Below are 143,187 nucleotides of genomic sequence, written 5' to 3'. Positions count from 1 at the left end.
GATCATAATAGTAATATTTTTCGTAAAAGAACATTCCATTTATAAGATGATTTCTTATAATGCCTTCCCATAAAGTAGCGACAGATATACATGGGAAAAATTTTCATGCATTTAAACAAGCCATGAAGATACTATAGCCGCAAAAGAAAAATATAAAAACTTGGACTTAAGAAAGGTATATACAGAAACAATTTTGAAGGATTTTAAGTGTCCATCAATACGGACCGTGTATCTACCGTGCAGTATCGTGCCAATAAGATATTGACACGATATAACCCCGTGCCGATGGTACAACTTAAAACTCTTTATTCTTCAAATTAGTAAGTTTAAAAAATTTGATAAAAATACATAATAAACCGTTAGAATATTTTTGTTACTAAATAAAATAAATATTTTATGCCATTATGTTCGGCACCAAGATTTAAAGTACCGTCCCGTGCCGTACGTCACAAGGCGACACATACCGTGCCACCAAGAAGGTGGCACCGTTTGGGGGGGGGATGGGTTTCGGACCCCCCTCAGTGCCTCGGTCATGCAGCGTTGTGGGGCAGCACAAGAGCGGTATGGCGCAGTGTGCCACGGCACAGTAATTGTGCCACGCAGCTGGAATTATTCTTTTTGTTTTTTTTTTTTTTTTGCTGCTTTTTTTTTTTTCCTTTTTGTTTTGTGCTTTGGGTTATCCAAAGAATTTTGGGTACCCCACACCCTCGCAAAGATATTGCAAATCGAAAATTTACTTATTAGGTAAGTCAAAAAAATTATAATTTATTTTTTTTTGTTTATCAATATACGGACAAAAGATTTGTCAAGCCCTCCGCTTCCATCATAAACATCTATTTTTTCTTCACAAATTATTTTAACCGTAAATTTTTTGGTGAATTAAGAAAACAAAATCGAACTCAATAAACAAATTTTTAGCCACATCAAATATAAAATTTTATTTTTGTGCTAGAAGATTGAAAATACTAGTAAAATTACTTTACATACAAAAAAAATTTATAAGTTTGTTAATTGATAAGCGTAGTAAGCTATATATAGCAAATATTCATAATTATTTGATTAAATCTTTCAAAATAATATTATAAGAACTTATTCGAACAAAAAAACTGAAATAAGTTCGTGTCAAAGCGTGCCAGTAGGAGGTCATGCGTATCCATCGGCATACAAGCGTATCATGTGTCGGCACGGAAGCCTGCCGGTGCTGTACCGTGCCAGGGAGGTAGTAGCACGCCCCCGTACCATGGCAATTTAACCTTGGTCGGCACACATGTATTCTTTTGTAACCGGCACGCATCAGCATGGCCCTGCACATATCGTGTCGTACCGTGTCGGCAAGTTTCTGGCACGACCTCGTGCTACGGTAATTAAATTCATGGGTTTAAATATATCTAATTACCTTAAAATCTATAAATCTAAACTCTGATATTGCATATGGAATTGAGTAAAGAAACTGAACAAGGAAACATTTGACTTATCAAGCAAATAAAGATGAGAACCAAAACCTTTCTCTGTTTCAAACATATAACACGACATCAAGTTTCTGATGGGTAAAATCATGATTTGTAAGAATAAATATCTTATTTTGTCAAAAGTATCCGAGTACGTCTCGAACCAAGTACAACAATGAAGGATTCAGAAATCCATTTTCATGTGTAAATAGCATTAGAGTAAATCCATGTATCATCACAATACAAAGTTACCTACTAATGAAATTATAACCTAATCAAGCAATTCGGATATCTGCGTCTTCCTAAAAGCATCAACAGCAGCGAGTTGCGCGGCCACCGCCTTGTTCGGGAAAATATTATCCGCTTTCATTCTCTCTCTAAACCCGTACGCAGGGGTCTTCGCATTAACATAAGCTAGAAGTAGCAACTGATACTGCTTCATCCTCCCAGCATACGCAATTTGTCTCAGCCTGTTGAATACCTTCTCTGAATTGTGAATATCTCCCCTTTTTGCATAATTTTCCAGCAAAGTAATGTATGTGTTGTAGCGGGGCTTAATCTGATTATTCTGATTAGCTCTTTGCAGTATGGAATCAGCTTTTTCGACCTCACCAGCTTCTACGTAAAGCTTCACCAGCACGTCCAAAGTCGTAGGACCAATTCTGCAGCCATTATCAGACATTCTCTTAACTAAATCCTTCCCCTTAGAGAGAAGCTTATGGTTTGCATAAACCTTCAACAGGGCAGTGTAGTACATTGAAGAAAGCTTCTTCCATTTCTTCAGCACTTCCTCAAAAGCCTCTTCGGCCTTTTCTACCAGCCCTAGCTTTCCCCAAGCTTCTATAACGGCTAAAAACTCATCTATACGGGGGCTAGCCTCGCACTCTTTCCAAATCCTTTCAACTTCATCGGCTTTCCCGAGAGCAGCGTAGAGAGGGAGAAGCGCCTTGCAAGAAGCACGGTTCTCTTTAATATCACTGCCTTCCATTTCCTTCAAAGCAGCTTCGGCCTTATCCTTAAGACCTGCGGAGATGTAGTGCTTTATAACCATGGCTTGAATCACAAAATCTGGCTCGATACCGTCACTCTTCATCGTCTCCATAATCTGTTCCATACCGGATATGTCTTTGCTAATGCCTTTAGTGTCCACTAGAAGCTTGTAAGTGAAGAGAGAGGGTTTCACATTTTCCTTTTCCATCAGTAAAAGGACATCAGCTATCTTCTTCTTGTTGATTCTTTTGTAAAGAAGTAACAACTGGTTGCACGCGAAGGTAGAGATCGGCAAGCCAAGATCGCGCATTTTGTTGAAGACTTCTTCGGCTTTTGATACATTGACGGCACCGACACAATTGGCCAGAAGGGTCCGGTAGATTATCTCGCCTCTACAGGATTGGGGAATTTTCTCGATGAACTTCTCAGCTTTGTTGATGCCGTACACTTTGGCAATCAAATCTAGCTGCGAAGCGTAATCACGCTCAGCAAAATCTAGGCGCTTGGTTGATTCTAGCCACTCCATAAACTGCACAATAATTTGAGAGAAAGAACTGAGATTGAACAACCAAAAGAAAATAGCTGTCTTTGGTAAAACTTCATGACTTGCTGCCTGTTGGCTTTTCTGAACTTAGTAAATACTGTTTATATATGAAAGCACTTCTGCACTTCAGAACAAAATCATGATTGAGCTACACTTGATTTATAGCATCAGAGACATTACTTTTATTAATATGAGCCGTCCAGTGTTGATGATCAGATGCCGTAAAGTAGAATAAAAGAAGAAGAAGAAACAAACATTAACAGAAAAACAAGGATAAATAGAGAAAAATCTAACAGAAGAGGTAGACGGCACAGGGAAAAGTGCATCAGTAGTTTATTGAAACACAGTAATCAATGATCTTCTCTGCACAAACCTTACGCCGTACCGATTCTGGTGTCGTTTCTCTTGCAATTGTAGTTTATTTGTCATAGATTGCAACTAATTATTTTATGGAAATATTGGTGTCAATCTCCTAATTGTGAAGGCATCATTCTTGTTCAATTGTTATCCAGAAAGTTTGGATTCTACAATGTGCTGATCTATTGATTGCGATATAATATATTTAATCGGATGTTACAAGGTAGAGAAAGCGAAAAAAAGGCCAAGAAATTAGATGAAAAAGAGGGGGAACAGCAGAAGAAATATAGGAGAAAAGGTAGAGCACCCCAGGCTCAAATAAAATTAAATTACACAGACACATTTTACTCGAAAAATGATCCCATTCCTCCAGTATGTTTTCATGGTAGCATTAAAAGTTAAAGACTATATTATGCATGTTTCATGTATAGCTAAAGCAAGAATTCTCGTGCCAGTTGCCACAGTCTGGCATGGTCGGCACGTGCCGCCTGTACTGATAAGGCTGTGCCACCCATGCCAATAAGGGCATGCCGCCTGTGCCGATCGCGTTGACAATTAAAACAGAGTGTGTGCTGAGATATGTCAGCGTACTGTGCTCTGCCGCTAGCACACAAGCACACCCCGTGCCAATGGGCACCAGCGCACCCCGTGCCGGTGGCACAACAATCCTTGAGCTAAAGAAATAGACCACGAATTACGATCACTAGATAACAAACTAATATTCTAAGTTATTAAGCAGCATTGAAAATTAACAAGAAAATGTAACAGTTGAAATCCAACTAAAGTAAGGCCCAAATTTGAAAGAAGAATAGGCCCAAACAATTTGACCTAAACTGAACACACAAAAAAGGTTTAGTTCAATTCCATCCATCTCTGCTATTCGGTTTGATCTGGTTTAATAAAGTGGAATTTTCATCATCCTATTTTCGTCGAGCTCTTGCTCAAAAAACCTCACCTAATATTTCTATGCGTTAGAGCATGAAACTTGATGCGATAGCGAAATCACACTTCCTTTTTTTCATAACTCAAATCCAGTTAGCCTTGATTACTATTCAGACTTCGAAGCCATTTAACTGACTATACCGGCAAAGTACATATTAAAGCCTATTATAATTAACATATAGAGGCAAAATCATCAGCATAATTTTCTCATCTAGGTTCAGCTGAATATTATTAGCATGTCTGGAAGCCACCCAACAATTTCACCAAAAATGAAGCAAGAAAAATATAATACATGAAAAAGAATTGCCATACAGAATATTCTACAGGAAAAAAGAAAAACTACTAGGTGAATAAGGAAAATTTCAGGACCTGTAGTGCTTTTGCATATTTTTTCCGCTTGCGAAGAGTAAGAAGCGTGAAAGATACTTCATTTCGTCCCAATGCATTGCCTTCCTCAACCCATTTGTTAAGCGCTCCCGTTACAGCTGGTCTTGAAGCATCTATTATAATCTTGAAAAGAGGAGTTGAGCATACCTTCTTACTTGACACCTTTTTACCTTTCAAATCAGATTCGCTGTCTGCTAAGCCAATAGATTTATCAGCAGCTTCACCGGAATCTTCTTCCGATAAGTTACCTTCTTCAGATAAGTCAATCGAATTATCAGTTTCAGGAGGCACATCAAGATCAGAAAAGCCCTCCTCTGCGTCATCCGCTTTACTATTGGACGTAACGCAAGCCTGAGAAGAAAGATTCCTACCCCATAGGAAAGTAGGAGAAATAGAAGAGCCACAGAGGAGGGACTTTGGGATATAGTAGCTATGGGAACGGCCATACTCTTTTCCTTGGCGCACCTCTCTTTGCTCTAAGTCATTGCTTGGTGTTTCCGGTATGGCGTGACAACAACGAGCAACCACAAATTGGTGAGTGTGGCTCCTGAGCATAACAAGAGATAATTAGAATTTAACCATTACTCCTATAGTGAAATTATAATGATTTTAACGAATAATTTGCATACAAGCCCATAATTTGATCATATAGATCAATTTACACAAAATTTTGAGCGGGACAAACAAATGTTACTCCAATTATTAACAACCAAGAAAACATTTCCGAGAAGAAAAAAACAAATTTAGTCAATTATTTGGCGAAGACAAAGTGTTACATAAAATTCAGCAAATGAATGTTTGATTACTCATACAACCGAAACAAGAAGTTCTTCCATGTAAATAGTAATTCCAGTATCTTCACATATGTCCCTGAAAAGTTTGGATTCTGCATTTGTACCTCAAAGTTATTAGTTGCCAAATAGATCCCCCTGAATTTGAAATTTTGCAAATTTGTTCCTCAAGGTCAAACTAAAACTAACCATACATTTTCTTGTAAAAACAAACATTTACCCTTGAAAGAAATATTTTTTACCATCATTTTTCTCCTCTAACATCACTATTCTATCTCGCATGTTACTTTACGCGAACCCTAAATCCCAAATTCTTCCTAAAACTTGTTAAGGCCCACCTGTGCTTTTGCTTTCAGCAACAGTTACCTCTAGCAGAGTGAAAAGTTCGGCGCTTCGACAGCTACGGAAATTAGAAATGAGATTCTGAGGCCCGAAAGCAGAAGCTCCAATTCGGTGCTTCTGCTTCTGTTGCAGAGAAAATGTGGAAGGGATCTCAACATAATGCTTCTTCTAAAAGCACTACTCGCACCAGCACTTCATCCAACAACAACAGGGCCAAGCAGGCCTCAAGGGAGAAATGGGGTCACCACCGAATACAAATTAACTCGAAAACACATGCTGTTCTTGTAAGGAACAAATGGAAAATGATCGAAATAGTGGGCAAGATCGAAGCATCACCTCACGGGAATTGCGGCGCGGCGAATCGCCCACATGGTGATCTCGAGCACTCCGAAATCGTGCGATGGGGAGAGGGGAAGAAGATGCCCAATAACCCTAGAGAAGAGGCTAGAAGAAGAAGGGGAGAGGTGGTGGGGACGGAGAAACCCTCGAAACCCTAGCTCTCGACCACCATGGGAGAAGGGAGAGGAAGGTTTAAGGCCCTCAACCCTAAACCCTAGCTCGCGACCGGGCGAAGCGACGGAGCGGTTTATTGCTTGAACCGGATCCGGTTTAGAGAGGTACCGGTCGGACCGGACCATGGGTTTTACTCAAAACTCCCCATTATTTTTTGGTTAAAATGTATAGGCGCCCCCTAAAATTTAATTCGTTTTCAAATAGACACCCTAAACTTTTTTCAAAATTTTTTTATTAACAGTTTAATTTAGATTTTTTTTTTGTTAGTCATTTTAAATATTTTGTTAGAATCAAACGCCAACGAGATATGCACTTTATTTACGGGTATGTTCTAGAATTTTTCATGCTACATATATTAGTTATGAAAATTGAATATAATTGTTAAAATCCGATGCAAATAAACGAATTGTGAATTACATATTATGTAGGTTCTATATTTGAATATATCTAACTAAAAGGCCTTTCCACTGACTGTCCCTAGCACAGGTGATAAAAGATTTAATGATTGATAATCGATATTTTAAATTCGCATCCTAATTAATTTACATTTTCAGCTAAATTTATTTTTTTAAAAAAATAAACAAAATGGCTAGCATTTCTCTCTCTCTCAAAAAAAAACTAAAGGCTATTCCATTAACATTAGATACAAAAACTTTTATTATCATATACAGTTATACAATAGAGTATTACCATTCTTAACATCTTATTATGATTATGAACAAAACAGATTAAACAGAAAACAAAAGAAAATAATAATAATAATAATAATAATAATAAACTAAACTTCACTTTTGGTCCTCAAACTTGGAGGTTTTCTTGCGATTTTCCAACTAAATTTTTTAAAATTATTGCAATTAGTTCCGCATTCCAATTTATAATTATTTAAATAATAATATGTCACTAAAAAGATAGCGTTGTAGTTGATAATACAATAATTATTAAAATATTATATCACTATCACATCGGCAAAATATTATCGTCGAGTCAACTAACGCTTAGTTTGATAACACGGTGATTAAAATCGCCATTTTCATACTGTACAAAATTTAAAAATTAAATTGAAAAACAAGGTTATAACTACTTTGCAATCGTAATTTTATAGTGTAAAAAAAAAATTCAAAGGAGTTATTAGTTTTGTTAATTTTTTACAGTATAAAAATAATATTTTGTACCCACCTCACTATCAAATCAAGCCTAAAATGATTCTTAAAATTTAACAATTTAAAAAATTTAAGCCAAAAAAATATATAACAACCTAAAAATTTGAGGACCAAAGTAAGCGCGCGTCACAAACAGAGTATATATATGTAAAAAAGAAAAAGAAATTAAAGAAAAAATTAAGAAAGAAGAAGTTAATTAATTAATTAATTAGGTAGGGTTCTTAATTAATTAAGTAATTAATTAGGGTTAATAGTTGAATTTAGATCCTAACGAAGAAGATGGTGAGCTCGGGGCCGTTGTTGCCGTCGGGGTTGAGCATGTAGAAGGTCTCGGAGTCTCTGGAGCCGACGACGCGGTCGAAGTAGGCGCGCATGTAGGTCAGCTCGCCGTCGGCCGGGTCGGTCATGTCGGCCGGCAGCACGCCGGCGCCCATCGACACCGCGTGCAGCAGCTGCATCACCCGCACGTCCGACTCCGTCGCCTCCCGCCGCGCCGCGTACCCCACGCTCCGCCCGTTGATCGTCGCCGACCACACCGGCTCCTCCAGCAGCCGCGGACTACTACTGCTCCTCTCCCCGGCCGCCGCCGGCTTCTTCTCGCACTCCAGCGCCACCCGCAGCAGCCCCGACGCCCCCATCTCTTGGATGAACTTCGCCGTCGGCGTCCCCAGCTCCACCAGCATCCGCGGCACGCTCCGCGGCGTATCCTAAATATCATACATTTTACTCATGTCATTCATATATATATATATATTCGTACTAGTAAAGTGCACGTGTAATGCATGTCATATATATACACACACGTAAGAAAGAATACGATACGATGAAATAGTAGTGTGATATGTATATGTAAACACCTGGAAGGCGATGGTGATGCGAGCCTTGCGGTGGCCGAAGAGGGTGCCGGTGGTGCGGGCGGCGCCGTGGATGTGGCCGTCGTGGCGGCGGCGGTGGTGGTGGTGGTGGTGATGGTGGTGGAGGAGGAGGTTGGAGGGGGAGGGGAGGCGGCACGNGAAGAGGGTGCCGGTGGTGCGGGCGGCGCCGTGGAGGAGGACGATCGGCGTCGGCGGCGGTGGCGGCGGCGGAGGCGGCGGTGGTTCGACAGCGGCGGCGGCGGCGTTAGTGCCGGAAGTCGTGTTTGCGGTGGCGGTGTCAGGCGGAGATTCGGTCATGTGGTAGAAAGTCTAGCCTGCGGCCGTTGTGGCCGGCAAAAATGATGATCGACAATGTTGATGATAAAAAAAAGAAAAACGTAGCACCTCTTCTTAGCTGGTGCAGTAAAAAATTAGAATAATAGAATTTTATATATATATATATATATATTTGATTTTGATGTGAATAATATGTGGCTATGGAAAAAGAGAGAGAGAGAGGCGTAAATGGTGGAGCATTTCTCACGGCAAGAAGAGGGGAAGGGATATAAAGTGATGGTTTAATTAGTTAGCAAATTTAGCGGAGGGTTCGGTTTATTATGTTCTAAAGAAACTCCAATTTGCTCTTGGTTTAGCGTATTTGCATATCCTATTCTATGATTTTAAAAAAATTATTTTACTATCCAGTAACTTTTATTATTATATTACTGTAAAGATTCGGCGCTAAGTTTGTTTGTTATGCCAAAAAAAGATTTCTAAGAATTATATTTTTTTTCACCGACCGTCCCTAAAGCAAGTGGTAAAAGGCTTAGTGGTTGGTACCTGAGATTCAAGTTCGAATTCCAGTTGATTCACATTTCTAGCTAAGTTTATTTCTAAATGAAATAAACGAAGCGAGTAGCACGCTACCTATCTCTTAAAAAAAAAAAAAAAAAATTATATTTTTTTGGAAAAACTTCCTACTCCTGTGATTTCGTACTTTTTTACTGTAGTACTCTATGATTTAAAGTATATATCACTTTCGTACCCTGTAATTTTATTTTTCTCTTTTTATTATCTTTTTCATTATTTTTTTTTTGTTAAATCACTGACAAAGTTAAAATTAAAGAATACTAAAGTGAATATTCGATAAACTATAGATGAGTTATCTAAAATTTTTTGTATATAATTTAATAAAGAGTTAACGGAAGAACCGACGAAAAAAATAAAATAAAATAATAGAATACTAAATTGATACACTTTTAAACCATATGATATTAAAGTGAAAAAGTGCGAAATCACAGAAGTGGTATTTGAAGTTTATCCTTATTTTTTTTAAATACATGGAGCACTTTAGATGTTCTAGATTATGACAACTAATTTAAATTTTTCATTTTAGTACTTTTTTACAAAAATGAAAAGAATATGAAAAGGGGGATTCTTGTGTTATTATCCTCGTTCCGGGAAAATTGCTTCATAATTCATCAACATTTATATATGGGGCAGTTTCATTTGATCCTCAAACCCTTGATTTAATTCTTAGTATAATCAAAACATGAATTAATATTTATTTATTTCATTACAATCAAAGTTCTTCCATTAAAATTACTCACTTAAAATGGACAAAAATGCTTTAAATTGTAATTTAAGCAATATATATCCACCCTACCACATAATAAATTAAGAGGCAATTGCCTATATACCCCTGAAAAGTTTCTGATTTTCTTATTTACCCCTCTTAGAAGGCTAATATTGAAAATACTCTTTTTATGCTCCAACTTCTTTCTAATATACCCCTGGAGTTAAATTCCGTTAGTGAACTGTTAACAGTTGCCGTTATCTCTGAAAAATTACTATTTTGCCCATTCCAATATACCCTTATACTGGAACTAACTTTTCTTATATACCCTTCATATAGCAAATACTTTTCTTATTTACCCTTCAAATATCAATTAATTAATTAAGCACGTTAGAAGCGAGCAGATGAACGGATGAAATCGATCGCAGCTAAACCAACCTTGGTGGCTAGAGGCATAGTTAATTAATTCGGATTCGACAAAAATTCAGTATAGATATAATTCGGATAAAATTCGTCTTTTAATTTTTAAATTTGTTGAAAAATACGGCTAAAAAACAGATTCAGCAATTATTCGGATACGTGATTTATACGGGTATTATATGTTCACCAATTAAAAATTCGGGATAAAAAATTCGGCTATATAATAAATATATAATAATTAATATACTATATATATTATTATTATAATTTTTATATATAGATTAAATATATTTAAAATTATAATAAATATATATTAATAATATATAAGAGTTATATATTTAAAAATATTAATAAATAATTACAAATTTATAAATAAAATATTATATAATAATATTTCTATATAAAAATAAAATACTATATGAATAAATCTATTAGTTATTATTATTATTATTATCATCAGAAAACACGACAGTTGATTTACAGGAACATAGTTATTAAATAATTAAGCGCTAATTACTTAATAATTGTCATTAGTGACAGGATGATATGTACAGCTAATAGGGGTGGTTTAGACTTTAGATCGAGCACCTGGGAGGCGACGATGTGGCGCAGATGCNAATTAGAGGGAGGTCCACCGTGTGGACCTCCCTCTCATCCGGTCCACGAGACCAAACTGGCCTTGTGGACCGCGCACACCCGCTGCTCCCCTCCCCACGCAACACCGCGTCATTTCTCCCCTCCGCGTGCAACACCGCGCCCTCTTGCTCCCGGCACGCGGACGACCTCGGGCGAGACGGGATCATCGCTGCGGCCCTCTTGCTCCCGACGCCGGCCAAGGCGGCAGAGGAGGAGGAGGAGGAGGACGACGACGAGAGCGGCAGAGGAGGAGGACGATGAGAGCGGCGAGATGAGGCAATGAGGCGAGACAAGGAGGAGGAGGAGGTAATGCGAAGGGAGAGGAGGTGAGATCTCTCGCCATGGATCCTCCTTTCTCAGATGGGTTCCCCCTTTTGATCTCCCTCTTTTGTGGGTTTCCGTGTTGGGTTTTTGTGTATCGATGCGTTTTTTTTGAAGGGGGTGTGGATAGATCTGTGTGGTTTGGATTCAGCTGAAGAGAAAAGGGTCAATTGGGTGTTCTTGAAATTAGATTTTTAAGGGTTTTAATGTGTTAATTAATTTGGTGTTTATCTTTTGGGGATTGTTGAATTGGCGGCTTGTGTTGGAGGTGGAGGTGTGGGAGGTGGTGGTGGTGGTCTGAGAGGAGATGAGGCGAGATGGAGGCGGAGGAGCCGACGCCGGTGGTGGTGAGCTGCTGCCGACCAAGTTGGGAGAGAAAGAGAGAATAACTTAAGGGATTAGTATAATAAGGTAGGGGCAAAATAGATATTTTATATAGGTTTTAACTCTAGTATATATTTAACCCATGTTTAATCCGAATTAAGCTAACAGGGGATAACTGCGGGGTAATTTAGAATAACGGTGGAATATATGAGGGACATTTTAGAAAGGAAAAAAAAGTAGGGGTATAGATCGAATATTTCTAGGAGCATGAGGGGTATATAGGCAATTATCCCATAAATTAACTATTCCAAAAGTTACTTACATGATGTTTATATGAAATATCTCAACTATTTTAAAATATAAATTTACATTTAACCATTTGAGTAAAAAAATTCCACACAAGGACTAGCTAGGAATTAAAGGGTTGGGGCCCTCATTCAATCTGGGCACAGCTAAATATTTCAACAACATAATAGTTTTTTTTTTTGAGAAAAAAAAAAAGGTTAAGATGGTTAAAATGCATGAAATTTATCTCCGCTTTATAAATATATATATATATATATATATATATATATATATATAGAGGGAGGTCCACCGTGGACCTCTCTCTCATCCGGTCCACGAGACCAAACTGGCCTTGTGGACCGCGCAACACCGCGCCATTTCTCCCCTCCGCGTGCAACACCGCGCCCTTTTGCTCCCAGCACGCGGACGGCCTGGGGCGAGACGGGATCATCGCTGCGGCCCTCTTGCTCCCGACGCCGGCCAAGGCGGCGGAGGAGGAGGAGGACGACGACGAGAGCGGCGGAGAAGGAGGACGATGAGAGCGGCGAGATGAGGCGATGAGGCGAGACAAAGGGGAGGAGGAGGTAATGCGAAGGGAGAGGAGGAGGTGAGATCCCTCGCCATGGATCCTCCTTAATTTCTCATATGGGTTCCCCCTTTTGATCTCCCTCTTTTGTAGGTTTCCGTGTTGGGTTTTTGTGTATCGATGCGTTTTTTTTGAAGGGGGTGTGGATCGATCTGTGCGGTTTGGATTGAGCGGAAGAGAAAAGGGTTAATTGGGTGTTCTTGAAATTGGATTTTTAAGGGTTTTAATGTGTTAATTAATTTGGTGTTTATCTTTTGGGGATTGTTGAATTGGTGGCTTGTGTTGGAGGGGGAGGTGTGGGAGGTGGTGGCGGTGGTGGTCTGAGAGGAGATAAGGCGAGGTGGAGGCGGAGGAGCCGGCGCCGGTGGTGGTGAGCTGCTGCCGACCAAGTTGGGAGAGAAAAAGAGAATAACTTAAGGGATTAGTATAATAAGGTAGGGGCAAAATAGGTATTTTATATAGGTTTTAATTCTAGTATACATTTAACTCATGTTTAATCCGAATTAAGCTAACAGGGAATAACTGCGGTGTAATTTGAAATAACGGTGGAACATATGAGGGACATTTTAGAAAGAAAAAAAAAGTAGGGGTATAGATCGAATATTTTCAGGAGCACGAGGGGTATAGAGGCAATTATCCCATAAATTAACTATTCCAAAAGTTACTTACATGATGTTTATATGAAATATCTCAACTATTTTAAAATATAAATTTACATTTAACCATTTTAGTAAAAAAATTCCACACAAGGACTAGCTAGGAATTAAAGGGTTGGGCTCCTCATTCAATCTGGGCACAGCTAAATATTTCAACAACATAATAGTTTTTTTTTTTGAGAAAAAAAAAAAGGTTAAGATGGTTAAAATGCATGAAATTTATCTCCGCTATGATCCATTTTAATTCAACCTCTTTATCTTTAAAAGTTTTACATTTCGTTACACAAATTTTAATATATCTGATTTTAGCTATTTAACAACTTTTTAATTTTAAAATTTGAGTGCGTAGTTTATTTAACATACTTGATTAGAGTATCGTGGCACACCCAAAATTTATAACCGAAAAACTATCAAACGAGTATAATTAAATAAATTAAAAGGTTAATTACATACCAAAATCAAAAAAAACTTTAAAACTACCTGTTTCTTCGATCAATATGAGCCATAATTTTAATTTAAGTGTAATATCCTCACAGAAACATGATCAATTGCGAAAATATAAGAAATATGTTTCTACCAACTGTATTAATAGATAAAAAAAATTAAAAAAATAATTGTTAGCACGCCAGTATCATAGCGACACACGATCACACTCTTACCCAATCGAAATCGCATCATAATTGAAATATATATATAAACTAAGAAAAACGAAAAAAGAAGAAGAATAATTAACTTTGAAGTTCCAAACACTGTAAATTGCCCAATTAATCTTAACCTTTAATAATGACTTTATGATATTCCACTCAAACCTCACTAACTAAATCCAAAGCACACTAAAGGACTTAGTCCACAAGATATAAGTGGCTTCTTCTTCTTCTCTTGTGATTTGCTCCTAAACAACAACAAATCCCTTATTCCTTTTATACTAACCCTCAAAGAAAAAGTCCCTTTAATCCCATTTTTTCCACTAATTTTCATTGTAGTCACCTCATTTAGTGGTAGATTCACACTTGGATCCTCTTTCCAAAGCAAAAATGAGCTCCTAAAAGGCGACAAAGATCGCGATCTTCGACGCGGTGATCCTCGATCTCTTCGAACCCTCTCCTCCTTCCTAACCTTCTCTAGTGCCACCATGAAGGGATCAAATCCCTTGTCATGAGATCTAACCCTTGCAAATGGGCTCTTCAATGTTGAGATCACAAGCATGGTAGGTGAAGTTGTGCATGAGCTTGGTTGGCCACACTTTGCACTAACACAAAGTGGTTCGAGTCGCGGCGGGAGCTTAAGCGGGAGCAATTCTCCTCGATGGAAGAGCTCGTCGGCGAACGCTTGTTGCGGGTCGCTAGAATTCGAGGGGGGCGAGTATCGTCGGTGCGAATCAAACTCGAATTCGTTGGAATCGCAATCGATCTTCGATTCGGTTAGGTCAATGGATGGGCTACATTCATTGTAGTAGAGATAGAGTGGTGCACTATGAGAGAGAGATTTGGTGCAACTAGTAATGGGACTAGACAACATGGGCTTGTTAAAATTAGGGTTTTGAAATGGAGCACAATCTCCCATGGCTAAATTAAAGATGGTTGGTTTAAGTAGAGAGATCCATTTATAAATTTATACAAGATGAGAAACTTGAAGGGAGAAAAAAGGGAATTAGTGACCCTATTTTCATAAACCCTAAAATTAGGGTTTTCATTGGCATTATTTGAAGCACACAACCAAATTTTTTTGTTGGACTCACTTGTTTGGTTAATTTGCTGATTTTAAGGAGTTGAATCTTGAATGGAAAATTTGTCTGCAGAATATAAGACCAGGCCAAAATTCAGGAGGGTGGTTTTTGTTTTCTTTGTTTGTTTTGTTTGTTTTTTTTTTAATATATGGATAAAATTATTGCAATTTGTTAAAAAAAAAAAAAAAACCAATAACATCATGTTCTAATATTGTAGGGCAATAGGACATTTTGAAATGGTCCCTTCAAGTTTTTTTTTTTAAATAATTCCCCCTTCAAACTTTTGATTTATTTTTTTATTTTTTTATTTGTGTGATTCTAGTGAAGGAAAAGTGAAAATTTTACAAAATTCAATAGTGATTATTGTTAAGTTCAATTGCTCTAATTACTTTTTAGGTAAAATTAGAACAATTTAACAACAAATAACTAACAAAGCTGTTGAATATTAGCAATATCTCTTTTTTTTTTTTGAGAGAGAGAGAGAAAACACGCCCTGAGGCGATTTTATTTAATTAATCACTAGATACAGACTGAGAAAATTCATCAATAGAAGCAATATCTCTAATTTAACTGACCAAAATAACTCGAAAAAGAAAAAATAATTAGAGGGTGAGTAAATGCCAAGAAAAAATAAATAAAAGATGTTAAAGATGCCTAATTTCAAAATGACCTAAAATATGGGGGACAAAGTTTTAACCTATAAGTATGAGGTTTTACCATTGCTAAAACTTAATCACAAAAAAAAAAAACAAAAAAATCTTAATTATATCGCACAAATTATTGTCAAATTACTCATTAAATTATCTAAATGGGCCCAAACTATTCAATATTATAAACAATTAACAACCATTCCATCATAATAGGTTCTCCAAAATTTGTGAAAAACTGTTTTCCAAGACAAAAAAAAACATAAAAAACAAAACAAAAAAAACAAAACAAAACATCATTTCCGTAGTTTTATTTTCTGGATAAAAAATTTTGAGAAATGAAAACACTACTCTTTCATAAAATCTGAAAAAAGAATTTCAGAAAAACTACTTTCTTTAGGAAACAAACAGATAGAAAATACTTTTTTAGCCAGAAAACTAGTTTCAGAAATATTTCTCGAGGAACCAATTCCTTCATTTCCAGTTGTTTGGTCTAAATTTCAATCTAGTCTGGATGGAAACAAAATAAAAAAACATTAATAAGCTTTTTTTTACCAAAAAAAAGAAGAGGAGAAAATCTAACTTGTTTAATTGAAGGATAAGAAAAAACATGAACAAATCCACTATCCTCATATATTTTCATGTTTTTTCCACTCTAATGCTTTCAATTTTTATTTCCCATTTTCTTTTTCCTTTTTTAATGTTTTGTCACCTTGAATTTTATTTTAGTAACAAGATTTAAATTTAAATTTAAACCTTTTAAATCAAGTGGGGATGTAGCTCAGATGGTAGAGCGCTCGCTTAGCATGCGAGAGGTACGGGGATCGATACCCCGCATCTCTATTATGTTTTTATTGTTTTAATTTATTTATTTATTTTTTTTTTGTGTTTTTGTTTTGCAATGTTTTTTTGCTTCTCGAAAAAAGTTCACGAAGTGTGAAGTTATTTTCGACCGTAAATATCGTCTTATGTTGTTCAATCTGCTATAATAAATTAAATTCATCTTTAACTACAGTTTTAACACCGTAATTAACTTCGCCTTGAGTAGCGAGCGGCAAAGTCAATTACACAAAAAAAAATATAAAGATGGAACAAAATAAATAAAAAAAAAATTGTGTTATAACTTTTGTTTCTCCCTTTTATATATTATTAATACGAAAAATTTTAAATATAATAAGTTAAAATAAATGAGATAACTACAATTTCAAAACTCAAGCAAATGGTAGTGGCCAAAAAAAAGCATTTCACATAAATTTTAGCTCAACATAAGAGTAATTTTCCGCTTTTTACGGACAAACAAACAGGCCCTAAAAACGATTTATTAGATGCGGCTATAGCTAAAAAAAAGGGAAAACTTCAAAAAGCCCCTATGTGGTTTCACACTTTTTCATTTTAGTATCCTGTGGTTTAAATTGTATCAAATTAGTACCCTGTGGTTTCTCACTTTATCACTTTAGTACCCTGTGGTTTAAAGTGTATCAAATTAGTACGTTGTGGTTTTGTACTTTATCACTTTAGTACCATGTGGTTTCACACTTTATCACTTTAGTACCCTATAGTTTAAAAGACCACAGGGTACTAATTTGATACAAAATCAAAACCATAGGGTACTAAAGTGATAAAATGCAAAACCACAGGGTACTAACTTGATACACTTTAAACCACAGGATACTAAAGTGATAAAGTGAGAAACCACAAGATACTAACTTGATACATTTTAAACCACAGGATACTAAAGTGAAAAAAATTGAAACCACAAGGAGGTTTTTTGAAGTTTTCCCTAAAAAAATAACAAAAACAAAAGGATTTTTGGTACTAGATAAATACTGGATTTTTTTCCATTTGCGAAAGAAACATTTGGGGATCTGGTTTTCAAACCACAGAACCACAAGCACCAAATAATACAAACAGTTTTTCAACAAACTGAACACAAATTCAGCATCAAATACACGGGGGTTTTCAACTTTTCGCTCATCTGTTGCATTACACGGAAAAAGCTCAAAGCATCATCAGATTTACAAGTACATGTAGAAGTACAACATCTATCAACAATCAATTCTGGTAACAAAGTTAATGTTACACTTTTGAACAAGTGGATGCAATCAAACCCTATACAACCGAACCAATCCTACGAAACCTGCATCAATTTTTTTTTTTTAAATTAATTTGGGTCCAGGGTACAGTTTAAAATTAACTAGATTTTCGGAAGCATCTCTATTTAATTAATTTGGGTTACTACTCTCGGGGCCGAGCAAGCCATAGAGAGCTCAACGCGCGGAGCCGCGAGAAGTAATCATGTATGGTGAGGACGGCGCGTGCGGATTGACGGGTGGTTAATCTCTGATGCATTTGTTGCAGAGTCTGCTGCCGCAGGTTGTCTGCCTGGAAGAGACAAGGAAAAACGAAAGGAATAATATATATTACAAAAAAAAAAAAGAAGAAATCTTGCAGTGAAAGTTGTGCCGAAAATCTAAAGCCAGGCCCATCTTCGAAAACCCAGCACAGATAAAAGCAGGACAGCAGAATATGTAGGGCAACATGTGGAGGTACTCCCCTTACCATTCCGATTTTATAACTTATTGTACCTTTTCATTAAACACTTTAATTCCCGCACTTTCACATATATTGCACTTTGATCTATGAATTTTCAGGTGTAAAATGACTCGTTAAAGTTTTGCTTTAAACAGGATTATAACGCCATTTTACAAAATAAGTCACATTTTTCATATCGACAGCTAAAGTATTTAGGTCAAAACTAAAGGGACCAAAATGCAATATCAGGATAGCACAGAGACCGCCCATACATGTTGGCCTAATAGCTAAGACGCAAACTTAAGGGATCCCAGACAAGTTATTTTTTGTGATCATAGCATTTGCAGAAGTGTTGTTTTAGTAGAATTGTTCAAAAGAAGCCCTAGGGATGTTTCCCTTAACACCCCTCGAACTTTCCCAATAAAATTCAAAACATAGGATTCAAATTGGAACTTCCGGTTTTGAAGCCTAAAATCTTATTTCAGCCTCCCAACCCAGTCGGAAGCTTCTTTTTATTACCCCAACATGGCTACTGATTATCGGGTAGATAAACTATTCCAGAAGCCAAGCCAGGTCACACATTGGATTTTTTGGCCCAGCATGGCCCAAGGACGGTGGTAACTAACAATGAACCATACTACTATGTGACTAAATTATATCTGCAACTTAAAAGAAAAAAAACCTGTTGGTTGACAAATTCGAAGAAGAAGAATTACCTGGCGAAGGAACTTTTCTAGCGTCCCGAGTTTGCCCATGGCCATGGCCATCTGGCCCATGTAGTTCGCCACGTTCCCTGAGGATCCTGAGGGCCCAAGAGAGCCAGCCAGTGTTTCCGCTAAGGACTGCTGCAATGCCTCCATCCCTTGCGAGAGAGCATCCTCGGCTTGCTGAGAAGATTGCTGAAGATCGCATAAGCCCATCACCTGCTGCTCTGTCAGAGGCTCCAGCTGATTTGAGAGAAGCTGCACATGTTGTGTAGCATAGTAAGAAACATAGTTTCAACATGAAGGCATGGAAGAAAGTCTCAAGTATCTTAGTACGGTTTTAGTCTGGTCCTGGATCCTTCAAACTTATACAATTTGGGTTCCTAGACTTTGCATTCAGTTGCAAACAGTCATAAAATTGGACAGAAATATTCACATAACTATCACCTATTTACGGTTATCTCTTGTAAAATCTGAATTGCACATAGCCCTTTCAAAAGAGCAGTTTCTTATTGAAGATACATATTAAGTTCGGAGTCGATCCAATACACATGAAGGGAGCCAGTTTCAAAAACTCAGAAAGCATTTCAAAGAGGGGCACTTTTGCAAACATTATACGCAATGTTTTTAAGGGTACACATGCAACTTCAGAATTTGCAGGGATATACATAATAAAATAGATAATTTTGCAACATATGCAAATATCCCTATGATATATACAAATTTTCACCTTTAAAATTTCAGATGGGCGGAAACCGCCAAGCCACATGAAACACCTCTCTGCAGGAGTCTTCCACATGCCTGATAAGATATGAAAGACATCTGCCTTAGCAGCGACACCTTTGATCTTGAAAATCTCATCAAACTGCGTCGTGATGCCATCAACAATAGTACGGAGATCTGTGTCACTAGCATGAGCATTCACCGCAGCCCTTAGCTCATTTACCTGCCGGTTATGCTCTTCCAGCCACCGCCCGTACTCTATGTCGAAAGATTTAGCTCCTGTAGAAAGAATTTTCAGTTCATCCCTGAGAAAACTAGTGCGGCTTGAGATATTTAATTTCACAACATGTTTTGTCCGGCCGGAGCTTCTGCAAAAATGTTGCTTAAGCTGTTAAAGAAATAATAGCAGTTTTTTTTACGTTAAAATTCCCTCAGTAGCTTCCTGCTACAGGAGAAGCAAAGGCTGCGAAGTGGAGCTTCAACTTTTGGGACCAAGAAACTCCATGCTTTTTGTTTCCCAAATGCTTGGCTGCTACTTTTCACGGCAGAGAAGCAACACTTAGCTCCATACTAAAGATTCTTAGGGCATCCTTCTTATCACAAGTCCTTACGAAAAAAAAGGAATGTCATAAACTACAAATTTTGGAATTACCATTCGCACTTATTGTATGAGATTGGTCTCCTGTGCTAGAAATAAAGATACCCTGCAACAGAAATTCTAGCTAAATAAACTCCGACTATAATATTGACAAAAAAACTCTCAAATGATTCAGTGCCCTTAAAATAGATGATTGACAATAAATATCAAAAAACAAGTAATACAAAGAAACCTGTTGGCGGGCCCGCTGGAGCTCCTGCTCTAGTTGTGTAAGTTTCAGTCTACTACTCTCCAATTGTTGAACGTATGCCTTTGGAAATATAAGGAGAACAATTAGTAACGATAACTTAAAAAACCAACAAATCAAGGTTCAAAACTCTATAGCTATGTACAAGAGACTCTTTTATAGACAGCATTCATAATCCATTTCACTATAAATATTGCCAGATTCACTTAGTCCCCTGAAATTTCAATATTTACAATTTACTCCATCAGCCTTCTGTTAGGCAATATTTTTCTCGTCCTCAATAAATAAGGTAAAATGTGGGTTTTGAAACTTCAGAGCAGCAATGTAGTAACATAGGGTTTCCTGCAGTTTAGGCTATTATCTAATTTATCTTATGAAGGCGAGTCTACCGGTGTAGTTTAGCATTTGATCTTACAGATGATGAAGTTGATTTTGAGTTATCACATCCTTTTCTTTTCAACAATAATTAAATATGTGTTCTCTCATCATAGCTTGCTAACAACTGCAATTCATCTTATGTCCGTATTTTTCAACAAAAGGAAAGTAAAATGGTGAGCCTAAAGTAACCTATCCATGTAAATTATGCAATATTAACAAAAACTTTGGAAGATAATAGATTCTTTTCCAAAAAACCAAAGATTATTAGATACGATGAGTGCGGAAAAAAAAAGAAAAAAAAATCCAAGCATGCATCTGCAGACCTTTTTCCTCAAACGGCTTTTTCTTGCAGCTTCACGGTTTTGTGCAAGACGACGAAGAGTCTGTGGAAAGGGAAGTTATAAAAGATGACCACATATATAGCAGCTACTTGGGAGTTAAGGCTAAAAGCAAAGTTATTACTTTTTGGTCCCCAGTTTTATCCTTTGACCTATCGCTAGAATCAGAAGCTGCTACAACAGCAGTTTGTCCTCGTTCTAACTGCACATTGACAACAATAAGCATATACAATCAACAAACTGATAAATAACTCAATTAACCTTCATCAACGAGCAAAATCAATCATAATAAGTACCCATAAAGTAACAGCTAAACATCATGCAATCAGATAACAAAAACAAATAACCATCACTAAGTTTATGTTTAACTTCAATCACGGTCTGCTATTCATGTAACAGCCGATGAGATATAGCATCATATTATAAAAGTAAAGAGACGATGAATTATGGTACACTCTAATGCCTACAGAGTGTGCTCTGAAAATCTGTTCTGCAACTACAGCATCCAAGAGAAAAGAAAATGACCTTTTTCTGAATATACATATTCAATACATACACCTGCAAAATTATCTATTCACATATGAAATCCTGCAAAAATCTGAATTTTCATATAGGCCCATTAAAATCCAAAATCTTACGCATATATAATAATTACAAAAGGACCCGTTCTTAAATATATGTACAATTTCATTCGATGATTTTGTAGGGATATATGAAAAGAGAAAACCCCAAGAATATTTAAGGAAAAAAGGAAATAGGAGAAAGATGGTTACCCTGTGGTTTCTCTCATCGGCATCAATGTCTGTTGAGGTATCAGTTCTTTCACCAGCATCTGCCATTGTGGACTTCTCAAGATCTTAAAGTAGCCACTACAAAGTAATACCAGATCTGGATGCAGTTCTTTATGTTAAGACAATGTCACAAATCCAGCTCTAGCTCCTCAAGTGATATGGGATGAAGAAAAAGGCTGATAAAGAATTAAAAAGGTCGGTAAAAAAAATTGCCATCAGCAGAACAACCAGCTTGCTCATTGTAAGAACATAAAACACATCAAGTGAGCAAGTGCTCACTTTACGAAAAGCACCAAGTTAAATAGGTAAAAGGATAGCACCAGCCCCTGAGACAGTTAAAAACAAATATTAATCCCATGGACTTTGAAGGCCAAAAAGATCGAATTTTGCAGGTCTGTTTGGACTTTGCAGTTGCCACACACTCCACAAAACAAACCATATTCTGCAAGCTAACCTTGTTTAAACTTAGAATTTGGCCTAGTGGGCTGCTGTCATAAGGATTTCAAACACCATCTTGGAATGGTTGAGATGCAAAAGACCAAATTACCATGTTGGTTCAGATTAAAAATACAACACTAGCTACACTCAGTTTACGTAATTAATAAATTACGTATTGCGTCAATGAGTAAGTTCATCTCACACCTTCTAAAGATTTATTGAAAAAGAATTTCTCAATCACCTAATAAAATGACAAATGATAATAAAAATTCACTTCCACAACAGCATTCATGAATAAAACTTCATTATTGCTAATCAGATAAAGCAATTAACATTGTAACCATAAGACATTTTAGCAGCCCCACTAATTCCAATATAACTTAAGCAGCTTCAAACTAACAAGAACATATAACTACATAATCACACAAAAGGTGCCCCAGATGCCGCGTAACAACAACTACTAACACTGCAAACCTAATGTCAAAATCCATAAAGGAATAGGAGACCTTCTCAATTACAGCCCATTTTGAAACAGAACCCCAAACTCTAATTTTTTTTATTAGCAACCCCTCGACTTTTCCTTGCTTCGATTTTGAATCATTGCTATTACTTGAACTGGAGATTTCCGTAGTACTAATCACTCTAGGAAAGGAAACCACTGTTCCCTCAGCTAAAAAGCGGTATAGAGCCATTAAATGCAACAAAATTGACATTAAATGCGAAACATCCACAAATCTACTGATTAAGCTAAGAGTATGATCAACATACACTGATTGAGCAAATCCAAGAGGAGAAGCGAAGCTCCGCATGCGCCAACACAATAAGACCCTAATCATTTCCCTCTACCACTCCCCTCCAACCTCCGCCATTACCGTCACCACCAAAACCCAGCTCGATTTCACAAAACAAAACCCTAAACTCGGAAACAGATTCCGGAGCCTCAGAAGACCAAACCTCGCCTCGATCTCCAATAGTTCGACGAGAGCAGCGAATCAAACTGTGCAGGGGGGAAGGGACAGCGAAAACCCTAGGATCGAGCGGGGAAAGGAGGAAGCTTGGCGCGGGTTTTGGGAGCGTGAAGCGCCCGCGATTGGGGCGCTCGGAAACCCTAGATTTTCGGGGGAAGGTCTTCGTGAGGGAGCTCGAAAAGGATTTCGAAGGCGTTCGTGCCGCACCAATTTTGAATATAAGTCCCTTACTTTTCAGATTTTTCCCAAAAGGTCCCTAACTTTTCATTGTTTTTTATAATAAACTCCAGAGTTTTGAAATTTTTTTTTTTAATAAGAAACTAAATTATAAAAATCACCCCATATATTTTGAATCATATCTTAATTACCTCTTTGCATTAAACTTTGCATTAATTTTTACCTCAAATGTCACGTCTAGTCTCTAAGTAAAAAAAAAAGTCCAAGTTTGTGAATAACTAGTTAAGGGACCCGCGCGATGCAGTGGATAGTTATTTTAAATTTTAATTTTAAAAATTAGTTATAAAAATTAATTTTATAATAATTATAAAATATTACGGATAAATTACGAAATAATTTTAAATAGAAAATATAATGAGCTCTCTCAACAATAAGATATTTTGAAATAGTTCTTCAACTCTTTTGTTTGATTTGATATTGCTAATTTTGTAAAATTATCTATAATATTTCTAATATTTTCAGAGATACGAATGAAATTATCCCATACTAATTATTTCAAGCATGACCATATGTTTAAGGGATTGAGAAATAATAAATGGTACAATAAGTACATCAAAAAATTTTAATAGGCATAGTAGTCCACCATTAGTTAGTGAAATAATTTTTAGTAGATATCATAGTCCCCCAGTAGTTAGTGTATGAGAAGGGAAATCATTGCTTATGATTCTCGCAATTAACTTTCGTCAAATATAAAATTAACTTAAGCTATATCAATTTTTTTTTATTTTTTAATGTACAATTTATATGTGAATGCTCAATATTATAAAATTACCATTTATATCTAATACCAATAGTCTAAATTATTTAAAATTTATTTATATATTTTACATTTTATAAAAATAAATAGTAAATTATATAATAAATTATTATATAATAATATAATATCTATATAAAAATAAAATACTATATATAATAAATAAATAAATATTTGTAAAAATTATATATATAATATTTATTTATATATTTTATATTTTATAAAAATAAATAGTAAATTATATAATAAATTATTATATAATAATATATCTATATAAAAAATAAAATACTATAATATAATTAAATAACTATATATTATAAAATAAAATTAAATATATATATGAGAGAAGAATAAAATGACCTCCTTCTCATTGGTCCAAGAGCTGGAGTGCCCGTGACCTCCGTGAAAACATCATGAGCCCGATTTCTTTACGCTCCGCGCAGACCGCAGCGCTGCGCGCGCTGCCATGCCGGCCCCCCGCCCAGGCTCGCACCCACCCGGCGCTCCGCCTGCGCCCGCCTCGGCCCTCGCTCGCTCCAACCAGTGTCGAGCCCACCCCGCGCCAGCTCCCGTGCACGCGCCCACCCCGGCGCCTCCGCCCTCGCCTCGCGCCCGCGCCCGCGCCCGCGCCCTCGTGCGCCCCGCCTCCGCATCCGCTCCCAGCCGCGGCTCCGCTGCCATGTATCGACGTGACGCTGAAGTTATTGAGAAATAATATATCTATATAAATAGAATATAGAATATAGATATAGATATAGAAATATAGATGGTAATTTTCTCATGTAAATAAAATTTACCTCTATTAACTGATTTTAGAAAAATATTAAATTCAATAACAATTTTATCATATTTTGTAGATTTATTTGACACACTATCAAAGTGTAAGCTATAGATGAACAAGGTAGAGGGTGTAGTTTTCCTATGGTTTTTTTTTCTTTTATTTTTTTGGGCCAAATTTTGCGAGTTAGTTTCCGTACTAATTGCGTATTTCTAGTAGGTTCTAATATTTGTCACTTAAAATAATGTGATTTTTAACTTTTTGACTGTCACAATAATTTATTTTGATCATCTTAGGCACAAAATTTCTAATAATTTTTATTTGTTTTAGTCCTCTCCGGAGAAAAAAATTATATTTTTGTAAACAGAAAAAAAAAAATTGCAACTCAATAAATAATAGTAAAGGAGTAATAATTGCTCCATACGTGAATATTCAGATGGTTTCCCAAACATTGTACACTCAAATGTTTTATATTTGGATAAACTTAAAATATCATTTATGTGGTTTCGTATTTTTTCATTTTAGTATTCTATGATTTAAAGTATATTATTTTAGTATCTCATAATTTTATTTTTTTCTTTTCAATGAGTATCTTCATTAACTCTTTGCTAAATCATATACAAAAAACTTCAGATACATACCCCACTTATGGTTTATCGAATATTCACTTTAATATTCTTTGGTTTACCAAATTTTTACTTTAATACTCTTGTGGTTTTAACTATATCTCTGATTTAACAAAAATATTAATGTAGGAAATAACGAAAAGAAAAAAAAATAAAACCATAAAGTACTAAAGTGATACATTTTAAACCACAGAACACTATAGTAAAAAAACATGAAACTATAGGGATGATATTTAAAGTTTTCTCTTTATAATTTTACGAGTATTTTTTGTACTAATAACATACTGTTAATAGGTCCCAATATTGTTCGTTCAAATATTCTAATCCCTGTATTTTTCTTATATATTGTGATTTTAAGCCGCTAATAATCGAAATAATTTATTTTGATCATTTTAGTTATGAAATTTTTAGTAATTTTTATTTTGGTTCATCTTTGGAGTAAAAAAAAAAAAATAGTTTTAGGATGATTAATTCACCTGTATTCCTGCATGTTACGAATCCGTTGGCCCTTCGTCTATCTCACGAATTCAGAATAATAGCCTATTTTTGTAAATAGATTAAAAAACAAAACTACAACTCTGTAGATATATATATAATAGGGTCAAAATATAAGAGCAATACTACGTACATATATCCTAGGCTCCATTTGATTCGGGAATAAAACAAAATTTATTAAAGTTATTTTCACTATTCTGTCGAACAAAAAATATTATTTTTTGGCCAAAATAAAATACTACGATCAAACCTAACATTTCCCGATTATTCCGAAATAAATTGAGATAAACTATTCACCATTTTGGTGAAATATTGTCATTCCAAGGTTTAATTCCAATTGTTATTAATATTATAAATTATAAATTGGATTAAAGTAGATTATGTAGACATGATATATTATATATTCTAATAAATTATTTTTATTATAAAAATATTAATTACACTATATTAATACATATTATTATTTGTATTTAAATATTATAATAAATTGTTTTATAATAAATAATTTTTTACTAAATTATATTTTTTACTAAGTTATTTGTTATTAAATATTACAAAATATATTTTTCATTAAATTATATTTTATATCAAATTCAACCATTATTTTTTTTTCCACTATCCTCTACTATTCCATAATTATTTCTGAGAATGGCAATATTATAAAAAATAATAATAATTTTACTTTTATTTCAGAATATTCAAGAATAGTAAGCCATTTCGGAGATAAAAAATAATTATTCTAATATTCGTTATCCCCGAACCAATGGGCTCCCTAAGTTTAGGTGTATTGCTTACAACCTATTTAGTGCTATATGGAGTGTGCATATAATTTTTTTTCAAAATATAATCTATTAAGAATTAATAAATGCACGATATATAAATATACAGATATATTGGATATATGTTAAGTAATAGTTTACATTTTAATAGCAAATATACATAAAAATAACGCGAAACTATGTTAAAAGTTTAGAGTCTCTAATGTGGAACTTTGCAATTTTGAATACCATATTGAAATTCGAATGAAAATTCGACTTTTGTGGTGCAATTTATTTACTCGTGAAAATCTAATCACAAAAATTAGTAGCCGACAAAAAGGCATGTAAATGAAAGAAGCAATATATGGCGTGTTTGGTTCGCGCACTTTCTCATTGTGGAATCGAAATTGTGACCGACGATTTTATTTGCGAATATTTGATATACAGGAGTTCTAAATTTTGATTTTAATTTCTACGCGGAAAGAATTTTTCCAACCATCTATTTTTCCAATCCGGGTTAAGATGTCGGATTGGAATTTGAATCCGGAAGGAATGACAGTTTGTTCCCAAAATACACTAGTTATATTTATAAGTTCATGTAGAATTAATTTTAATTTTTAACTTAATTTTTAATTAAAATATAAGCTTAAATTTAGAAATTAATATTTAGTTTTTAGATTTTGATTGGAACTTGAATTAAAATTTAAATTCAAACAAGCATTCTGAATTTGAGCTACTAATCTAAATTTTTATTTAAATTTTAAATTAATTAATGCATTTAAATTAAAATTTTAAATTGTAGTTTTTTCATTTGAATTTGAAGTTATAAATTTGTTTTATGCCTTAAATTGTCAGCTCAATTTTAAATTTAAAATTTTTAAAAAAATTAACTTAAATTTTAGCTTATCATTTTAAAATTTTTGTGTAAATATTTAAGTTTTAGTTTAAATTTAAATTATAAATTTAATTCTACGTTTTGACTTGTGAAACTCAATCTTAAAGTTTATTTTATATTTTAATTTTAATTATCTTTTATAATAATTTTTTTTCCATCTCAATCAAACAATGAACATAAAAATCTATTATTCATGTAGAAAGATTTTACCATTCTCATTCTATTTTGAACCAGACACGTACGCAGTGTCGGATGTGTCATTTTCATAAAGAAAAATAGGTTTTCCATTGAAATCACGTTTTATATGTGAACATAAATGCATCTATCTGCTTATCCATGTGGATTTGACAAACAAAAATTTAAAAAATTTTTAAAAAAAAAAATAGAAGTGCCAGTTATGTCCATTGACAAAGAGTAGAAAAAGGTAGAGGCAAAATAAAGTAAGAGGTCACTTCACTTGGTTTTTCTTACATGACTTGATCCATGTGACAAAATATGCATAGTTACAGAATTTAACAAGAAAATTATAATGTGTTGGGATCCATGTTTGGCCAATCTTTAGAAAAAATTTCCTTTAAAAAAAATTAAAGTTTTTCAATTTCAAGCACTTTGTTATAATATGAAGTTTTTTTTTTTTTTTTTTTTGAGAGAGAGATAGGTAGCATGCTATCTGCTTCTTTATATTTCTAAACATAGCTGAAAATGTGAATCAGCTAGGATTCGAACTTGGGTCTCGAGTACCAACCACCAAGCCCTTTGCCACTTGCTCTAGAGACGGTCGGTTGTTATAATATGAAGTTAAAATATGTTTCTCAGGCTAGAATGTTTTACTGTCTGTTATAAGGAGAATAATATAGGCAATTATGAGAAAAAATCATAACTGTTAATATTTCTTGTATCTTTTAAGGAGTTGTATTCAAACTGGCGGATTCATTAAACCTTTATGACATACGAGAGCAGCGAAAAAGTAGGATCGTATGAAGAGAAAATTTGACGAGAATGATCAAAAAATAAGAACGAAAATAACAAATACTAAAGAAGAGTAAGGATACAAAAATTTACGTGATTCGGTTAACAGTGTATCGTCGACCTACATCCATGATAAGACTTCCTCAACACTTTCTTCAATGTCACAAAGTATAGGAAATAAATTGGATACAAGAAATCTCTTTTTTTTAAGGTTCTTCTATGTTTTCTCTCTTAATTAGCTTTTTTTTTTCTTTTTTTTTCAATAGAGCTCTAAATTTCTCAAAAAAAAAATAAAGCTCTAAAGCCCTAAAATAAGGATTATTATAAGATTTAAATGCCCAAAAACCCAATACTAGTAAGAATAGATCATCACTGTTTATCCAAGTCTCCCAATTCACTTCTTTTCGTCAATCTCCGCTTAAAATCCCTTTCACAAGATGATTCTGCACCATCTATTTATATTCTTAATTAACATACGAGATTAGATCAAGTTGGAGTCAAATCCAACTTAAAATGTCTGCCACAGACTTTGGTTTTGGAACCAAAACAGGCTTTCCAGAACCTAAGACTTTGCAAAGTGTCATGTTCGGAAATCAATTTCAATGTTTCAAAACACCAGCCTTCAACTCGGCCAACACAACACCTCTTTCGAATTCTGCAAAACGCAACTATCAGTTCGGGAACAGGTTGAGTTTCTGGAACCTCATTGTATATATGATTCCGAGAGAAGCATCCAAAAATCTTCAAATCTTGACGCTCAATCGTAAAATTGGCTCTGAACATGGCTTCAACTCATTCCAAAACAAACAACATTAAATCCTTCTATTAGCATACTTGGTTGTGATAATTATGACTGATTGAAACTCACAACAACCAGTTTCTTTTTCTTTTTTCTTTTTTTTTTTCCTGTTTGGCAGTAATAAATAAGATTATTCTTTATGTGATTCTTTAGATGTGAGCCAAAAAAAAATTTTAAATTGTATTAGCAAAACTTAGGATCTTCGGTTAATATATTTTTTTGCAAATCACATAGAATATATCAAGGTCTAATTCCGATTCCATCGTAAATGGGGACCAAGAGCCCTATTTATAGTTTCTTTCAAAACTCTATCTATCAAGGAGCAATTGATAAGAATATTTCTCCCATGATAGTTACTGTATCTAAACATTACAATCATTTTTTTCATCTTTAAGTTCCCACATTCATTTAAACTTCATGTCCTTCATTTGATAACTTACACATTGAATGTGCGAGCTGTTTTTCACCTCACCAAATTCATGGTGACATTGAACCTTCCAATATATGATCCTTCACCTCATGGTGATAATTTACACATTGAATGTGTCTTTTCATATCACCTCATTCATGATGATAATTCCACATTCAATGTGTCTTTTCAAATCAACTTATTCATTAAGTGGACTAAATGACTCTAGTCAATTTTAACCTTTCAAATTCAAGTATTAAGTTTTATTTTATTTTATTTATTTATGTGACTGTGAAGGCAACAATAATAGAATAAAATCTAACGACTCGCACCTAACGCAACAACTGAAGCGATGGACCCAAAACAACATAATTGAATGAAAAACAAATGAAGATTCAAAAAAATCGAGTAAGTTACTTAAAATCGTTCACAAGAGACTACCACTACTGTAATAGTCAAAGATGCTGCCATAAAAGGACCAGCATCCTGTTCTGTGGCGTGCGACCAAGCTGAATCGAGTCATAATTGAGATATGCGAATGCTGTGTCTGCGCGGTTTAAGTGAATTGATTGCGTGTTTCTAGCTACCAAAACTTTTGAGATTAATAGTTAGCGATCCGATAGAAAGAAAGGTCGATTATTTGTTACGGCATTACGCATACACAACAAAACTGTTAAGCTGCTAAGAATATTTAATACTTCTACTAGAAAACTCCTCTTTTTATTTGTGATAATAATAGAAAGTGCTTTCCCTCTCAGTTATCTGCCCCACAAAGCATGGATTGTAGCAGAAATGTGTATAAAGCTTTGGAAGGAGCCAAAAGCACTTCTCTCCAGCTTGTGCACATCTTGGTTGCAAGTTGGAGGGAATCAACAGTTTTTTCCCCTTCTCTTTGATTGGAAGAATGAAAGGGAGAGTTCAGCCCCAGTAGAAGGACAGGTCAATTTATTGTCCTTGGGCAACTTGCAGGCCATTAAATTTGCCCATGCCAGATGACAGTAATGCTATATCCACAACCGTCGAGGCGCGCAATCGACGGCTGCGAGCCGTGCGTCGCAGAAGATTGGATGCGGTGCGAGATTGGATGCAGTGCGTCGCGGTGGACCTCACGAGCCACAACAACCCTCGCACCAAATTATATATGCCCCACAAGGCCACAACCATCGACACAGTCGTCATCGGTACAGTACTACTCATGTCGATATAAAGAGCCGATTTTTTTACACTTCACTGTTCATGAATTTCTTACTGATCGCTCATGCGGCGGTAATCTGATACATCTGGATAAGTGATACAGGGTCATTTGTTTTACATCAACGGCTAAGATTTTCTCCGACTTTTTACGATGTACATAATGCTATGGTAGGTACTCCTTAAAAAAAAGGTCAATTGTATCGAGTCTTCACTAAAATAAGGATTTGGTGCCTGTTTGGCCTGGTTTCTCGAATATTTTCTACTTCGAGAAATAAAAGTCAAATTTTTTATAAGCAAAAATTTAACATCCTTTTGCGTGACAGGACGCATAGAAAATGAGCTTTTGAGATCTACATAATCAAATTTGGGCAAGCAACAAGAAACAAATGGAAACTTAGTGATTTTTTTTTTTTTCAAATAGCTCTATTTAAAAAGCACAGTCGCGTAAGGTCTATTCCGTGAGGAAGTGCGGCAGATTCCAATAATTTCAACCTAAAACACATGTTGATGCCCCCCTGCATATGTTGCTGGATCAGTGGACACAAATGGGACCACTTTGAGGCAAATAGGCCTAATTCAGAGAAAGAAAATTATATATATTTATTATTATGAGTCTCACAATTTCACAAATATTTATTTATTTTTGTCCTTTATTTAAGTGGGTCAAGTCTATAAGGTTGATGCAAACATAGTGAATAACAAATATATCCTTACAAAGTTTAAGTTTTATGTATTGTCCCTACAAAAGTCTTGATGTTTTCAAATATATCTCTCTGGTTTGTTACCATTAAGCACTGTTTGGTTTGGGAATAGGGATAGGGATAGGCCCCTATCCCCCCCTTTATATCCAAACGCTAATTTTTTACCCGAGAATAGTAGTTCTCGGTTATCCCCACCAACACCTCCATTTTCTATATAAAACTTTTTAATATTTTTCTTATCCTCGGGAACAACCCAATTTTCATCCAAACGCTATTTTTCTTATCCCCATACTTGTACCTATCCCTGTAATAGCTAGTTGTTGCTTATACCTGAACCAAACGGTGAGAACTGTTTATATTTTCAAATTTACCATCACAAATATATCCCTCAAAAAGTTATAACAGTACAATTTAAAGAGGTAAAAATGTCAAAACTAACAAGAGTTAAGTGTTTAATATATAGTTAACTAAATTTTTTTAACGGATTCTAACGGCAGAGATATATTTGAAAATATCAGAACTTTTACAAGGACAACACATGAAAGTTGAATTTTATAGGGATATATTTGACATTCACTTTATTTGCACTAACCTGTATGAAATTAACCCCAAGTCTATATTATCTGTTACATTTTTTAGAAAAAGCTATAGCAACATTTGTTTGGACATTTTAGCATAAAGAAATGTTCTTTATTTTTGAATTGATTCATCACTGATATCATAAACCTACACAGAGGCATGAATGAGCTCCATTCAGAAAACACGCAGAGTGTGTTTGGTTCGAAGCAGAATCTGTATTGAAATCGAAATAAGAATAAGCTGAAAACGAAATCGGAATAATTCATTACCTCATTTTGTTTGGTTCGTCACCTGAATCGGAATCGGAATGAACGATTCTCATTGTCAGTGTTTGATTCAGATAAATATCAGAAATGTAATCAAATTAATATGTCAATTTTATCTTTATAATATATTAGTTCAAATTCAAACTAAAAATTAAATAATAAAAATTTATGTCAAATTTTTAAAATGATTCCAAAATTTTAAATATATTTTTTTAAAAAAAAATTAAAATTTAAAATTGAATGGATAATTCAAAATAATAAACTAAATTTTGATTTATTCAAATTCATACTTAAAATTATAATTTAAATTTCGATTTAAATCCATAAATTTAATTTAAATTTTAAATAAAATTTGAACAAAATTTTAGATTTTAAATTAATTTTAAATTCAAATTTATAAATTTGATTTGAAATACTTTGATTGAATTTTAATTTTTAATTTAAGTTCAAATTAAAATTAAAATTTATAAATATAATTTTTAAACTTAAACTTATATTTTTAATTAATAAAATAAGCTTAAAATTTTAAATTTAATCTAAATAAATCAATTCCGCTCAGATTCAATTTTTAGTCTGGCCTCCCAGGTCGGATTAGAAAAAAGGTTAATTGGGGGGATTCCAATCTACCCAGGGATCTAAATCAAAATAAAAATTCCGTATATTAAATACGAATAAGCGGATTCGTCTATGCCGATTGCGATTTCAGAGTAAAAAATGGGTAACCAAACACGTCCGCAGTGTTCAAATTACTGACCTTTTCATTAACTCTTCAGTACGTAGTCGCCAGAGGTACTGGTGGTTTAGTACGGTTTTCAAGCGAGATATCGCAATTTTAAGCGCAATTAATTAGATTTCATGTAAAAACTACTTGAAAACCAAGCAATTCTCTCAATTTTAGCTTTCATGAGCAGCATATAACAACAACAATTTGATTTTTGGCCAACCATTTAATGAATTTTGTGTCACTCATAATCAAGTGCATTAATACATAAATAAATTATCATGTTTTGTGATTATAATGTTAATTGTTGGATTATTACACATCAACTCACTAGCTCAACTAACAATAAGTGATCAAGTAATTTAATTAATTCTTTGGAGGATGACTTAGAAACCAACTTGAGTGATAAGCACACATTGTGTTAATATTAATGTATTTTGAGGGTGACTAAGAAACCTCCCAAGTGCTAAACTCACATTGTGATTTTTGTTTTTCTTTTTTTAAATGGATCAAAATTAGATCAAAATATAACTAAATGATGGTTATGTTTCACTGCTCCATTGTAAAAAAATAAAAAAAAAAAGGGTTTAGGCTCCCCAAATTAATGTTATCTTTATAAATTATTAATCTCTATGTTAGCAAATTTATATAATGCATTTGTTTTATGTGCATTAATTAATCAAAATTATTTACATCAAAAGTATAGATAAACTAATAATACACAAAGACAATATTTTGGGTACTACCAAGCAATGCTTAAAAGAAAATATTAAGTATAAAATAATAAAATATTAGCCAATGAGTGGGCTTTGGATTGGTTTTTTAAAAACTGAATCCATTTTTGAATAAACTTCAATTTGCGCTCCCATGTTATAACACTTTTTCATTGCACTTAACCCTTTCTACAATTTTATTTTATTTCAACCAAAAAATATTTAAAAATCACAAAATAGTACACCATTAAAAAAAAGCTTCTAATAGTGAAACGAAAATAAAATTTTAAGATAGCCAAGCGTGATTTTTTAAACTACCGGGTGGTAAAATAAAAAATACGTATTATTATAGAATAATTAAATATAATTTTTTAAGGTTAAATTATAGAAAATTTTTCAGTTAATATCCATTTCTTCACTTTCTCTCCCCGTCATTCAAATATCTACACTTTGTCCTCTTAAAAATTAAAAAATATTTGCAAGAGGGTACGCTGTGACAAAATGACCAAATTACCTTCATCTTCTTCGGAGTGGGCGTGGACGAAGAGATGGGCGAGGATGTGTGTGTGGACATGGACAAGAGGTGATTGAGGGCGAGGCAGTGAAGGACGAGGTGGTGAGGCGACGCGGCCGAGAATGAAAGAGAAGGAGGGTTTCAAGGACATTTTGGCTATAAAAAATAGGATATAAACGGAACCTAACGGAACAATGACGACCGGGGTCAAAGTAAATACTTTTTTATTTTTTAAGAAAAAAAGTGTAGGTTTTCAAATGACAATAAAAAAGTAAAAAAACAGGTATTAAGGGAAAATCTTTCTATAGTTTATCCTTCCTTTAATATTAAAGTATCAAATTAAAATTACGCTATACCCTAGGGGCCAAATTGCAGTTTACCTAATGTATGGGATAAAAGTTGAGTGAAGAAGAAGCACTCTATAATAATTATTATTATTATTATTATTATTTATTCTTACTGACCTCGACGTCACGGTGGGCCCCAGCGATGACGTCATCAACCAGCCCTATCTTCCCGGACGGCAACGTAACTTTAACATAAATTGTGATAACAATGATTTTTGGCCATTTTAGATCCCACTATCTCCATGTTTTTGGATGCTCGCGCCAACTCTTTACATGCTATCTACACCCAATAACTTCCCCAAAAGTGCACCAATACTATTATTATACACACTGCAGTAGTAGATATTGAGATATAGACCGCTGCTGTACTGTCGGTAGCACAGAGACCTCCGTCCTATCAAGTTGTTTTCAATGATGCAGTCTCCAAATCGGCGATCGGCTCTGTTAGATCTGATCTACACTATTGAAAGTATTTGAAAACTAAATTTTATAACTTTTTGATATTATTCGGCTAGTGATCAGAAGGTCTCAAAATTGATAATTTTTTAACGGTCGATGTGAGGCGTTTGTAAATTTAACGGTGTAAAATAATCTAAATCTGATAATATTTTTATAATTTTTTTTTCACTATTTAGAATAAGATCAGTATCTCTGATCTTAAATTCAAGTCTTTTATTATTATTTTTTATGAGATGTTTATTATTAGCCGTTCATTTTTTGGATTACTTGTTTCACAGGTAAATAATGTCGAAAAGTTATGAAATTTAGTTTCCAAATGATTTCAATAGTGTAGATCAAGTTTAACCGGAGCTGATCGTCGATTTGGAAACTACATCATTGAAAATAACTTACTAGCAACAGAGATCTCCGTACTACTGATAGTATAGAAGCGGGACTTGTAGATATTTTCCCATGCCATGGGCAAGTTATATATTAGGGTTAATTTTATACAGGTGCCTACAAAGATATTAAATAGCAAAGTTATCCCTACGAAATTTAAGATATTAAATTTATTTTTTAAAAAATTCTCTGATTTGCAAATATATTTCTCCAAAAGTTTTAGTTCATTCATATATGTCCCTACAATTTGATTCACGATTGATTTTTTAATGATAAGTGCGTAAAATGACTATTTTACCCTTACAAATTTGTCCTTCTAAAATAGCTATCTATCTTTCTTTCTCTCTCCTCGCCTTTCCCCGTGGCACAAGTGGCATACCTCATTTTTATCGAGGCCGTTGCCATGGATAAAAGGGAGAGGATGAGACAGATGACGAGACTCAATATTGGAATACTAATTATACATATATGAGATAAGAAGAAAATTTTACCCCTTAGTTAATTGTAGTTAGTATTTTTAACCCATGGTTATTTAAATTTTATTAACAGAAGACTATATTTGTAGACGAAAAGACTTTATCTGTTATCTTAAGTTTTGTAGGAATATATTAATTTGTTATTTCATACCTTTGTAGGAAACCATAGGCAGTTATCCATATATATTATTATTACTTATTAAAGACGTACAGAACATACCCAAAGTATGAACAATTTTAAATATGTTATTTCTAACTTTTTAATTTATTTGATTTGAGTTGGTCAATAGTATTTTGATTTCAAAACTTAAGCAAATTGCTTATTTTTATAAATTTATAATTGTGATGAAGTATACTAATTGAACTTTTAGAAATAAACAGTGCATTCAAAATTTAAAGTCAAAATATCATTGACTGATTCAAATCAAATAAATTGAAAAATAGGACAATAAAATTAAATTTTGAAAGATTAGATAGTCAACTCAAAATGATTTATAGTTTAGATAAATTATATGTGCTTTTTACCTTATTACTTATTTGATAACAAATAAGTTATTGGGCAATACTATCTATACAACTATATATATATAGCATGTAAATCTTTTATTTCAACGTCTCAAAGACTTATATTTAATCACTTGTTTTATTTATTTTTATTTTTTAGGCAATGCCTTCTGTACACTCCAAAGGAAGAGTTTTTTCTTTCTGAGAGATAGGTAGAATTTGAAATTTGTAATAGCTATATTGTAAAATAGAGTTAATGAATTTGGTTTCATGTGTGTGATAATTTCATATTTATTTTAACTTCATTCAAACTCAATATCCGGTGCTTAAATGTCGTGTCCAAAAATCTAAAAGGCAAAAATACAAATATAAAATATTTTTTAAAAAAATAATTTTCCGCACTTTTTCGAAGAACCAATGGCTCTTTTAGATAATATAAATTACAACTCCCTTTCAAAATTTTGGTTCTAATATTTAAATTTTCTATTTAATTATTTGATTTAAGAGATTCAATAATTCTTCGAACACAAAAATTTAAGCCAACTGAATACTTAAATAAATTTATGGTTACATGAATTATACGAAATATGCTTACTGTATTTACAAAAATAAACAACGCATTCAAAATTAAAAATTAAAGAGTTACTCACTAGCGCAAATCAAATAAATTTAAAAATTTGAAAGTAAAACTAAAATTTTAAAAAATTAAATAATCAGCTCAAAATAAAAAATAACTAAGATAAAGTTTGTATAATTTTATGGGGCAATTGCTTATATATTCCTAAAAAGTTTTCGACTTTTCAATTTACTCCTCTTAGAAGGGTAATATTGAAAATACTCTTTTTACGTTTCAACCTATTTCTAATATATTCCAATAGTTAAAATCTGTTAATTAACTTTGTTATCTCTATAAAATTTCTGTTTTGCCATTTCGAATATACCGTTCTACTATTACTGACTTTCTTATTTGTCCTTAAAGTCAAGGGCACAAAAAGTATTTTGACTTTTGGTATTTTCCAATATACCTCTCTACCGTCACCAAAATTTCTTATTTGCCCTTAAGTTAAGGGTAAAATTAACATTGTAATTTTTTTAACTGTGGTACATATTTAACTCACGTTTAACTTAAGTTTACTTAATAAGAAATAACTACGGAGGTATTTTGCAATAGCAGTGGAACATATGATGTGTATTTTAGAAAGATAAAAAAAAAAAAGAATAAATTGAATATTTTCAAACGTGTAAAGAATATATAGACAATTATCCCTAATTTTCTCAATAAATTGGAGGATTCAACCTTCCAAAGCATGTCTCTTTCTCATTTTTTCTTTTGTAGGAACCTTCTCTTCTCCCCCCTCACTCTCCACCCAACTCTCTCTCTCTCTCTCTCTCTCTCTCTCTCTCTCTCTTAATTTTTATAATAATTTTTTCCACACACTTCTTTTCCAAGAAGCCACACACACACTAGTATAAAAGGTCTCCCAACCACAAAAAGATCCCCCTCCCATATCTATGGGCAAAAACCTCTTCTTGCTCCCCCAATAATATATTTTCCCCCTTCTCTACGCCGCCGCAAATTACACTATACTATACTGTACTTTACTATACTATACGATACCATACTATCAATGGAGAAGACGATAAGAAAGGCCACAAGATCACAACCCAAGGCCAAGAAGAAGCCCATCAAGGTGGTGTACATCGCCAACCCGGTGCGGCTCACCGCCACCGCCGGGGAGTTCCGCGCCGTGGTGCAGCGGTTCACGGGCCGCGACGCCTGTTACTCGGGAGCCGACGACGCTGCGGTCGTCGTCGACGGCCACAACGGGTTCGGGTGCCGGTCGACGGAGAGTAACTCCGAGCACGGCGTCGCCCGGCCCGGGCCGGATTCGGCCTACTCGGATCCGGGCTTGTTGGATCCCTTCAAGAGTATTGACGAGGCTTTCTCCTCACAGCTGCTTGAGGAGTTCTCGGCCATGTACAACAATGGAAGTTCTGGCTTATCCGGGTACTTGTGAAGTGCATGTTTATGTGGGCTCTCTCTCTCTCTCTCTCTCTCTCTCTCTCTCTCTCTCTCTCTCTCTCGATCTCTACATATATAATTAGAGGTTTGGGTTGCGTGGTGGATTTGAGAGGCCTAAATCTCATGCTATGCAATAATTTGCTTTTTCTGAATTATCCTAATTATTAATAGAGTGGTACGTACATATGCATCATGATCTGAGGATGGGAAACAGTGAGGATACATGGAGATCAAGGGATCGAGTAGAGTAAAATTAGTTCTTCATATATATGTATGTATATGTATATATGTATTTATATTCACAAGATCTCCTCCTTAATTTGTGCTTAAGGGGGGGAAAATGTGTATTCGCTGTTAAGGCTACAGATAAGCTGTTTTCTATCGATATTTTGGATAACATGTACGATATCAGGATAAGTTATAAGCCAAGAGAGGTATAAATTAATTTATGTTATCTAGCCTCCTAGTATAAATAACTTGATTCAGACGAATCTCCACCGCTATGCATGTAAATAACTATGTTAAGACTATTCGGAAGCCATTTTTTATCAAATTAATATTTTGGATAACATCTGTTATGAGAGATGTTAGATTTACAAACAGCGAGGCTAATTTCTCTTTCTACTAATTAATCTTATCTCATGTTTTTAAAATATTAAAAACCCCAAATGGTAAGTTAATTTTCAACTCCTTTTGGCTTGTAGAGTTAGCATTTTTTTCGCCCATTATACCGCCCAAAGTTGTCCTTATGCTTTTTTGTGCTTTTATGGAGAGAAATTATTAATTGCTTGTAATCGTGCATCGATCCTATTTTCATTAGCCAGCTGTATCATCTTATATTTCAATCTCTGTTATTTTGCAAAATATCAATCACAAATTCTTGATTTAGGAAATACTTTTGCATCCTTATGGATTACTCCGATTTCAACACTGTTTCAGTCTGTACTGCATGTGTAAGTTTAACATTCATGTGAAGGTTTAAAAGATCGACACATTAGCGGTCCGTAAGAACAGACTGGGGGTACGGTATTCAACCCTAGCAATACTTTTTGAAATTGGACAGCTGGATTGGAAGTATGATTTTAAATATTGGGTTTAATAAATTAGGTTTTCCACGGATATATCACGTGCAGACAATAATCAATATGTGTATATAAAAGGAGCTAGATACCATTTAATTTAAGGGCCTGTATAATTTAGAGATTTTATATGAAGTTTTACTTGACTAGTTAGAGAAATATTATATATATAGTGTCTTTTCATCAAATTCTTTGTGCAACGGGAATCAGAAGAATCAAATTAAAACTACTATTTTTTTAGGTCTCGGAATTTCATTTTCATTATTATTGTTATTATTTGTGGCTAAATGTTCCACTTGTACTGATAGTTGACAAGCTCAAATGGGCACTAATTGAGTAGTCCAAAGAGCCATGGAATATATTTAATTAAAATGGATGAGTTCAAAAAAAAAAATAAAATTTTTTTTAAAAAATTTTGTTGGCTATTTAATTATGGCTGTACAAGAAGGAATTTAATATGGTGGACACTAAAATTAAATTGGAAAAAGAAAGAGTGTGTGCTCTTTTCGACTTGAGAGGCAATATGTGGGATCAAGTGGAGCGTTAAACACATGTCTTAAAGTTGACAACTACAAATAATAAATATTATTATCTGTTTTTTCAAAGTTAATTAACTCTTTTGTTTTTTATAAAAGGAAAATCGATAGTATATATGCTACATGTTTCATTTATTTTATTTAGAAATAAATTTAGCTCGAAATATAAATCAACTAAAATTTGAACTTAAAATTTCAGATACCAATTTTTAAATCTTTATCACTTGTGTTAGGAAATGTATATTTTTTTGTTTGTTTGAAAAAATAAAGAGAACTTATATATATATATATGTTATGTACATGGGCTGTGCATGATTAAAGTTCCTCATTATTGGGTGTAGCTCACCAACTCCACTTACGAAGGAAATTAAAATAAAAAAAAAAAGAAAAAAAAAAAAGAGAAGAAAACTATGTGACTGTTTGGCTGTCACGCGCTCGCAGCTGTCACGAAAATTGTGACTTTACTACAATAAAAAAAAAGGGTTTTTTTTTTTTTTTTTTTTTTTTAAGCAAATGGCCTAAAAAATTTTATTTTAAAAATAGTGCTGACAAATTTATAATTATAAAAATGATTCTATTCCTATCACGTAAGCTCCACGCAAGCGCCACGTGGACGGGTTGGGCGCCTGATTGGCAAGTTGAACACGGTGAACCATTCATCGTGTTCAAACACGATCTATGGTTCACCGTATTTCTTTTGGTTATTCGTCCCGCTTGATATAAACCCTAAACGTATTGTACACTATTTTTTTCAGGACAGAATAACTAACTGAATACGGTTAATTATTTACTGTGTTTAAACACGGTAAATAGTTCACCGTGTTCAACTGGCCAGACCCACCGCCCAGCCTGCCCGCGTGATACTTATGCAGCGCCTGCATGGCAGGAGTAAAGCTATTTTTGTAATTATAAATATATCGGGACTATTTTAAAATAAATTTTTCTCAGGGGACTAATTGCAAAAAAAACCCAAAAAAATGGTAGCAGAGGCTGTTGTAAATTGGTGGTTTCTACGACTAAAAATAAAACGGCCAAATATGATCGAATTTTTGACAAAATTATGTTCACGTTTATATATATATAAATTTTGGATATGAATTCGGATATAAATATGTGTTGGATACTAAATTTTTATTATTATGTTCGTTTAAAACGGATTCGGATTTAGATATGAGTCAGATTTATATTCGAATAATAATATATACTGGAGGTGTAAATGAGCCGAACACAAGCAAGTGCAGCCTTGCTCATATTAGATTCGAGCCGAATTCGAGCCGGCTCGAATTAATTTCGAGCCAGAATAAGATTTGTTCGAGTTCGGCTCGAAATCAAAATCAAGCCGAATTCGAGCGGCTCAAAATAGTTTTTTTTATTTTTCATTTTTCGAACTAATTTCAAGCCATATTCGAATTTGGCTTGGAATTATGTACATAATTTCGAGCCGGCTCGTTTATAGTTTGAAATTTTATTTTTTTTTCTTCTTTATTTTTTAAAATTTTAAAATGTTTATGAATATTTGTTAATATTACACAATATAAATTTAACTATAATTACCATTATAACTACAATCCAAATAAAATACCAATTCCCAAAATTACAATCAACATACAAATAAAACTACAATCAACATAACTATAATCTGCATACGTGCTCAAATTAACATTCTTGATTTATGCAATAGAATTTTTTTATAATCATTTATCTAGAATGAAAATTAAAATTTTATTTTATATTTTTAATTATATATATTAAAAATTATTTTCGAGCAAAAAATTTAGCTGGTTTTATATTTAAAATTAATTTCGAACGAGCCATTCTCGAGCCTATTTCGAATCGAACACGAGCTAACTCGCAAGCGGCGTGCTAGACTTGTAGCCCCTAATATGTACTAATATGCATGTATAAATATGAACTAAAAATAACGCAAATAAAATATACAATTCAATTAAAGGTTCACATTTATGTTGATCAAACTTTGTAAACCTTTATTTTATTCAACAAGATTCAATATTTTAATAAATATAAGTACAATTTTAATATGAAATTTATAGTAAAATAAACGAAAAACACAATGAGCGACCACTTTATCCTCCTACAATATATTTAGGGGTGAAAACAGTCGAATATGATCGAATTTCGTAAAAAATCATTTTCGCACTCATTTTTTTTTATTTCTTTTCGAATACAAATATGCGTCGAATGTTAAATTTTAACAACCATATTCACACCCTATCAAACTCGGTGTCGGATTAGATCAGAGTTTATTCTAATCACTTTCACCTCTACCTACAATCGTCTCTACGCTGTCATGTTAATTAGATACCGTTTAGAGATGGTTTTTAAAGAGCATTAAAATTAAATTTTTAGTAAACTGGTCAAAATATCTTTTTTTTTTTGACAAATTTTAATAAAATTTATCAAATTGTGCTACAATTTACAGGTTCTCATTTGTAAGAGACTTTTTTTTTAAAAAAAAATTCTTTTGGGCCATGGCCCATGAGGTTGGCCAGTATAAATTATTACCCATACCTGTATTGCACCTAATTTTAAATAGTTAATGTTTTAAAATTAAAATGTAAATTGATATTATACAATTTAGGGTAAACTTCAAATACCACCCACGTAGTTTCACACTTCTTACTTTAGTATCCTGTTGTTTAAAGTGTATCCCCGTGATTTTATTTTTCTCTTTTCGTCAGCTCCTCCGTTAACATTTCGTTAAATTATATACCAAAAACTTCAAATATCCCACGTAGATTTATCGAATATTTATTTTAGTATTTTTAGTTTTAACTTTTTTTACTGATTTAACGAAAAAAATTAGTGAAGGGGTTAATAAAAAGAAAAAAATAAAACTACGTGATACTAAATTTATATACTTTAAACCACAGGGTATTAAAATAAAAAAGTGCGAAACCATAGGGTGATATTTGAAATTTTTTCTACAATTTATATCATCTGAAGGAAAATTTAAAAACTTGAAATTTCTAGTAATAAGCAATCAAGTAGCAGCAATATATATAATAATCATTATTAAAGGAAGAAATAGTGGCTCGTTTATAAAAAATCGGTGTCCAAATCTCATGATTAAATTATAGGGTAAATATCCAAGTGCAATTTATTTTTCACTTTTCCACCCTATGATTCAAAAATTACACATTATTCTCGGCTCCGTTTGTTTTGGGGATAACAAACATTGGGATAATTTTTTTTTATCCCTGGAATAGTTTACTATTCCGGAATAGTCAGGAATAAAAGTAAAATTATGTTTGGTTTGTAATGCTGCTAGTTTCAGGAATAATTGAAATTGCATTTGGTTAATTTTATGGAATAGTAGATGATAGTGAAAAAAAGTGATGGTTGAATTTGATATAAAATATAATTTCATAAAAATAATTTGTTATAAAAATAATTTATTATAAAATAATTTATTATAACATTTAATAAAAATATTTTATTTAAATTAATTTTTTTTATAAAAATGTTTTTTTTCAAATTCTACTTAAACTTAAATTTAATAAAAATTAATTTATTATAATATTTAAAAATAATTTATTATAATAATATATTATAGATTTAAATATAAATAATATGTATTAATATAGGATAATTAATAATTTTTAATAAAAATAATTTATTGTAATATATAAGATATTATGTCTATATAATTTAGTTTTAATGTAATTTCTAATTTTAATAAAGCTTGGAATTAAATCTTAGAATAGCACTATTCCACCAAAAGGGTGGAATAGTTTATCCCAAGTTATTTCGGAATAACTAAGAATAGTAAGATTTGACAGGAATAAAATATTCCGGCCTAAAAACATTCCGTTTGGTTGGGGAATAAAGTGGGGATAATAATCCCCACTTTATTCCCCAACCAAACGGGGCCCTATGGTTTAATACATTTTTCACTTTGCCATCTTGTGATTTCTAAAAAATATTTTTTTTGTCATCATATTTTATACTAAATTTTTTTGGTAAAATAAATATTAAATCACAGGGGTCCAAATTAAAATTTTTAAAACCATAGGGCACCAAGGTAAAAATTAAGATAAACTACAGGGGGCGACTTAAAATTTATCCTCGTTTCCAACTTTCCATAGAACTTAATTGGAAAATCATAGCTTCTCTGTAATATGGTGCACGAGATGCGCTTATACACACGGTTCGGGCAATACAATTCTTACGACAAAAAGTTAGCTTTAATTGGTACGGTCTACAGACACGTGGCAAACCTGGGCCACACAATCATACCTCGTCTTCCCCAACCATCCTCGACCTCTTTTCCAATTCGAGCTTCGCTTCGGAGAAGGGCGTCGTCGGACGGTGGACCAGGGCTAGGGTTTCCCCTCTCTCTCTCTCTCTCTCTCTCTCTCTCTCTCTCTCTCTCTCTGATTAGGGTTTCGGATCCCTTCACTCTAGGAGGAGGAAACACACCAAGGTTAGTTGTTTTTGCCCTAATCAAACTACTTTGCGATATCCCTCTATCTATTTGTCCAATTGATTCGTAGAGAACTTTGTGAAAAGTTCCCCCTCCTGTTTTTTATTTTCTGGAGCTTTTAATTAGGTATTTGGTTTGAATAAGCTGGATTAATTCATGTTTTGTGCTTGTAGGTGTAATCCTAGGATACTTATTTGATTTTTTTTCAGTGTTAATTGTGTTCTTTACTGTGTAAAGTAAAGCTAATTGGTAATTGATTCTCTTGTTAACTGTGATATATAATATAATATATATATAGATGGAGTAATAAAATGCCAATGTGCTAAAAAGAAGCTTTTTTTTTTTATAAAAAAAAGGTTCTATTACACGTACCAAAATCATCCATTTTATTGTGTATTAAGACAACTAACATTTTTAATGTATAGGCCTCATGAATCAGATTATACTTTAGTCATCTTCTTTTTTTGTTTTTTTCCCTTCAAAATGGGAGTCATTTCCTGTTTTACCAAAATTTTTATTAATTGGCCATCAGGGACACAAATCTAATGTTGCTATTTGCTGATATCTGCCGCTAAATGAAGCTGATGCCGAAATTCCTCACTAAATGTGCGTTGACTAGTTGTGTGCCACGTACATTTTCTCTGGCTTCGTCGTTGACTCTAAGTTCCGTAATACCAAGCTTAGAAGAACAAGTTGGTCTTGACGACTTAACAAGTTTGAATCTAGAAAGTATTCGACGATTCACCTCCAACACTTGCCTGCAGAGACTCGATCATAATGAAATGAGAGGCTCTGCAATTGAAGAAAGGCTATCGAGTTCGTCCGACAGTCGCGAGTAAGCGTGAACGTCTTTGAGCATTAGTCTGCTCTCAGTAGTCTTCTGAACCTTCTGCTATTGTGGGAATTTATATAACATCATTTTTTATAATTAGTATGTAATTGAGGTTAAAAATTATGTATATAATTTTATTGCTAATCTACTGGCAAATGGAAATCTTTCCTTGAAAAGGGCATGATGTTTGGCTAGCAAGGCATTGATCAATCAAGAACATCATTTTGCAAGAAGATTTTTTCGAAGGTCATTGTACAATCAAGTGTTAACAGTGAGGAATTTAGAATGAAATGGGGCATACTTGCTGTAATTTTTGGTTGTCGCAGGGAAGAATATGCACGGAGAAGACCACTGCATGAGAAGTACCGGCAGGAGCGGTTTAGGAAGAGTTTATCCCTTGGTAGAAATCAAACGGTTCTTGATAGTATTTATGATTCATGGAAGCTACAAAGTAGTAGCTATAGTACATCTTGCAGAGAACAAGAAACAAGTGGTCTATCAAATAAGGTGCTAAAATGATATCTCAATTCTTTTTGTCTTATTTTTCTTTCATTTTCCATGGTGGGGACCATTTGCTGAATGCACTGATGAGAATTATATTTTGGTAATAAAACTTGAATAGTCCCTTTGAGCTTGATGAATTCTGTCTTATATATTTTATAGATTTTAACGTCAGTTCGTGAAAGTGTATTCTCTACTCTCATCCTATGTTCTGTGCCCTGTTTTCATTCTCATGGTCTATGTGAGCACGCTTTGTGACTAAGATTAAAGTGTTTTATTTGTTACTTCTGTTTTTCTGTAAACCCTTGTAGAAAGTTGTAAAATATATTTTCTTTTCACCCGATTTTCTTGAAACTAATACATGGAAGTTTGTTCTGCATAATAAGGAAATAGCTATGAAGTTACGGAGTTTATCAGCAAAAGGGTCCGGTAGTTATAACCATGGTTTGAAGTTTCACTTTTAGCTAGGGCATATGAGTTCTTTCTTCTTTTTTTTTCAAGAATTGTACAATTTTGATAGTTTTGAATGGATTTGAAGTTAATAAAGTAGATAAAGTTAGAGATATATAAAAATTTAAACACCAGGAATCAAATATCCTCATACTTGAGATATGTATACATTGATTTAACTAACCTTGTTGAATAGAATATGTATAAGTCATACATATGTGTGTTGCACTTGCAGTTTTTGGGGGTCCTACCAAAGTTCGTGAAGATAGTGGAAGTAGGACCAAGAGATGGGTTACAAAATGAAAAAGATATTGTACCGACAGCAGTAAAAATTGAACTAATACAGAGGTTGGTCTCTGCTGGATTGCCTGTTATTGAGGCAACGAGTTTCGTCTCTCCAAAATGGGTACCACAGGTGATTATTTTGTCTATAATAGTAATCTTTGGTGCCTTTCTTTTCATCTGATGCTGTAATTTCATTAGAAGACTAGTCTGTAATTAGGTTTCTACAACAACCTGCAATTTTCATGTGCTTCCTAAGATCAAAGTATCAAACTACTGTTTTTTCTGTTTTTATTGGTTAAAGGTCACCATATTTATGTGGAATATTTTGAAGGACTGTAAGACCAAACTTTAAGAATACAAAGTCGTTTTGTCGTGGCACTATTTTTCCTTCATCATGACAATCCAAAGTTGATCACACTCTAATTTCATAATTAATTGTAATTTTGTCATGGCATTTTAGCTGGCAGATGCCAAGGATGTTATGGAAGGAGTTGGAAGTCTGGAGGGGGTGAAATTTCCAGTATTAACTCCTAATCTGAAAGTAAGTTAACATGATTAAAAACTGACGTACCTGTATAATTGGCCTATTATTTGGTAACTGAATTTTTAATCGGCTGTGCATGTTATTTAGGGATTTGAAGCAGCTGTTGCAGCTGGCGCAAAAGAAGTTGCAGTATTTGCATCAGCTTCTGAATCATTTTCAAAATCCAACATTAATTGCAGCATCAAAGAGAGCCTTGTACGTTATAATGATGTTGTTCTTGCTGCTAATAAGCATGCAATCCCTGTTCGTGGGTGAGTTGTGCTTATTTTATTTCAATTATTTACTACATTGTACCAGGGGTCCTTACCATTGTAAAGTTTCATTTTGGCCCCTCAACGTTCCAATTGTTACAATTGGGCCCCTAACCTGTGCATTCCATTGCAATCTTACCCTATCTATTGAATTTTTCCTTTGAATTGATCGAAAATGTCCAAACAATCTCTATGAGAGGAGTCCAAAAGTTGCTTCGTGGCAATTAAATGGCAATCATGCAGATATTTATGTCCAATTTGATGGAGGAATTTAAACTAAAGGGCATTGATTTCAGTGGAATCCAATGGATAGGGACAGGGACTCAATTCTAGCATATAAAAGGTCGAAGGCCAAATTTAAATTATTGTAAAAGGTCCCTGGCCGAGGGTGGAATTTACTGTTGTAAACCCATATCTATGTCAAATTGTAAAATTACGCCACACTACAAAACACAAAAGCTATCTAGACAAATTTACACAAGATGAAATGCAACAATTTAAGTTCATACGTTGCTGATGGATATGATTATTGTGTATCAATTAAAGAAATGTCCTCTGTTGAATAGAAGCCTCTTTTCCCCCTTCTCATCATTGAGCTGATATTTGCTGCAGTAGACCCATTGAATAAGATGTCATTCGCCGTATAGTTCATTTATCTTGTAATCCCATTATTTAGGTATGTCCTCTAAAGTAGACCTTTTTGAGTTCGATATTTCACAAAATTATTATTACCCAACTTCTACAGATATGTCTCGTGCGTTGTTGGGTGCCCAGTGGAAGGAGCAGTGCCTCCTTCAAGTGTGGCATTCGTCGCAAAAGAGCTTAACAATATGGGATGCTCTGAAATTTCACTTGGTGATACAATTGGAGTTGGCACTCCGGGTATGTTTGATGTCATTTGTCTGTTTTTTTTTTTTTTTTTATATTTCACTTTTGTATATTTCATTCTTGCTAAAAGAAACTCCACTTCGGGTGCGTTGCCATGTAGCAGAACCAGTTGAAGTAAATATAATCCATTGTTAGGTTACTATTAAGTCTACGATTGTAGAATGACATGACTATATATATATTATCATCTCAAGTTAGATAGTGAAAAATTCAAAGTAGATTTTAGATCTTCGGTAGACCCATGTGACATTAATTACTAATATTCTAGTCACCAAGTTAAACATAATTTTTGCTATGATATATTTTAATTTTACTCTACTCTCTGGTATTAGGCACTGTTGTTCCGATGCTTGAAGCTGTTATGTCTGTTGTTCCAGTGGAGAAACTCGCAGTCCATTTTCATGATACTTACGGCCAAGCTCTCCCAAATATCCTCATCTCGCTTCAAGTAAGCTACCATCTAAAAGCACTCAAATAAAGGGGTGGTTAAAATCTTATTAAAAAAAAATCTGGTAATATTTTTCTCTTTTTTTTTTTCTGCTAATCGCAATTTGATCCGCGAACTTCTAAGGAAAATGCACAAACTAATTTTGAATTGCAATTTGGCCCATACAGTTTGTTTTGATCCAAAATACTCGCCGACCATCGAATTGTTACAGCGAGGTTTTGTACCAAATCAAATTTTACTTGCCAAATTTAACTTCTTTCCACTAGAGAAAACCTACGAAAGTTAGATAATTGGAGTTAATTCTTGCATCAAATCATTGTTTCAAGGGCTTTTTGTAAAATTTAACATTGAATAAGAAGCTTTAAGCTGATTAGATACAGCTCATAAGATGAAAACTCTATCCCCCTTTTTAACAGATGGGAATAAGCACGGTGGACTCGTCAGTCGCTGGCCTAGGAGGGTGCCCGTACGCGAAGGGTGCCTCGGGGAATGTGGCGACCGAGGATGTCGTGTACATGCTTAATGGGCTCGGCGTAAGGACCGGCGTGGATCTCGGAAAGCTTATGGCGGCGGGAGAGTTCATCAGCCGGCACCTGGGGCGGCGGTCCGGATCGAAGGTGGCTGTCGCCTTGAGTAGAGTAACTGCAGAAGCCTCCAAATTGTAAGGACCAGATAAACATGATTAGTAATAAATGCAATTTGGCGGCGATCGTTCATCGGAGGCAGGCATACGATGCCTAATACAGTGTACATTTAGATGAATAAGGCCAATTCTAGTGACCCAAAGATTCACCTGTACTTAAAAAAAAAAAGTAATAATAATGAGAACAAAAAAAAAAAAAAAAAAAAAAAAAAAAAGAAGTGACCTGAAGGGTGATGATGGGCATTGGTCCTGTTATTGTTGTAACTACTTTGTAAAGTTCAAGCTAAACGTTCCTGTGATATTTCAGCCTTTGGGGCCTCTTTAGTTTGTGGTATTCTCTGTGGGACAAACCATTCTCATTCTTCTCATGGGGATTATTCTCGTATTAGCATAATGTTATTCTTACAAACAATTCTATTCGGTTTGAACCGGTCGATTTATTCCTTAGCTTCGTGATTCATTCATGAACTAGTGTACTATAGATAGTGTGGATGAATAGTATTTTATTATAAACTTTTTGATCTTTGGATATGTGCTAACCATCAAATAGTAAATCCTAAGTATCTAAGAGCTTTATGAGATTGTACGGAACATAAAGTATCAAAACTGTTGTAACATTTTCGACTTCAATTGAAAATCGAAAGTAATAAAGTCTAGGGAGTGGTGCACCGAGTCCACGCAATAATTTCCTCTCCTCTCTCCCCTCCTAGCGGTGTAATGTTGGTCGTGCCGGGCCAACACGGTCCAAATTTGTCCGGCCGAAACGGGCTACGGTCCGCCTCGCCCGACCCATTTTGAATCCGGGCAAGACCGTGCCACAGACCAAAGCTAACAACCCTCCGGCCCGGTCCGGACCGTACTTCTGGTCGGCCCCTTAACTTTTTTTAAAAATAAATATGTAAAATTTAAAAATACAAATAATAAATATTTAAATTAATATTTTGATTAAAAATTTAAAATTTATAAAAATAATAACGTTTTAAATTTTTATAAAAAATACATTTATTATTATTATTATTTAAAAAAAATAATTTTTTGGTCTAATGGATCAAACAATTTTGGTCAATTGGATCAAAAACTGCTCCTCCCAAGCTCCGTCAGTGCAGAGCTTGCGTGGAATTAAGCCTTGGGGTCCGGGCCGTGTTGGCCCAACTGACAAGGCCTAATAGAGCCGGGCCGAGGGCCCCTTCTTGGCCCGGCACGGTCCAGGCTCGTTACAGCCGGGCCTTGCCGGACCATCAGGCCCTAAAAGAGTGGCCCAGCAGGACTGGAACTTCAGGCCGGGCCGGGCCGGGGGCACAAGTGCTACATCACCCAGGCAGTGCTGAAGTCCAGCCCGAAGCCGTCCGGGCCGGGCCCGTTTTACATTCCTGGCCTCCACCCAATTCCCGAACCTTCCGAACCTTCTGGACTCGACGAGACAAGTCGCCTCCTCTCACATATGGCGCGGCGCATTCTCGACCTCGCAATTCCTTTCCTACCCCTCCCCCGCAAACGCGGGAGCAGAACAATAACAGGGGCGTTTCCGTCATTTCACTACCACCCAACCCTCCTTAAACCCTCCTCCTCTCCTCTCCCCCCTTCCCCTTCCCTCTCTCAAAACCCTAGCGCGTACGCTTCCCCTTTCTCTCTATCTGTAAAAATGGCGAAGCGTTTGGTTCCTCTGCTGAACCGGGTTCTGGTGGAGAAGATCGTCCCTCCGTCCAAGACCAGCGCCGGGATCCTGCTTCCTGAGAAGACCACCAAGGTTTCGTTTATTCACAAAATTGCCCCCCTCTTGTCGTTGATCTCGTCACTTGATTCAATCACTTGTTCTTTGGCTGTTAAAAACTGCGCTATAAGTTTCTGTTTCGATCAGGTCATTCTGACAAATTCTGTTTATACCTTTTTCTTTTTTTTTTTTATAGTATGAATGATGTGATAGTTGATTTAGCTGCTACGACATTTCTAAGACATGATGTGATGATAATACATTGAAAAACGCATCATGAGATGGGCAAAAATTTTGTGGACATTATGTCCAAAAAAAGATTTTTGGGGACGCTTCGGATGTGCGTTGTGTGGTGAGGAGTGGACGCCCATCTCGAGGCTTTTCCTGGAGGCAATCCCAAGTTCCCAACTCTCAACTTTGCATGAGCGGGAAACCAAAAAAAAAAAAAATCACCCTACCTCTGGTTTGAGAGAGAGAGAGAGAGAGAGAGAGAGAGAGAGAAGCATGGGAAGAAAAGCTAGATGCTAAATGCTAAAAAAAATTATGAGTTTAAATATTTATATTCTGATAGTTTGTATTTAATAAAATATTAACTGTAATTTTTAGCATAAGAAGCAGGGAAAAGTCTTAAACTGTATTTTTTAGCCTTAAATTGTAATGTTCATTTATCTTTAGAATAAATTGGATATTAGTTAAACTGTATTTCCTATTGAAAAATATAATGAGTTTAAATATTCATATTTTGACAATTTGTAAAAGTGAAAAACATACAGTTTAAGACTAAATACAAACTGTCAAAATATGAATATGAATATGAATATTTAAACTTGTTATATTTTTTTGGGTAAACTTCAATTGCCACCCCTGTGGTTTCGTACTTTCTCACTTTAGTACCATGTGGTTTAAAGTGTATCAACTTAGTATTCTATGGTTTTATTTTTATCTTTTTGTTAGCTTTTCTGTTAATATTTCGTTAAATTAACGAAGAAAATTTAGTTTAGTGCCCTTTAATTTATCGAATATTCACTTTAGTACCCTTTAGTTTTAACTTTGTCAGTAATTTAAAAAAATTAGTAAGATTAATAATAAAAATATAAAAATGAAATCACAAGACATTAAATTGATATTCTTTAAACCACATAGCACTAAAGTGAAAAAAATGTGAAACCACAGATGTGGTATTTGACATTTTTCCTTTGTTTTTAGCATTCAGCATCAAATTTTTTCTTCCCATGCCTCTCTCTCTCTCTCTCTCTCTCTCTCTCTCTCTTAAAAACCAGCGGTACTGCTCGTGCAGAGTTCGGAGTTGGGATTGTCTCAAGGGAAAGCCTTGAGATGGACGTCCACTCGTCGCCATGCGGCACAAATCCGAAGCATCCCCAAACAATTATCTTTGGACACACTATCCATAAAATTTTTGCGCTCATGAGATGATGTTGTATAACAACTAATCTGTTGTCTTGATATTATTGCAACGTCGTTTAGAGATGATATGATAGTTGAATTTGCTGTCATATCATTCCCAGTATGTAGAGAAAAGGAGTTTGACAGAATAACCCTTTTGGAACAAAAATTGGAACTCATATATTCCAAACAGTGGAGGATTTAGTGAAGTCAGTAGATAATTTTTGAAAGTTGGGAGGTTGGATCTCAATCCTTATCTGGGAAGGTTATGAGTTATATTGGACCCCATGTTGCATGGCAATTGTTGTTGTGCGCTAAACTTGGTGAATCATTCGCTATGTTTGGTACGATTCTACTCTCTCCCGTGCCAAAATGGCGGTAATGTGGCAAAAGGCTTCGATGATCCTGATGACGGTACTCGTCCTCTAGTACCTAATTAGTTTGTGAGTACATTAATGATTGTTTGGATCTTGTAAAAGGGAGAATGGCCTTCAAATTGGTGCTGATGAGCCTAGGGTTTTAAGATAATATGCATCTTTGTGTTTTTTGGTGCTTTTATTTCAAGTATTCGGCAGAGTTAATGTTCAAGTAGTAGACACATGTTATGATGCAAGCATAGCATAATCCTCCATGGGCATGTAGCGAGTATAGCAATGTACAGGTAGGTATTTACTAGATAAATAAGAGGTTGATCCGTTGAGCTTCATAGACCTAAATATTTTTGTTTATAGGGTACACAGGCACATGACTGTTTATATATTATACCAAGAATTTTTTATTTTTTTATTTTTTTATTTTTTTTGAGAGATAGATAGCACGCTACCCGCTTCGTTTATTTCATTTAGAAATAAACTTAGCTGGAAATATGAATCAATTAGGATTCGAATTTGAGACCTTGGGTACCAACCACCAAGCCCTTTGCCACTTGCTCTTGGGGCGGTCGGTATATTATACCAAGAATTTAGTTGACATCTTTGGACTTAGAATGACAACATAGAGCTTAGCTACATTGAAGGTTGAGATCTTGATATGTGTTGTTATTCCAGAGGAATAGCTCTTTATAGATCTTGCATATGGTGGAGATAATGAAGTTAAGTTCAACGCTGATAGAACTCGCAAGCTTGCACAAGAAGTAATGCTGCTCCGATCTATTATTGGGACTTATATTACAAATTTTACATTAGGTAGATCTGAGGCTCATAATATTTGTAGGCCCATTTAGATAAAAGAATGGCTGGAAATTTGTGTATAGGAATTGATTAGCTGTAATGTTGGAATGACTTGAGCGATCTAAGGATTGAGTGCTATGTTTGACTGCAGGAGGTATTTCATAAGTTAGTAGGGGGACTGCGGTGAAATTACTCATGACTTTTGGATTTGACTTATTATATCCTATATTCTACCAGTATAGGGATATCAGATATACTTATGTGATGCCTCGCTTCCCAAGAGGGTCATCCATCCTAGAGCTACTGTAGTACTAGGCTTGCTCAACCCTCTTAACTTTTTGAGCTTAGCTATCGCCTAAAATATTATAGCTAGGTTAAGAGGTTTAGCCCTATCATACCTTATATATAGGACTATTTTGAATCCTGGGGGTGTCACACTTATCTTCTTTCCACCACCTCTATGTTCGGCAATGGAGATGCAGCTTTTCCAATTTTGTAGTACCACTTTCATCTATTAGTCATAATGGTCATTTCGACGTGCGTCTTATATTTGCTTCCGAATATTTAGCAAGTAAAGCTTGTGCTTTCTTGTATGAGGTAGTGCCGACTCTTGATCCTTGTTCTGTTTCACTGTCATGCATTGCAGTACTTCTACTTGCGGAGACAATATGGTCGTTAAATCCAAAATTTTGTACAACTTCTTAATTAATCATCATTTACTGAATGGAAGAATTAGTAACTTGAAAAATGAATTTTTCATCATATATTTTGGGGAAATTAATTTTTTTTACCACTTTGGTGGGTAATATTATAAGGCCTTTAAGACTACCAGATGTGAGGATCACATTAGATATATATCCCAAGACCAATTATTATTACTACGCCTACAACCTTTATGAGTCTGATGGTCTTTCTTACGTTGAAATGAGAAATATTTTCCTATACAAACTGAAATCATTTGTGCAAAAGTCAGATCCTAAGGTAAACAGTTCAGTACTGGAGCTTCAGATACTGTAATAAGATGTAATGCAAGTTATTGGGTCCCAGAATACTGTGTAAATTTAAGATGTGTGGTGCTCACTTACCTTCAAAATCTGTGGCTACTAATAGGTGATTCTGCTTTGGGCCTCAGAATTTGCTTGGGCTGAGTTGCTTATTCTATCTCGTCTATATGATATATCTTTCTGCTTGACTTTGAAGACTTATTCTCGCTTCAAATCCATTTTCTCTATTGGATGAAGGCCTTCGGTAACTCCATCAAATAGCGAAATAGACTTGTTATTGTTTGAGATGTGTTATTTTCTCTAGTTAGTTCTTGTACTGTTACTTGTCTAATGATATCCGGAAAAATGATTTACTAGTGTATGGAACAAGATCCTAGTAGTGCTCTTTTTAATTTCTCTTAACTGGGGGATTATTTTCTTCTTCTTTTTTTTTGTATGTGATAGCTGAACTCTGGCAAAGTCATTGCTGTGGGTCCTGGTGCACGCGGTAGAGATGGAAAGCTAATCCCTGTTTGTGTGAAGGAAGGGGATGTCGTCCTATTACCTGAGTATGGAGGGACTGAAGTGAAGCTCGCAGACAAAGAGTAAGATTGATATCTCATCAATTCTATTTTTTGCGTATTCTCAGCTTATTGCAGTTTTGTATTATTCTACTGTTACTATTAGGGAAAAGTTGAGATAACCACCCTGTGGCATAACGTAATGTCACGTTGTGGATTTGAATGGTAGACCTCATTACAACTTGTTTAGATTAGGATTTTGGTGCTTGATAATCGGATTGCTTATTGAACCGATATAGATGAGTCATATTAATAAGGATATGTAATTAAATTTTTATTGAGGTATGTAATTTTATGTTTCCCTGCGAAAATAATCTATTTATTAGGTTACCCAGACATGGACATCGGAAGCAGGGCACGGGCGATTGCCGACTTATACATAACATTGTGGGAACACATACAACAAATATCATAATTTGTGGAAAAAAGTCAGAAACACATGCAGTTTTATTTTTTGTAGAAAGAAATAACAGTTTCATTATTTCTCCCTCAACCAATGGAACGAATTGATTATCTTTACATAAACATACAAAACTAAACCATAAGTACACTGATTTAGTGGAAACACCCCAAAAGGTTCAGTAATGCGAGTCATAACAGTTCAAATATAATTGAAAACTATGTTTAGTATCTGACTCAGGTGAATAAATTGTATTTTGTAGTTCTAAGGTTTCATCAATTGATTGGTCATGTATGCCACATGATTAATTTCATTAAAAAGGGAAAAAAAAAATCCAGTATAGATGGTTCAGTGCATAGTGATAAACCAATAAGACGGAAATTAAAAGTAGAAACCTTAAAAATACAGGAGTAATAACTGCAACATCTTCGGTTGAATCATAACTTATGCTAGTTTTATGTGAGATCTCTGTTACAAAAGATTGCTTGTTCTTCGGCATAAATCGATTAGCTGATGCCCTTTTTTTTTTGTTGTTGTTGTAAATGCTCAGGTATCACTTGTTCCGGGACGACGACATATTGGGCACTCTTCATGAATGATTTATGATATGATGTGAAACATAGAACTGGAACTTACTGTACTTCGTTCTGTTAGATGTTTTCCAGGCAAGATATGAGAGCTTAAAAAAAAAAAAAAAAAAAATCATTTTAGAACTGGTTAAAGGAAGCCAGATTGATTGAGGTGTTTTTGTGGGGTGAAACTTGGCACCAAAATTTTCCTATCAATAAATCAATTTGGATGATCAATACTCACCTCTGAAATTTTAAAATTGCGAGCCGGCTGATCCTAGCGCAGTTGGTTAAAGGTTTGATTGTTGGCATTTGAATATTTTTTTGTTTGATGCTCAGTTGTTTTATAGTTTTAGCGATATTTTGTTTCTAAAAAGAAAAACGATTTTTTCTCTTTTAGAAAAAAATAAGGAATTGTGCATTTCTTGCTGAAGTTAAATGTTTTAAAATGGGTAAACTTCAATTTGTTTCCTTATCTTTTATCCTATTTTTATGGTTTAAAAAGTTGTGCTTCGTTATGCTAGATTTTGTTTCTTTTCTTAAAACCAGGTAGTGATGAAGTGCGTATGATGGATTAGAGAATAATAAGGTATATCTTGGTTTGTGAAATGTGCTTTTTTAATCTTCATTGAAAGATAGATACATACAACAAAACAAAAGTTAAAAAAAACTAATAAATTAAAGCATAACATATTAAGCACGTAAGGTAAGAGTAGAAACATGATAAACTATAAAAACTGCAAATTAAAATTTGCCCTAAATTTTGAAGTTTGCAAATTTAGGTCACAGTAATCCAAAGACCCACCAAACATACAACCATCTCGAGAGAAAGAGAGAGATCAATTACAGGTCCTAGTCAAAGAAATAATTACACCCTAAGCTTTCAATCTTAACTATCAAGCTGAGAAACTGGTACCAGACAGCAGCAATCAAGTCATTCATTAAGTTACCATCTGAAAAAAGATACAAACTCGGATTCATCATCTGAAGAGTTAACCGTCGGGGATGAACAGTAAAATAGACCAAATTCAGGGACCAAATTGCTACAACCGAAACTTCAATGATGAAGCCAAAACTGGAACTACGCGTCAGCGGCTAAATTCGTGATTGATCAGAGAGTGAGAAAGCTAGCATGCAAATGTGTTTGATACAAAATATATGTTTGAGACAGTTTCTTAGAGCTCCGACGACATCAGTTTCCCTCTGCATTGATGAACTTTTGCGCTGCATCTACACTCAGTACCTTGTGCACCTGCAGATAAAAGCAAAGTTTCTACTGATGATAAAAAAAAAAAAAAAAAAAAAAAAAAAAAAAAAACACAAAGCGAGGAAAGAAGAACAGAGACCGAAAAAGATAATGCACAAGGATTCGTACGAGAGTTTCATGAGCCATTCTAAATGCCTCACAGAACTGCTCAGCTTTCGCCGGCCCAACCTGAGAAACAAAGAAGGGCTACTAATAATTTAAAGAATCTCACAAACAGTCAGGGTAAAGATGGAAGAACATTTCAGAGCTAGCACGCCTCTGAACTTACATGCTACAGCAGAAATATAAGGTGCATGATACAAACAAGTTAAACTCAAGATAATACCAAGGAAAAGAATAGCAGTAATGAAGAAAAGGTCGTATTTTTTTGTCAGCGCCATCTCTGGCTACAGTAACCATCAGCCATCAACAAAGTCCACAATTTTGCCAGCAAAAAAGCGAGTGGTTGAATCTAATGAAATCGCCGTTCAACTTAAACAGAATCCCTAATGCAACTGATGGAAATAAGTCAAACCAAAACATGCAAAACTACACTAGGTGTCAATCAAAAAAATAGTGTTGGAGGCCTCCATTTAGAAGATTGTAACCATCTGGATTTGAAAAAATAGTGATTTAGATCTTAGATAATTACAATATAATAAAACATACCTTTTTCTCAGCAGCCACCCTTAATTTCTGCCAAAACTTATCTGTTAGAAAGCCACACAAAGAAAAAAAAAAAAAAAAAACTGAGTCATGAGAATTTTCTTTACTTGAAATAAGCAACCAAATGTTACCGCTATTTAGATAACTTGCTAAATGTTTAAAGTGCATGTACACAAGCTATCCAGAAATATTAGAAAACTAGAACTGATGACAAATACGGTGTTGCTAGACGTTTCAAGTACTGATGTTATGCAGAGTAGTTGTAATATTTGCATCAAGCAGCAAGCATTAATAACTCTGTTTGGACATAAACGTGTTGTCATGCAATTAAATTCTCCAGCAAGAAGTGCACATTTTCATGGTTAGATATTGTGCTTTCCACGACTAGAACTTGATAAAAAAAATGCAATATGTAACAACATATAGCAAGAATCTGTAAATAGAGAGACATGGAAAATTTTCTTGGCTCGTCATATAGTTGCACCATGTATGGCCAAATAGTCTGATAAATAATAAATGTGAACACCGTTGCATTGCAAACATCGATATACCTTCGCTATTGATTTCCTTAAGATCTTTCTCTTCCGAATCGTCCCAAGCATTATTCCGCTCCGATATCTGCGACAATTCATTTTAATAATCTTCGTAATGATTTACATGACTTTAGCAACAAGCAGTAGATTTAGTGACAATACCTGGTTTTGTGCCGGCCTTGAAGTCGAAGCACTTGTTGATCCCGATTCAGCCTGCAATGTGACAATAGAAGTTCCACTACAGTTAAAAGATTGATAAATGAATAGTAACTCATTAAAGTAGCTCTACAGAGTAAAATTGATCGGTTAGCATTAGATAGGTTGTAAAGTTGCATGTACATATGATAAGACTCAAAGGCAAAGGGGAACTCGTAAAATTAGCACCGCAGATGAATTAATAGGAAACACTTTGAATAATTTGAACCGATTTCAGTACATCTCATACTCATCTTCTCAATAACAAACACATTTCTGTCACTTATCATAAATAATACCTTAGGTTTGTCACGGCAATCTGGCATCTAATGGAACGAGAATACAAAAGTCACAAAATGACAATGCGAAGGAGAAAAGTTGATGTAAAGAAGACCCAACTATATAACATCCTCAAAACCTGACTGGTAGGAGTCAATCATAGCAGCTGAATACAGCAAGGCCAATATTAAATTTCCCATAACAGCTTCTTTACGAAGCAGAATCAAATGCGCCAACTTGAAGATTCTGCTTTTGAGGCTCAAAACCTCATTTTTGCTTCAGCAACAGCAAAAACTCCAAATTTCTTTTTTTCTTTTTTTTTTTTAATAAAATGCTCTGTTGCCGCTGCTGCTGAAAGCGAAGAGCAGAAGCAGGGCCAAACAGGCACTAGAAATAGATGGGAGCATTTAATTTCTTTCTCCATCTAAGGCTTCCTCGCCTAAGAAGATGCAAACGAACTGCTAAATTATAATTCCTTCTCGCATATAAAGTAGAAATTGGGTGCCTTTTTCTCTAGTGCACCACACAGTACTAGTAATCAAAGATTAAAAAAAATCCCCAAAACAGCTTCTTTCCGAAGCAGAATCAAAAGCACCAAGGGCTCAAAAATCTCAGTTTTGTTTCCGCCGCAGCAAAAGCTCCATTTTTTATCTCCTTACTCGACACTCTGCTGGTATTGCTGCTGCTGCTGCTGCTGCTGCTGCTGAAAACTGAAGTAGAAGCACTCCATCCAAAGGCTTTACCTCCAAATAACTCTCCAATTACAACTCCTCTCACACATTTATTAAGGTACAAACTAGGTTTCGTTTCCTTCTCCAGTACACCATTCGCAACAAATAGCAATCAAAGATGAGGAATAATTCAATTGATGAACAAAACACAACAAAAATAGAGAAAAATTAGGCGAAATTGCTGGATCCAGAGATCAACACAAAACGATTATACCAGGAACCAAATCGAAATCGAATCAAATCAAAATTTAACCAAAATCAAATCAAATTGGAGAGATTTATACGCAATAGTCGCGAGATCGAACGACGGGGAATAGATCGAGGAGGCGTCGGAACTCGCGCTCCTCCATTTTCGCCTTCGAGGGTTTTTCTCCGCGTGTATGCGCGCTGGGGCGATCGGGGTTCTTAATCGGTAAAAATTGTAAAAATGTACGGAGACCCCCCTCAACTATATGACATTTTAAAACTAACCCTCAACTTTTATTTTTTAAATTAAGTGATTTCAGTCTAAATTAATTTTTTTTTTTAAAAAAATATTGATTAATAATTTTAATCTTTGTTAACAAATAAAAGTACACTAATTACTGATCAATAATTCATAGAGTCACTAAATTTGATAAATTTTTTTTAAGTTTTAACTTTACTTAGTATAAAAACTCAAATAAAAAAAAAAATAAATTGGGAAGTCTCAATGACAACGTAAAACATTAGATATCTAATTCAAAACGCCTTATACTTGAAGGGGTCTACCTACATTTTTACCTTTTTAAATCTTTTCTTTTTTATTATTAATTTATATTTTAAAAGAGAGATGGGCCTCGGCCCATAAATTCCACAATAACTCAGCCCATATTAATTGTTTCTCAAATAAAAAAAACTCAGTCCATGTTAATTAGGATCCATTTGGTATTGAAATTAACTTTGAGTTGAACTAAAGTTCGTAATAAAAACCGACCTTTCCTAGTGCATCCGAAATTTCAAGTTCGAATTTTAGTTCATTTACATTTTCAGCTAAGCGATAAAAAATTATTCTTTCTGTACAATTTGTTTGATGATTACGACAGCTATCTCTTTCCTTCTCGGAATCGACTTTGTTCGACTTTATTACCAAATAGAACAAAGTCGATTACGACGGTTGGAAGAAGTTGAGTTATGATAGAATTCAATTTACCATGTAATAGATAACGGAAGCCAGTGTATATGATCAAAAACCACTTTATCTTTCCCCACTTTTGGATCCGGTTCGTTGGATACAATTATAAACTCTTTCCTTCTCGGAATCGACTTTATTACCAAATAGAACAAAGTCAATTACGACGGTCGGAAGAAGTTGAGTTATGATGGAATTCAATTTACCATGTAATAGATAACGAAAGCGAGTGTATATGATCAAAAACCACTTTATCTTTTCCCACTTTTGGATCCGATTCGTTGGATACAAATAAACGAACACAGCATAGTCGAAGATGCCTATGGTTAAAAATACAACAGTTATTTATTTGCATTTTGTTTGGTTAAATATAAAATAAAGCTTTGCAGGTATAAATAATTTGTTTATTTGTATATAAATTTTATTATTTTATATATATATAGAGGGTGGTGAGACAATTCACAAGGTAAGATATAAAATATTTTTTATTTTAAAGATGATTAGTGAAGTAAGCTTTTTTTTTTGTTTCGATGTAGGGGGCGTTTGGATTGACGAATCTGTAGATCCAATGTAACTCAAGTCCAGTGGTGTTGGAGTTTTCCTGAAGTGTAATTATTTTTCGTTGTTTGTTTTAATGTAACTCGTACAGTCTGAAAATTAATTTAATTATTTCTTCTGTATATTTTGATGTTATTTGGTGCTGGTGAAATTAGTTTTTTTAGTTCCATTATTTATTTTGATGTAAGTAAGTGGATCTCATTATCTCCTACATATAGTTGTAAACTTATCCCTGTAAAATTTAACCTATTAAATAATTAAAATTTTTATTATTATTTAAAGATAATCCTAATTTATTATAAATAATGTAATTCTAAGTGATTATAAAGGAAGTAGAGTTTATATTTTACTATTTAATATATTTTTTTGGAGAAGGTTGAGTGCGGCAAAAGTCGAGTTCGACACTTCAGAGGAGAAAGTCGAGAGTAGGTGAAGTGGGGGTCTAATATAACTTGAGTTATACTATATTTTTTACTTACACCAAAATAAATACCGGAAGTAATGGAACTTGAGTTCCACCTCTCCACTTACACCGAAACAAATGGCCTCTTACCCTATCTTCAAGTGCTATAATTACAGCTGCACCAAATGTGATCGCAATTCCAACTTCTACAGTTGAGCCTCCTCATACAATTCTAACTGCAGCAGTTGGATTTAAATATATCAAATCAAACATTGAATTTGAATCCGCATGCAATTATGATTCAAGACAGTTACAACTACGTGTAATCAAACAATCACTTAGCAGAATAATTAGAACAAAGAAGTATGTAGAAGAAATATATCATAACCGTTACATTTTATATTACAACCAAATCATTTAACAATCTATATACAACATCATATTTTTTAAATAAAAATTGCACACAACTTATCTAAACTATGGACCATTTTGAATCGACTACTTAATCTTAAAAATATTAATTCTACTATCAAATCTTTTAATTTATTTGATTTGAGTCATTTAATAGTACTTTGACTTTAAAACTTAAGCTAATATATTATTTACTTTAAAAAATTTATAATTGCGAGAATTACACGAAGTATATTAATAAACCTGTAAAGACGGACGAAACATTCAAAATTTGAAATCGTTGTACTTGTCAACTGACTCAAATCAAATAAATTAAAAAAATTAATTATAATAAAATTAAATTTTTTTTAAAAAAATTAGATTATTAATTTAAAAGTAGTATATGGTTCAGATAAATTTTGTATATTTTTTATCAATTTGTGAAGAAAATGGCACTATCCACCTAGCAATAGCCAATAGGCCCGGTGTTCCTATCACCCCAGATCTCGTGTGTATATATCAACAAGAGAGTAGGCTTTGCCGCATCACCATCCGTCCATTTCAATCATGTAGAAAATAAATAATCAAAACTTTTAAAAAAAAGATAATGAAATAAAGAAAAAAATATATAAATAAAAATCCCCAAACACTGATTTGCTTTTGAGTGTTTCTCTCTATTTCCTTTTTTTTTTTTGTTTCTTTTTTTATTTTAACGTGTGGAGTAATAGTAGAATAAAGTATGTAAGAATAATTTTTTGGGTAAACTTCAAATACCATCCGTGTAATTTTGTAATTTCTCACTTTAGTACTCTGTGATTTAAAATGTATCAAGTTAGTACCATGTGGTTTCATTTTTCTCTTTTCGTCAGCTCCTCTGTTAATATTTCGTTAAATTATATACAAAAAACTTCATATACCCCATCTAGGTTTATTGAATATTCACTTTACTACCCTTTAGTTTTAACTTTATCACTGATTTAATAAAAAAAATTAATGAAATGGACAATAAAAAATGAAAAATGAAACCACAGAGTACTAAATATATACGCTTTAAATCACATGGTACTAAAGTGAGAAAATGCGAAACTACATGGATGGTATTTGAAGTTTTCTCTCATTTTTTTTTGTGGGATATTCCCTCAACTATATTACTTTTTGAAGTGGCCCCTTCGGCTTTTATATTTCAATTAAGAAGTACTTTTGGTTTAGTTTCAGAGATTTTGTCGAATTGATTAATAATTCTACCAAATTTATAAACTTTAATTATTTTTTAGTGAATAAAACTAAACGAGTTAATAACTAATAATTAATGGAGTTATTAAATTTGATAAAATTATTAACTTAAGGATGAAAATTAAATAAAAAATACAAAGTTGAGAAGGTCCTGGTTAAATAAAAAAGGTAAGAGGTCTTTTTAAAATTAGCTTATAGCTGAGGTGGTCTTCGTACAGTTTTATTATTTAATTTTATTTTTTTTTTATAGTGGCTAATAAAAAAAAAATCGTTAATCTCAATAATAATAAAAAAGCAATACTACCTATGCATATGAGACTATGTAAATTTTACACTCCAATCATTTATTCTTTTTGAGAAATACTAATAAGTCTACAATCCAAAAGGGTTGTAAACCTAATCCAATGCTTTTAGATTTAAACACTCCTTTTTGGCTTTAATGTTAAAAAGAAAAAAGAAAAAAGAAGAGAATGTTAGGACTATTGTGTTAATTATGGCCTTTTAAGGGGTTTAAGTTGAGAGATTATAATTCAACTAGGTTTGTAGATCTCTTACGCTAAATTTTTAAAAGAGTTTTGTGAATCTTAGAATAAGTGAGATGTAAAATTTCTAATATGAGCTTGTTGTTTTACGGACACAGTTTAATTTTTAACCAAAAGTAAGATACACAAAATAATAAAAATAAGGCCGAAATATAGAAAATTTTCTTGTAAATTCTTTTTTTTCACTTTTTCTTTTCGACTGTCAAAAACCTCTTAAAATTTCAGAAATATTTTCAGAGGGTATGATGTTAATGGAGAGGACAAAAGACCAAATTATTTCTACTTTTTCTACAAAAAATAATTTTTAATATGCTTTTATCATTTTGAAGAGATTTTTAATATAAATTATAAAAAATAGACGAAATAGTAATAGAATCTTGACGAAGGGGGTCAAATGCACCAACTTAAAATATTGAAGAGATAAAATTATATTTTCAAAAATTAGAAAAAAATAAAAAATAAATATTTATAAAAAAATTTCTATAATTTAGTCTGAAAATAAATATTTAGAGTCGAAAATCTCTTCATCCCTCTCCACTTTCAGAAACAAATATACCTATACATATATATGTATGGATTTTTGTAAAAAAGGTGGTTGATATCCGAGATTTCAAGTTCGAATCCTAGTTTATTTATATTTTCAGCTAAATTTATTTCTAAATGAAATGCATGCTACCTATCTCTCTCTCAAAAAAAAAAAAAAAGATTTTTACAAAAAGGTCAAAAAAAAATAAAATTAAGAGGTATATTTAAAGTTACCTTATAGTTGACGGGGTCTTCGTACAATTTTACTTTTTTAATATTTTTTTCGTAGTTGCCTAATAAATAATAATAATAATAATAATAATAATACTAATAGAGTGAGGCTACTATGCTATCGGAAGCACGGAGCCTTCCGTGCTTCCAGCTCATTTTCGATGTTGCGATTTTTGAATCGTCGATCGGCTCCGTTAAAGTTGATCTAGAGTATTTGAAGTACCTAGAAAATAAATTTTATAATTTTACGATATCATTTGCCTAGTGATCGAAGGGGCTCAAAATCAACGGCTGAAAATAAAAATCTTACAAAATGTAATACATTGACATTAAAACTTTAAATCAAAGATATTGATCTTATTTTATATAGTATAAAGAATTTTCTATCAAAATTTCATATGATTTGGATATTTCTACACCGTTAAACTTGCAAACGGCTCACTACGGTCATTGAAATTTGTTGATTTTGAGCCCATTCGATCACTAGGCAAATGATATCGAAAAATAACAAAATTTATTTTTTAGGTACTCCAAATACTCTAGATCAAGTTTAACGAAGCCGATCGACGATTCGAAAATCGCAACATCGAAAATGAGCTAAAAGTACGGAAGGCTCCGTACTTCCGATAGAAGGATAGCCTCACCAATACTAATACTAATAAAGAAAGCAAGATCGGTGGATTGCGATTCGGGTTGGGTTGGATGTGCTCGGATTCGCTATCCTGTGGATCAGACGCTCTCGTCTCTATCCGTCCTCCTTTCTCTTTCTCTCTCCTCCCATTCATTCCCCTTTCTCTTTCATTTCACCAACAATAGAGAAAGAGAGAGAGAGAGAGAGTTAATTATCACACACAACGCAAACAAAGATCGATCGTTCTTCGTTCTCAATTCACGAACGCAGAGGCCGATCTTGAAAACCAAAACAAAGAAAAATAAAAAGAAAACAGAAATCCAAATCTTTAATTAATTTTTATTATTCTTCCAATCCGGCATGGCGGCGGTGGCGGTGCCGGCGTCGCCCGCGGATTCGTTGGATTACTGGCGGAGGTTCTTCCGCAGCGCGGCGGACGCCGACATCTTCCGGGTGATCGAGAAGGCGATCGCGGTCGCCGCCGCAGACTCTCCCGACGAGCTCCGCGCCCGGCGCGCCCGGATCGCCGAGGCGCTCTACGTCTGCCTCGCGTGCACGTGTTCTACCCGCCGCCGCCTACATAATCATCATAATCAAGAAGAAGAAGCCGATCAAAAGGAGGAGGAGGACGAGGAGGATGATCGCCGTGTGGGGAGCAATTTGAGCTACGACGAGGCGGAGGCGCTCACGGAGGAGATCGAGGAGGAGAGCCACACGCTCGGAGAGGTTTTGAGAATCAAGGGCGTTCTCAGCGCCGGCCGGGAGCAGGTCCGGGACTAGAATTCGACGTCGAATTGCTTTGCCCGGAAGGTGTTCGATGAATTGACTGAATGAATTTTTTTTGTGTGATGTTGCAGTCGGACGGGGTGCTGTTCGAGTCGCTGAGAAGGCTGCAGCTGATGGAGCTCTCGGTGCAGACGCTGCAGGTGCGGATCTCGGATCGAATACCAGTCTGCTCGAAAATCCTTTCGTGTTATTTTATTGTCGAAATCGAAATTTCTTTGTTTAGGCTACTGAAATTGGGAAGGCGGTTAACGGCCTGAAGAGACACAACTCGAAGCAAATTCGACACCTCGTGCGCACGCTCATAGAGTACGTCTCGCGCATTAGCTAATAATGCGTAGATCTCTCAGTAGTTTGTAGGAGAGCACTCCACTTTTTGATGTGTCATTCTAAAATGTTAACGGTTGACTGATCGTGCCGTGCGGAAGATACTCCTGGTGTTAAATTGTTTCTTGCTTTCTCTTCTTCCCGATCGATCAGCTTCCACTTTTTCGCCTTCTCTTTTAGTTTTAGATAATTAAGCTTTCGCATAGTACGAACTTCCAATTCTCCACTCTTTGAACTCAGTGAAATTTCTACTACTTTTCGGGCATATCTTGTTCTGTTTCATGTCTTCGTTGGATATTCCGTTCATAAAATTGCAGAAGCCAATGTATTTTCAGTTTCGGAGTTTGACGTGATTTTTGTACATTAATCACACCCAAGTATTGCGTATTTTATTTTCAAAACTACTTTTTCAGTCCATTGTGTTGTTCAAGATGGATCAACTTTCAATCCGGTTTCATGTCGCAGGGAATGGAAAGTTTTGGTCGATGAGTGGATCAGTGCTACAGCCGCCATTGCAGGTGCCAATAATATCCTTATGTTGTTTAAATTTGGTTAAGCCGTTAATCTTGCAAAATGGTAGCTAATTATATATTTGCGCAACTTATAGATAACTCTCCCGACTCGATGAATCCTTCGACTCTCGATGAAGAAGAAGGGCTCCCTTTTCCTCCTTTGGACGAGGGGGCTTTATTGGCTACTCAAACTACTACTATCCAGCTCTCGAAGGTATATAAAATTAAACACTTGTATCATATTCTATAGGAAACTTCGGGGAAAAAAGAAAATGCCTGTTATTGTGCACTGACTCAAAATTTTGTCTGTGCATTCTCAAAATTGCTCGATTTTGAAGTTCTTCGATGAAATGGATGATGATGGAAGTGAGTATCTACAAACTTCTTAAATGTTTTTTATAGTCGTTGTGTTAGCTTCAAAAACCTATTAACTTTTTTTTTTTTGTGTAGATTTTAGTAACCATGTTGAGGCTAGTGATAAGAGGGAAAATGAAAGTCGGGCTCAAGTAATGAGGCAAACAAAGAAACAAGAAGCCCCTAATGGACAAGCGAAGCCCCAGTGCATTGCAAACAAGCCAATCATGCCCAGAAAAGCTGAATTTGAGCTGAGGAGAGCACCGAAAGTGGCTTCCGAGCAGAAAGCACTGAAACTGGCTTCTGAGCAGAAAGCGGCGTTTGGTGAGAGCAGATTTAAAAAGCCACAAGATTCTTCTACCGTTCAAAGAAAGCAGCCGATGGTTCCAACGGATGTAAGTATTTTATACTATCGAGGAATATGAAAATGATGTGGTAGTAGCTCAGTAAAAAAGACCTAGATTGAGTCTAATTCTCCGCCTTGGGTTTAGAAATCAAAGCTATCTGAGGAAGCTTCGGTTCGAGCCAAGCTAGAGTTGGCCAAGCGGAAGCTTCACGAAGGTTACCAACAAGCAGAAAATGGTTTGTTTCTCCTTTTAATATTCTTATACTATTCTTTTTAGGGCTTGTTTGGCCTCTTGGCATTTGGAGCGACTTCTTTACTCTAAGAAGTAGCAATTAGATATTTGACAAATAAAATATTTCGAGCCTTTATAGTACCAAAAGCAAAAACTATGATTTAAAAGCTTCAGCTGCTGCTTCAATGCTAAGTTGTTGGAATGGTTTTTAATTGAAAAACTGTGAGTGCTGCTTCAAGCTGCTGAGCTCAAACAACACTTTTGCATAAGCTCCATCTTGGTTTGATAGGCCCATAATTCATTAGGTGGGTAGTACTGAAAATTTCGTCTTCTCATCAATGCAGCAAAGAAACAGCGAACAATACAAGTAATGGAGCTCCAAGATATCCCGAAACAAGCGCACCAAAATCGAGTGCAGCAAAATCGACAACCTAATGTGAAACCAAAGAACCACATTAGGAGTTGGGCGAACGGACGGCGCTGATGATATGGATATTTTAGCTGAAGGTTCCAATTGTTTTATTTAGTGCTGACCCTCTCTATCTGCGCCGCAAAAGAAGGTACATGCCTGAAAGAACTCCATCTACCAGCTTAAGCTAAGTCGTCGATACAAAAATGAAAAGAAATTTTCCGAGACATACTTTGATCGTAGAGTGCCATACAAGATTAGGGTATAATAAGAGGCGAGTTACATCGAGGCATTTTAGGTTGTGGAATATAATCAGACCAATCAAAATGGTCGGCCCATTTTTCTCATAAACTTGCTGGAAAATAACAATATAAAATTAATGTATCATCATCTTATCTCTATGAGGCATTTTTGCTGTGCAGAACTTAAGAAGTCATTGTGGTATAAATGCTTCTTTTGAGAGGGAGATATTATGTCCTTTATCACCTACCTACTTTTTCCAACTCCATCATGTTACTAACCTTTGCTACTATGTGTGGTCACTCTTTGCTTTAATAGGTGTGTATAGTGATGAAGCTCTTCTTAGTGCATTTAGGGCATGTTTGGTTGCGAGTCTTGCGACGAATTTAATAGGGATAACCTTCTTTTCAAGCCTTGATTGTTCCACTAGTTTAGGATAAGCGAGAATAATATTGGTTTGCTTTTAGGGCTTATATGATAGGCATTATCTTAACTATTGTATGAATGCATAGGTAATTGTCGCAAGGATAACTAGGGTACACTGAATAGTGTGAAATAATCATATGCCTCTAAAAGCTTAAACTACTGGGAGAAGGAAATTAAATGAGACTAGTAGTCTCAGAAGACGAACTTACAGCCTTATGCTCTGATACTGTGTGGAACAATGACTTCTGAAGATTGAACTACAAATATTTACTGTTGTGATCATTTATACTTGATAAAGAGCTATCTCTAATTTTGCATCTTTTTCTTTTTTGTAGTGTTTTAGAAACTTGTTGAACTAGTCTTTAAACTGATTCAGTGAAAGTTAGCCGAGCCATCCAAATCAGTAGCTGAACCACCGGTTGAACCAGTTAAACCTTAACCGATTAATATTTCTGGTCCATGGTTGGTTCTGATTTTGAAAACACTGCAAACAGAAAAAAAATAAATAAATAAAAAAAGATATTTGCATATTTGAAGTAGATACTGATTTAATTTATTGCCTTACTTATTATTGCAAGACATTGGATTGATAGTGACAAGAGCATATGCTGCTCTTTACACATTTCATTTAAGGCCATTAGGTGCATGAACTCAGTCACTGTGGAAGAGAGAATTTTTTTAATGCATCATAAATTATAAAGTATGTAAGTTATTTCCAAATTGGCCCCTCCACAAACTGAAACATTCATACTCCCTCACCTATTAAGACTATGTTATTAATGAATTTAATGCTTTGGATCCGAATGATAGAAACTTAAGAACAGCTAAATTTTAGAGAAATAATTTTATGTTAATGAAAATCTGTTGGGAGTTGAATTATTATTATTATTATAATTGTTATTATTATTTTGTTGTAGAAAGAAGAGAGACCCTATCATAACAACTAAACTGGTTAGTTATTTGAAGTAAAACATCTTAACATTATTCACACCTTAGATCTCAAAATAGTTGATGCAGTATTCCATATAAATTAACCAGTGAGTATTGAGCAATGCTTTACATGTATCCTATTCATAGGTGTAAAGTTATTAAAGTTTACATCCAAAGGCTTCTTGTTGTCTTTTTTAATTATTATTATTTTACTAAATACAAAGGGATTTATCAATTCTTGAATCTTTGGGGTTGAACATGGACAGTGGACACCCCTGTAAAAGGTGTATATGTAGCACTTTTTTTTTTTTTAAGTGTTAACGTTTATTATAGGGTGTAGCACTTTTCTTGAGTATTAAAACTTCAAATATCACACCTGTCGTTTAGCACTTTCTCATTTTAAAGTGTATCAGCTTATTCTATAGTTTAAAATGTATCAGTTTAGTATCCTATGGTTTCTTTTTTTTTCTTCTTTTTGTCAGCTCCTCTGTTAACTTTTTATTAAATTATATACCAAAAACTTCAAATATCCCATTTATAATTTATCGTATATGCACTTTAGTATCTTTTAGTTTTAACTTTATCACTTATTTAATGAAAAAAATTAGTGAAGGGGATAACAAAAAAAGAGAAATAAAACTACAGGGTATAAAAGTGATATACTTTAAATCATAGGGTACTAAAATGATAAACTATGAATCCATAGGGATAGAATTTGAAGTTTTTTCTAAAATTTATTACCAAGTCCATGGACTGGGCTATAAAGTAGAATATAATCATCTCTCTCTCTCTCTCTCTCTCCTCTCTCTCTCTGACTTTTTAGTTGGCTTTAAATTTTTAATTTTTAATTTTTATTTTTTGGTTTTGACCATTGCAGTGGTAATTTGAGCATGTAAAAAATGGGCCCCACCTTCATCCACTCCATAACCTTTTGTTTTTCAGCTCCTTTTCCCTAACTATCTTCTCCTGTTGGAAGTAGGGGTGGTAATTCATATCGTTGTTCGCAAGCTAACTTATATTCGGCTTGAAATAAGCTCGAGATCGAATTACTCGCTTAGTAAACAAGCTAAATACGAGATGGATTTTTTAGCTCGTTTAAAATAACGAGCGAGACACGAGCTAGGGTCAGCTAGCTTCTATTTGGTTTGATAACAGCTCCTATTTGGTTTGATAACAGTTCGAATACATATATTTTATATTTACATAATTTATTTTTATATATATAAATAAATAATTATATATATATATATATATATATATATATATATATATGATACGAATTTTTATTATTTGATTTTTACCCCAATCCAAATATAAAGTCCAACTCAATTATAAAAAAGTATATTTATATATAAAATTTTAATTATTAAATCAAAATCTAACGGATAAAATTTTATAAATTTATTTCTTATATATATATATATATATATATATATATTCTTTCTAATCTTTTAACTTATTGTTCGTTCAGCCAGTTTATATCCGGATAATCAATACTTTAATGAGCTGATGGCTTATTTATGAAACAAGGCGAACACGAGCTGATCCCAACATACTCATGTTTAGCTTGTTGACACCCCTAATTGAAAGTGTTCCCCATTTTTCACTTTAGTTTCTTACTTTACATAAAGAAGAGAATACATAGCCTCTCTCCTTATGTTCCATTTTTTGTATCTTTCCTACCAAGATTAGGTCTCAAAAGAGGAGCTAATTCTATGTTGTAAAGGCAGGGCACATTGCCACTAATGAGGGGCTATATATGCACACACACATCCCAATTTAAGCCCCCTTTACAACCAAAAAAAGGAAAGAACATTACTTACTTTGGGACATGTTTGGTGCTTTATCTCAAAAAGATATAAATCTTACAGCTTACTTATTTAAGAATCAATTTTATTTTATCGGGTTCTATCACAATTCTTTTATATTACAAAAATTCCGCAGAGGTTGTAACCATGTAAGATATATATATATATATATATATTCTATTCTGAGATGTACATATAACATTTCTTCAGTAGGTTATAGTGTTGTTAGATAAAATATTATTATAGTAATTTTAGAAGGAGGACTTTATTGATCTTGTTAGAAATAGAAATAGCAAATTGAAGCTTTTTGGTTTTTGGCCTCAGAATCTTATTTCTGACTCCCGTTGCAACAACATTATCGAATTTTAGATTTCGAAACACTCTTTGAAGGCAACTATTGCTAAAGCAACAGCAGAAAACAAACACTAGTTCTTTACTTCTTTTGCATCAAGCACATAATATCTTTTACTTCAAACCTTACTATATCTTTACAATCTTTATGTAGGGGGGAAAAAAAAGGATAGTTGTAATATTAGATACTAAAAACCTAAACTGTATCAGTAAAATGGTAAGTATCTGGGTACCAAACTACTGAGCTACTAATGATTTGACTTGAAGTCCAAGTTTAGGTCACAAAATTTTCTTTTGGAGATTGACCCAGAGAGAGCTAAGAGACAAATGCAACCCTGTTAATGTTCAAGAAGGCTGTTGACCTGTTGTCTCCTTAGACTATGACCTTAAACACAAGAAATCCAAAGTCAATGTTGGATGGGGAATTGTGCCCCAATCACACCCAAAGTGGTCATAGAAGAAGAAGAAGAATAAGAAGAAGACCCCTTCTCTTTCTTTCTTGTGTTGGTGGTGATCATATCTTATCTTTAGGGAAAACTTCAAAAACCTCCCCTGTGGTTTCGTGCTTTGTCACTTTAGTACCCTGTGGTTTAAAACGTATCAATTTACCCCCCTATGGTTTCGTTTTTCTCTTTTTGTTATCAATTTTATTATTATTTTTTCCTTAAATCAGTGACAAAGTTAAAATTAAAGGATACTAAAGTGAATATTCGATAAATATAGATGGTTATCTAAAGTTTTTTGTATATAATTTAACGAAATATTAACGAAAAAGCTTCCGAAAAGATAAAAATGAAACCACAGGGGGGCAAATTGATACGTTTTAAACCACAGGGTACTAAAGTGAGAATGCACGAAACCACAGGGGGGTTTTTTGAAGTTTTCCCTTATTTTTATTAGCATTTGGTCAAGTCAAAATGGCTTTGTGATTGTTGGGTGGTTGGTGGGAGAGTTTGCTATTTATGTGTTAATAATTTGGGTGGTTGAATTGTTATTAATTATAAAAATGGCTAAATTACACTTTTGATCCTCAAATTATGAGGCACTGCCATTTTTGTTCTCAAACTTTAATTTATTATAATTTCTGTCTCGATGTATAAATTATTTTATTTAAGTCATATTATCTAATTTAATTAACTAAATATTGATATGGACGATACGACAATAGATAAGATGCTACATCACTTCACTATTATATTAATATTTAGTCAATTAAATTGTATTGTAAAACTTAATTATAATAATTCGGAAAGCTTGAGAAAAAAATTACATCTAATAAAAAATTTGAGAATTAAAATATCATGCGCCATATAGTTTGAGGTCTGAAAATTGTAATTAAGTGTATAAAAAGATGATTTCGTAATGGATTCTCGTAGGTATGTAGATCTTCAAAAAAATGTGACAGTCCCTAAACTGTTTCTGAACTTTCATTCATTTTACTACAAGGTTTTTTTTTTTTTTTTTTTGTAATTATTGTAACCAAGTTTCATTGTCAAGTTTTGTCCAAAAAATTTGACGAAATGCTGATATAATTGTGACGTGACATTTCACTCACTATTATATTATCTCTTGTCATAAATGGTAAAGCCTTAGATTTAAGGGTGTGTTTGGTTCGCGCTATCTTTTAAAGATTCCTAGTAATCCAATGGGAATAAAAAAATATGACGGTGTTTGGCTAAACGCACTAAGTAATCTAGTTGGTAATATTGGATTCACTTGGGAATAAGATTCACCCCAAAGTACTAATCTCATTCCCTTGAGGGAGGGTGGGTATCCTCATATTAATGGATTGGGATAATCATAATATGTCTAATCTCTTTCTTTCTTCCTACCCGCCGGCTAATTGATATTATTTTTCTTTACACTCTAACCTTATATCTCTCTCTAAACTTATTTTTCTCTCTAAAATTCAACTTTTTTTTCTCTCTCTAAACTAAGCTTTCTCTCTCTCTCTCTCTTTCTAAAATTTCAACTCTCTCACTCCCTCTAATTTCGACTATATTTTTCTTTCTATTTTTTTAATTATGCTCTCTCTCTCTAACTTATACTCTCTCTCCCTTTTTTCTAAAAAGATGTTGAAACTTTTGGTAACATTATCTAAAATTAATTAAATAAATAAATAAATAAATTGTATAATTTTTGTAATATTAAATAACATGGCTAATTAATATTACTGTGTGAACCAAACACAGGAATTCCACATTCTTAGTAATAGGATGAATAATAATAAGATTCTCGGATATCTTTTATTCCTAGTAATCTTTTATAATGCGAACCAAACGCACCCTAAGATTCATCTCTAAAAAGAGTGCAAATAATGGCACCACAACATCTATTTCTATTTTTTCTTTTTTTTTCTACATTAAAGGAGGGTTTGGGAGGACCTTGGTATGACACGTGTCCCCCACAAACCCTCCTTTACTCTCTCTCTCTCTCTCTATATATATATATATCAAAATTTAAAATTTTGATACTTTCAAAATTTAAAATTTTGATACTTTCAAAATTTAAATTTTAAATTTCAAATTTAATTTATAATATTTATTTTTAAATTTTAAACTTCAAATTTTAAAATTTTAAATCTCTAAACTCTATGAAATTAATTAATTAATTATATTAATAAATTCATTGTATATAATATAATTAATTAATATTATTAATAATACACATAATAAATCGCATAATAAAATCTAATTTGATCGATGTATAAAAAAATACATAATTTAAATTCGAGGAGTAAGATTTTAGAAATATAGTGCGTGTGTGAATATATATAATTAATTTTATTAAACAAATTCTTCCATTATTTTTTTCCCTTCTATTTATTTTTTTTAAATTATTTTGATATATTCATCACAAATCTTTGTCCGCATAAATCTTTATAAAATAAGTTGTCATTTTAATAAATTTTATTTAAATAAAATTAACCATTAAATTATTTTTATATAACTTTTATTTAATTAATAATTAGACTTATAAAATTATTTAAAAATATAAAAAACTAAAATTTATTAAAAAAAATTTTAAATCCGCAGCATCGCGCGGGTATTTCACTAGTAAAGCAAGAGGGAACAGATCATTTTGTTTGCCATTCAATTCCCAATTTATACTTCTTTCAGATATTATAGATTACGTTTAGCAAATTAGATTCTGATTTAGATTATGGCTTGAGCTTCGTTTTGCTTAGAAGGAAGCTAAAAGGAGAAAATTTATACAGAACCACTCAATTTGAATACACCCCCCTTTTCTTTTTAATTCCTCCCTCTTTTTTTTTTTTTCCTTCTGTTTACTTTGATTTAAGTTATTTTTATTAGAATTAATTTAAATTTAGTGATTTAAAATTTTATTTTAGCCCATGAGCTTTCTGAACAGCCCATTATTCTATGAGCCTTGCCTGAGAGCCCGTGTTTAAATTTCTATATATAAGGATTAGTCCCATATTATAAACTAAAAACTTTTGGTTGTATTTCATATATTCTTTCATTCTCAAGTTAATTACTTGGGAGAATACGAGAGTCTCTTAATTAAACACGGGCGCACGAGCATGAGCACGAGCAAGGCCGGGTCGGGGCACGGTCCAGGCTACCCGATTCACTTATCCAGATCTTGCCTTATCTTGGCCTGCACTTGGGTGATTTATGTTTTACCCTGAAATTTGCAAAAAGCTTCTTCCTCTCTTTTATACTGGGCTTTATGGATCTCTGAAAGCTTATTAGGTTCGTGTTGCACCACCCTGAAAACATACCGATAGAGTGAACAGTGGTTGTTGTATCGTTAGGAGTGATTGTCGTAACCTTGCACGTGGAGGGATAATCTCGCTTCGAGAACAATACTTAGAATACCTCGATTCACAGGCCTCATCTGTTCTCTTCTTTATAATATTTACTTGTTGATTCTTGCATGCGTTTTAAATACTTATTTAACCTTTGTGTTTTAAAATGTTTGCAAAAGAATACAATTTTTACTAAAAAATTAGTGAGATTTTTTCCAACAATTTTCATCATATGACTTCAGAATTTCACCAAGTCTAATACTAATTTCACTAAATTAAACAATTTTGCTCAATTTTTTGTTTAATTTTTGCTCAATTTTTTTAGGCCAAACTATAGTTTTAATTAACAATTAATGCACCGTAGCTAAGAGAACTATTAATTTTAGCAAACTTTCTATTTTCATGTATTGAGGATAACTCAATCAAAACAAAAGTTCACGAGGTCCAATTGAAAAATAAAATAAAACAAAATAACAAAGCTTGGGGATTTATTTCGTAATGAGCTATTGTTCAAGGGGTCTCGATACAATTTGTACCAGATGAAAACAACAACTATGATTCTACTGAACTACATTCTATTTGAGCAACGACTCATATATGTCAAATGTAAAAAGCAAATATAAATCAACCCAAAATTCTGCAGTGTTACAATTTTTTTCGTACTCGATCAGTTTCCATTTACATTTGACTCGCGCAAAATGCAAATGTGTTTTAAAAAAGTGCAACCCCGAAAAGTGTGTTACAACCTGGTTAACATAATAAAACATTCTTATCCAACTAAAACATTTCCATAATAACCGCTGCGAGAATTGAAACTATCTACTGTTTATGTCTCGAGTCGCCTCGACTACAAGGATGCAGTAGAATATGAATGCATAGAAGCCAACAGGGGAGCTGAACCCAAAGTAAGTAGAGGTAAGTCGCGCTGTTCCATTCCCAAAGGAACTCCATCCACTCCCAAAAGTCTCCAATGGATAACTTTCCGAATCCCTCGGACAAACCTTTCGCTACGAGCAATGCAACCGGAGGGAAACCCAGAAAGGCGAAAGCTATGTTACAAGTCAAAAGTGCTGCTCGAAGAAGCGCGTTTACGTTCATTTTAGCCTTCAATGGATGGACTAATAAGCTCATAGGAACAAGCAGCATCGCGCCAATCTGAGCAGTGGAGAAATTGATGATAGACATGAGGCCCAAACCGATAGAAATAGTAGCGACCATGACAGCCTTCAGAAGCTCCCATTCAACGTTGAGAGAGAATGGGGAACCAAAAAGTGCGTAGAGAAAGGGCAGAGTGGAGATGGAGAGAGAAACCCAAGTCAGCATGCTCATTGTCGAGTTCAAGTTGATCATGTGAGAGATGTAATAAGGTAGCAGTGAGACGATCACGGCCCATGAGTGGATCATTAGAAGCACTTTTGCAGCTTGAAGCCATTTCCACGACCCAGTAGCAATCTCCGACTCCTTGGTGTCAATAGGAGTGCATTTTTCGGCACAATCATCTGTTGTAATTTCATTGGCTTTTGCACGAGCAAAGAGTGCAGCAGCAACTATCGGAAGAGGTGCTACAAGCAGTGCAAATGCAATCATATATACGCCAACCGAGACAAATTTGTTGGGAGCTGTTAAGAAGTATAGGAAAAAGGATTGGTGGAACTTCTCGAGGAGATTGTTCACTGATCGCACGACTCCTTCAATTAACCTGCATTAGAAATATATTTCACGGGTGTGAGTAAAGTTAGAATTCTGAGAACGGAATATTGCACCTATACAACTTGAACAGCAATATCTAGCACTACATACAGAAATTAATCATTACTCTTTTCATGCGACCCCTACAATTTAAATGCATCAGATCATAGCTTGGACAAGTCCAAAACATACAATAAGTTTCACCATGATAAGTTTTAGAATATAACAGGGTTAGACTAGCCATTTGAAGTCAATGTAGTTAAAGGGAAAGTCCAGTTCTACCACTTTTAAAACAGACTCGTGGGTAGAGGTAAAAGAAGACATCTATCAATTGGTTTTTTTATTTTTTTAGCAGAATCCTAGTTAAGATGAGAAAAAGGACCTAGTAAACTGAGAAAAGCAGATCAACTACTGAATATGCAAAATACATTTTAGTGATATGTGTTGATAGACATTCAATATTTTAAAAGCACTTCATCAGTGAAACTTGAATACCTTATTTCTTTGAAATGTGTTAGATAAGTAGGATATGATTCTAATTCATAATTCCAAAATATAAAGCTTTATTGCAGATAAATCATACGAAATTAAAGTTAATATCACCAACCTCCCACTCCTCAAAAGAAACGTAGATTGAGCATTCTCATTTCTCAGATAAAATCTCGGCAAAAATTCTAGAGTAACTGCATCAATTTGGTAGTCGCGAAAAGCACCATGCGACCCGGTGGGAACTCCAAGCGCCTGCAATGAACAACAACACAAAAAAGAAAAAAGATACATACTTATCAAAGGAACCAAAAAAATTTCACTCGAGCCATAGTATTTACCAGATAAAAACCCAATTACCTGATAATACATAGAGCTCGCAAGTGTAGCAGCTCCCTCAACATAATCAGCAGTTGTGACATCAAATTTCCATTGTGGATTTAAGCTTTTAGACAATCTGCTAACTCCTTCAAGTATTTCACCAGTAAACTTAACCCATGCAGAGTTTAGTAAAGAACCCATCGTCTCAATTTTCACACGTAAACCTTGTCTATGAACCGCCAAATAATGGACAATGTTGAGAAGGTCTAAGTTTGGCATTTGACCATTAGATGCCTCTGCATACATAGTAAGGCAATCTCTGTCTCCCTTTTCCTTCTTTTCCATTACCTTGAATACAAGTGCGGCAGCCATAGTTCCAGCTCGTTTGAAAAAATTAGAATTTGCCCCTTGTATTCTAATTTCATTCCAGTGATGACAATCGTTGCTAATGCTATCTAAATTCCCTGAATCACGTGAAAAGATAGGATTATGGTAGTCATTTAACCAAGAGGACACGGAATTGTACTCTCCAAAGCGTGAATCAGCTGCTAGCCACACTATATCCTTTGCGAGCCATGTAACTTTGCTAAGGAGGGAGAAGACGGAGAAAGCAAGGCCAAGTGATAAAGCTTCATTATATTCCATATTTTGTGAATTGTAAGGACTCACCAATACAATTGCCTCTTTTCCATCACCACGAGGAGCTCTAATAATGCCAACAGTATTCACACCAAAGGACGCGCAGCTGTTGTTTGTGTCGATTCTTGCAGTATTTGATGTGGAAGAGAAAAAATGCAGCGGATTAAAATGATTGGTGTGAGGCGAGAACTTGTGGTAATGGACTTCGGCTCCCACATCAGCTATACTTTGGCCTATGAATTTCTGCAATTCTCTGTAAATTCACAAAATACGTGATCATTATAGGAAACACGTGAAATAGAACCCTAAAAAAAGGTCACAGAACGAACTATAAAACTAAGTGCCGGAGAAATAGTCACTGCAAAATTTCACCATTAACCAAATAACCAGATCAGCTCATTAACAAAGGTTGAAATACCGAATTAAAAATCAATATAAACAAATGAGTGAAAAGTTATAAGAATATTGCAAGTATCTCACAAGTTAATCTTTCTAGTTCCTTAGCTGAATGCTAATATTAACTTTTTCTTATTATAATCAGTGTCCATATTTCAAGTGTCATTGAATACAACTGTGATTATCTAATATTAACTCTTTTCTCTAATGAGGAGTCCTGCTATGAGTTTTCTGAACAAAAGCATTTTTTTCTTCCAAGCTTGGGACAAGCTCGAAAAAATTATGCCACCGGAGTACTGGACTGTGCCTGTACGGATAATGATTACATAATTAAACCTTCAGAGTTTCATAGCATGTAGCTATTAAGACTCACGAGTTAAGCACCTTTTCTCTTTTTCCTATTTTATATCTTTTAAAGATGCTGGAACATAAGCATGAATCACCACATAGTGAAACAAGCAAACTACCAAAAAAAAAAAAAGAATCTAGGAAAAGAGGGAAGAAAATAATGCTGATCAGAAGATTGCTATCCCATAATAATATTGGTGAACATGCAAAGGAAAAACAGAGGTACAAGTAACATACATGCCTGCCTCTTCTTTCTCGATTCTCTTGTGAATTATACCCTTAATAAATCTGTTAGCTTCATTGACATCCTGAGAAGAAAACAACGGATTTGCCGAACCTGTTAACAGAAGGTTGTCACTTGATATTAATTCACCACTGCATGTATATAAGATGGCCATCAAGAAATACTTAGTCCTAAACCATCATATTAAGCTTGAAGACTAGTAGACTAAAATTTTGTGAAGTGAAAAAAAAGAAAAAAAGAAAGAAAAAAAATCAAGTCACAATTCCATTGCATGTTTTACTGAGGAAGAAATGTGTCAACACTCCTATAGCTGCATAAACTTTCTAGAATCATTCTTTATGAGAGCTACATAAGAATTGCAAGCATTATTCATATATCTTCTTTCCTAATGTTATTTTGGGGAAATAATGTTATGCTTGCACTACCAGATTAGGTATAAAGAAACAAATTATTTTCTATAAGGATAACATATATATATATATATATATATATATGTCCTCTTATTTTCTATCCTTTTCTCTCCAACGAAGAGGTATGCAGGTTTCATAAATTTTCCACAATGTGGTTGTTCATAATGCCCTTACCTACACTACACCTAAAGATATGAATTGCAATAGGGGTTATATTTTAGGCAAGGAGGGATTATATTTTAGGTAAGGAACCAAATATGAGGAATAAGGGTACTGAACAGATATTACTTCTTTGATAATTGGAAAGCTTGATACCATTTCTCATATCCTATATAATGAGTTGGTTCTAACACCACGAATCAAATAGGACCTAAAAACTAACAAAATGCAAGATCAACATTCGAAAATCACGTTGGGCTCGTGTAGCTCCAATCAAACAAGCACTTGGAAAGTAATTCTAATTCACTGTCCAACATTACCTATAAAAAAAAACCCTTCATTTCTCTATTATTATCTTCAGATTCCAATCACTTACGTCATCAACATACCATGCCCCCCACCCACACACATAAAAAGGGAAAAAAAAAAAAAAAAAAACCAAATCAAAAAATATGTTGACAAGCTTTTAAAGCGGAAAGCGAGACAAAAGGCCCTAAAATGACATTAGAGCTCAAGCCAGATAAGGATACATTGTAGAACTTAAACCATTTGAAGCTCAATAAAAAGTTCTTTCGCGAAACTTACTACAAAATTTTGTCCAATTTATTACAATAGGAGATATCGATGAAGCAATTTATGTTGCATGATACAAGCAACCATTGTCCAATTATCAAAAACAAAGTGTGAGTGATCAAATTGGATTGAAGAGCAAATAATGAGAGCTAACCTGGCATGAGAGCGTTCTCGGAGATATACGTATGCTTCGCAAGGACAGGGAGGAGGAAGAGAGTGATAAACCCCGCGACACAGCACACCACACTGGTCAGTTAGATCATTATAAGCAACAACAACGCCAAAATAAACCAAAGAAAAAAAAAACCAAAAATAAATAGTAAAACTTGAATGGTAACCTCCTCAACTATATGCCATTTTGGAATGGCCCCCTCAATTGATACCCCTCCAAGTTTTTTTTGTTAATTTGTTTGGGTGATTTTAGTCAATTAAATTAGAGAATTTACTAAATTCAACAGTATCTCCATTAAATTTCTGACTTTAATCACTTTTTAGCAAATGAAACTGCAACAATTAACATCCAACAGCTAACGAAGCCATTATATTGACCGAAAATCTCAATTTAACTAAGTACAAAAGTTCAAATTAAACAAAAAAAAAAGTAGAATTCGATGAATCTGTTTCAAATCACGCTACATTTTTGCTGCATCAGATTCAAAAGGAGGAAGAGGAAGAGATGATGAGGCACCTAACAAGCGCGCTGTGGGAGACGAGGAACGCGCCAAGGCGTACGATGAGGCGAGATCTCGCCGCGTGTGCCCTCTTCTTAAGATTGGGATCGCCCTCCTCCCCGCCCTCCTCCCCGCGCTCCCCCGCCATGGCTCCGCCGCGGTCGGAGCTCCCTCCGCCGCTGCCGCCGCCGCCGCCGGAGAGAGAGGAGGGGTTTGAGGTGGCCGAGAGAATCGATTAGGGTTTCGCTAACGGAGACGACGAAGAGGAAGAGGGAGTAACGAGTAGAATGTAAGCAAACTCAAACAAAATTACGGTAGATTAAACTACGAGTCCTCCAACTTTGCGCAAAATGTCAATTTGGTCCTTTTCATTTTAAATTTGACATTTTAATTCCTTTGAGCAAAATTTGGTCCTTAAATTTTTAAATTTCAATCGGTCCTTGAATTATTTTTTCTTTAGAAAAACTTTCTTGTCAATATCCGATTTTATAATTTTATAATTTTATAATTATAACTTTCTAAAAACTAAATTTTATATTTTTTTGATTTCGTTTACTTGGTAAACTAATAATCTCAAAATGAACGGTTAAAAATAAAATTCTATAAAAAATAGTGACTTAAATTTTAAATCGGAACTATTAATCTTGCTCGTGATGGTAATTATATTTTTTTAGAAAAACAACCACCCAATTTCAATTGTTTAATGCCTTGAACTTGCAAATTTGTCACGTTAATCATTAAAATAGTTATTTTTTAGACCGATTATTTGATAAATAAGGTTAAAAAATTATAAAATTTTATTTCTAGACGGTTCTAGAAATATAAGTTATGCCTAATATAGTCGATCATCGAATCGAATCGTATGTCCCAACATTAAAAATAATTTAAAAGAACAAAAACATTCATAGTTTGGAAAACACATGAAACATACTCTCTCTCTCTCTATATATATATTATGCTTCATTAACCAATTATCGTGAACTTTTTTAGTATAAATAAAAAATATGCTGGATATAAGATGTTTACACGTATCCAATCAAATTATTGAATTTTTCTACAAATTTTATCCTTAAAAGGAAATATCTTTCTATAAGCAAGCAAGAAATAAAATTACTTTTATTTTTTCAATTAACTAATTATTATATTTTTGGCTTGATTACACTCTGGCGTTATTTTTATTTACTATATTATTATTATTATATATATATATAATATAGTAAATGAAAGGGTTATTGTAGTTTTTAATCAATCTTACAATGCACTTGAGATTTATTTTCATTTGCTGACCATACTTATTTAATTTTACAAAAACATTGTTAAATTATCATTTTTTGACCGATATTTAAACTATTATTAATAAATCTATTATTTTAGATAAAAGTTAACAATTCTATCAAGACTCAGTGGTTAAAGAGAATTATAAAAAAAAGGAAAAATTAATCTTCAAAACAGATTTATTAAGAATTTCTATCAAATTATTTTCGACTGCTTTTTCACTAATTTTATGTAATTTAATTTTGGCAAAATCAATTATGAAAAAAAATAGAAGAATAATAAAATTAACCTTGTAACTTTCTTTCACTCTCTCGTGACCTAATTTAAAAATTTTCGGTAAACTAAACAAAAAATTTGGATAATTACAACTTCTAGGCCACTGATTTTTTTATCAACTAAACAAAACTTCAATTCTACTTAAAGTTATTTTCAATATAAAATTAATTATAGGTAAATGAAGTAAACAGATCCCACTTAATAGTGTAATAAAGCATATTATTTTGAGTGAATAAAAAAATATGTGCGGAATAAGATGTTTACATTTAACCAAGCAAATATATCAAATAATAAAAATGTATAAAACTTATGTGAACTAGAGATCATTTTGATTCGACTATTTGATTTTTAAAAATTTTAATTTTATGTAGGCACCGTTTTAATTTGTTTGATTGGAGTAATTCAATGGCTTTGGATATAAAATTTAAACTAATTATTTGATTTAATAAATTCATAGTTAAGTAAATTACACAAAATATATTAATCAAATCGTAAAGATAAAAGTTGAAGGATCACAAACCGACTCGGATCAAATAAATTAAAAGATTAGATAGTAAAATCAAAAGTTTTAAAAGTTAGATAGTAACTGTTAAATATAAAAAAATATAAACCATATTTTCTAACAGTTTAAAGTTTTTGAGTACAACGGCTATTTTATATAGTATTAGAACAGGAGATTCTATATTTGAGTCATATCAGACTCCTAGTATTATTAATTTTTTTCTATCTAATTTAAGTTCACGTAATGAGCCTTGCAAAAAAAAGTCTCGAGAATATTAAATACAAAGATATATTAAACTTTTAGAGCATAACGGTTGTCTCATAATAAGATCATAAGATTATAATAGGTAATGGTTGTGGTAAGCTTAATATATTTTTATCGAGATTGAGCTCCCGCGCTTTTTTATTTAAAGCATAAAAGCTCAATGTACTTATGATTTTGTAGCCATCATATCATCTCAAGATTTTTACAGCATCAGCACAAGTAAAAAAGGCCTATTGAAACATACCGTTAAAAATGATATACAGGTCTTAAAATAATTCGATGGCTAAAAATTATAAATATAAATGCTTATGTACTTTTAAAGGCCAAGAGGCTCAACTCATTTTACTAAATCAAATTTTCTATGAATTTTATATAATATTTGAACTAGACTGGAATACTATCAATAGCACCAAGCTATCGGTGCTTTTAGATTTTCGGTTTTTGGATGAAAAAATATACGGTTAGGTTGATGTGGGCCTACTAGAGATGAGTAAATTATTGGTTGAATAATATAATCTAAAGATGAAAATAGTCAAAAAATTAAATCTAAGAAAATTTGGTAACACTAAGTGTTTGGTACTATCGATAGTATAGTATGTAGCCGGACTCATAATATTTATATTTTTTTGTAAATAATAAAAATCGGACACGCGGCACTTTCGGACTCCAACCTTTCTCCTAACTGCAAGTAATAACCGTTTGGCGTCCGTGCGGAGAGAGCCGTAGATGCATCGAAACAGAGAAAAAAGAAAAAATATATATATACATAAAAAAAAAGAAAAGGGGGACATAGAGAGAGAGAGAGAGAGAGATCGGCGTCGCTTCGTTCCCCTCTTCGTCCCTACCATTTCCTCCCCAGACCCAACGCAAAAACCCTAATTCGCTCCCCCGATTGCTTCCCCCCGAATCTACCGTTCCCCTGCCCCCCTCTGCCTCTGCCGCCACCGCCGCCGCCGCCGCCGCCGCCCCTCGTCAACGTGATTCGCCCCGTCCGCAGGTGAGCCCTCGGATCGATCGCCGCTCCTCTCCGCTTCGATCCCGCGATCTCTCGTTGTTCCCGGAGCTCTCTCGCGCGGATTGCTTATTTCGGTTGCTTTGGATGTTGATTTCGTGATCTGCGTGTGGTTTGGCGTGTTGTTTTGCGTGTTTGATTGCCGTAGCGTGGATCTGTTTGGGGATTCGATTCTAGGGTTTTGATTTGGGGCTACGTGTACTGGGGCTGGACGATCTCGTTGGAAATTTGGGGTTCTAGTGGGAGAGGTTGGTAATTTGATGGCTGTTGTGCTCGATGTGGTAAATGATTGTTTGGACGAGGGATTTAGCTGGTTTATTGGTTCCTTGGCTGCCTAGGTTGGTGGATCTGTAGGTGTTTGTGGAAGGAGAGAAAATTGTGATGTTGGATACTGGGATTGGCTAGTTTTCATTGGGGATTCGGGTTTTTTTGGTTTAGTACTGGTCAGCTTCTTGGATTTTGTGTGCTATTGTTGTTCTTTTGGTAAGGGGCAACTTAATGCGAATGATGTTATTGTGTGTAATGATCTGTTTGCTGGTGTAGGTTGGTCCTTTGGCTATCCTTGAGATTTGCTAATTATTTAGGTGGTGTAGATGTGCGGTAAGTTTTGCTGCGTATGTTTCCTTGGTAGTAAGCTTTAGCTATTAATGATTCATTTGATCATCCAAGTTAGAGAACAAAGTGTGGGAGGTGGTGAGAAACAGAAGCTTGGATGCTTCACTATGCATTTTTGGACCCTTGCGAGATAAGTGTGTTCTATTGTATCCCTCTGTACGTTTATACGGAGGGTAATTTTCGTCGAGTAGCTAGATGTTAAGATACAAACATGTATCAATGCATATGACCTTTCTTGGCCTCCTGTTGTTGTAGAATTTTATCAGTTAAAAAGGTGTAAAGCTAATTGTGCTTTAGTACGTTATTTCATGATAGTCTTGCCCGTATATGATGTCAAATGCATATGCTAAGTGCTGACATGCTCTATATTTCACAAAGTTCTCTTTGCTTTAGATGGTTTATGAAGCCTCCGTATCTAGGCTGACTTATAATTATGTATTTGCTGATGGACGCTGGTGGTCTTGCAAATGACTGGCTTTTATGGAATGCATGCAAATGCACTAGATTGTAGAAAATGCATGTGAATAATGGTTTTAATTCGAAAGTGATATTTTGATGAAAGTGTGACCTAGTATAGTTTGCTCCATGCACAAAATAGGTGATAGATGGAACTTACCGATTCTTACCTGTTGGAGGATAAAGATTTCCATAGACGTTGAGAAAGAGCAATAATGGAGCTTATTTTCTTTTCTTTCTTAATGATGAAAACATGTTCCTGTCGATCTTCATATCCTGGGGAATCTTCATATCTAGAGGATTTTTTTGGAATGCTGCTTCTAGGAGCATTGCCTCAGAGTGACAGGCAGTAGGTAGTGCTGTACCAGGAAATGGGCTCCAGATTGTTGGTTATTTGCTTTTTATTGATTTTGCTTTGTTTAGGCAAGTCAGTAAGCTGCATCAATTTATGGAGAATAGCTGTTAAGCTATATCTGTTTATGGGATCTTGTTGGTCTTTACATGGTAATTTTCAAATTTCTGCTATGCTGTAGGCTAGCACATATAAAGAGAAGAGGCTTGGTTGAAATGGATATTGTTTTATTCTCTGGGCAGTTGCTCTTTTTCTTTGGATGGCATCTATAATATCCTGTGTTATTGTCTGTCTTCAGGATGTGATTAGGATGGCATCTATAATATTCAATAAACATTCATATCGATTAGCATTGATATATTTGGTCAGAAATGGGGAAGTATGTAGATGTTAATTTGGCCTAGCTAAGCGCAACTTCTTTTTATGTGCTATGCTACTCTTCTATACAAGATAACTGAGTGCATGGCATGTTTCAGCTTTTGTCATAGATAATTGTCATCTTCTAAACTCAATGCTTGTTCAAAGTGCCAAATGCTTATACTTAGTGAACACTTAAGTGCATATGTTTGTAAACCCCATTCAGAATATCTAAAATGTAGAAAATTTACAAGTGAGTAAACATTAATCATTAAGCATTTAGTGTTATCTACCGAATTGGCAAGTATCGGTACTCTGCAAAAGATGTAGACAGCGATCTTCTAAGCCCCTTAAAAGAAAGTGTGCAACCGTGTAGTGTTTAGATTATCAAAATGAACTTGAGCATTTTTTTTGTGCATTCTAAAGCATGTAAAATGTAGAAGATTTAGTAAGAGCTAAATCTGTATCAAGTTGGGAAAGCATTGGTTGTTAATTACTAAATGACTTAATTACTCAAAAGATGATGTACAAACACATCTCATGTACTAATCTCATCCCCTTAGAAACTTGTTTGCAAACTATGGTTTAGACATTCCAAAAGATGTATATGTTTTATTATGATTAGCTAGTCCAATCAGGGTCTTCATTGTCGCCCTTTTTCGCATGACTACTCTATGGACACGACTGTCAATGGCTGCATAGGGATTTACTCACTGTTATGAGATGACGTCCTCGTATTTCCTTTATATAGCTTGTCGTTTATCTGCATATATATATATATATATATATATATATATATATATATATATATATATATATATATATATATATATATATATATATATATATATATATATATATATATATATATATATATATATATATATATATATATATATATATATATATATATATATATATATATATATAGGCTTGCTGGTCTCACAACTAGTTCGCATGTAGGTATGATAGCCTGATGTGAGCTACTCATAATTTCTAGAGTATACATCATAATTAACTATATAGTCTGTGATATTATTTCCCACAGAAGGTTAGACCTTGCCATCTGAGTTTTGAACAAATAATTGTATTTTATTGACTCTGATTAGTTTGATTTGATTAAATGTTCCCAAAATTTGGACGTTAAGACTGGTAAGTACCAACTATGAATTATTTAGAACTTTCAGATGGTCCTGGTTGATTACTATGTAGAATGGAAAATTTAGCGTAAATTAATTTGAGATGTGAAACAAATAGGGACACACCCTACACAAGCAGATTGTTCTTCTATAATTGTGTTCGCTGCTGATACTTTCCATTTTACTCCGGCTTTGCTGTACTTTTATTGTGTTTTCCTAGTTGATTAGCATATTTTCATCTATTGCATACACAGTACATGTTTGCATTAATTGAGTGCCTATTATTTCTGTTGATTAATTATATCTCAATTGTTTTACATTCTAAAAAGGGCTTGCATGCTTTAAATTGCAGGTGGATTACTGTGAGAAATGTCTCCAGCATCCAAATCCAAATCCAAGTCAGCTGCAAGGGCAGCAAAAGAACAAGCTAAGGTTTCTTCGAAAGCCTCATCCGCTCCTCCCATTGGTGTTACTGCTGCACCTACAAGTGCGTATAATCCAATATCCGGAACATTCCACACCCTTGATGTAACACCACCGGTCATCTCGCTAAATAATAACAGCAGATTCAGAAGTATAGATGAAATAGAGGATCATTCTGGAAGCTCGCTTGGCACCACAGGGGAGTGTGATTCGGCTTCCAACAATGATAGCTGCTCTGTCGAGTCAGAAGACCATAAGGACAAGACAACGACGACAACAACCACAACAGCAGCGGCAACTAGTGTTCGGGTCGAATCTGTTCCAGGGTGTGACACTGATAAGCGCGACAAGATCCGTCAGAAGAACGAGAAGAAACACCAGCGCCAAAAGGAGAGGCGGGCCCAGGAGTTGCACGAGCGCTGCAGCAGCTACCTCATGTCGCGGAAACTTGAAGTGCTTTCTCAGCAGCTGGTGACCATGGGCTTCTCCTCGGAGCAGGCGACCATGGCTCTTATACAGACCGAGGGGCGTGTGGAAGATGCTATTTCGTGGTTGTTTGACGGAGGAGAGGAGAGTAAGAAGCAGGTTGCTGCAAATTTACAGTCTGGGTCTAATTTGAAAATCGATATTACTGATGAGCTTGCCAAGATTACAGATTTGGAGTTGACATTTAAGTGCACCAAGCAAGAGGTCGAGAGGGTTGTAGTTGCTTGCGAGGGTGATTTGGAAAAAACCGAAGAGAACATGAAAGCACAAAAGCAAGAATCAGAGGCTATGTCACTGCAAACAAAGCCAGAAGAATCAGCTGATCCTAATAGCTTAAACAAGAAGGTGGTTATGCCGGTTCCAAACCCAAGTGCTCAAGTGAAGGGTGTAACAGCAGCTCAAACGAAGGTTGGTGGTGCTGCGGTATTAGCTATTGCCACACAGCAACATAAGAGAGATGAAAGGGATTTCAACTATACAAAGTCTCCTGTAAATGTAGTTGCTGTTCCTCAGGAACTAGCAAATAAAAACTCGCAGGCTTTGAGAAGAGCACAGCTCAAGTCAGATTGGGCAAGGCAGCAGCAAGCTGCAGCTGCTGCTGCCGCTGCCGCTGCCGCCGCTGCTCCCATGGAGAAGAGGTGGTTGGGACCCACTTCTACACCGTCATCGGCTTCATCATCTCCTTTGCCTGTTCCGGTAACCCAGGCAAAGATGGCAATCCACGAAATGAAGTCCAACAATACGCAACTTGGAACAGTAAGAGAGCCGGTCATTGTAATGCAACGTCCCCAGTCTACAAATACCAGGCAGAGCCACCAGTCGGCAGGCCTCGGCATTAGTGCCTCACCACCGCCCACTTCCGGTGGTTGGCATTCAAACGGGTTGTTGGGTCTGGACATGAAGATGCCGAGCATGATGATTCCGAACGGGGGCCTAGGGCACGGATTGCCGAACCCCAGCTTGAATGTTTTGGCCAATGCCCATCAATATGTCCCCCAGGGCCATTTCAAAACATCACAAATTTCATCATCATCTTCTTCTTCATCGTCGCTCGGCACTCCCTCGTCGCTCGGGCTGTTCACCGGGTGGGGCCATGGCGGGTCCTTGCCTTCGCCGACCCCTGTCGATTGGAGCACCGGCGGGATGATGCGGTGCGATTACACTTCCATAGATTGGAGCCTAGACACCACGCTACTAAAGCCGTCTATGGATTTCGAGGATCTCTCGGATACATGGTCTACCATGTTCATGGGTGGTGGGAGGGTTGCGAACGGCAGCAGCGTCTACGGCGGCAGCAGCCTCGCGGCGGATCCGTCGGCTGCGGCCGGCGGGCCCGGGTCTCACGAGTGGACCTCCCCGTTCTCGGCCCAGGATCTGCTTAGGGCTTACAGGAAGTTTGTGACCTCCGCTTCCCTGTAGCAGGAAAAGGAGTGATAAAGGGAAAAAAAAAAAAAGTTGAAAGAGAAAGAAAATGGACATGGCTCATTTCCTTGTTTGTTGTTGTTACATCTTCTGTTGAAATGTCTCATTGTCTTTGGGCTAATAGTGAATTTCGCGCTGGGGCCGCCTCGGATTCTATCCTGCAGAATCATATGGTAGTGCGTTCTTTGTTATTTGCATTGCCATATCCTTCTGAGTAAGCTGTTTCTGGGCGTTTGTTATGGCAACTATGCTCTTAGGCCCACTTTGGTAGTGTGGTCCTTAAAAGCATCATTTTAAAAAGTTTGAAAGTGGTTATAATCCTCCTCTTTTCAGTATAAAAAATAAGATTATAAGCATTTTCAAATCTTTTTGAGCCTTTTATGGTATAAAAATAGTATTTTTCGCCGCCACATTATCAAGCTAGATATCTAGTATTGTAGGAGCCGTTAAAGGTGATAATCGGTTTTTTTTTTTTGTTTTGGAAGCTTTAGGGTAAAAGATGAAATCTTTCACACTCCCTTTGGATGAAGAACCAAAACAGGAGAGGGAAAATAAAGAATAAGTTATCATTTGAATTTAAATTTAATCATCTGAATAGTTAATATTTGTATATATAAAGTGGGGGAAATTTTTTTTATTAAAAACAGTTACGGCCGCAGGCATTGTTGCTAATATATATATATATAGAGAGTTGAGCTGGAATGCTATCAATAGCATCAAACTATTGGTACTATTAAGTTTTCGGCCCTCGGATGAAAAAAAAATACGGTTAGGATGATATGGGCTGCTCCTTAGGTGGAGTGAGTTATTGGTTTAATAATATAATTTAACAGGTGAAAATAGTCTAAGAGTTAAATTTAACGACGGAAAATTTGATAGCACCAAATGCTTTGTGCTATCGATAGTATCTAAAGGTGTCCGTGGACCGGATCGGATCTGGGTAGTTGATATACTATACCTGTACCCTGAAAAAAAATGGATACAAAAAAAAAACTATGCACTACCCATTTAACTTCGAATCGGTCCGATTCTGGATACTTAAGTTAATAATATACCCATCAGGTTTATTTGAGCGGGTCTGGGTAGTGACTATCCGTATACTACCCGCTTAAAACCCGATATGGATCGGGAACGGATCGGGTCTAGATCGGGTATGGGTACCCGTATGCATTTATTTTTTATAAATTTTATTAAACAAATTATAAACCTATTACAATAAAAAAATCCGCGTTCTAATTAGTTGCAGCCAGTCTAATAAAATTCGTTCAAAAAGAAGATTCAAGCAGTAAACAGCTAGAATTAAACAAAAGGAGTTAAAAAAAAAAAAAGAGTAAACAAAGAGACTAGGGTTTTCATTAGGATGAAAATGTACGGAGATCCTTCATTTACAAGTCCTATTGAAATTGATCTCTCAACTTCACATTTTTTTATTTACTATTGGGTACTTCACCGGGCCAGGTTTCGAGTCCGATTGCAGGTCCGGATTTGAAAACTCTTCCAGACCCTGCCCATTAGAAGTTTGGGTTCGGATCGGGTCCAAGTCGGGTATGGGTATAAAGTATCTAGACCCATACCCGAAACTTTAATGGATAAATTTGTTTACCCGTGTTATCCATTTATTATCGGGTCCAGTTTGGGTCCAGGTAGGGTCCGGATAGGGTCCAGATCGGGTATGGTACATCGGGTATTTTGGACAGCTTTAATAGTATCCCAGCCGGACTCTCTCTTTCTCTATATATATAGAGAGTTGGGTTATTGTGTTATTAGGAGTACATCAGTTTTTATGCTCCTAATTTTTTAACCATCCATCAATTTTGATGGGTGGTTAGGATGAGAGAGAAGATAAATTGGAGAGAAATTCAAAGAGAAGAAAAATTGAGACATCCAATTTCTCTTTACTCTTTCACCCTAACTATTCATCAAATTTGATAAATAGTTAGAAAGTTAGGAGCACAAGAACTGTTGTGCCCCTAATAGCACAGTAATTTTGCTCATATATATATATATATATATATATATATATATATATATATATATATATATATATATATATATATATATATATATATATATATTGTGTGTGTGTATTGTGTAGAAAGAGAATTTTAGGGGAAAAAAATTAAAAAAGAAGTAAGAGAGAACTTGTATACCACATAAATGAAGATCATTTATTGCGAATTCAATTATTGTAGAAATATAAGCAAAGATCAAGAATGTTAATTGAATTGCTATTAATTATTAGATTATGTACTTTAGTGTTTGCATTTATTCTCAAAGTATTNATATAGAGAGAGATAAATTTTCTTTTCTTATGTTTTTCTTAATAGAAATAATAAAGAAAAAAAAAACTAGCCCCCCCCCCCCCCTTCTTATGTTTTTTCTGTTTTCTTCTCTCTTATTCTATCTATTCGATCATCCAAATGTACGCATTAAGCTCCGTTTGATGAGATTGCGGGCTAAATATGTTAGATACAGTCATGAGAGAAAATATGATAGAAAAATATTCGGTGCGCTATTGTGATTAAGATTTAATTTTTATAGTTTCAGTGAAAGTTAAAGAGTATTAGTATTCTGCATGTTTTTGCTCCAATTCTTTTTTGTTTTTACGTGTGGTGGGGAGTTGACTGGTCTGCAGTTTTAAAGGAATGAGAAATTGAATGTTTCAGATCATATGGATTGAAAAATTATCTATACAGCAGAGGGCAAAACTTGTGAAAGTTGAAGATCCCCTTAATAAATAGGACTTTTTGGTCCACTTTTAAACATTTTTATTTGAGTGGACAAATACCAAAAACTCTCTATATTTAATTTGCGCATTGATTGTTTAAGTTGAGCTTTTGGATCTTCCACTCGGGAGACCTTTGGCCCAAGCCTAATCAAGCATAATAATTGTTTATAATCATATCAAAAACTGATTAATTTATTTGAGCTTATGAGTTCTAGGCATTTGACCAGACTCTTTATCTACCAAATGCTGCATGCTTTTAGCATAAATCAGAAAAATATGCTGAACAAGATGTTTATGCATCAGCACGCTGTTCAGACATCCAAATATGCTTCGAGTATAGTTTTAGATTCGCAACCAATTGGGGTCAAATATGTAATTGAAGCTCCAAGGGTGTAAGCTATGCTTCAAGGCTTAATTAGAATAGAGGATTAAGTTCCTTTAAATATTACAATTATATGACCAAAAAAAGGGAAAACAAATATATATATATATATATAAGGCAATTATTTAAATATTAAATATTGCTCTAATAGAGCGTATAATCAAAGCAATTATATGTAATAACATAACAATTATATGCTTTAACCACTACACAATCGATTCATATGTAGATGTTACGTGCCGAATTCCCTGGTCCTTGACCTAGTCAAAGATTCTTCTCGGGGAGCGTGTCAGAAAGAAAAACGGCTGTGGATAGTGACCCTCGAAGTTTGCGCCATTCGACTGGATCAAGCGATTCGGCTGACGAGGGATTGGAACAGCCGAGTTTGAAAACTCTATTAAAAATTCGGTTCGGTTGGAATGAGCCGAATGTACGGACCAGCTACAAATTTGACTCGGTAGATGAGCCGAATAGAAGAAACACACACCAGTTGGTCTCCTTGAAGAGCCGAAAGCCTTGGAAATTAAGCTTGAGGGAAAATACAAGGGTTGAGTGTGCCGGATGGCATACAGACTCGGTTGATCTACTTAGGAACTACTGATAGGGAAAAACAGTAAATGCAGAAAAGTAAAAGTTACAAGTAGACTATTCCTAGAAAAGCAAAGAAATTGCAAAAGGAAATAAAAGTGGTCTTATGCTCACGGGTAAAGACCTGTTTTTAGGGCGTTATTGGCCTATTTATAGATCGCCCCTGTTGATCAGTTATTGTCTTTCCACGATCGGCCACTATTTCTGATTCTGCGGACCACTTTCAACCGATCAGAACCGCTTGCAACCGCTCGCGGTTGTTGTAACTTCCCTTGATTTGCGCTGCAGTTTTATTTAAAAATTCCTCCGATGCTCCTGGTGCACGTCAATATAGTTTCCTTTAGGTAATTATATCGGAGTACCACGTGTCTGCGCCGAATTGACTCAACTGTAGATTTCTATAACTCTTAGTCTACAGCTTAGTCATGCCTCTAGGGTGATAGTCCTAGAAAATAAAGCTATATATATTCTAATATGAGCAGATATGGGGGTTCGAACTTCTGATCTGTGCAGCAATATTTCAGAATAACAACCAACTATTCTATTTATTAAGTAGGTGTACTACGAATCTTACCTAAATTTGATTCGTTAATGAGTAAATAAATTCCCTTGTGTTTAGTTCATAGGGTTGGTAATAATTCGTAAATTATGGTTCAGGTGCATTGAATTTGCCAAGTAGGATTAGATGTGCCCCATTTAAACCTAGCACAAATTGAAGGAAATTGTAATTAGTGGTAAAAAATGGTTGTTGTTCTCGATAGAGAACACACAAAACCAACTTTCAATATATACAATTATTGAATACAAAATATAATCCCGTTATTCTTGGGATTACAATATTTACATAATTACATTCTATAAATGTACAATATTTGAATCCAAATATTTTCTATTTGGAGTGGTTGCCATACTGAAGAGATTGTCATTCTTGAGTTTCCACAATTGCTTATGATTTGAATACTTGTCAAAGTTAGTAGATTCCTGATTTTGGAGATTTGATTCACCCATAATTAATTCCTTAATTGTATCATCACTTGATCCTCCATTACAAATGACAAACCGAAATGCTACATTAGGGAGGCTCAATTATGTTGCATGGGCCCCATTTTGCGCACACATTATTTTTTTTAAAAAGGTAAAAAAAAATAAAAAAACTTTAGTATTATGTCATTTCAAATGTATGATCGCTTAGTCACCCTGTGGTTTTTATTTTTATTTTCCGTTACACCTAGTCGCAATTAACTTCTCCGTTAATGGCCTGTTTGTTTGCGCGAAAGTGGGGTGGAAGTGGGAAGGGGAAGTAATTTTCGGTGAAAACTGCCCACTTCCGTTGTTTGGTTCACCGTAATTTTATTACGCCCGAAAGTCCAGTTCATCCAAAATAATAAAATTGACTTCGCCCTCCCACGGGGCGAAGTCAATTCCGGTGAAGTGAAAAAAAGGCAAGAGTGGGATTAATGTATAAGGGTTACCTCTTCTCTACCCTTTCATCCAAATATGTTCAATTGTGGAAGTAATTAAATTTTTTATTTTGATTGTATGTCTAAAATATGATCAAATTTAGTTAGATAAGTTTTAATATATTTTTTGTTTAATATGTATATTTAGAAAATGATGAAAAATGAATTTGTTAAATGTTAATAATTTTTTAACTTTAGAATTTTATTTGTTGCATTATTATAATTTATATGCAAACAAATAATATAATTTTTTAAAATTTTATTTTATAATTATACATATATATAATTATATACATATATAATTATATTAATTTTTATTTATTATAATTTATTATTCACTATAAGTTACAGAATAGACAATAATATCACTTAGGAGGTAAGTATACCGGGGGTGAAGAGCTATACTTTTTACGTCATCTACTTCCTACCAAACAAACAACAGAACTCGCAGAACTGCACTTCCACAGTTAGAAACAAACAGCAGAAGTGAACTAATTTTCACCCCAACTCCACTTCAATCCAAAGTCCACTTCCACCCTAAGTCTACTTACGTTGAAACAAACATACCCTAAACCTGTCATGTGCCGCGCATGTACATTGGAGATGCCCTATAAAGATCGATAAAAATGGCGTGCCCTAATAGGGCTTAATCTTGACGTTCTTGGTAAGTTCTCATTGGCGAAAAAGCGACGTTCCATGACGCACGTGCGCAGCTTAATGTAGAAATTAAGAAGGATATAATGAAAAAATAAAAATAGGAATCATAGACTACTTAAATAATACAATTAAAAATTACAGAATACTTAAGTAAAAAATATAGTAAATCAAATGGAGGATATTTGAAGTTTTTCCAAAAAAGTTTATGCTCATGTATAACTTTTTGTGTTATGTGGATCTACCTCTTATGTTTTGTACAAGTTTTTCTTTTTTCTCATATTAATTGAACAAAAATAAGTAGTCCCTCATTAGTAGTGTATAAATTAAAGGGCCTAAGTGAGTTAGTGCTTACCTTTTCTTCTTCTTCTTCTTCTTCTTCTTTTTTTTTTTTTTTTTTTTTTTTTTTTTTTTTTTTTTTTTTTTTTTTTTTAATGATTGCAATTCAGAACTAAGCTTTTAGTCCCCCTCTAAAGTGCTTGCAGCTTTCATTTGTTAGAATAATGCCTACCACTTATAAGATGATTGCATTATATCTTAAGAACATAATTCAGATGGTGAATAAATTATAGCATGCATTTTACGTATCTTATCATACTTTTTATCTATCAATTAATTCATGCTCCCAACTCCTTTATTTATGTCATGAATGTCGGAATAAGCTATCTGAGAATAATTTATTCGATCACTATTTCTGTACGATTGAAGGCTAGGAGTTTGAAGTTTACTTCTTGAGAGAGCTCAGCATTTATAATTTGATAGAATAATATATTTCATTTACGAAGTGATTTATTTTATGTTTAAAAAATGGTTTGAAGGTCGAATATGATATTTCATTTTAAACATTTGACAACACTTCTCATCTATGAAATATAACCAGCTTCTAGAGTAGATAAGAAAGATACACAGAATTAATTAAAATATCTATGCATCCGAATCAGAAAAGATGTGCTGAATTAGATATTTGAGCATGCGAATAAATAATTGCGAACAGAAATTGCTTAATTTTACAGGAAAAGAATGTTCTCATTAGATTTTAAATTCAACATTTAGTAGGAGATTAAACTAATATATATTCCAAAGTTGAGAGTCATTAGAATAATGTTTTAGAGCTCTCATCTTGGAGATTCACTCCATACATCTCTCTCTCTCTCTCTCTCTCTCTCTCTCTCTCTCTCCACAACCCAAAATGTTATTCCTCTTCTTTTACTGTGAATCACAAGCTAAATTAGTGTGACATATAGTACTCAAAGAGCACAACACTAGGGCACGTAAAAGGCTACATGGCCCATGAAAAGAATGGGTAAGAATTAAAGAAAAAGAGGGAGGGGAAAAAAAAGGTGTACTTGCTTTGGGCAGTTGAAACATTGAAAAATCATTCCAACTTCATTAATAATAATTAAAGGTGAGTAATTAAATAATAAGGTAAGTTTAGCAAAGTAGTATATTTTTGCTATTATGTGATTCGAAAAGTTTCGCTCCATACCTCTAAGTTTTTGTTTGTTGCAATATCGGTTATAAATTACTGAATTACAAGGTCTTATATTTTAAAAATCTCAATGGGCAGTGCAATATAATAATTTATTAACATAAAAGTTACACTTTATTACTCTGTATCTTACTATCTTATTTGATGATACCTTCTTAGAATGAAACAGAAATAAAATCATATATAGTAGAGAGAAGTTTTCAAAACCACTGGGTAACAAAATGTAAATGCGTTAAACCGTAGAAACGTTAGTCATATCTACTATAAGGACAAATTTAAGGCATGCCAGCAAAGTGGCATATATAATAGAAAATAAGTGGTTCACAGCACTCATTCTCAAAAAAAGCAAAAAAGCCGTAATTTTTCACCGCCATTTTCATTCCATGATATGTGTAAATTTCTTAATGATATAGTATCGACCGTCCAAATTCGATTCGTACTTATTTTTGAAGGTGGGCATAGCATTACACTTGAGCAACAAAGGAAATGAGGCCACTTACAAAAAGTTTTTCTTTTTTTTTATGCTAACAAACCCTAGAACTTTCTAATATGGAAAAGTTAGCATCACATACCCTTTGGACTCATTCCAAATAGTTAAATTAAGAAAGAAGGTTTGATGCATATATATGCCTTTGATAGTGCTTTTTGTTCTTGTGATAACTCTTGGAGCAAGAAAAATTTACATGAGAGGTGGATGGAAAGGAATGGAGAACATGAGGGTCCAAATTGAGTGCTTTCCTTTTGCAGTGCAATTAATGCTACTTATTTTCTTCTCATTTTTACCAATAATGTCATGAAGTAGAAAGTAACTAATACATGAAAAGTAACTATGAGAAGGGGTACAATTGAGAAGGGGTACAACAATGGCTAGGTATATATAGTTGGCTCTGCGCAAGTGCTATTAATTTCAGTATATTTACACATTGAAACGTCTAGAACATGTTTAATCAAGCTCTTTGTACTTCTGGAAGTAGTGTAAGTTAATTCGAAAAATGCGAGAAAGAAACGTACAACCGCTTCAACCCTACTACAATTACAGTCTCTCGAAATATTGTCTTTATGAATTATTGATGTGCTGCATACGTCACTAACTCAAAATATCATATGAGTACGCTAATTATACATTAACAATTAATACACACACTACCATTTTTTATGAACCCAAAACATTTCCCTTTCCAACTTTTGAGGAATTCTTAGAAGAGTGACAAAGCACCATTATCATGTCCTTTGACCAATTACAATTGGATGGTCCAAAGAATCTTGGCTCTAGGGTTTTGTTGGTGAGCAATTGAAATGGTCCCTCTCATGAAAGACAAATGTCAAATGTGCCTTTTGTGGTCCAATTTGGCTTTCCATGTCCAAGTCACCATGCATTTATTGTCTTGGACTTGTCTCCTTGTATAATTATGGGCATATTATATTTCTTCTATGAGCTCATCCTTACAACAGAAGAGGAAAATAAATTAAGGCATTTGAGTTATATATGTTGACCTTACCATGTTTGAGGAAGATCTAGTAGTGATGTAAAGGTGCTTCTTTTTCCTCTCTTTTTTCCCCCCTATTTTTCTCTACAATGAGCAAATTTTGTGTGTTATAATAAAACATTTTTTATTATTTCAGTTTGGTAGTTCAAAATTCCAACATAATTTCTCTTGAAAGAATATCCAATCATTATAAATTTAGTAAATTTAGGGCCTAAGTATGTGTGTTGGCAATTAATATATGCGGAGCTAGCTTAAAAATATTATTAACGCAAAACCACCAAATAATTAAGCTTTTACTACTTAATTAGTCACTAACACTAAAAGCTTCATTGCACTTTTCTGAATTTTAGAGGTGTACTTTCACTTATTACTAGTGTAGATACCCGCGCGTTGCAGCGGGCAATTCTATAAAAGTAAATCAATATATATAATAATAATTAATCAAAATGATATCATAATTAGCTTTTATTTGTTAGAATACACGAAAAAATCGAAAAGTACTTATAATACATAAAATGATAGTGGAAAGTCCTACTCTATATTTTGTTAAATGGGTTTAAAGATACATTTATCATAGCAATGAGAGAATAATATAATCTACAAATACAAAGAGACATAGAATTAACTTCCTAATTCCTATACATTAACTCTCTTTCATTGGTAAATCCTATAACTTTAATGCCACTTCTTCGAATGTTTATAGGGCTTTCATCAATTGCCTTATATTGTCATAAATCTTTCTCTCAACGTATTATAGCTCTTAATGCATTGAAATCCAACAAAATAAAAAAAAGAACAAAATTAGAATAGATAAGAAATTTAGGTTTGAAATAATTTAAATTTTAAATAGAAAATGTAAATTGACTAAAATATCTTAACATAGATCTAAATAAACAAAGATCTAGAGAGAGAAAGGAATGGGCAAAGACGAATTACCTTGGAGTTTGGAGAAGAACTTGGTAGCTAAGGGCTTCGGAGAGTCACAGCATCCATTGAAGCCTCAAAAGCAAATTAAAATAAAATACTACTAAAATTTAAAATATTATTAGCTTAAAAATTCTAGATAGATTGCTACATTGTCAGGTCAGACCAAACTAAAATATTAGTTACTTCTGGATACTCAGAGAAAAATTGTAAGTACTTCAAAAATGCACAGATACAAAATAGACAAAAAAAAAGTTATGTCTGAATTGAAGAAATTTCCTACGGTATATCTGAAGTCATGACCTAATAATATATTTTACTTGAGAGAGATGACTTACATGTTTTGGTATGTTTAGGAGTAACTATCGCTTTTGAAACTATTGAAGATGTTGTACAATCTAGAAACAATTATTCACCTACACTTCAAATATTATTACAGAAGACAATAAGCATGAAACTTCATAAAATTGATCAAGCAAGTGGCCTTACATCAAGAGGAACTACAAATGTTCTTTTTTAACTTTTTCAAGTCTCTAAGAAAAAATCACTATGGTAAAAATTTGCAGTAATTAAAAATTAAGTGCTGACGGGATGAATTCTACCATAAATAATTGTTTAGTCAGCCGCACTTGTGAAATAAAATAAATACTAAGTCAGATTCAAAGAGTACAAAGGCAGCAGACAGCCTAGCGTTCTGACAAAGTTGTGACGGTCCGCATTTACGTCAACTTCGTATATGATCCAAGCAAATTCTAATAAAAAGAGAGATAACACATCACCCCTCAATCACAGATAAACTAATTCGCTTCTCCACAATCACCGCTATCTCTATCATCGGCGGTTACCTCTCAAGTCCCTCCCCCCGTCGCATCCACATTAGGGTTAGGGTTACGGTTTCTAATTGGGTTTTGGATTGGGGGTTGCCGCAGGGATCAAGCAAAGCATCTGAGGGCCGTCCATGGTGAGTGGGGTGTTGATACGGATCATGGGCGGGTTCATGTACGCGTACCAGAACCCGGCGGGTCGGCTCATGGGCTTCTTCTCCAACGACGCCGAGGTCACCCGCTACAGGAAGAAGTATAGCGCCCCGTCGCCGCCGCCGCCGCCAACGCCTATAATTTTCTCAATTTCCTCGCGCTCTTTCGATTCGGCTTGAATAAAATGTGAACTCGGCTTCTTAGATCTGGTTCATAATCCCATTTATGAATTCATCCATTATCTAAAATATAAAGATAAGAAATAGATTCATCTAAAAAGATCTGAAGGGGAAAGAAACACCCTAGAAAAGTCACGATAATCATAGTTCAAAACAGGAATCATATATACTCGTATTTGCAATAGCATAAGCACCCTTTTGACCAAGGAATTTAGAGACTTTGTAGAGCAACTTTATTCCAAAGTAACTTCTCCATTTTGCATTATTAATTTCCCTCAATCCACTAACTTCCTCTAAGCTGATTCCTATCTTGTAAAGATAGATTCTTTACATTTATAGCTATCGAACCAATTATAATTCCTACTTAATACTACGTAAAGTCTAGAATTTTGCAGCTCAAGCCCTGGGGATAAGAGAGCAACAAAACCAAATTTCAATTCAACAAATTACTCGACGAAAGTAAATTACCTTATCGTTTGCTATCATCTCCAACAATTCAATAGGACTACCAAAATAACCCTATTATTGGCAAATTTTCTTAAAAAATAGGGCAAAAATTGGAAGAACAAAAGATCGATTGAAATAATATGATGAATCCAAGAGGCGAATACAAACCCTAGCGTGGATGAACTCCTCAATGCGCCCTTTCGGGAATCGGGCCAGGACGCGCGGGCCCTGGCCGTGGCGGGAGATGCACTCGAAGGTGCACACCTCGTCGGCGAGATCGAAGAAGAGATCCGTCCCGTCGCCATAGATCCGGAGCAGCACCTTCTTCTTCCTCACCTCCTCCTCCTCCTCCTCCTCCGCCGCCCCGGTCTCCTTCTCCGCCACCGCACCTGGTAAACCTCGTTCGTCATCGCCCCCTTCATCAGCATCACCTCGAGTGCCCACCGTCCCTCCTTCGCCGCCGCCGCCGCCACGGCGCCTCCGGCGAACCACCGCACCGTGAGTCCCTGTAGGAGGCGCTGATGGTGTTCTTGCCTCGGAGGATTTCGTCGAAGGAGGTCGGAGTTCCCGTGGAGGATGGAGCCATTGTTGAGTGCGGCAAGGTGAGGAAAGGGAGTGGAAGGAAGAGAGGGGAGGGGAGAGGAGTGCGGAGTAGAGGGAACGGCGCAAAAAGGAGGAGCGAAGAAATTCTGTAACGGAAGGGGGAGAAGGAACGACGCGGAGGGGACGAAAGAGGAAACGGTTCAAAACCCAATTACTGTCCCATGGAAAAAAAAAAAAGGGTTCGGGTGGAAAAAAAAAACGGTTTGGTTTAAAAAAGGACCAAGTGAGGGTGAAGGAATTTTTGCCACGTGGCAAGATTATTAGGGATTCATATTAGTTTATAGATGTTTCATACATAGCACCAAGATATATATATGTCTAAGGTTAAATATATAGCACCAAGTTAATTATATTAATACTTTCGCTTTGTTATATATGTAGTAATTAATTCGGATTTGTTGATGTTCCTGTGTGTAAACCTGCTTCCATGGATCTCATGGAGGATCCAATGTGCAAAAGAACTATGCTTAATCATATAAATTTACAAATTATACGATGATAACATTTCCATAATTTTGATTTCTTTTGGTTTAACTTATTCTAGTCAATTAAATTAAAGATTATAATCTTAAATTACTTACCAATTTTAATTTTCAGCGGTCGATCGGCGATTAATAGTCGATCAGTAGCTAGATATATAGTAAAACAATCAAGTTTTTATAAATTCTTCAATTCGAAAACGACTCAAATCAAAGTAAATGAAAGTGATAATGGCATCAAGTAAAACAAAAAATTAAAAATAATAATAATAATAACAATAATAATAATAATAAAGCAAAGGTCCATTTCAAAATGGTATATGGTGATGAGGGGATCTCCAAAGACTTTTTTGTTTTTCATTTGGAAAGAATGTAACTTTGCAGTAAAGGAGGGGCCATGGATATAAAGCAAAGGGGTGAGGGCCATGCCACTCTTCATCTTCTCCTCCTTCTTCTTTCACTCAAGAGCTTCATTGATGATGATATTTTTTTTTTTTCTTTTGTTGTTGTTGTTGTTGTTGTTGGAGGAGGATAACACTAATTAGCTTTTGGCTTTTGGTAGATAGTTTGAGTCCACTGCTTTAGGACACCTGGAAAGTAAAAAGCATTGTTTTGAATACCTATCCCATTGTTATGACTATAGATAGATAGTTGTTATCCTTGTTCCCAAAAGAATATGGAATCAAGTGTCTAGGCCCCAAAATTGTGTGTATGAGAGAGAGAGAGAGAGAGAGAGAGAGAGAGAGAGAGAGGTGGGTCATCAATCTAATCCATGATGTTTAGTTGAACTTGTTAAAATGGTGTTATTTTTCTATGTTGAGGAGAATTTGTTCAAAGCATTTGTTTATTTCACATTCTGCAGTCTAAAGTAACCCAATTAGAGAGAGAGAGAGAGAGAGAGAGAAAGAGAGAAAGAGAGAGGAAAGAGTGTAATTGAGTTTTTGTTTTAAGGCCAGTTCGTTCGAGAATAAAATGTTAAAGTTATCTCCATTATTCTGCCAAAACGTAATGTTTTTTACTGGAATAAAAAATTTCGGTCAAAACTTGCTACTCCCGATTATCTTATCCAGGAAGAACGGTGGATAAACTATTCCACCCCTTTGGTGGTGGAATAGTATTATTCCAAAATTTAATTACAAGCTTTATTAAAAACTATAAATAAAATTAAAGTAAATTATGTATACATTAATACATGAGACATCAGATATTATAAAAAATTATTTTTACCATAAAATTATTAGTTACTATGGACGTGGAGGCATACAATTTTACCACGTGTGTCTTCAAAATCATCAAATTATGTATTTATATGGATACTTTATTAATGCATATTTTGTACTTAAATATTGTAATAAGCTATTTTATTAAATTTATGTTTAAGTAGAATTTGAAAAAAAAAAAAAAAGCACTGTATTAATTTCAAATGTCCTTTTATGTACAAAGTATATTTTATAGCTAATTTATTGTAAAATATTAATCATATTTTATATCCTATTCAATCGATACTTCAATTTTTTTCACTATCTTCTACTATTCTATAAAATTAACCAAACACAACTTCAGTTAATTCTGAGAATAACAGCATTATAAACTAAATACAAGTTTACTTTAATTCTCGACTATTTTGGAATAGTAAGTTATTCCAAAAGGATAAAAAAAATTATCCTAGTGTTTAATTTTTTATTCCAATCTGATATTGCTTCAGAATGCATGCAGTACTATTTGAGTAATGAAGTCGTGTAATAGTGAAGTACTTTCTACTACTTTCTATAGTAAAAGAGCATACTTATTCGATACTAAACAGATATAGTTTTAAATACATGTATATATATATAAAAAAAATTCGATGGATTTGAATTCGGGTATAAATTTTGTCTGTCTCAAACCCAAATTAATTGATTTTACATTATGTAATACATATAAATGTTTGATATTATATTTTAATTTGTATTTAAAAATTTAAATTTTAATATAATATATTTTGAAATATGATAAAGAGAAATAATTGTTTCAGGTTCAAATTCAAATTCGAATTTTCGGTTCGAGTTTTGAATTCGAGTTCAGGTTTTTGGAAATTCCCGGAATCCGACCCTTTGACATCTCTACTTATAAATACGTAAACACATTATGAATTGCATGCTTATCCAAATGTTAATACGAAGGAAATATTCTATTGTACTCTGATCTAAATTGAAATAAAAATACTTCTTGTCGGGGTTTTTATGGACGCCGTTTTCAATGATAAAGCATCACGAGTAATGATCAGCATATTTTTTTTTTTAACATGATTTGGCGATATTTAAGCTTTCCTTTCAAACAACAAATTTCATTATTTTTCGACTTTATTTTCTATATATTTTAGTATAAGAACTTTTTCTATACGACCAAGTTCCATGCATGTGAATCATGCGCCGTAGTCTATAAATATTGGCTAAATTACAGAAAACTCCCATATAATAACCCGTTTTTTTACTTTTTTTTTTTGACATTTAAAAACCTACACTTTGCCCCCCTGTAAAATGAAAAATGTTCACAGGGGGATTACTGTGTGAAAAATGACCATTTTGCCCCTTGCCATTGTCGTCTTCTTCCCTATCTTCCTCAGCCGCCTCTTTGTTCGGCCGCGATTTCCACCTCAATCGGCTGCGATCTCTCTCTATTTCCTTCTCCACCTGCTTCCCTTCTCCTCCTGCACCCTCACCGCCCTCAATTTCGCCGACAGTAGGAGAAACCGAGGTAGACGACAGTAGGAGAAGGGCAAAGAAGGCGAAGGCGAGGTGGCGGAGGACGGCGGAGGACGGCGAAGGGGATGTGGGTGAGGGCGAGGCAGTGGAGGACGGCGAGGCGGCTAGGCGGCGAGGCGGCGGCGAGGTGGCGAGCCGGAGGGAGGCGAAGCAACAGGAAGATGGCGGAGGAGTATTTTCGGCATAAAATATATTTTTTAACAGAACCCTAACGGTAGGGGGTGAAGTGCACATTTTTTATTTTATAGGGGAACAAAGTGTAGGTTTTTAAATATCAGGGAGGAAAAGTGAAAAAGCGGATTATTACAAGAGAGTTTTCTGTAATTTAGCCAATATAAATATTATATAAACATTGTTATGTATGGAGTTGATAATAAAAATATTAGCAGTTGACCATTATTTTGTTGTTATTAACAATTTGTATGTCACTTGTTTTAATTAAATAAATTTAAATTGAGCTCGCATATTAAAGCATACGTACATGCAACTTGGATCCTTTTCCCTTGCCGACATAAAAAAAAAGTACTGCTTTAAAAAATACGTAGGCATGAGAAAAGCATGCATACACGCAGTCAATTTTTTTTTTTTTTTGCATGCTAGTCCTTAAAATCCTTTAATATTATGTATCAGTCCCTCAATTTTTAGTATTTGCACAGTAGTCTTTAATGTTACAATTTACCAACAGTATTTAATTAATTGAAAACTTTTGTAAAATATGCTTTAAGATGTTTTTTTAAACACAAAATTNTGGTAGCAAAGAAAGCCAACACGACGCCAAATTCGATACTAAACCGAAATTTCGAGAGAAATCAAGTTAGTTACCTCTCTAAAGCTGAGAGTTAGCTTCCCTGGCAGTAACCTCACAGCAAACGCAATAAAACCCTTCTTTTCCACGTTCCAAAGACTTCCCTTGAGTCGTCTAACCAGCGAGAGTCGAGCGCGGCGCGAAATCGGCGCGAAACGGCGATTTTTATCTAGAGAGAGAAAAACCCTAGAGAGAGAAAGAGGAAATGGTGCAAGGTTGCTTCTCTGATCTCCAGCAACCTCCACTGAGCCCCAGGAGTCGTGCTGGGTCAAGTAGATAGGGATCAAGATGTGAAATTACCAAAACATCCCTGCTGCCACGTATCTGCCACTGTGTACCGGTACACGATATGGCTGTACCGGTACAGCAAGCAGAAAAATGCTGATTTCGCCAAAGCAATGCACTTTCTTGCTTTTAGCTTTCCAATCACCCTCTAACTTGTCCAAAAACTTGTCTAAGCCCTTTAGAATATGTAGGGTAGTTTCATATACCATTTCCCGCATTCGAACTTCGCAATTGACAAAAGTTCAGTGTATTACAGTCATTGATGTCGAAATGATTTGAAATTTGATTTCTAGATACTTTAAGTGGTATAGCTAGATCATGTTCAATGGTGCCGATTGTCAATTTAAAGGCTCCATCATCGAAAACAAATGGATGGCAACGGAGCCAGTTTGCTACTGATAGCTTTCCAGCTCAACTCTATATATATATATATATATATATATATATATATATATATATATAATTAGAGAGAGAGAGAGAGAGAGAGAGAGAGAGAGAGAGAGAGAGAGAGAGAGAGAGAGAGTCCGGCTGGGGTACTATTGATAGCACCAAGAATTTAGTACTATCGAATTTTCTACCGTTAGATTTAACCCTTTGATTATTTTTACCCGTTAGATTATACTATTCAACCAATCACGTCACTCAACACTAGGGGGCTCACATCATCCTAACCACTCATTTCTCAATCCAATGGCTAAAAAATCAATAGCACTAATAGCTTGGTACTATTTATAGTATTCCAGCCTAGTTCTATATATATAGAGTAAAAAGAGTTTTTTGCTATCAATAGTATTTTAACCCGACTCCATAAATATATACCTTTTCCTCATAATTTACATCTATAAGGTCCCGACTTGCCCAACTGGTATCAGATCGAATACCGACTCCAACAATTTGATTCTGAACAAATATTGCTTCGACAGAGTTAAGTTAGAGAAGAAAAGATTAGAAAAAGAATAAACTTCAATTTATGCCATTATGATTAACACATTTTTACTTTATCATCCTATATTTCAAAAAATTACACCTAACTACTATACAGTTTAGCGCATTTTCGCTTTGACATTCTGTGTACCAAAAAATTATGATTAATTATCCAGTAATTTTATTTTTATTTCATTGTGAGAATTTATCATTAAATAAGGCATTATTCTATGGTTCTTTAAAAAACTTTATTTACTATTCTATTAGACGACAAGTCTTCGATAGGTAAGTGCAACCTTTTTAAACTCTAGGATGACAAAATAAAAATATGCTGGACTATAGAGAAGCAAATTAAAGTTTATCCGCAGAAAAAAAAAGAAGAAGTGTTTTTTAGATTTACAGTATTGTTATGAATTGATCTCAGTTGGATTAGCAGGTTAATGTTATTTAGATGTTATACAAATCATTTCATATATATATTATTTAGATGTTATACAAATCATATATATATATATATATATATATATATATATATATATATATATATATATATATATGAGTAAGTCTCATGTACTTTTGAAAGTACGGAGGTCTCCGTGCTTGTAAGTTGTTTTCGATGATAGGAAATCCGATTCGACGATCGGCTCCATTAAGTATAATCTATCCTATTGGAACTATTTAGAAACCAAATTTTATAATTTTTTGATATCATTTAACAAACGATCAAAAGGTCTCAAAAATAACTATTTTAATGGCCGATGTGGCACGTTTTTAAGTTCAACGGTGTAGAAGTATCCAAATTAGATAAAATTTAATAGAAAATTCTACTTAACATCAATAGTAAGACCAATACTTCTGATTTGAAATTTGAGTCCTTTATCACTGTTTTTTATGAGATTTTCATTTTCAGCCGTTCATTTTGAGGCTACTCGTTTACTAGACAAACAAAATAAAAAAATTATGAAATTTGGTTTCTAGGTAGTTCCAACAGCGTAGATCATATCTAACGGAACCGATCGCCGAATCGGATGTCTCATTATTGAAAACAACTTACAAGTACGGAGCCTTCCGTACTTTCGAAAGCATAGGAGCCTAGCTCTATATATATATATACCTCATATATATATATATATATATATATATATATATATATATATATATATATATATATATATATATATATATAATTGAGCTAGAATACTTTTAGAAAGCCCCAACCCCTTGGTGCTTCTAAGTTTCTACCTCTTGGATCTACTCCTTGATTACTAATAACCTTTGGATCAGTATATTTCTAATGTTTCTGACTTTTTGGCCCTTATATTAATTCATTTGATCATTTCTAACATTTGAATTAATATTATTATTCTGTAGAGACCACTCAACCTTAGGGGTACTATTCAATCCTAGGAGGGACCACAATTATCCCAACCGTATAATTCTTGATCCAAGGGTCAAAAAATCGAAAGCATCAAATCATCCATACTTTCAATAGAATAATAGCGTTACACTATATATATATATATATATATATATATATATAATATATTATAATAATATATATATATATATATATAGAATTGAGCTCCTATGCTTTTAAAAGTACCAAGTCATTGGTGCTTGTAAGTTTTTAGCCCTTGGATTAAGGGATGTGCGGTTAAGATGATGTGGGCCCCCTAGGGTTGAGTGGGTGGTTGGTTGAATAGTATAATCTAACGGGTGAAAATGATTAAGGCGTAGATCTAACGGTAAAAAATTTACAAGTACCAAATACTTGATACTTTTACAACCACCATAGCCGGACAATATATATATATATATATATATATATATATATATAAAAGAAAAAGACAAAAATAAGATTAGTACCAAGGGAAAAAGATGTTACAGGCAAAGTGACCTGATTCAATGTACGTTTATAGCAGGGTTAATTGTCAGCTATCACCATGTTTTTCTCTTTTTTTTAAAAAAAAAAAAAGAAAGATAAAAAAAATCACTAAACCTGTCCACATGAATCTGTCCTTTCACACCAATTTTTAATTTTTGATAAGCATAATATACACTTCTATCTCACAACGTAGCGTAGTTAGTTAAGAACTCGACGATTAGTATATAAAATTTTAAGTTTAAAAAATAATTATTTTATAATTTTAATTAAGTTTATTTTTTAAAAAATAAAAAAATAGATAGTATATTATTTTTTTCTCTTAAAAAAAATACTTTTTTTTTGTATCTCAATTTTTTTAAAAAAAAATTATTTTCTTACATACATTTGGATTGTATTGCAAACGAGTCAAAAATGACAAAGTGTAGGAAACTCCACCAGCCATTGCATATCAAGCTAAATAATTTTTTTTGTTACGGCAAAAACTTTATAGCTTTTTGGAAGGCAAAAAGAAAAAATCAAAAATACTTTTAAAAAGGAAAGTTTTGGCACCAGATTTTCAAACTAGACTCCATATAATATTAACTTATTAAAATAAAAACGTTCATAACTTATTTGAAGTGTGAACTATTTTGGATTGACTATCTAATATTTTAAAGTTTTGATTTTAATATATATGTAGCCTTTCAATTTATTTAATTAGAGTCGGTCAACAGTATTTTGATTTCAAAATTTTATTACGTTATTTAGGTTTATAAATTAACTTAATATATTTTATATAATTTTTGCAACTATAAATCAATTAAAATAAGTAATTAACTAAAAATTTGAAGTCGGTATATTGTCGACCGACTCAAATAAAATAATTTGAAAAGTTGGATAACCAATTCAAAATGATCTATAATTTAAATAAATTTTGTATATTTTTACCATTTATTAATTATAACAGTAATATTGGGAATCTTCAAATGTACACATAGCATCTCCCACCTAATGGATTAACCATTTACTCATACATTGCGTCATAACTAGTATAAAATAGGAAACTTCAAATACCATTTCTATGATTTCGTACTTTTTTATTAAGTACCATGTGGTTTAAAATATATCAATTTAGTACCACGTGGTTTTATTTTTTTCTTTTTATTATTTTCTCTACTAATTTTCCTTTTGTTAAATCAGTAACAAAAGTTAAAACTAAAAGATACTAAAGTAAATATTGAATAAATTTAGGTGGCGTATCTGAAATTTTTTGTATATAATTTAACGAAATGTTAACGGAGGAGATGATGAAAAGAGAAAAATAAAATCATAGAATACTGAATTGATATACTTTAAATCATAAAGTATTAAAGTGAGAAAATATGGAAGTACATGAATAATATTTAAAGTTTATCCTATAAAATAATAGTCATAATAATAATAATAATAATAATAATAATAATAATTATTATTATTATTATTAAGGTTCAACATTTGTCCTTAATGTTGACAAATCCAATCAAATTCACACGGCATTAATTACTCAGCATCGTACGGAGACCGAAGAAGAATCTTGTCTCCTTCCAAACAATATTCTGCGACCATACTGATTCTAGACTCTAAACCCTAAACCTTACCTAGCATAATTAGCTATAAAAATTTAATAATTAGTATTTAAAATTTTATATTTTAAATTTAGTTATTTTATATTTTTAATTGAATTTGTTTAAAAAAATAAATGAAGCGGATAACTGATTACTCTCTCTCTCTCTCTAAAAAATAGTGTACGGGCTATTTTTGAGAGAAGATAAAAGTAAAAATTGGATCGGTAACGAAAGAGATCCGGGATTAGAGTTTCCATGTGTCTCCGCTTCATATTCTGTTGGGCTGAAATGTTTCACTTTCATGCTTGATTCGTTTATGATGTTTTATCGAAGAGTTAGGACCTGCTAACCTATCCGCCCGCTAGTCCATTTAGGTCGTCACGTATTTAATCCCGTTAAGAATTGGCACGGTAGGTTTTCATACTGTTATGACCAATATAATGACTAAAAATATTATTTTTTATATTATGAAAAGTTTAAAACAAAAAAAAGCGTTTTCAATCTTTCCATCATTTGTATTATAAAATTGCGGACGGAGCCGCCATCGAAAAAGCAAATTATATGCTTTTCTGATGGCGATTGCGACAATAATTTTTAACATTAAAGGAAGAAAAAAAATATAAACTCTGTTAAAATTTTTTCGACCTTTTGTAGCATGAAAATTAACAAGTAGTGGTACAATTCTTCTAATCTCTACTAATGTGAAAGAGATTGGATTGGCATTTTGAATAACATCCACAACTATTACGTCGATCTCTTTAACATTAAAGGAATTTTGTATTATATTCTTGGATGGCAATTGCAATAATAATTTTCAAAGTTAATTACATTTTTAGTACGAATTATGCTACTATGCTATTAATAGTACTAAGTGCTTGGTACTATCGAGTTTTTAACCTTTGGATGAAAGGATGTGCAGTTAGCATGATAACGGTCCCTGATTAGAATGATAGTGGTTTTCTAGAGTTGAGTGAGTGGTTGGTTGAATAGTATAATCTAGCGGATGGAAATGATTAAATGATAGATCTAACGCAGAAAACTCGATAGTAATAATGTACTATTAATAGTACAAAAGCTGGGCTACTTTGTGTACTCAAAGTTTGAAGTGTGCAATATTTTTTTCTTAAACTTTAATATATTATAATTTCTGACTCAAATATTTAATATTATCATAGTTAAGTTCTACCATCTAATTGAATTGGCAAGATAGTGCTGTGCTGTTAATATGCTGGCAATGTAGTACCATTGTAATTGTTGATAGGGTAATGAATAAGATCCATACTTCCGTACTTATACATTAATCTCCATGACTAAATCCTACATGTACCCACCCCCTTAATTTGAGGAAAAGTGGGGCCTACTTTTTTTTTTTTTTTTTACTTTTTCTCATTCTAAAAAAAAAAAAATTTACCCATTTTCTTTATCTTTTGGTCTTTCACCATCTTTCTTAAATTTGTAAATTCGAACCTTTGTTGTGTTTCCTATTCGGAGTCAATTAATTGATTAAAAGTGATATATATTTTTATCTATAGATATATACACACACACATATATATATAATACTTATGAATTGTCTTATGTATTATTGTGAGTCTTTCTTTAGTCATATTAACTGCAATATAATATTTTTTTTATTATTGTGTTATAAAAATAATTTTAATCATCCATTTGTATGATATGCGATCTCTTTTGAACAAGATTGAATAATTTTGTTGAAACGATTGATTTTTTTTTCATTATAGTTTTTTTGTTAAAAAAAGTGTTTGTTTATAATATAGACTATATTTATTATATTTTTATACTAAACTGATATTTTATTTTTTACAAATTTTTATTTTAACAGTATATATCCGCCGAAGCACACGGGTCACTACACTAGTGCCACATTATTACTACCAAAGTAAAATATCAGACTCTAGTCAACCAAGCTAGTCTACAAAATTTAGTCACCATAGACTAAAAAATTTAAGTTAGTAAGTATAAAAATTAAAATACAACTTGCGCACTCCTATGAATTAAGGGTGTACGTTTTACATCTTGGCCATCCAAGGATTTACAAAATCTCAATAAATTTTATTAAAAAAAAAATTGTCATGACTAGTGTGTCGGATCATGGGTGCTAACCATTAATCTCAAAAACTCGAGTTATTAGAAATGTGTAACCAATTGATTTAAAGTGTATAGACAAAGCGTCCACGAATGTCGATTGTGACTCGGCCCAACCCGACCTCCGCCATTCCGAACGTGACTTAGCCTAAATCTCCCACCACAGAACAGAATGCTGGCTCCTTTAAGCCAACATAAGGTTGATCGCATCTATCCAAAAATTAGGATATACATTTTACACTCTAATCTAGAAAAAAAAATGTCTAAAATATAGCAGTCACATGGATGATGTGGTGTCTTCAACTAATCAAATTGCTCTCGAAAAATTCACTCATTCTATCATATTTTTTTTTCTTTAAAATAAAAAGTATAAGTAACTGAATATAAAAATTCGTGTCTAGTGTGTATAAATAGTATTGCTCAATTAAAATTTTAATTGCATTCTTATTTATTATTATTATTATTATTATTTTTCCATTCATTATTGCCAAAGTAACTGTCCCCTCAGATGCCTCCTATCAGGTTCTCTCTCTCCTCATCTCTCTCTCTCTCTCTCTTACTTTTCAAATCAGTATAAAGAAAAAGGGAAAAAAGCCAGAGAAACCATTCATCTATAATTAGCCCGCCAACCAATTTGGATGGGCTACTCATTAGTCATTAGTTCACCTTTCTCTATCACCTCCATGTCCTTTCAAATCATCCTCTCTTTCACCCCCAATACTCCTTTTCTATTGGAGCATCTACACACTTACCCATGTGGTAAATTATATATTTATATGTATATATATATATGTATGCATGTATACTCTCTCTGCTTGGATTGAGTGAATTGGTTTGAGTTTTGGGGTTCTTTTGTGATCTCAATGCTTTTATTCGTTGAGAGGAGTTGAGAGCAACAAAGGGCTGGGTTAGCTTATGATGGGGAGGGGAGTGTTCTACTGGCTGCTTCTTTTGATGGTGCTGTGCTTCTCGAGATTCTCCGCCGCCGGCGGCGCTAGTGCGAAGCGGATTCTGGTGGACTCTGATGTCGACACCGATGATTTCTTCGCGCTTCTCTACCTGTTGAAGCATAACCGGTCGGCGTTCGACCTCAAGGTTTGGTTTTTTTTTGAGATAAAAATAGCATGCTACTTGCTTTATTCATTGTAGAGATGAATTAGACTACAGAGGTGTGGCAACAGCTGGCCTCAAGCAAGGCAGCCGAAAAAAAAAAAAGGGCTTGCTGTTGCTTCTTTGATGAGAGACTTTGTCTCCACAGATATTTTAACTGCTTGATTTTACAGACAACTAGCAGTGGGTTCGGCTGATTCCTTCTAAAGATCACACCGTTCCCAACCTCCCAAGTAATCTCCACCAGCATGCAATAGCCTCCCAAGTTTTTTTTTTTTTTTTTTTTTTTTTTTTTTTTTTTTTTTTTTTTTTTTTTTTTTTTCCTCTGTGTAAGGATTGTCGTATCACTAGCACAGGATGTGCTGACTAGCACGACAATTCTCGATTCTCTTCGAGATAAAATTGAAGATGGTAGCTTCGTTCAATTTCGGAAATCAAACCGTGTTCTGGATTTCTCTATGATTGCCTCCTTTTATCTGCAAATTTTATATCAGGTTTTTGTCTCCTTATAGTTTTCTGTTTTATCTGATCCATTATACATTCATAAGCTATAGTTTTACTTCTTCACAAAAAGGATAAGCTATATAGCAGGGATAAGTCGGAAAAAAAAAAAAAAAACTAGTACTTTGTACCAAGTCTTTTCCACTTGTAAAGTTTATGTATTAGAGGGAACCAAGAGAAGTTTCCCTTTTCCTTTCATTTGGTTCTTATCTAAGAGAAGTACTGTTCCATTGTGGATGAACATGAACAGTGAGGGAGGTTTCTTGTTCAGGTCATTGTTTAAGGTGACAAGATTACTAGGTGGCTCAAATGTGTTTCCCTCAAACTGGAAAAGCAATATATATAATTTTCCTTTTGAATTTGACCATGTCTTTTCCATCTTGACCAAAGTTCTTTTTGGTGCTTCCCTTTTGTAAGTTCTCTACTTATGTCTGCAATAGAGGCTGTTACTCTGACAACACAATTATTGGTATATCCTGATTTCTCAATCTTTGTTGCATTGAATTTGATATAGAAATTGGTTATTTTCGCAGTTTATATGTTGCTCGAATCGGCCGTTTAGACGCATCCGCATTGCTTAATCTGTTTAATCTCTGTGCCAAACACTGCATTTTGTCAGAATAAAACTGTCTAAGCTAACTCCCTCTGCAAGATTTCATACATTCACAGGCGGTTACAGTTAGCGCGAACGCATGGACTGACGCTGGGCACGCTGTAAATCAATTATATGACATTCTCTACATGATGGACCGCGACGACATTCCCGTCGGAGTCGGAGGTGACGGTGGAATATCGGAGGATGGCACCATCTTTCCCAATGTTGGCGGATTTCTCCCTTTAATCGAACAGGTATACAAGAGTACTCCTCATCTTATCCAATCTCCTAGACATCTTTAATTGCAAACAAACTTAGCCGATGCACCTTTCCTTGTTTCATTGCTAAATTGGAACTCAATGAATTGAATAACTTTAGGGACTAAATTTGTAGTTAACTGAATTTTTATTTATAATTTGTGAACTTATTAGCCCTCATCCAGAGGATATCTTAGCAATGCTTTTGAATTCTTTGTTTCGTTTCATCGTGTTCTCTTTAGTAACTCCAGGTGCTCATTGCAAGTGTAACACAGGGAATGTCGACGTTCGGCGACTGTCGTTATCGACAAGCTATTCCAATAGGTAGTGGCGGGCGATTGGATGTTAACACCAATTACGGAATCCGTCGGAGCTTTCTTCCACAGGTGTAGTAATCTATCTAATTTATTGTATATGCTATGAAGTGTCTTAATATTCTGTTTTCCCTGGTCCTAATACATTAACAATTTACAATCTCGAAGATTCCTCAGTTGCATCTTTTTTAGCCTTAAATCGCACCTTTGAAACTTCTACGAATATATCCCTGCAAAATCATCTACTTGTTCCTGCATATTCAAGAGAACTTAATTTGAAAGGCATGTAGAGAATTCAGGTTTTGCGGGGATACATATATGAAAATAGCAATTTCTAAAATGGGTTATCTTTCAGATGCATGCTTCTGTTTTCGGTAACAGGGTAACAGGAGATACATCCCTCTTCAGCAACCGACGACGCAGCAAGTAATGATAGACACAATATCTGCAGGCCCCACTACTGTTTTCCTCATCGGATCACACACGAATTTCGCCATTTTTCTCATGAGTAATCCGCATTTGAGAACGAATGTTGAGCATATTTATATTATGGGCGGTGGGGTAAGGTCGAAAAATCCGACAGGTTGCTGCCCGAAGGACACTGACACCTCTTGCAAGCCTCGACAATGCGGCGATCGCGGTAACTTGTACACTGCGTACACTAGCAATCCGTATGCCGAGTTCAATATGTTTGCAGATCCTTTTGCCGCGTACCAGGTATAGAGGCAATAAAAGTAGCATTGCAAAATGTATTTATGCTTGCATTTTATGATTCCTGTGGATGTTTCTGAAAACAGGACTGGATCAAAATAACAGTAACTGAATTGATTAACAATAAAAATCAAATAGAGAGAAGCGAAAAATATTAGTGTACTCTTTTTTAATTGGCTACTTAGATATTAAGAGATGAAAATAATATGTAAAGTCCATAATGCGTAAATTATGATGTATGATACTTTTGGTTTCTTCAATTTATTTAGTTTTCAAAACTGAACCAAAAGTATTTGCTATATGGAGCCATATTAACAAAGGATTCGGTTTGGTTTGGTTTGGTTTATTTTTGTCGCTGGTTGAGACGGAGCTATCCATGCATGTGAAGATATAAAACAATGTAAAGAAACAAATCATTAGCTGACCTGACTTAGTCGAGACTTGAGACTTTAGCCAAGATGACAAAAAATTTGATACAATTTACTTTACTAAGATGCATATCAAACTATTGCTCTCACTCTTTCGTACTCGCTTTGCTTTATTGCATTTTATGTTTCACTTGCCGCGAGAAGCACAGATGGCATGTCTAATTCACTGTTCTCCTTCCGTAGGTTTTTCATTCCGGTATTCCAATAACCCTTGTCCCACTTGATGCGACAAATACTATTCCGATAAGCGAACAGTTCTTTATGGTGTTTGAACAACAACAGCTTACATATGAAGCACAGTACTGCTTCCAGTCGCTGAAATTTACTCGCGACACGTGGTTCGACAATCAGTACTACACAGTAAGCCCGTAAATCAGCTTCATATTGTTGTCTTATTGTCTTGGTCAGCATTTTTTCCGAGGATAATAGGGGAATAGTTAAATTTGTCCTACTTATTCTGCCAAACACAACAAAAATTGGCTGGCAATAATTGTTCTGATCAAACCGGGTTATAGAGAAACCTAGTAACAACTATTCCAACTTATGGAGTAGTATTGTCTCTAAATTTTTCGCCAATTTTCTCCATAATCGTTAAATAAATACCTGCAATTAGTACAGTGATATCTCTAGTGCCAAAACTCAACATATATTTACTTTGTACTCGATTATTCCGGGATAGCAAGATAACCTAGTTTAAAATTTTACCCCCTAATCAATGCTTGTTTTCGTCTCTTTGATTCGACATAGAGCTATTTTATGTGGGACTCTTTCATGTCTGGCGTAGCCCTTTCGATCATGCGTCATGGCGACCGTCACGATGGTGAAAATGAATTCGCCGAGATGGAATATATGAATGTAACTGTAGTTACCTCAAATAAACCATATGCTGTACATGACGGGTCGAATCCATTTTTCGATGGACGGAGTGCTCCGAAATTCAATCTTACAAAGGATGGAGTGCATAGTGGCCATGTTCAGACCAAATTACAAGATCCATTTTGCTTTGTCAACGGAAGCACGAAAGGGATATGTGAGGTACTTTTGAATCTTGCATAGATTGAGACTTAAAATTTCATGTTTCTAAAGTAATTTACAAATAGTGCTTTGTTTATACAATCGGTTTATGTCTACGTCTTTGTATCTGCTAAGTTTGTTATCAAATTACACTGATTATATAATTTAAGCGATTACACCACCAGGATGGATACACTAAGGAGGTCACAGGATTGGACGGGGTGCGTGTTCTCGTCGCAACGAAGGCGAAAGCTAACAAAGATGTCACTAGCCCTCTTGATAGAGAATTTTTTATAAGTTTTCTTGAGGTAAGAGTTTTCTCACTACTGCTTATTCCTGTTAAAGTTAGCTAGATATCGAAAAGGCCCTGCGATGTTTGAGTAGCTTTTTGAAAATGCACAAATGCTTTTTCATTAAGATTTTGGTAACAGCTTTAGATGTTTCGAATTGTTCGACGCCCTAGTCACTGAAAGTGTCCATAATGTATGCATATGTTCTTTGCATTCACCTTTGGATAAATGTTTATTGTACGGTGTTGATCTTCAAATGATTCTAGTTGATATAACTGCGATCTTACATGGGAGGGAGATTCTGAAACATGCTTATAAAACCATTACAGAAACCATGTTGCTAGATGAAAGATAAGTTCCTACTTTGCTCTGAATTGTCAATGCTACTTGTTACCAATTATTAGCATTCCTACAACATTATCGGTGCCTTTCACTATTAACAAAGAAATGCGACTCGTTTCGACAGTAAAATTGACCATGAAATTGTAATCCAGGTTCTCAATCAGCGTCTCCACTCCGGGCGTTTCAATTTTACCTCTGAGTTTCCATATTACAGAGAGATCCTGTACAAACCCGATTTTACAAACGAAACAAGAGGAAGGCCAGTTGTGTTCGACATGGACATGAGCGCCGGAGATTTTCTCGCCCTTATATACCTCCTAAAAGCACCTGTGGAAGCAATAGATCTCAAGGTATGCTTATGTCAGTAGATAAGTTTGCATGGCGATGTATACGAAACAAAATAGTTTACTTTATGTTGGCGGTTTTCATGTTTTTTCTGAGAAACTTTATGTTGACTTTTCTTGCAGGGAATATTGGTCAGTGGAAATGGTTGGGCGAATGCTGCGACGATAGATGTTGTTTACGATGTGCTGCACATGATGGGCCGCGACGACATTCCCGTTGGGCTCGGTAATGTTACTGCACTTGGCACACCAACCCTTGGTTGTAAGTATGTCAGGGCCATTCCGCAGGGCAGTGGCGGATTAATCGACTCGGACACGCTTTATGGACTTGCTAGAACTTTGCCAAGAAGCCCTAGAAGGTCCTAGATTCTTCAACACTCTATGAAATTAATGTTTATAATCTGATATCTGATGTCTTATGCTTGTGTAGTTAAATGCATGTAGTAGCTGCTGCATCTGCATGTGACATCTATGTCCATTTTCTTGGTTTTCTGAGAAATTACATGATTTTACATATGCACACATTAAAACACATATTTTAGTAGTATTACCCTGTAAAATTTAAGTTCTTGCGTCATCTCCGGAAATAGCCTATACTGGTGTGCATGCCCCCCTTCACTCAACTTTTCGTCAATTAGGTACATTACCCCAATTACTTCAACCCCAAGGATACGCGAAAAACCACAAATTTTGAGGGGTTTACGTTTAAATATGTTTATTTTTTGAGTGTTGATGTGCCCTAGTTATCTTTCTGCGGAATCTGGAGTCTAAAATGAATGCAACTACTAATCTGTGAAAATCGATTTGATGTTGTAGTGAACTTGAGAGCTCAACTCTCTTGTAGATGCATTTCTTGCAAATGCGTTTTAAAGAAGTTAGTGATTTCATTACTATATGACAGAGTATTTGCATGTCACAAGTAATGTTATGTTACCGCAAACTTGATTGGGTTTTTTCACCAGGTATACGGCTGAAAATTCAGTGAAATACGGGGCCCCAAGAAACACCGATCATCCTGAACTTCGACAGCCATTAGCTTTCGAGGTTTGGCAATCCATTACGGAGAAACGTAATCCACGCGACAAGATAACTATCCTAACAAATGGTCCTCTTACTAACTTAGCCAATATTATCATCTCCGACAAGAATGCAAGTTCGATTATAGAGGTAAGTTACCGCCTTTCATCTTTTACCGATGTATCATCTCCGACCGTGTTTGCTCCACATGCAGAGAGTATATATAGTTGGTGGCCATATCATTGATGGAAATGGCGAAAAGGGAAACGTGTTTACCGTTCCATCGAACAAATACGCGGAGTTTAACCTCTTTCTCGATCCTCTAGCCGCGAAGAAGGTCATAGAATCCGATATCGACATCACACTCGTACCTCTCGCTGCTCAGAGAAAAGTTTCTTCATTTAGGAAATTTATCCAAACTTTAGAGCTTAGTCCAAAGACTCCTGAATCCTCTTTCGCGTCGAGCTTGCTGAAACTGATGCTTAACCTGAAGCAGAAGCACAAAGCCTACAGCCATATGGTAAATCACTTCTCAAGTTCTTTTTCTTAATATGGTTTCTGCACATTGCACTCAACTTTTCCGTAAATTACACTACTCTATAGAGGATTAAATGCTTAACTTGTTGCATATATGCCCTTGGATATTTTATAAGAAGAAGCACTTCCCTGGGGCATATATGAACATCAACTAATAATCCGTAACTTCGCACATTTGCAGGACATATTTCTGGGTGAACTTCTTGGTGCAGTTTTGTTGGTCGAAAACTCGAATCTAACTCCAAGAACTCAGCTAAAGCCAATTAGTGTTGTCGCTGACGACGAAACGAGCACTGACGGGCAAATTGTCACGAAAAACGCGCACGGAAAATTAGTAAACATATTGGATCACTTTGACAGTGAATCATACTATACTCGATTCGCAAATTTGTTGAGTAACAAGAAGCAATCCGCTGTGATCGGTAGCTTCGATGAACAGAAAAGAATGTGGAGCAGTAATACGCCTGATAAGTCATTTTTCTTGTAACATTTAGCATAGAGGGAAAGTGTTATTATTAATTTTTTTTTTCCAAATTTCACAATTCATAGCTTCTTAAATGAGAGATATGTTTCCGGCTTAGATTAAACTCTTTCTAAAAGCTTAGAATTTATCGCGAACTGAGCAAATTCCTGCTATACTCAAATCTTAAGGAGTACTTATGCTTAAAATGAAGATATTTAATAAACTGTGTTTTCGTCGTTTGGTAAAAACAAGTGATGCTTATCTGAACTATGGACTATTGTGAATCAGCTTACCAACTTTTCAAATTTTTGATTTTACTATCCGATTTTTTAATTTATTTGATTTAAGTCAGTGAATGATATTTTAACTTCAAAATCTAAAATAATCGCTTATTTTAATAAATTTATTATAGTTACGTGAGTTGCATGAAGTTTACTAACTAAATTTATAAAGATAAATAACGCATTTTAATTTTAAATTCAAATGCCTTTAATTGATTCAAATCAAACAAATTGGAAGGTTGGATAATAAAATCAAAATTTTGAAAAGTTGGATAGGCAACTAAAAATGGTTTATAGTTCAAAAAAGTTATGTAAGTTGTTACATATATTTTTTTTCACTATAAAAACCAATAATTAAGAAAATAGTAAAAAATTACAATGTACAAATTATGAAATATTAAATTATCATGTGATTTGTATAATATAATGCTTTGCTACCCTAAGATTTACAAAATATAGTACTTTTTTTGCCAAGCATTTTTAAAATGTAGCATATTTCTAATCTCGAGGCCAATTCTAAACTTAAATGGAGGCATCCACAAATATAGGCCATTTTGAAATGATCCTCTCAGCAATTTTTTAAAAAAAATTACATTCTCTTTATTTTTTAAAAAAATTATGTTATTTGAGTAAAATATATTCAGAATTTAATCAAATTTATCAATGCCATAATCAAATTTAATGGCTTTAATTATATTTTATCAAATAAATCTGGAACAATCAGGGGCTAACAACTAATAGGGCCGTTAAATTTAATGAAATTTTCGAGTCACACTAACAAAGATAATTTAAATTAAAAAATTTTAAAAAATGAAAAGTTAAGGGACTCATATCAAATATAACTATAGTTGAGGAGCCTTCTCATATATTTTCACCTCGAAAGAAAACAACTGTTGAATCAAACCGTAGAGGGGTAAATCTCGAAATCGGGTATAAGTGAAGGGTTTCTCCGTAAAAATTTCACCGTCGATATGGAGTGCTCTCCGAGTCCCCACAACCTCGATTGAGCTCCAATGCTCCATTAATGGCGTTCGAGAGCTTCCGCACTTCTCCGGGCCCCTCGGCCCCGGGGGATCCTCGGAGGCTCTTAGCCGCGTTCGGGAGCGGCGCCACCGCCGCCTCCTCTTCTTCCCCGGCGACGACGCCCCCGCCGCCCTTTTCCTCTCTCTCCCCGGCGGATACCTCGAAACCCTCGCCATCGCCTGAGAGGTGAGAGCTCGGAACCTGTTTAGTTCTCTTATTTTTCGGTTAACGTTTGCTTATCTTTTCCTTTGATTTGTTCGCATTCTTTGTTTGAATTTGTCTTGTTTGATCGACCTAGTTCTATGGAATGAAGCTTTTCCTCGGTGGCTAAAATTTGTTCTTTTTTAGGGTATTGTGTGGATTAGGGTTTTCTTAGCAAGATCCTCCGTTTAATTATGATGGGGGATTAGGGTTTTCTTAGCAAGATCATCTTTTTAATTATTTAGCGTAAAATTTGATCCGATATTTCTTTTAATTGCTTCTTTTACTTTTTGGTATGCTTTGTTTGATCGATCGAGCAGCATAGTATCTGTGAGAAACATGTGAAATGAAGCTTCCTTGATGGCCAGAAAATGTTCTTTTAAGGCTATTGTGTGTCTTAGGATTTTCTTAGCAAGGTTATCCTTTTAACTATGTGGTTTATAATTTAAGCCAATTACTTTTTGTATCTTTCTTTGCTTTGTTTCTTTTGTTCATAATCATCTTTTATTCGGATACTTGGTTGATGAACACTTTTCGATCTTCAAGAATCGTATGAAAATAAAACTTTTTAATTTGCACGTGAATTCACAAATATATAGAGATAAGAAAGATGATTAAGTTAACTCTTAAAGGAAACCCATCTTTCAGATTTAGTGCCTAGATGTCATTCCCGTTTAACTGTTCAAATATTTTCTGAAATGTGATCTATATTACTAATGATGTATGATGCTCGTATAATGAACTTTATTTTTCCCACAGGACAGCTATAGATACCCCTAATTTAGCTAATCAAGAAAGAATAAGTCCTGCTACAACTTTTGTTGCTGGACAACATGTTGAGACGAAGTCATTAAACTCTTCAAATCCCTACGTTTACAAGCGGAGTAGGTCACCACCATCGCCGTACCATGATGTTGACTCTCCTGAAAACAATAATCATGTTGGTGAAAATGGTAGAAGGTAAATTTTCATCTATTTCGATATTCTTTGCGTCCTGTTCTCTTTTGTGATTTCTGTTCATTATTGTTAATGCTTTAATGTGAGTATGTGTGTATTGATAATTTGCAACAGCATGTGAGCTTTCAAAGAAAGGAGATTGTATCTTTTAACATTAAAATTAATGAAATTATCCTGCAAGATGGCATTATTCTGTTTCACTTCATCGAGATGTTTCTTTCTGATTTAGTTATAGCAGTTATTTTTAAGAATCTTGCTTGTTATATGACACTGTAGTTATCTTAGTTTCAGCTAAAATCTTTGGTTTCTTTATTTTACTTTTCCTGGAGTTGTTGTATATTTTAACTTTTCTAAGGTTGGTAAGCCATATAGATGATGTTATGTTTGTTTTTTCCTTTAGTGGAGTTGTAATTCTATCGCATTTTGTTATGTTACTAGCTTATTTCTGTGATATTTCACCTCCTTTGTTTTCTGACGGGGTAATATATAATATCTGGCATTGCTAACAAGATGTAAGACTTAGAAGTTCCCAATCAAGCTAGTATTAGCTAATTGCAATTGATAGATTGGATGGGTCCTGCACAACATGTGAGAAACAAACTCCCAACTTGCTCGCCTGGCAGTTCTCTTTCTCATTGAATGCTGTTTGGTAATCTTTGGAAGGAAACATTTTCTCTTTTTTTTTTTTTGGGTGTCCTAAATATTGTTGTAATCAACATTGGGCATCAATTATGTTTTGTTTTTTTTTTGTCTTGATTAATATAGCTTCTTTTCATCCTTCATTACTATGTGCCTGTAATCTCTTTATCTTTTTTATTTTATTAGATTATCTCAGCTGCCCGGCATTGTAATACACAGGAAAATACAGATTAGCTGCAGATAATTCATTTTTAAGATGTTTGCTACTAGATTATCCCCCTAACTCGGAGAATTTGTTCTAAACTTCTTGGCAACTATAATGTTCTATCCATTATTTGTTTCAGTGTGATTATTCACAATAAGTCATAACTTTCTCATTCACGAAGGCCAATTTGAGTATGATCCTCATCAATGCATACTCTGGTCTTTCCTTTGTTTACTTACTGATTGATTAAATGGTTTTGTACTTTAGTCTTAATTTGAAAGGTCATGAGGCGGTAAAACAATAGTAAACTCCTAGCTCAGGGAACCCGTACTCATGCTCCGTAGCATGCAATATTATTATTACTTTTACCTGCACGTGCGGAAGTATCTAATGGTAATTAGGATCTTGTATTGAAAATTATTATGGTACAAAGTATGGCATTTTCTTTATGAAAAAGATATAATGATCATACTCTGTGATGAAGAGAAAAGAGATCTCTTTATCTGGTTTGATTATCATGAATCCATTGTCTGTGCTGTTTTTTTACATTTTCCTTCAAGAACCATGTTTTAAACATTCATAGGCTGTACATATGAGCTATTTTGCATGTGCAATAAGATTTGTAACCATTCTTCTTTTCTTATTGATAGGTTGGTGAGCTATACAGATGTGTGGTTAGCAAATGATGTTGAAACTTCCAAAAGGATGAGATCACCACCCACGACTTTTAATAGCAATCAGCTAATTCCGAATCTTAATTTAACTCGTGAAGCTCAGAAGTAAGTTCTTTTATATGAGATTACATCGTTCTTATTTTAATTTGTCCTCTCAACTATTTGTCTGTCTTAGCAGCATATGTACTGAAATATTATTAAAAAGACACTCTTTTGTAGTATTACTGTTGGTTTAATATCAGAATTATGCTACCTACTTGTTCACTGCATCAATTCTAATATAATTTGGTAATTTCAGGTCATCACAGTGTCTATTGCCTTTTTAATTCTATGTCTTGATGGATGGCCTTCTGCAATAATGACCTTATTGGAAGCTCATTCTTTTTTAGTAGTACTCTTGGCTTGTATTAAAATTTATGTTAGTGTTTGGAGAACTTTATGGATTCTTTTATCTTGGCATTTTCGGAAGTTTGAGGCCATTGGAGTTTATTTTGTTTTCTTATATTTTCTAATGGCTAAATTACAAAAAAATCCCCCTATCATTCACTTTTCCCCCGTTATCTTTTCCCCCATGTCATTCAAAAACCTATATTGTGCCCCCTTAAAAAATAAAAAATGTTCACTTCGTTCCCCGCCGTCAGTGTTCCGTTAAGGTTCTGCTTATATCCTATTTTTTATACCTAAAATACCCCTGAAACCCCCATCTTCCTCTTCTTTCCTCACCGACATCCTCGGCCACGTTACCTTTCCCTACTCCGCCGCTTTGCCCTCGCCCTCGCCCTCGCCCTCGCCCTCGCGCATACCTCTGTCCGTACCCAGACACACGCCCTCGCCCTCCTCCGCTGCCTCACCCTCGCCCTCGCCCTCGCCCTCGCCCACCTCTCCGCCCATACCCACCACGATCTCCTCCCTACCGTCGCCAAAATAAAGGAGCCGCGTGGTGCTGGAGGAGTAGGGGAGCAGGTGGAGGAAACGAAGTCGGAGCTAGGGTAAAGAGAGGCACAGGCGAGGGTGCGGGATGAGCAGGATTGAGGAGGAAACGAAGAAGATGAGGATAATTTGGTTATTTTGTCACACCGTACCCCTTTGTGAACATTTTTATTTTTTAAGGGGGCAAAGTGTAGGTTTTTGAATGACAGAGAGGAAACGTGAACAAGTGGGTATTGACAGGGAGGTTTTCTGTAATTTAGCCTTTTCTAATCTTTGTCTTTTTGATAGATCACTTGCTGCACCGTGATGTTTCAGGCCTGATGTAACCCTTCGGAATTTGGACAATCAAAAGCAATCGCCTATTGGTTCACACTCACTACCTCATCAGAAATTCCATACCTTTGAGCCTTCTTCTGATACACATAATAAAGCAACCCTTTCCCCACCAAAACCAGTTTATACAAATGCTGCTAAAAGGGCCCGGTCTCCTCCTCTACTGGTTCCTGAAGCTTTACAGAAGCCACTTGTTCAGCTTGATTCTGATAGGTATCTTTGTGTTTTTACCGTTCTTATCTTGGTAAAGAAACAGTTTGCTTAACAAACTGAATATTGATTGCAGAGAAGAGTTGGCAAAGGCGAAGCGTCTGGCCCGCTTTAATGTAGAATTAAGCAGACCGATAGAGAAAATGGGTGATTTTTCAAAGCAAAATACTTCGTCATATAGACAGAATCATGCTTCTTTGGCCGAGCACAATGCACTGGAGCCAGCTGAAGAAGCAAATAGAAGCAGTGTATCAGACATCGAAGTCTCAGAATCATCTCCAGTTGTGGTTGGGCTTTGTCCAGATATGTGTCCAGGTTCATTCAATGTTTCCTTTAATTGTTTACACATGTTAGGGAGTATTATAAATTTATTTTTTAAAAAACAAACTTGTTTCCATATTTAACTCCATGCTGGAATTTCAGCCCTTTTAACTTTTTCTTCCACCTTGCTTCAGAATCTGAGAGGGAGGAGCGTGAAAGGAAAGGAGATCTTGATAGATATGAGCGACTGGATGGAGAGAGAAACCAAACTACCAAATACCTTGCCGTTAAAAAGGTACCTGGTTGATGTTCTTAGTCTCGTGTCTGAGTAATAAGATATGTTCTTAAATAATTTTTTACCACCCTCAACAGGAAGCATGATACTGAAGTTCTTATTTCATTCATGCAGTATACTAGGACAGCTGAGCGAGAAACTAGTTTGATAAGGCCACTCCCTGTGTTGCAAATTACGGTCGATTATCTTCTCAATTTGCTGGATCAACCTTATGACGACAGTTTCCTGAGTATATACAACTTCTTGTGGGATAGAATGAGAGCAGTGAGATTGGACCTCAGGATGCAACACATCTTCAATCAAGAAGCTATAACAATGCTGGAGCAAATGGTATATCCCAGATTGCAGCTCCTAAAATTTATTCACGGCTACATAACGAAAACCACACCTGTATTAGCAGCTCTTAAAAGTCATTCAATCTTGCATTTTGCTTTTGTGTCAAATCAAATAGGTCCTAAAATCCAGGATAATGTTGGATTCAGATGCAACATGGAAAAAAAATGATACATACATTGAGTATATTTACCAATAAACTGCCAATTTTGGTAGCTCTGGTGAAGAAGGGACCTTGTTTCTTGGGTTTTTAGATCTATTATTTAGGATCCAGTTTTATGTAAGTATTCAGCTATAGAAGCCTGAAGCTGTGTTATATGCCATCCCACTCCCGTGAAGTTTTGCATCCAAGTTACTATTAGTAGTTGTCCCAAAATTTTGGACCAATTAGTTTAATGTAAAGTTGAAGTTGCGACAATTAAAGTGTTGGGGAGTAACCAAGAAAGAGAGGAAAGTACAGAGATGTTTTTTGTAATTTAGCCTTTATGTATTTGCTCTTTTACTTATACAAACTTTAAATATCACTAATGGTTTCTTCTTTTACTGCCACCAGATAAGACTTCATATAATTGCTATGCATGAGTTATGTGAATACAACAAAGGAGAGGGCTTTTCAGAGGGGTTTGATGCTCACCTCAACATTGAGCAGATGAATAAAACATCAGTTGAGCTGTTTCAAATGTACACTGATCATAGGAAGAAGGGAATAGTTGTGCCAACCGAAAAGGAGTTCCGAGGTTATTACGCGCTTCTCAAGTTGGACAGGCACCCTGGTTACAAGGTACCTTATTTTTCAAACTCTAAACTAGATGGCTCTATGCCTGTATGGTCCGGCTTTTGGAACAACTTCTCTGGAGAAGCAGCAGTTTGGCTTTTGGCAAACAAGTACTCTGTAGCTTTTGCTATGGCAGGATCTGGAATAAGCTTCTTGGGCCCCAAAAGCAAAAGTTTCAATTTGACGATTCTGTTTCTACTACAGTAAGAATTTGTTGAGGAGATTTTTCTTGGGCAAGCTGTTAGTGCTTCTTCAAGCAGCTGTACTCAAACATCATTTCTGCGGAAGCTGAGGCTAGATCAAACAAATGATTTAACGGTTTCTTGTAATTGCCCTTAATTGTCTCCTATCATGCTAGGTTGAACCTGGTGAACTCTCGCTTGATCTCACTAAAATGTCTCCGGAGATAAGAAACAGCCCAGAAATTTCATTTGCAAGGGAGGTGTCAAGGTTACTACTACTCCAATCGCTGTCATCTGATGGTTCAATATTTATTACTCTGGACTATTCATGATTTTGTTTGGTTTTGCAATTTCAGAGCATGTAGATTTGGCAACTACATCGCCTTCTTTCGCCTTGCAAGGAAAGCAACTTATCTGCAGGCATGCTTGATGCATGCTCATTTCACAAAAGTATGTAATATTTCCTCTGCTTGTATATTCCTTTGTCATTTAATTATTAGGACTAAAATCATAGATATTCAGTGGTCTTCCTTTAATTCCAATTTGGCCCATTATTTAATTTGGTGCAAAATAACTCATGCTTATTTTCCTTGCAATTTTACATATACAGTATGATTGATGAAAAAACCTTGCCAACTATAAAGTGTCATTGTGAGTGTCCTTTTAGTACCATATCATCTTTTCTAGGCAAATTTAACTTTTTTGCACCAAACAAAAATTGCTGACATCAGTAGCGAGTCTTTCGCAGTAATTCAACCTTTTGGATCCTAAGTGCAATGGGATAAATGTTAGTGGGTGTTTTTTTTGCCCACTTTCCCTGAAGCAAATTAGAGTACACTGTGTAATAAGAGCAAATAGGCAAAAGTTGGTGGGGTTTTATGAATCGAATCCTAGGATTTATACTTCTGACGTGATTGTGTTCATGAGAGTTAAGTCTTTTTGCATCTGGTAAGAACTCAAGTCTGCTCGCTATTGTGTACATGAGATCTAACAAAATTTCGATGTTTCCAGGTAAGAACACAAGCACTTGCTTCTCTTCACAGTAGTCTTCAGAATAATCAAGGGATCCCGATAACTCATGTTGTTAACTGGCTCGGTATGGAGGTAAAAGTGTTACTTTATTTATCCTTTGCTTATATACATAACAATCTTGATCATCACTGACTACTCGTTTTGTGCTGCTTAGGGAGAAGACTTAGAGTGTCTCTTAGAGTATCACGGATTTGCATTAAAGAAATATGAAGAACTTTATATGGTAAAAGAGGGCCCCTTTCTCAATCAAGATGCCGACTTCCCAACCAAGTGTTCTCAACTTGTGCAGCTTAAGAAGTCGCAAAGAATTATCGGCGACGTTTATTCTGGTCCTACTATGTCAGCTCTCACTGGCGAGAGGGTTATTCACTCGGATATGACGTTAGAAGTAGCTGATGAGAAAGGAGTTGCTTCGGAAGCAGAAGTGATGAATGATTTGATTGATGAGCCAATGGTCGATAATCAAGCATATAATCAAGTACATCCCAAATCTCGCACTCTTCCTCAAGCACAAGAACTGCTTGAAGAAGAGATTCCACTAGCACGTGTGAGCACTGAAGAAGTTGGCACAGTCAAAGAAGTCACTTTTCCACTTCCGGTTTCAAGCAGTGTATCTAAAGAGAGCTCCATAAGTAGCTATCCACAGCAAAATGCCGACGATGAAGTCATTGAGGCGTCTACAGACACTTCAATGGATCAAATGATATTGATGAATACGGAAGTAAATTTAGTTGAGGCTGGAGTGCCTGGAATTCAAAACTCTAACTGCAATCTTGAGAATACAAATGATCAGATGGATATTGGTGAAAATCTCAGCAAGGAAGCACCAGCGCTTGTAGTCCATCAGGAAAATGTTGCTAGGCAAAAGCTGAAGCTAATCTTAAGGTTCAAAACTCTTCTCATTATCTGATTAATAGTGGTGATTCACGAACCAATACTGAAACTAATTTCGGTTTTCTTTTAAATACCAGGAGATGGATGCGACGAGCTGTGCAGAAGAGGTTAAGGCGGGAGGAAAATAAGATTCTTGCTATTGCAGCATTGAATTCTCTCACAGTGGGACCGCCACTGCGTCCTCTGGGAGCAGTAAGTTACCTTCTAAAGATGTAGCCTGTTCCATGTATTACACAACTGATAAACATGCAAGTTACCTTCTAGACTTGTAGCTGATGCCATGTATTACGCGAAAATGATAAACATACTTACATAGAACATTTATTGCAAATCTGAATTTTCATGTATGCTCTCCAGGTAACTGTAGTTTTTACGTACGTACCCTGCATGTACAGACATTTTCCTCTTTAAAAACCTACATTCTGACAGAATGATTCCCAATTTAGTAGTATTTTTGTATGAGATTGTACTTTTATGGGGCGTATAAAAGTTTTTACATTTTACAAGGTTATGTAAGCAATTACATTATTTTATAGGGACCTATGTACGTGTAAAAGCCTGAATATTATACAAATGTTGTAAATGTAACTGCTTATAATTCCGTTTTCTTCTGATGCAGGCTCCAAAACATGCTTGCGAAGTGCTCAACATCGACAAGGCTCTGAAAGAGAGATACCTTAAACAAGAAAAGTCATTGTCGAGGCTGAACATTTCAGAATTGGTTGCACCGATTTTAAGTGAGAGAACTCCCGGTATGAAATGCTTTTGCTGGAAGCTGCTTATCCTCATCCCACCATCACAAAGTCGAATTGTTAAATCGGCTTTTGGATGGTGTCTCTCAAAGCTCATGGGTCATGGTAGAGAAGACAACGAACGGCTCGTTTCCTTGCCCCACTTGTCGATATGGAAGAAATGGTTAGGCTGTCAGAAGAATTCGCCCGAAATCTGCTGTTTATCTGTTGTTAGAGGGCTCGACAGTGAACAGGAAGTTTTTGAAAATGATAGCATCGATGGTACAAGCAGCTTAATATATCTGATATCGGAATGCATTCCATGGGACTTTCAGAGGAATCAACTCCACAAACTTGTAAGGTCTATACCATCTGGATCAAAGCTGCCTCTTTTAATCGCTAGTTTTGATACTTACGGAGAAGAGAAAGATCTAGTTTCACAAACAGTATACGACAGGCTCAGCCTAATCAGCGTGGACAAATCAAAGATAAGCTCATTGTCAATTGTTTTTCTAGCTGGTAATATCCCCAAAGGCTTCTTCGACGACGATGAATTGAGAAGTGGTCTGAAATGGCTGGCGTATCATTCACCTCTTCAACCAGCTCTCAGTCTCGTGGATACTCGTGAATTGGTCATGAGCTACCTGAGGTTTCCACTTAACATCCTCGAGAATTCCGACGCTTCTCAAGTGGGCCCCGACCAATGTATCTCGGCTTTCAATGACGCCCTCAACAGGCTGATAGGGCAAGTTCATTTTGCTGCATCCGTGAATTCAAATGGATGGCCGTGTCCTGAGATTGATCTTCTTGAGAAGTCGACTAGTGAACGGAAGGTTGTGGAGACATTCTTACCAAGCATAGGCTGGAGCTCGCCTTCAAGAATCGAGTCGCTAGCCAAAGCAATAGTTTGCTGCAAACTCCCCGAATTTCATTACGACCTCTCTTGGCTGAGCCATGGCTCTCACATGGGCAAGCAGATTCTGAATCAGAAGTCGGCCCTTGAGGAGTGCTTGGTCAACTATTTGACTCGAACAAGTCAATTGTTGAATGCTCAACTAGCCACAAGTGAGGCGAGGGTAATGGTTCAGACAGGTGTCGGCCTTGAGCTCCGTGGTTCGTCTTACTACATAGTTCCGAGATGGGTCGACATTTTCCGACGGATATTTAACTGGAGCATGACAAGGTTGGTCTCCAGAGAGTGCTCGCTTGCTTACATATTGGAGGAGCATCTCAATAAGGTTTCGACAGAGATTGATGCTATCACATCGTGGGAGATCAAGACTAGCAGTTTCGAGAGCCATCGGCGGTTGAATCCGGTTCGCTTTGATGAGCTTGTTGAAGCTTGTTGTAGTCTTCCCACTGTGGAGAAGCCTGTTTCCGTGCCGAGGGCCGAATGTTTTCCTTCTCGCGGGGTTGTTCATGAAGAAAGCAACAATGCTTCTAAAGGCATTGTTCATGGCGAGGTAAACACTGAGAGGCATGGAAACATTAGCTCTGATGATAGTGGATCCCTTTTTGGCACGAGAGAGAAAGAGTCAGTAGTCGCGTCATTGTTTAAGAATAGTAACTATTTAGACAGTTTTAATAGGTTATTTGAGAGGTGTAAGCAAGTGCAGGACACGATCGATAAGAAGCTCGCTTTTTATTTATAGATCCTTTGTGTATTATCTCAGTGAGTAGTTTTGGTCATGTCCAGGCATTATTCGAGGGGTTTAGGTTCCTTTTTTTGTGTGTGTGTGTGAATTTGCACCTGAGAAATGCCATGGACAAGTCAAATTGTAACGTATTTTTTCGTTGTGGAAATTTAATTGAATAATCGTTGTTTGTTTTGTCATGACAAGCGATTCCCAGCTAATGTATGTAATACAACTAAAATTTCTGCAGGGAACGTTTGATTATGTTACAACTTCTAAAAGCTAGAAATAAGCTGCATACAATTTACTAGGGGGCAATCCAGCTAGCTGTTCGCGAGTCAGCTTGTGTTCGGCTCGAAATGAGTTCGAGATCGGCTCGCTCATTTAGTAAACGAGTCGAACACAAGCTGGATTTTTCAGCTCGTTTAATAAACGAGCCGAACACGAGCTGGGGTCAACTCGCTCGTGTTCAGCTCGTGTTCGGTTCAGCTCGTGTTCGGCTCGATAGCAGCTCAAATACATATATTTTATATTTATATAATTTATTTAATGTATATTTTTATATATAAATAAATAAGTATTTATAATATATATTTTTATTATTTAAATTTTAGCAAAATAAAAATATAAATGCGAGCTTAATTATAAAAAAATTTATTTATATATAAAGTTTCAACTATTAGATCAAAGTCTAATGGATAAAATTTTATAAATTTATATTTTATATATATTTAATATAATCTTTTTTAATTTATTTTTCGTTGGCCAGCTCGTGAGCCAGCTCGTGTTTGGCTTGTTAATAAACGAGCCGAACACACGAGCTGAATTTTTTAGCTCGATACTTTAACGAGCCAGCTCGTGTTCGGCTCGTTTAATAAACGAGCCGAATATGAGCCGACCCCAGCTCGCTGATTAAACGAGCCGAACACGAGCTGACCCCAGCTCGCTAGTGTTCGGCTCTAGTGTTCGGCTCGTTTACACCCCTACAATTTACTCACAATACTCATCCGTACTGCTTGTAAAAGAATGTTTTTAAAATTTTATTTAATACCAATTGGAAACAATTAATTACTGCAAAATGTGCTTTTGAAATTTTCCTTATCAACAGCAAATTTATGCGAATATATTTTGACCTTCAAATTTGATCCAATAAAACATAAAATATATCAACCTTTTTGTTTCCAAGTAAGACCTAAACTACAATGACAAATTCTCAACAAACCCGCGTTCGCGAGCTTCCAAATTTACTACTTTCCCACTCCTTTGAAAGGTATTAAAAAAAAAAAAAAATTGTAGGCAGGAAATACAACTAAATCACATAGATTAGTAAGAATACAAAGTAAGTAGTGTAAAGTGTAAACGCCAATTGCACCAAATATATATTTTTAAAAACTCGCAAGCAAATTTATCAGAAAGATCCAAATTCAATCAAAAAAAGATTTTGATTTTACCCAAAAAATACGCACCAACGATTCGATGCATCAGTCCCAACTAGCTAACTATTAGAAGCAAAGATACTGATAGTACAAGCATAGGTTGCCAAAGCTACACCAAAGAGCTCGACTCAGCTCAACAAATAACAGAGCCAGAAAGTGCGGCGGTGCAGTTAATCAGATATAAAAGATAAAATTCTACAATGAGTTCGAGTACAAATCATGTGAACTTGAGAAAGAGAAAAACAAACAAGAACTCGACTCGCAATTAGTCCATTAGTCCTCTTCAACCTTGAGATGCTCAAGTTTCGACTCCAATTCGCTCTCATCCCCTTCTTCCTCCTCTTCCCCCTCCTCGCCCTCCCCTTCAGCATCATTCTCGTCCAACGGCCCGAGAACATCCACAGAGTTCTTCCCCGCCTTCAGAATCTCCTTTACTTCATCTATTCCTTCGTCGGAGATGGCATTTCCATCAATATTCAAAAGAACAAACGCGGGCTTATTCGCGACCGCCTGGGCCAAACACCGTGCCCCGGCCCTCCTTATCATATTTGCGCTCATGTCAAGCTCCTTGAGTTGCGCATTACTCTCCAATGCTTTACCAATTATAATCGCACCGCTGTCCTTTAGTTCATTCTCGCACAAGCTCAGCTTCTTTAGGAAACTCTTTGTGGCCACACACTCCGCCAATGCTGGGGCAGCTTCAGCGGTGATATCATTTCCACCGATCTCCAGGACTTCGAGGGCCGGAGCAGATTGCTTTAGTACATTGGCAATTGCTATGGTCCCGTCATCTTCAAGATTGAGATAGCTGAGATAAATCTCAGTGATCCCACTAAGCTTTTCGAGAGTTTTAGAAAGCGCTATTCCGGCCTCCACACCGAATATGTTGTCACGCAGATCAAGCTTCTTCAAATTCGTACACGTTTCCAAAGCTTCAGCCAAAGCAATCCCACCATCTGAGCCTACCCTAGTGGACGAGCACCTGAAGTTCTCTAGTAGAGGAGAGCGCATAAGCACTTCAGAAATTGCAACAGCACCCTCATCTCCCGTCATATTGTTGTGGAAATGGAGGATTTTAAGCTTCTCAGTTGATGGGATAAGCTCGGCAAGAGCTTTCGCAGCCTCCTCGGATATGCCATCGTTCATCAGATAAAGCTCTTCCAAGCTGTCCTGTGATCTCAATAGTCCTTCAAACGCCCGCACACCCTTCTCTCCTAATGCGTTGTCGGAGAGGTTCAAGTACTTCAATTTACAGCCTTCCAAAGCCGATGAGAATATCCGCATGACATCTAGGGCTTCGTCCTCGGGCCTCCCCGCAATAAAATCGGAAAGGTCTACTTCAATAAGCTGGTTTTTAATTGATGCAAGGATGGGTTCAGCCACACGGGCTGCATCAATACCAAAGCTCCTATTACTGAAGCAAATCTTAGTGTACGAGTTGCCTTGTTCAGTCAATGGGCTTAGAAGCTCCCTTGCTTCCTCAGCATCAATAAACGCCCGACGACCACCAGATATGTCAAAAGTAGTTTTAGCCAGAGTGGGGGGCTTTTCTGCAAAATCAGCTTCTGCAACTGCTTCCTCTTTAAGCCTTGGGCCTCTTTTCAGTACTTCAAGCATGAGCTTGCTGGTTTCTTTTGCATACAGCTGGACGGCTGAGCTCCCATCACCATCAGGCTCTTTCATAAAATGTTCATTTGCAGAAGCAAAGCATACTTCTTCAATTCGCTTAGCATTTTCACTTGCCTCTTCTTTGCTTAGAAGACCATATTTTTTAGAAAATATCGATTCGGTTGAGAGGTTTATAGTCATCTTCTCCACAAGCATCAGTCTTGTGCTCTCACTGGGAGGCCACAGTTTGATTGAGAATGTGCGAGGTGGAGCATCTTGCGAAGCCGTTTCCATGTTTGAATCCAATGTTCTCAGTTCACAATAACTACAGAATCAGATAATGTCCAATTATTTAGAAATGAAAAAGAATAAGATATTGCAGTTAATAGCCACAGGGTTTAACTACAACCAAGAAATGAAAAAAATGAAGAACAGAAGAACGAATAGAAGTAATGGGGACAATTGAATACAGATATATCTCAAGAAAATTCATCTCTACAAATATATACCCCTATAAAATCTCAACTTTCATATATATTTCTAGTAAGGGGGTGTTTTTGAGTGATGAAGTTACGATTCAGCTGTAAATCAAGTCAATTACGAATAAATATGTCTCATCATTCATCATGAAGACACCAAACATATCCGGCAGGTAAGCATGGGCTTAAATTCTCGAAAACAATTCCTTTTGAAATGATCCAAACTCATCTCTCGTAGTAAGACCCAAAATTTAGCCTATGACTGGACAGTGAATCACCCTGTCATTATGCTAGTTGATGGCAAGACTAATATTTTTACTCTCACAAACATGATTTTCAACCAAACTATAATTACATCAATCCAAACACCCCCTAAGTGTATCTTCTCATAAAGATAACCTTGTCTCGAGTTGGGGAAGCATTCAATTCATGCAAAAAGTTGGTTGTGTTTAAGCAAATTCTTTAAAGAGGGCCATAAATGAAAATTCAGATATTACAGGATTCTATAGGCAAATAAATAATTAGTAGGTTTTGCACACAATTATCTCAAAGAAATAAAACAAGGGCGTTTGAGTATATTTTACTCATTTCTTCTCTCCTACAGTACACATGGCTAACCTATTGAGTAATACACATTTGTCTATATTTGTCGAGCATTTCCCTCAAAAATAAAATATACGTGGCAAAGTAAATGTAAGAGTTAGCTAGTCAAGAGGCCTATAGAGATGGAATCAAAGAATATTCTCAATATTTTCATGGTAATTGTGTAGAGTGTCATGGAGACTTGTTTAGGAGTTGGTACAGATGAAAGTATCACTCATAATAGCTACACACGGACAAATTACTGTACAAAACAGACAAGTATTCACCTTACTAAGAAATCAGATCACTAATCCTTAGTAGACACATTATTCATCTACCTACAAAGAATTTCCGCATACATAGCAAGTTGTCAGGTGGCAACATCTTATCATGCGAGTAGGATCAGAATCACACATAAGCATGAATCTCAATAGTCGGTATGAAGCACGACAATGCAATAGAGATGTCTCTTAATTTCATCCTATGCGAGCAGCGTTGCAATGATAAAATTGGAAGAAAGTAGATAGAAGAAAGTTAATAGTTAGGATTAAAGACCAGGATGAATCTTGGAGATGATAGATAAAGAAAAAGGGTTTAAGGAATAAGATCTAACAAAGAAAATTTTCGTTCCATTTAAGATCCATGATGCACCATACAAGACAATGATCCATGTCTACAGAGATAGATACTCATTTTAACCCAAACAACGTACCTCTAATTTCTTAACTAGGAATTAAATTACTCATTATGAGCGCATAAATCATGCTTAATCCAGTTTGGATAACATAACATATAGATCAAACCATGTCAAAGTTGTAAAAGAATCATGCAATATCTGAATTTTTTATAGAGGTTCCAGATACAATCATCCTGAATCTAAATAAAGTAATATAAGATCTTTACAAAATTGTGTCGAATCTAGATATTGTTCAGGCTATTTCTTTCTCATATTTGACTTATTCACAGTGTTCTAAATAGCGGCCTCTATGCCCGCCATAGCGGCCGCTATAGCGAATTTTATGTGCTACCGCTACATTATGATATGTAAAGCGATATATAGCGGATCAGATTCATAGCAGCCGCTTTAGCGGCATAGGGCCCGCTAAAGTGGCTGCTATAAAGCGACCAAAAAGCGAGAGCTATGAGCCCAAACCTTTAAAAAGTGCAAACGGGTTAAAAGAATGATTAGATTGTTAATGGATTATAGATTTTCAAGTTTTATGTCTTTTTGGTTTGCTAAATATTTTAAAATTAATCTTAAATTCTTAATAGATAGTGACATTAAATATATATATATATATATATATATATAGGCTTGCAATGCTAAAAAAAAGAACGATTTGTTGTTTTTTCTTCAAAATTATATGTATATTTTTTATAAAGAACATAAACATATTAAATTTGCTTTTATGAAACCTGCTATGGGTTCATAGCGCCCGCTATGACCATCGCTATCCGCTTTTCGCTATGAGACTCTGCAAACGCTATGTACCCACTATCCGCTACTAACAACCTTGCTTATTCAATAACATATAGATAAGATAAGAGCTCAAGAAGTACAGAAAGTCCCTAAAAATAGGAAAAAGACATACTCGATTGAAAGTTTGGAATTACACCTAAAAAGACTCAATACAAATTCACTATACTCAAGTTAATCTTTCAGCCAGGATTGACTTGCACCAATTCTCTTTGTTAGAAAATCACACCCTTATGAGGAATTAACATCAACCCCCATGACTCAAACAATTCAATTTTCAGAAAACAATTATGACAGCCAAACTCCTAAGTCTAGCAACTTGGTTATTATTTAGCCTTGCCTCAAGATGAAACTTGTCGGTTTTCCTACAAATTGATTTAACAAAATAGGAGAAATCATAGTAGGAAGAATAAGAAGACAGAAGACAACAAAAACTGGCGACAAAAAGCTGATATTTAGTTAGAAAATGTTCAGACTCTGTAAGTCCAAATGAATTCCGGTATCTCTCATAACAAATGAAAGGATATGTAAGGGTGTGGATAAATCCATCATTAACTTGTCATGCTTGAGCTTCTGAAGGCTTGATCGTTGCAAGCAACACTTCCTCTGTCTAAACAGAAACATATCATGGAGTATACTCTCACTAATTCAAGATTACATTGTGTTCCTAAACATAAAAAATAAAGCTGTCCAAAAAATCCGATATACTATAACCGACCCGGACCCTACCCGGAGGTCCCGGACCCTATCCGGATCCGAACCGGACCCGATAAAAAATTGATAGTATACGGGTAAAAAAAATTACCCATTAAAGTTTCGGATATGGGTCCGGATATGTTATACCCATATCCGATTTGGACCCGACCCGAACCCAACATTTAAATGGATAGAATCCGGAATAGTTTTCAAATCCAGACCCAGACCCGGATCCGAACCCGATGAAATATTCGATAGTAAATAAAAAAGGTTTGAACTTTTGAAGTTGAGGGATCAATTTTAATAGGACTTAAAGACTCTAAGTATTTTTATTCTAGTAAAACACTGAAATCCTAACCGCTCTTTTACTACTTTTTTTTTCTATTTTTTTACTCTTTGTTTTTTACTCTTTATTTTGTTGTTTCATTTCTGTCTAAGAGTTTTTTATGAAGCAATATTTCCATCGTTGTCATCGTCAACGATATTAATTTTCTACAGGCGTGGCACGAGTGAGTTTTTTCCAAATCCCTTATCCCATCATAGTCGACAACCTAGTTTTCTGATTCCTCTTTGTTTTTTTTTCTTTTTTTGAATGTTAGTATATAATATTAGTAATTACTACAACTTATATTCTCTTTATCTATAATATAGTATCACAATTTTCTTATTTTTGTGTGTTTATATATGAAATTATTTTGAATTTTAGGTTTTTAATCGGTCAATATAATGGCCGAAACAAGTCTTGTCTGGACAATTTAATAAAGTCTATAAAAATATATATGTATACGGGTACCCGTACCCGATTTAGACCCGACCCATACCCGGTCTTTATCGGGTAATATAAGAATAGTCACTATCCATACCCGCTCAAATAGACCCGATAGATATATTAGTAACTTAAGTATCCAGATCCAAACCCGACCCGAAATTAGATGAGTAGGGTATAGCTTTTTTTTTCTAACAGTTTATTTTTAGGGTACGGGTACAGTATATCAACTACCCAGACCCGACCGGGTCCATGGACACTTTTAATAAAAAAGAAAAAAAAAAAAAAACACTCATCGTGAAGATGTTTAAAACATCAATCTTTTTTTCTCCTAGACCAAATAATCATGCTCTCCTAATATGATCGTTTAGCCATTTCCCCCTTTGTGAGGGGGATCGATTCAAGATTAGGGTTTGTTCACAGCCTCCATTTTAGTCAATGTAGTCGAAACCACTTTAGATTACAATAACGAAGTCGACACCCAAAAAGCTCCGCACTTTAGATTACCCAAAAAAAAAAAGAGTAAAGAATAAGGACCCTCTTTTACTTCGCTCCACTGATTTGCCTCAGATAATTCCACCTAATTTCTCTAAAAAAATAGGCTCATCTCGCTTAAATTTTAACTCTTTTTTGCGGGCGAAAAACAGAGATTGATCCAAAAACCCTAATCAATACAAATCAAGTGAAAAAAAAAAAAAGGAAGGGAAAGAAATGATAAAGCATCATGATATGCCCCATTTCTCATAGGTATTATCCTAGGATTTATCGGGGAATGCGAAGAAAGGGACTCACCGGGACCAAGAACTCCGCCAATAGGAATGCGAGGACGAGGGGGATTCGACTCCGTCGTCGTCGTCGTATTCGTCGTGGTGTTCGAGTGGGGGCGGAGGAGGAGAACGAAATGAATTAGGGTTTAGAGAGACGTTGAGGGGGTGAGAGAAAGAGAGACTATGGGCCGTTGGATTAATAAGAAAAGATGTCCGAGAAATTTTTACCTGCACCGGGTTTACAAAATATCTCGTACACCGATCATACAATTTAAAATTAATAATATAAAATCTAAATTATTAGATTAAAAAAATACTAATTGTGTAAATTCACTCATGATAGAATATATACAATTTATACCTCATCATTTAAAGAGTTTAAAAATATTTTTTATAATTTTAATATTAACAAAATAATAATAAGACAAGCGAATAAATCTGAACTTTTGAAAGATTAAAACGTTATTGCTCTATCAGATATATTTTATAATATTTAAAATGGCTATACATCAATTAGAAGTATAATTTTTTGTTATGGTGTTGATTTTTCTAAAGTATTTTATATTTAGTTAGGTAATAAGCTTCTAAATATATAAAGTAAAGTATGAATATTTTAAAAGTAAATTGGATCTTTTATTTCTATGTTGTTTTTGACAATAGTGTATTTAAATCGATAAACTAGCATTATAAATTATAAAGCAGACTTTTTAAGTTTTTCGGTAACTAAATTTTTATTTTTCATCGCTATTTTTTTAAGTATTCATGTGATTTTACAAAATAAATTTTACTATTTATTTAACTATTAAGTAAAAGATACATCCTAACATTGCAAAATTAATTTTTATGATGTTCAAATTATTTACATCACATTTTAATTATTTCATAAATATTCCAAAATATGAAAATAGTAAATACTTGTATATCATGTGCGGTTCATAGAGTGCAGTATACACCAGGTGCAGGAACTAACGTACTCTTACGCATATTTTGGCTTCGTGCGGGCGCCTCCAGATTCGCGCCTCGGCGCGCGAGCGAGCGGTAAACGGGCCGTTCCCAAAATTGAAACGTTTGAAACGCGTGTAAAATAAAAAAAATTTAAAAAAAAAACATGGCCTCACACGCGCGCGCGGGACGGGTTTGGTTTCGAATTTAAATAAAATAAAAATATATTTTTGTTAATTTTGTTGAATTGCAATTTTAAAATCCAAAAGTAAAAACAACTAGCTATTTTAATTACAGTTGTTTTAATATTCAGAACTGATTCAATTGATTCTTTATTTGTTAATATTCAGTTGTTTTAATTACAGTTGTTTTTTTTTTTTGAGAAAAGATAGCAAGCTATCCGTTTCATTCATTAAGTGAAAGTGTACAAGGCGAAACAGGGTGGAAGCAGCTGGGGCTTCCGGAGAGCAAAAGGCCCCAAAAAAAAAAAAGAAATTAAAACTTAAAAAATAATATATATATATATATATATATATATATATATATATATATATATATATATATATATATATATATATATAAGACTAGATGTACGTGGGCCACTCCGCCAACAAAATTCTCAACCTATCGGAAAAGCAAAGAACATTGTGGGGTAATGCACGGAAAATGAAATTATTTCTTTCCGTCCAGACGATCCACCAGATTCCAGCTAGACGACAAAGGCGTTTTGATCTCAGAGCAGCGTCGGTGGTGTTGGCAGTTAGGGTCCAGAGATCTCGAACGTCCCCTAGAGCATCAGTGGAAGGAAACTGCCCCTCCATAGTGAGTAGGAGATAACGAGTGAAGATACAGTTGGAGAAAAGATTGTTGCAATTTTTCGTGTTGAAGGCGCAGAAGACACAGTGTTGATCGACCCTCAAACCGTGAGTTAGCAATCTGTCAGCAGTGAGTTATCATTTCCGGAGCAGTAATCAAATGAAGATTTTGATTTTTAAAGGAATATTCAGTCGCCAGATAAGATGGTTAACTGGGTCCCTAAGTCCAGAGTCGGAAAGAAAGATATAGAGGGATTTGACAGTAAACTGTTGAGTCGTAGTCCACCTCCAATTTAGCTTGTCAAGGAAGTTTTGTGGACTTATACTTAAGAGCAGGTGTTTGAGCTAAGATATCTGACTACGGCTTGCGGCCGAAAGTGACGCCGAGTAGCCTTGACAGATGTAGCGCCATCTCCATCCGGTGGCGGTCCAGCACTGGGAGATTCTAGCGTTCTTGTGCCTGATAAGGGCGAACATGTTTGGGAATGAGGTACCCAGGGGGGTTTCGCCAACCCAAATAT

The 143,187-nt window shown here is 34.8% G+C and overlaps 13 protein-coding genes, 1 non-coding gene and 1 pseudogene across 22 annotated transcripts; 8 read left to right on the top strand and 7 right to left on the bottom strand.

The window, feature by feature from the left end:
• On the bottom strand, nt 1,560–6,412 carry LOC109720687 (pentatricopeptide repeat-containing protein At1g80270, mitochondrial-like). The gene is made up of 3 exons (XM_020247954.1): nt 6,138–6,412; nt 4,651–5,215; nt 1,560–2,967 (listed from the first exon to the last, which is right to left on the bottom strand). Exons 1-3 carry the CDS (start codon nt 6,170–6,172, stop codon nt 1,720–1,722), a joined length of 1,848 nt encoding a protein of 615 aa, XP_020103543.1. The 5' UTR covers nt 6,173–6,412; the 3' UTR covers nt 1,560–1,719.
• Nucleotides 7,693–8,451, bottom strand: LOC109720689 (protein MIZU-KUSSEI 1-like; the record flags this gene model as incomplete). The annotated part of the gene is made up of 2 exons (XM_020247955.1): nt 7,693–8,181; nt 8,332–8,451. Coding segments are annotated over 2 exons (567 nt in total), but the record flags the coding sequence as incomplete, so codon positions are not given.
• TRNAA-AGC lies at nt 16,276–16,348 on the top strand. Its single transcript has one exon. It is a non-coding gene; the product is annotated as a tRNA-Ala (tRNA).
• On the bottom strand, nt 17,417–23,418 carry LOC109720524 (transcription factor TGA2.1-like). The gene is made up of 9 exons (XM_020247700.1): nt 23,023–23,418; nt 21,799–21,992; nt 21,150–21,227; nt 21,011–21,070; nt 20,295–20,372; nt 20,117–20,168; nt 19,472–19,743; nt 18,754–18,999; nt 17,417–17,887 (listed from the first exon to the last, which is right to left on the bottom strand). Exons 2-9 carry the CDS (start codon nt 21,862–21,864, stop codon nt 17,741–17,743), a joined length of 999 nt encoding a protein of 332 aa, XP_020103289.1. The 5' UTR covers nt 21,865–21,992; nt 23,023–23,418; the 3' UTR covers nt 17,417–17,740.
• On the top strand, nt 38,426–38,815 carry LOC109720054 (sigma factor binding protein 1, chloroplastic-like). The gene has a single exon (XM_020246931.1). It carries the CDS (start codon nt 38,426–38,428, stop codon nt 38,813–38,815), a length of 390 nt encoding a protein of 129 aa, XP_020102520.1.
• On the top strand, nt 44,705–50,149 carry LOC109720508 (hydroxymethylglutaryl-CoA lyase, mitochondrial). 2 transcript variants are annotated; one of them, XM_020247676.1, is made up of 9 exons: nt 44,705–44,879; nt 45,412–45,714; nt 46,038–46,218; nt 46,898–47,077; nt 47,408–47,488; nt 47,579–47,742; nt 48,488–48,624; nt 48,963–49,078; nt 49,495–50,149. In XM_020247676.1, the coding sequence occupies exons 2-9, from the start codon at nt 45,455–45,457 to the stop codon at nt 49,741–49,743; spliced, it is 1,368 nt and encodes a 455-aa protein (XP_020103265.1). In that variant the 5' UTR covers nt 44,705–44,879; nt 45,412–45,454; the 3' UTR covers nt 49,744–50,149. The 2 variants fall into 2 exon arrangements, with proteins under 2 accessions (XP_020103265.1, XP_020103266.1); XM_020247677.1 differs by lacking the exon at nt 44,705–44,879 and having other exon boundaries at nt 45,572–45,714; nt 45,889–46,218.
• Nucleotides 51,287–56,798, top strand: LOC109720442 (10 kDa chaperonin, mitochondrial-like). Its single transcript, XM_020247558.1, has 3 exons — nt 51,287–51,468; nt 55,454–55,593; nt 56,520–56,798. The coding sequence occupies exons 1-3, from the start codon at nt 51,364–51,366 to the stop codon at nt 56,566–56,568; spliced, it is 294 nt and encodes a 97-aa protein (XP_020103147.1). The 5' UTR covers nt 51,287–51,363; the 3' UTR covers nt 56,569–56,798.
• LOC109720443 lies at nt 57,300–60,619 on the bottom strand. The gene is made up of 6 exons (XM_020247559.1): nt 60,473–60,619; nt 59,146–59,196; nt 59,002–59,068; nt 58,454–58,494; nt 57,914–57,973; nt 57,300–57,790 (listed from the first exon to the last, which is right to left on the bottom strand). Exons 1-6 carry the CDS (start codon nt 60,536–60,538, stop codon nt 57,731–57,733), a joined length of 345 nt encoding a protein of 114 aa, XP_020103148.1. The 5' UTR covers nt 60,539–60,619; the 3' UTR covers nt 57,300–57,730.
• On the top strand, nt 65,919–69,296 carry LOC109720668 (probable mediator of RNA polymerase II transcription subunit 26b). 2 transcript variants are annotated; one of them, XM_020247924.1, is made up of 9 exons: nt 65,924–66,619; nt 66,709–66,777; nt 66,861–66,943; nt 67,427–67,479; nt 67,569–67,687; nt 67,812–67,839; nt 67,924–68,222; nt 68,319–68,409; nt 68,750–69,296. In XM_020247924.1, the coding sequence occupies exons 1-9, from the start codon at nt 66,212–66,214 to the stop codon at nt 68,887–68,889; spliced, it is 1,290 nt and encodes a 429-aa protein (XP_020103513.1). In that variant the 5' UTR covers nt 65,924–66,211; the 3' UTR covers nt 68,890–69,296. The 2 variants fall into 2 exon arrangements, with proteins under 2 accessions (XP_020103514.1, XP_020103513.1); XM_020247925.1 differs by lacking the exon at nt 68,319–68,409 and having other exon boundaries at nt 65,919–66,619.
• Nucleotides 76,938–82,561, bottom strand: LOC109720501 (glycosylphosphatidylinositol anchor attachment 1 protein). Its single transcript, XM_020247662.1, has 6 exons — nt 82,295–82,561; nt 81,761–81,852; nt 80,458–80,557; nt 78,877–79,729; nt 78,638–78,771; nt 76,938–78,040 (listed from the first exon to the last, which is right to left on the bottom strand). Exons 1-6 carry the CDS (start codon nt 82,423–82,425, stop codon nt 77,161–77,163), a joined length of 2,190 nt encoding a protein of 729 aa, XP_020103251.1. The 5' UTR covers nt 82,426–82,561; the 3' UTR covers nt 76,938–77,160.
• On the top strand, nt 85,374–91,047 carry LOC109720452. Its single transcript, XM_020247577.1, has 2 exons — nt 85,374–85,591; nt 88,878–91,047. The coding sequence occupies exon 2, from the start codon at nt 88,895–88,897 to the stop codon at nt 90,851–90,853; it is 1,959 nt and encodes a 652-aa protein (XP_020103166.1). The 5' UTR covers nt 85,374–85,591; nt 88,878–88,894; the 3' UTR covers nt 90,854–91,047.
• Nucleotides 101,017–102,905, bottom strand: LOC109719949 (annotated as a pseudogene).
• Nucleotides 114,315–121,672, top strand: LOC109720321. Of its 6 annotated transcripts, XM_020247365.1 has the most exons (13): nt 114,540–114,680; nt 114,869–114,928; nt 115,866–116,045; nt 116,324–116,434; nt 116,744–117,079; nt 117,685–117,861; nt 118,249–118,536; nt 118,701–118,823; nt 119,300–119,497; nt 119,615–119,850; nt 120,454–120,658; nt 120,723–121,028; nt 121,227–121,672. In XM_020247365.1, the coding sequence occupies exons 3-13, from the start codon at nt 115,938–115,940 to the stop codon at nt 121,530–121,532; spliced, it is 2,394 nt and encodes a 797-aa protein (XP_020102954.1). In that variant the 5' UTR covers nt 114,540–114,680; nt 114,869–114,928; nt 115,866–115,937; the 3' UTR covers nt 121,533–121,672. The 6 variants fall into 6 exon arrangements, with proteins under 6 accessions (XP_020102952.1, XP_020102954.1, XP_020102955.1 ...); XM_020247363.1 differs by lacking the exon at nt 114,869–114,928 and having other exon boundaries at nt 114,315–114,680; XM_020247366.1 differs by lacking the exon at nt 114,540–114,680 and having other exon boundaries at nt 114,708–114,928.
• Nucleotides 122,748–133,298, top strand: LOC109720257 (SAC3 family protein B-like). 2 transcript variants are annotated; one of them, XM_020247242.1, is made up of 14 exons: nt 122,748–122,998; nt 123,773–123,973; nt 125,465–125,593; nt 126,734–126,964; nt 127,038–127,276; nt 127,417–127,517; nt 127,632–127,847; nt 128,404–128,631; nt 128,984–129,075; nt 129,164–129,257; nt 129,819–129,911; nt 129,994–130,724; nt 130,811–130,925; nt 131,353–133,298. In XM_020247242.1, exons 1-14 carry the CDS (start codon nt 122,814–122,816, stop codon nt 133,114–133,116), a joined length of 4,419 nt encoding a protein of 1,472 aa, XP_020102831.1. In that variant the 5' UTR covers nt 122,748–122,813; the 3' UTR covers nt 133,117–133,298. The 2 variants fall into 2 exon arrangements, with proteins under 2 accessions (XP_020102831.1, XP_020102832.1); XM_020247243.1 differs by having other exon boundaries at nt 122,859–122,998; nt 123,778–123,973.
• Nucleotides 134,571–141,074, bottom strand: LOC109720522 (RAN GTPase-activating protein 2-like). The gene is made up of 2 exons (XM_020247697.1): nt 140,935–141,074; nt 134,571–136,467 (listed from the first exon to the last, which is right to left on the bottom strand). The coding sequence occupies exon 2, from the start codon at nt 136,434–136,436 to the stop codon at nt 134,808–134,810; it is 1,629 nt and encodes a 542-aa protein (XP_020103286.1). The 5' UTR covers nt 136,437–136,467; nt 140,935–141,074; the 3' UTR covers nt 134,571–134,807.

This window comes from Ananas comosus, linkage group 14 (genome assembly GCF_001540865.1).
Source record: "Ananas comosus cultivar F153 linkage group 14, ASM154086v1, whole genome shotgun sequence".
In the NCBI taxonomy this organism is placed as follows: domain Eukaryota; kingdom Viridiplantae; phylum Streptophyta; class Magnoliopsida; order Poales; family Bromeliaceae; genus Ananas; species Ananas comosus.
Note: the sequence above shows the minus strand (reverse complement) of the source record. Positions and strands in the feature narration are given on the sequence as shown.

Bases quoted from the DNA above. Each gene is read 5' to 3' on its own strand.
- LOC109720508 (XM_020247676.1), top strand. From the start codon at position 45,455: ATGAAGCTGATGCCGAAATTCCTCACTAAATGTGCGTTGACTAGTTGT. The intron at 47,743-48,487 runs GTGAGTTGTGCT...CAACTTCTACAG, and splicing joins CATGCAATCCCTGTTCGTGG to ATATGTCTCGTGCGTTGTTG. The intron at 48,625-48,962 runs GTATGTTTGATG...CTCTGGTATTAG, and splicing joins AATTGGAGTTGGCACTCCGG to GCACTGTTGTTCCGATGCTT.
- LOC109720668 (XM_020247924.1), top strand. From the start codon at position 66,212: ATGGCGGCGGTGGCGGTGCCGGCGTCGCCCGCGGATTCGTTGGATTAC. The intron at 66,620-66,708 runs GTCCGGGACTAG...GTGATGTTGCAG, and splicing joins TCAGCGCCGGCCGGGAGCAG to TCGGACGGGGTGCTGTTCGA. The intron at 66,778-66,860 runs GTGCGGATCTCG...TTCTTTGTTTAG, and splicing joins TCTCGGTGCAGACGCTGCAG to GCTACTGAAATTGGGAAGGC.
- LOC109720687 (XM_020247954.1), bottom strand. From the start codon at position 6,172: ATGTGGGCGATTCGCCGCGCCGCAATTCCCGTGAG. The intron at 5,216-6,137 runs GTGATGCTTCGA...TGTTATGCTCAG, and splicing joins CGCGCCGCAATTCCCGTGAG to GAGCCACACTCACCAATTTG. The intron at 2,968-4,650 runs GTCCTGAAATTT...ATTATTGTGCAG, and splicing joins AATATGCAAAAGCACTACAG to TTTATGGAGTGGCTAGAATC.
- LOC109720501 (XM_020247662.1), bottom strand. From the start codon at position 82,425: ATGGCGGGGGAGCGCGGGGAGGAGGGCGGGGAGGAGGGCGATCCCAAT. The intron at 79,730-80,457 runs GTATGTTACTTG...GTGAATTTACAG, and splicing joins GAGAAAGAAGAGGCAGGCAT to AGAATTGCAGAAATTCATAG. The intron at 78,772-78,876 runs GTAATTGGGTTT...TGTTCATTGCAG, and splicing joins CGAGCTCTATGTATTATCAG to GCGCTTGGAGTTCCCACCGG.
- LOC109720257 (XM_020247242.1), top strand. From the start codon at position 122,814: ATGGCGTTCGAGAGCTTCCGCACTTCTCCGGGCCCCTCGGCCCCGGGG. The intron at 128,632-128,983 runs GTACCTTATTTT...CTATCATGCTAG, and splicing joins ACAGGCACCCTGGTTACAAG to GTTGAACCTGGTGAACTCTC. The intron at 130,926-131,352 runs GTAAGTTACCTT...CTTCTGATGCAG, and splicing joins CACTGCGTCCTCTGGGAGCA to GCTCCAAAACATGCTTGCGA.
- LOC109720522 (XM_020247697.1), bottom strand. From the start codon at position 136,436: ATGGAAACGGCTTCGCAAGATGCTCCACCTCGCACATTCTCAATCAAA.
- LOC109720524 (XM_020247700.1), bottom strand. From the start codon at position 21,864: ATGGCAGATGCTGGTGAAAGAACTGATACCTCAACAGACATTGATGCC. The intron at 21,071-21,149 runs GTAATAACTTTG...CCCTTTCCACAG, and splicing joins ATAAAACTGGGGACCAAAAA to ACTCTTCGTCGTCTTGCACA. The intron at 17,888-18,753 runs GTAATTCTTCTT...TGTCTCTTCCAG, and splicing joins TAGAAAAGTTCCTTCGCCAG to GCAGACAACCTGCGGCAGCA.
- LOC109720054 (XM_020246931.1), top strand. From the start codon at position 38,426: ATGGAGAAGACGATAAGAAAGGCCACAAGATCACAACCCAAGGCCAAG.
- LOC109720321 (XM_020247363.1), top strand. From the start codon at position 114,501: ATGATGGGGAGGGGAGTGTTCTACTGGCTGCTTCTTTTGATGGTGCTG. The intron at 116,435-116,743 runs GTGTAGTAATCT...TTTCGGTAACAG, and splicing joins GTCGGAGCTTTCTTCCACAG to GGTAACAGGAGATACATCCC. The intron at 119,498-119,614 runs GTATGCTTATGT...CTTTTCTTGCAG, and splicing joins TGGAAGCAATAGATCTCAAG to GGAATATTGGTCAGTGGAAA.
- LOC109720443 (XM_020247559.1), bottom strand. From the start codon at position 60,538: ATGGAGGAGCGCGAGTTCCGACGCCTCCTCGATCTATTCCCCGTCGTT. The intron at 59,069-59,145 runs GTATTGTCACTA...GAATTGTCGCAG, and splicing joins CAAGGCCGGCACAAAACCAG to ATATCGGAGCGGAATAATGC. The intron at 58,495-59,001 runs GTATATCGATGT...GCTTTCTAACAG, and splicing joins TAAGGAAATCAATAGCGAAG to ATAAGTTTTGGCAGAAATTA.
- LOC109720452 (XM_020247577.1), top strand. From the start codon at position 88,895: ATGTCTCCAGCATCCAAATCCAAATCCAAGTCAGCTGCAAGGGCAGCA.
- LOC109720442 (XM_020247558.1), top strand. From the start codon at position 51,364: ATGGCGAAGCGTTTGGTTCCTCTGCTGAACCGGGTTCTGGTGGAGAAG. The intron at 51,469-55,453 runs GTTTCGTTTATT...TGTATGTGATAG, and splicing joins TTCCTGAGAAGACCACCAAG to CTGAACTCTGGCAAAGTCAT. The intron at 55,594-56,519 runs GTAAGATTGATA...GTAAATGCTCAG, and splicing joins GTGAAGCTCGCAGACAAAGA to GTATCACTTGTTCCGGGACG.